General features: G+C 38.3%; 1 pseudogene; it reads left to right on the top strand.

The window, feature by feature from the left end:
- Positions 1-38,268: 38,268 nt before the first annotated feature.
- On the top strand, positions 38,269-135,242 carry LOC148690534 (uncharacterized; annotated as a pseudogene).
- Positions 135,243-144,179: the final 8,937 nt, after the last annotated feature.

Here is a 144,179-nt window from a genome sequence, read left to right as displayed (position 1 = left end):
TAGTTACGAACTTATATTCACAAGTAGTGGAGGTTGCTTATAAACAATCGCGTTAAATAAATTCTTGGCATAAGTTTCATGCGTAGTCCATAGTAACGAATGCCTCGTCAACACTTAAAGTTTTCATGATGCTTAATGATCTTTGATTGTATCTTTATTGTGCTTTTCACGTAAAGGACTTTTGGAGAATGTAGTGAATTGCGTTGCGCTAACCCATCCAATTCATTAACTTAAGGAAAACTTGACGGTTAATTTAAGCGGACCTAATTAACTTGGGGTGATGAGAATTCATAATTTATTGAAATGTAATTGGAAATCTTTTTATTATGCAAGTGTAACATATGTGGAGATGACCCCCTTAGCTAGCATTCATCCATAAATTTCATATTTACATTCTGTCTAGTTTATTTAACTTGTTTCGTTATTTCAATTTTCGTATAAACTTAAATCCCCCTTTACTTTAATGTCAATTTAGTTAGAAATCATTTTAGTTTGTGTTTTTAAAAGCATTTTGAGTCTTTGGTTTGTCTTAGTGTTTTAAAGTTTAGTTTTACATTCTTTGAGTCTAGTTTAGTGTTTTATATTGTGTTTTTACGTTTTTGAGTCAAATCCAAGTGATTAACAATCCCTCCTAATCCCCGGTCCAGAACGATCCCTACTTATACATATACTATAATTTGACGAAAAGAGGGTTTAATTTGTGTGCGTATAAATCACGCATCATTCATGGGACAATTTCGAGAGCAAGGTAGGTTGCCAAGTTCAACCGTGGTCAATCCGAAAGGTGGATTCGAAACTGCCAAGGCCATTACGTTGAGAAGTGGTAAAGAGCTTGGAAATCATCCAAAACCATCCAAACAAAGCCTTAATGAGGAGGAAAAGCTGCTGCAAGAAGAAGAACATGGAGCAAAGGCCACGACAAGAAGAAGAACATGGAGCATGTTGTGGTGAAGGCTCAAAATCGGTAGCCCTATCAACAATGTCACCATGGCTACTTTCGGCCATATTGGGTGGTTGTAGGGCAATCACTCCAAGTTCTTCTCCAATGGTGGTTCTTGATACACCTTTCGTGATAAGTGTGGATCCTTTCGGCCCTATGTCCTTGTGCACATCTATGACAAAACAAGAATGACTATCGTTAGGATTCTTAATAGAGTCATAAACATTGAATTTAATTATATCACCCCCAAACTCCATTGTTAGTGCTCCCTTGGCCACATCAATCTTTGTTTGGGCTGTTTTCATGAACGAACGGCCTAGCAAGATTGGCAATTATGGAGCATGGCTCGAATCCTCCATTTCTAAGACATAAAAATCTGCAGGAAAGATGAGATGATTGACCTGCACTAAAACATCCTCGAGGACTCCCTTGGGATAAACATTAGAACGATCGGCCAATTGAATTATAACGCCATCTTGTTTTAACTCACCAAGGTTCATAGATGCATAAATGGAATATGGCATGACATTAATAGAAGCACCTAAATCTAACATGCATTGTTCAAATCTAGTGTTTCCAATTATGCATGGGATAGTAAAGCTCCCTGGATCCTTACATTTTGGAGGTAACTTTTGTTGCAAAACCGCGGATACATTTTCACTTACTTTCACAACTTCTTTGTTTGAAATTCTTTTCCTAGTTGTGCATAACTCTTTTAACAACTTTGCATACCTGGGCACTTGCTTAATGGCATCAAGTAAATGAATGTTTACTTGGACCTTCCTAAACGTCTCAAGAATGTCTTTCTCATGCTCCTCCTTCTTTGTTTGCAAAAATCTGTGAGGAAAAGGAACATTAGGTGGAATGGGGTTAGAATTGATCGAATTTGAACCCAACTTACCCTTGGTGGCCGAATTGGATGAGTTGGATGCATTAGGGTGCCTAGGTAGTTGCGGCAAGGGTGTTTGTACCCTTGCCGTGGGCTTGCTTGCATCCTCCTCCTCATGTTGCAGCTTCCCTTCTTCATTAGGACCTGTTTTGGATGGTTTGGATGTAATGCCAACGTCTTTTCCACTTCTCAAGGTGATTGCTTTGGCCGTTTCGAACCCTCCCTTTGGGTTTGGAGGGTTTGGAATGGTAGAGCTTGGGAGCTTGCCTTGGTCTCGGAATTGCCCTACAAAATCTGCAATCTGCCCAATTTGTTTCTCCAATTGATCCACCCTTTTTTCTTGATTTTGCATTGCTTTGGCTTGATTGTCTTGCCCCTGAGACTAGTTAGCAATTTAAGAAGTGTATCATTGTCTAAAGTGTTACCTGAACTTGTTTGGGCAGATTGTGGAAGTGCTTGTGTTGGTGCGTATGGCGTGTTGTAGAAGCCCGGGGGTTGTTGCCTAAAGCCTCCTTGTGATTGGGGTTGTTGTGGCTCCCTCCACTTGAAGTTTGGGTGATCTCTCCAACCGGGATTGTAGGTGTTGGAATATGGATCGTTCCTTGGTTGACTTTGGCTTTGAAATCCAATTGCATTCGCGGTCTCCCATCCACCATTCTCAATAAGTTGAGGACACTTGTCAGAAACATGTCCTTGGATAGAACATACTCCACACACCATTGGTCCTTGGATCTTCATACCTTCGGCCATCTGAGACACAATAGAAGTAAGATTAGCTAATTGAGATTGAATATCGGATGAAGAGCTTACCTCATTAACTTGTGGCCATGGGTTATCCCTTTGTCCCATGCCTTCGTATTGTTGTGCATTCAATGCACGGGTTGCAATGAGTGTCTTGGCTGCCATGGGTGTTTTATCTACCAAAGCTCCTCCCGCCGAGACATCTAGCATTTGATGTTCGATTGGTAGAAGGCCTTCATAGAAATATTGAAGGAGCAACTCTTCCTTCATTTGATGCTGTGGACAAGAAGCAACAAGTGATTTAAAATGTTCATAATAAGTAGGAAAGGATTCACCTTGCTTTTGTTGTATGCCACTTATTTGTTTCCTCAGGAGAATGATTCTTGAAGTGGGGTAAAATTTCTCCAAGAACGCTCGTTTCATATGATAGGCGCATATTTAGGCGACTTACTTAGCTTGTTTTCGTGCATTTATGTTGTTAATTCATAGTTGTTTTAGTATTTTAAGACATTTTCGTATGTTTTTAGGTTCTAATGGCAAAGGGAGCAAGAAAGTGCATTTTGAGGCTATTTGGAGCATTTTTGGGCATGGATTGGATAGCTCAACCATGGAGCAAAGAGGATGGACGAAATTGAAGACAAGAAGAGCTAGGAAAGGCTACAAATCTGGTGGAAGAAGTTCTATTCCAATGAAGATAAGGAAGAAGCAAGAAACAAGGAACCTTATCCAACCTTATCCAACCTTATCCAAACCTTATCTTATCCTATCCTAGAAACCTTATCCTATCCTAACTCTAACATTATCCTATTCTATCCTATCCATATCAGATTGGGACTTAAACCTAGCTAATAAGGGGGGAATCAATTACACATCTAAACACCTATTTCAGTTTCTAGAAGACTTATCCATACCAATGCCGCAAAACACCATTCCTTGTAGGTTTAGGAATCACAATCCTTTTCCTACTCTTATATCACATGTCCTAGGCCCTTTAGGATTAGGAATCTGCCTTAAACACAGTTTCTAGAACACCTTATCCTATCCCTACATGTGTGCCGCACCTAGCCTTCTAGAACTCCCTAAATCGTAGCCGAAATTCCTATTCCCAATCCCACTTGATTTCTGCCTTGAATTGACCCTTTTTTCAATAGGATTAGGCAATCCTTTTCCTTCACTAAGTGTGCCAAACTAGCCTATATAAGCAGCCCTTGCCGCACCATTTAGTTCACCACCCCTTCACACAACATTCATACATTCCTTCAGAAAACACCCTTTGCCGTGACCTTGCGACCACCCATCCATCATTCCCCTACTTCCACACCACCATCAACCCTTGCCGCACCACCATACATACCTAAATCCATCCAAAACCCAGAAAATCATCCACAAACCCACCATAGACCTTGTGCCGTGACTTAGCAAGGAAGAGGAGAAGGAAGACCAAGCCTTGGGCGTTTGTGCATTCGAGTTGGAGTGTTGGACGTTTCTAGGTGTAATCCATCCTTTAATTTCAATGTTTAAATCTATGTTGCTTTGTTTTGTCATGAACATGAGAGGCTAAACTCGTTTTAGCCTAGGGATGCTTTGAAACCATGATTACATTTATAATATGAGTTGATTAAGTCCAGTTGTGATTTCATAAGTCATGAACGCAATTTGCTTAACCGTTTGATGGATAACTTATTCTTGTATGTTTATTAGGGAGGCCTACTTAATTGGCATGCTTGAATTTGGGGCTAGAATATAAGGGTGTTTCACATAATCGTCACAAACTTATATTCACAAGTAGTTAAGGTTGTTTTCACAATCATGTTAAGTAAATTCCTAGCATGCGTATCATGATGTCATAGTTACAAGTGCTTTGTCAATACTTATGATTTCCATTGAACGTAATGATCTTTGACCGTATCTCTATTATGATGTCATGTAGGGGACGTTTTGAAGAATGCTTTGGGTTGTCGTATGATGTCATCCAATCCACTAACTTAAGGGAAATCTGAGGGTTAATTAGTGATGTCACGGTTAATCTGGGGTGTTGAGGTTCATGGTTTATCGGAAAAGCAACTGGAAATCAATTTATGTTAGAAAGTATCATGTGTGGAGAAGTATCCCTTGGCTATCCCATCATCCATTAGTTTTTCTTAAATTCGTCCAAAATCTGTTTTAAAGTTTTAAGTCACTTGTTTTCTTTTAAAATTCGTCCAAAATCAAAACCCCCTTTCTTATTTGTTCCAAATCTGTCCAAAAGAGTCTTTTTGAGTCTTTAGAGTCAAAACCAAGTGTATTTTCGTCCAAATTAAGTCTTAGAGTCTAAATTGAGTCTTTTTGGTTGTTTTGAGTCTTTAAAGTTTGTTTTTGGTCATATAAGTTAGTAAGAGTCTTGTGAGGTCATTTAAAGTGTTTTAAAACATATTTTCACATCCTTGAGTCAATTTTCATTAGATTAGCAATCCCTCCTAATCCCCGGCCTAGAACGATCCCTACTTATATCTATACTACAATTGTCAAAAAGAGGGTTTAATTTGAGTGCTATCTTTTATCACATCATCATACTTCCCCAAGATGTCACTGTCCCTGGTGCTAGCTCATATAACCAATCTTTAGTTTTGTCCATTAGAGAGAATGGAAAAGCCTTCATCTTTAAAATGCTACCATCGACATTGACAGGGGTCATGCTCGAACAAACCACTTCAAATTCCTTCAAGTGCTTGTTAGGGTCTTCCATGGACAGCCCATGGAACTTTGGGATGTGGTGCAACAAGCTAGACTTCAATTCAAACTCCTCCATCTTGCCTTGAGCTGCCACGGGATATTGAATACATAAAGGTGCGGCATTGTCCATTCCCGAGGCCGAAAGCTCCTTGATTGTTCGATTGTCAGCTGCCATGATGGGTACTTCCTCAAAAGTCTCTGCCGTGCCCCTTTCTTCCTCTTCTAAAACTTGTTCTTCAAAGTAAGGTTCAGGGCCAGGTGGGTTAGACTCTTGCTGGTTCTTTTGTCTTCTCAAAGTCCTCTCAAAATCGTCGTCAAAGTCCAAAATATTCTTATGAACAGGTTGGGAACTTCGAGTCATACACTAGTACCTAAAAACAATGAAACAAACAAATCAGTAACTAAGATAGAAAACAAACGAAAAATAAATAAAAAGAAATAACGAGGGATTAGCAAAGTTGCTAATCCCCGGCAACGGCGCCAAAATTTAATGCGAAAATTACTTAACACACAAATTAAACCCTCTTGTTGACAATTGTAGTAGATATGTAAGTAGGGATCGTTCTTAAACCGGGGATTAGGAGGGATTGCTAAACACTCTAAACTGACTCAAAATCGTAAAAACAAAGTTTAAACACTAAACTAGACTCAAAGAATGCAAAACTAAACTATAAAACACCAAAACAAACCAAAAGACCCAAAACAGCAAACAAACACTCAAAACTGCCTTAAAAACACTTTCTGGGCAGTTTTGAACACTATACTCAAATCTGGACGAAATTAAGTTATCACTTGACTCCAAACACTTAAAAACATCAACTAAATTGATTTCTAACTAATCTAACACTTTAAATTAATGGGGGAATTGGTTTTGACGAAAATTAAGCAAAGTAAGACAAGGACAAAGAAAACAGATTCTTTAGACTAGATTAGGTGAATTGATGAATGATGGGCTAACTAGAGGGTTCTTCTCCACACATGACACACTTGCATTCAAATTGATTTCCAATTGCTTCTTTCAATAAATCATGAAACTCAATACCCCAAGTTAGCCGTGAACAACACTTTTCTAACTTTCAATTTTTCCTTAAGTTATTGAATTGGATGGGAATGCGCATACAACAACTCAAAACATTCTCTAAAAGTCCCTTACGTGAAAAGCAGAATAAAGGTACAATCAAAGATCATTAAGTTTCATGAAAACTATAAGTATTGACGAGGCAATTGTTACTATGAAAAGCATGAAACTTTTGCCAAGAATTCACTTAACGCGATCGTCGATAAACGACCTCCACTACTAGCAAATATAAGGTTATAACTACTAGGTGAAATTCCCTTATATTTTAGCTTCAAATCCCTGCATGAAAAACTAAGTGGCCACCTTAATCAACACACAAGAATGAGTTATCCATCAAACAGTTAAGTAAATTGAATTCACAACTTATGAAGTAACAATTGGATGTAATCAATTCATCTTGCAAGCATAGTCATGGTATTGAATAGCCCCCTAGCCAAAAGGCTTAGTTCCTCATGTTCACAAAACAAAGGAAAACAGATTTATACATTGTAAATAATAGAAAGAGAACACCTAAATACTCCAACGATCCAATGTTGAATAGCTAGAATCTTCAAGCAATCTTCTTCCTCTCCTTTGCTACGGCACAAGAGGTTCTAGTGAGTTTAGGGGGTTATGGATGATGTAGAATGATGGATTTAGGTTTGGGATGGATGTAGGGGACGGCAAGGGTTGGTTTTGGGCAGGAATTATGGAGAATGGTGAAGTATGGATGTGTTAGAGGGATGGGATGATTTTCTGGCGTGAATGGTGAATGAATGCCACTTTGTGGCTGCTACAAGGATGTTTCTTTATAGGATTTCAGGAATTAAAAGCCTAGGTTATTTAGGTAAACAGAAATTAAGTCAAAAGCTTCTGGAAATAGGAAATCAAATCAGAAATTTAAAGGAAAGTAATTAAAAGTTGCAGCAATGGTATAAAACACAAAAGGAATGTGTTTTAATGCAAGGAAATAGGAAATAGGAATGTGTTTTAATGCACGAGAACCCAGAACCTAGCGAATCAAGGGAAAGTTCCGAGTCCGTTTCTGAATTTGAAGAAGAGGAACCACGGCAAGAGTGGGTGAAGTAGACATGGCAGCGGACAACCTAACAATCAAGGAGCTTTCCGCTTCGGGATTGGACAATGCCGCACCCCTATGTATTCAATATCGTAGGGCGGCTCCAGATAAGACTGCCGAGTTCGAATTGAAGTCAAGTTTGTTACATCACATTCTGAAGTACCATGGGCTGTCCATGGAGGATCCAAACAAACACTTAAAGGAGTTCGAAGTTGTTTGTTCGAGCATGACCCCGGTGAATGTCGATGGAAGCATCTTGAAGATGAAAGCTTTTCCATTCTCTCTAATGGATAAAGCTAAAGATTGGTTGTATGAATTGGCTCCCGGAACTGTCACATCTTGGGAGAGCATGAAACGGGCTTTCTTGGAGAAGTTTTTCCCAACTTCTCGAGTCATCCTCCTACGAAAAAGGATAAGTGGAATTCAACAAGATGAAGGTGAATCTTTTCCTACTTATTATGAACGTTTTAAATCTCTTGTTGCTTCATGTCCACAGCATCAGATGAAGGAGGAACTTCTCTTACAATACTTCTACGAGGGACTTCTACCAATCGAACGTCAAATGCTAGATGCCTCAGCGGGAGGAGCCTTGGTGGACAAGACCCCCACGGCTGCAAAGACCTTGATTGCTAATCGAGCATTGAACGCTCAACAATACGAAGGCGTTGGACAGAGGAGTACCCCACGGCAACACCAAGTCAATGAGGTAAGTGCCATAACCGAGCTTCAAAATCAAATGGCTAACCTCACTACTTTGCTTTCTCAGGTGATGGACGGTCCAAAAGTCCAAACCGTAGCTTCTTGTGGTGTGTGCTTGATGCGAAAATAGTTAAGCACACAAATTAACCCTCTTGTTGTCAAATTGTAGTAAGGATGCAAGTAGGGATCGTTCTGGACCGGGGATTAGGAGGGCTTGCTAAAACCTCTAAACTGACTTAAAAACATAAAAACAAAGTTAAAAACGTTCACAAAGACTCAAAGGACTCAAAACAGGTTCAAAAGACTCAAAACTGCCTAAAAACACTAACTAGGCAGTTTCTGACCTCAAACACAATTTTGGACGAATTTAAGATTATAGGGTGATTCAAAACACTTTAAAACACAAACTAAACAGATTCTAAACACTATAGAACAAGAAAGTAAAGGGGGGGTTTTGATTTGACGAAAATTGAAATAACAAAACAGGTTATAAAACTAGGCAGATTGTAAAACGAATTTTGGAAACAAGATGATGGATGGATTAGTTACAGGTCCATTCTCCACACATGACATATTTGTATATGAATCGACTTTCCAATTGCTTTTCACTAACTATGATGCTCAACACCCCAAGTTAATCGTGATGCACTAATTAACCATCGGATTTCCTTATGTTATTGAATTGGATGATGCATGCGACAATTCAAATCATTCTCCAACGGTCCTCAACATGAATGCATAGAAGAGATACAGTGAGAGATCATTATGCTCTATGAGAATCATAAGTGTTGACGAGGCAATTGTAACTATGAATGCATAATACTCTTGCCAAGAATTCAATTAACGCGGTTGTGACTAGCAACCTTCACTACTCATGTTTATAAACTTGTGACGATTAGGTGAAACTCGTTTATAAACTAGCATCGAGTTTATGCCTGAGGACTAAGTATGCATCCCTAATCAACATACAAAAACAAGTTTTTAATAAACAAATAATTGAATTGCAATCACAACTTAACAAATCACAATTGGAAGAAATCAATTCATATTTCAAACATGTTCATGGCTTAAAACTTTCCCCTAACTAATTAGGGGTTTAGCCACTCATGATTACAGCAAACTTAGAAAGTAATAGCAAAGTAAACATTGAAAACAAGAATGAAGTACACCTAAAACACTCAAATCTGCAAGCATGAATCGTTTTAGGCCTCCTTGCTCTCCTAGTTGCTGCGGCACAAGGGGTTATGGTGAGTTTTGAGGATTATGGATGATATAGAATGATAAGTTTAGGATAAGGATGGATGTAGGGGACGGCAAGGGTTGATTTTGGGCAGAAAGTATAAAGAATGGTGAAGTATGGATGTGTTAGAGGGAGGGGATGAATTTCTGGCGTGAATGGTGAATGAATGAATGAGTTTTTGGCTGCAACAAGGAGGTTTTATTATATGATTTCAGGAATTAAAACCCTAGGTTATTTAGGTAATCAGAATTTAAGTCAAAAGCTTTTAAGAATAGGAAATCAAATCAGAAAAGTGAAGGAAACTACCTAAAACCCACGGCAAGGGGATTAAACACAAAAGGAATGTGTTTTAATGCAATAGAAGAGGAAAGAACCATCTCCCTTGCACGGCAAGGAAGAGGTAAGTTCAATGGAGGTGCACGGCAAGGCTTTTAAGAAATAGGTAAGTGTTTAATTCCCTAAATCAATTCTAAGAATCAGGAATTAAGTTAAATCCCTTTAGAATAGGTAATTGAAATCAGGAATTAGGGGAAAAAGAGATAAGGGTGCGACACACAAATTAAACCCTCTTTTTATCAATTGTAGTGAAGAATGTAAGTAGGGATCGTTCTGGACCGGGGATTAGGAGGGATTGCTAATCACTTGGATTTGACTCAAAAACGTAAAAACACAGTATAAAACACCAAACTAGACCCAAAGAATACAAAACTAAAGTTTAAAACACTAAGACAAACCAAAAGACTCAAAACAGCACCAAAACACTCAAAACTGCCTTAAAAACACAATCTGGGCAGTTTTGAGCACTTTGACTACTTTGGACGAAATTGGGTAATAAATTGATTCAAAACACTTAGAAACACGAACTAAGACACTTTCTAACTAAATTGGACACTAAAGTAAAGGGGGATTGAGGTTTTGACGAATTTGAAAACAAAACTTAAAACTTTGTAAAACGAAAAGATTTTTAAACGAATTTGGATTTAATGAATGGAATGAAGGCTAGCTAAGGGGTTCATCTCCACACATGCCATACTTGCACACAAAACGATTTCTAATTGCTTTTCAATGAACCATGAATTCTCAACGCCCCAGATTAACCGTGAATTGCACTAATTAACCCTCAGATTTTCCTGACGTTATTGACTTGGATGATTGCATACGACAACCCAAAGCATTCCCCACAAGTTCCCTACATGAATTGCATAATAGAGATACAAGCAAGAATCATTAAGTTCTTTGAAAACCATAAGCATTGACGAAGCACTTGTTACTATGAATTGCATGAAACTTATGCCAAGAATTTACTTAACGCAATTGAGATCATCAACTTTTTCTACTTGTGAACATAAGTTTGTAACAATTAGGTGAAACTTCCTTATATCCTAGCATTAGATTTATGCATGATAATTAAGCGTGCACTCTCAACCAACACACACAAATCAGTTTAATTCAAATAGATAAGTAAATTGAATTCACAACTTATGAAACGCAATTAGAGGTAATCAAATCATATAGCAAGCATGATCATGGTTTCGAATCCCCCCCTAGCCAAAGGGGGGGTTTAGTTCCTTATACGTACAAGACAAAGAGAAATAAGTTTAACCATTGAAATCAAAGGAGAGGAAACACCTAAAAATTCCAGCAACTCGAACTTGAATTGCATGCACGCCCAAGCCTTCTTCTCCTCCTCTTTGTTGCGGCACAAGGTCTATGGTGGGTTTGTGGATGATTTAGGTATGTATGGTGGTGCGGCAAGGTTTGGTGGTGGTGTATGGAGGTTGGGATGGAGGTGTGGAAGTAGGGGAATAGTGTATGGTTGGTTGTAAGGTCACGGCAAGGGTGAATTTCTGAATGAATGTATGAAAGTTGTGTGAAGGGGTGGTGGTCATTAAATGGCACGGCAAGGGGGTCTATTTATAGTGCAAAATCCCTTCTAAATCAGCAAGGAAAAAGGACTAAGTATTTGAAGATGACAAGGAAATCAAAACTCATCAGGAATAGGCCATCTAGAAGGTAGGAAACCCCAAAGGAAAAGGAATAGAGGCGCCAGATTTTTAGGGTTCTAGAAACAAAGTGTTTTGTGGCAGAAATTGGCACTTCTAGAAGGATTTGGGGCGCCACCTTTGTAGGAGATAAGATAAGGTTCCTAGAATCATGTTTTAAGGGCCAAATTTGTAGGGAAAAAGAGATAAGGGTGCGGCACCTTTGTAGGGATAATGTTAGGGCTTCTAGAAAGCCTAAAAACTAAGGGGTTTTGGATAAAACCCATGGCAAAGATAGGATAGGGCATCTAAGGCTTCTAGAAACCCTCCAAGATAAGGTAAAGTGCATGGCATCCCTATAGGATTAGGATAAGGTGTCCTAAAGTGTTTAGGACTCCTCTTTGTGGCTGAAAACCTTGTGCATTAGGATTAGGAAAGCTAATCCTTCTTCATCTTGGAATTCTTCTCCTTCTTGGACTTGGAAAACTTCTTTGTTGCTGCAACTTGAGGCCTTTGGGATTTAACTTTCCTACTTCAAGTAGGAAACCTTGCTCAAGTAGGAATCATCATCTTCAAGTCTTCAATTTCGTCCATCCTCTTGGCTCCAAGCATATGATATCCATTCCAAGCTCTAATTTGCTCCAAAAGGCTCCAAAATGCATCCTTTTGCATACTTTGCCCTTAAATCCTGAAAATACATAAAACTAGCTTAAAAGACTACTTTACTAAGGAAAAACACTATAAATGCACAAGAACAAGCTAAACTAAGGTGCATAAATATGCCCCTATCAAATTCCCCCACACTTAGCTTTTGCTAGTCCTCGAGCAAAACAAAATAACCAAAACGAATAAAACACATTCTAGACCTTCCAACATGTGCCTCAGGGATTTCCAACGAACATGACACATTAGAGAACATCATTCCCACGGTTTTTAGCTTTCTTTATACTTCAACCAACACTTAATCATAGTTACTACTTATTAGTTCACATATAATCAATTAAAACAATGTTTTGAATGTAGTAACATGCCTTAGAGAATTCCCTCAATTCCTCACTAGAATGCACTCTATTTTCACACAGATTTTCTAACTTCACACCCTACACTAGGTATATGTGAGAAGATTGATGTAGATATAAAAACGAATGCTCACATATATGTATAACAAAGAACCCAATTTCCAGAGTTAATAACATGTTTAGATATGATCTCATGAATGGAACGCTACTACTTAGAACGAGAACCATTGATTCCATATGCTCATACCAAATTCAAACTCCACATATTGAACACATAACATCAAGATAGAAGTTGAGGGTTGTAACTAGGCTAAGGTATTGGCTAACAAAGAAAGGTAAGGATAAACAAACGTTCTTAAAGCAATAGTAAGCAAAGTAATGAATTTGACACTTAAACTCTCTTCAAATGGCCGAAATCAACTTGTACACACAAGGGAAGATTCATGCAACATTTAGGGTCAAATTCACTCTTTTGGACCCTTCCTTCAACAACCAACACTTGTGAGTTCATTCTCACTTGTTTTTCAACTCCTTTTCCTTCTTTTGAACACTTTTCTATTTTCTTTTGATTTTTCCACGATTTTTTTTTTCTTTTCTTCTCTTTTTTTTTTTCTTTTGTCGTGCCCTATCATCTTCCCCCACACTCGTTTTCTGCCATATATTGACCAAAGGAGTTCACTCTAAGTCGTGCTTCACTATCCTTTAAGAACAAAGGTATGGAAAGTCCTAATCTAGGCTAGGTGAGGATAATGTGGCTAACAAAGAAAATAGGCTTTGAAAAGGCTCAAGAGGGTTAATCCTACAATACATATGAAAAGGGGTAGGCTTTTTGGCTCTGGCTTGACTAACAACTTCATCTTACTGTATGTTATGCAATCAATACCATGCTTTGAATGAAATGGGCATGAGTTCTAGTATTTGGAACTATAATGAAATGCATTCTAAGTAGCAACCAAGCAAAGAATGATGAGATCATGCAACGACTTTAGAAAACAAGAAATCACAGATTATACTCTCCAAAGAACGTTATAGGCTCAAGTCTCTCAGGGTTGTAGCGTTAGTTTGAGTTTCTTCCTTCAAGCATGTTACAAAAACTGATTTTTTTCCTTTGTGATTACATGTGAATTCATAAGCTATAACCATAACCAAGCATAAACCAAAGCACAAATCAACTTCCAGCCATGTTTACAACATTCTTTAATAGTCATGCAATTAAAACCAAATCCTCATCATTGTGTTGGAAGGTACCCTAAGACACAAAGACACACACAAAAACAACTTTAAAACAACTCTTTTTGGGTTTTTTGAAACAATTTTTCAAATTTTTATGGGATTTTCGAATTTTTAAGTCAAAACACACTAAAACAGTTTAAAAACACTTAAAAACAGCAAGAAACAACATTAGAAGTTATGGTGGATAAAACCCTACGAATTTGCATCAAAACACTTTAGTTACCCCCCCACACTTAAATCAAACATTGTCCTCAATGTTTCAAGCATAGACTCACACAATTAACAAACAAACAAACAAAACAACAACTAAACAACCTAACATGGCAGAAACGAAATAGCAACAAAGAGAAGAGTTTAGGAACGCAAATCTGGAATTGGAGTGCTTTCTAGGTCTTCCTTTGTTGAATGCATGGGTTGCCTCCCAAGTAGCGCTTGCTTTAACGTTGTACAGCCGGACGAAGAACTCTTTCATTCCAAGTTAGAACCCACGGCATCCAAGGGGGTGTCATCCACGGTGTGCTCCACAAAGTTCTCATAATAGGGCTTCAAACGATGCCCATTCACCTTAAATTCATGTCCCGTTTTCAAGCTTTGGATTTGGACTGCACCATGAACAAAAACATTAGTAATAACAAACGGTCCAATCCACTTGGAACGTAACTTACCGGGAAACAAACGTAAGCGGGAATTGAACAATAGCACTTTCTGCCCAATGGAGAAGGATTTCCCACGGATCATGTTGTCATGGAAAGCTTTGGTCTTTTGCTTGTAAATGCTTGCATTCTCGTATGCCTCGTGCCGTATTTCATCAAGCTCATTCAATTGAAATTTCCTATGACTTCCCGCTTCATCTAAGTGCATGTTGAACTTCTTGACGGCCCAAAGAGCTTTATGCTCCAACTCCACGGGAAGATGGCACGCCTTGCCATAGACAAGTCGGAAAGGGGACATCCCAATGGGGGTTTTGTATGCCGTACGATACGCCCAAAGTGCATCATCTAACCGTAAACTCCAATCCTTCCTTGTTGGCCCAACGGTCTTTTCTAGGATTTGCTTGATCTCTCGGTTGGAAACCTCGGCTTGGCCATTCGTTTGAGGATGGTAAGGTGTAGAAACCCTATGGTTGACACTGTATTTCCTCAATAATGCCTCAATGGTCCGGTTGCAAAAATGGGACCCTCCATCACTAATGATCACTTGTGGCATGCCAAACCTTGCAAAAATGTTAGTTCTAATAAAATCTGCAACCACTTTAGAATCATTAGTCCGGGTGGCTTTTGCTTCCACCCACTTCGACACATAATCAACCGCAAGCAAAATATACATAAAACCATGTGATGACGGAAAGGGACCCATAAAGTCAATACCCCAAACATCAAAAATTTCAACATTTAGGATAGAAACCTGCGGCATTTGGTCCTTTGCACTAATACCACCCATTCTTTGGCATTTATCACATGTTAAGCAAAACGTTCTAGCATCCTTAAAAATACTAGGCCAATAAAATCCACATTGTAACACTTTGAGGGCCGTGCGTTGTGTGCCAAAGTGCCCTCCACATGCATATGTATGACAAAAACTCAAAATTGAATGACATTCAGAATCATGCACACAACGACGTATAATCTGATCGGGACAAAATTTCCATAAGTATGGATCATCCCACACATAAAACCGTGCATCATGCCTAAGTTTGTCACGTTGGTGCCTATTGAACTCACTTAGAATACGTTTTGACACCAAAAAATTAACTATATCGGCATACCAAGGTGTACTAACCTTAATGGACAGCAATTGTTCATCGGGGAAAGTCTCTTGGATGGGTAAGGAGTCCTCATTGCACACCAAACGACTTAAATGGTCAGCAACTACGTTCTCACTCCCTTACTTGTCTCGAATTTCAATATCAAACTCTTGGAGAAGAAGCATCCATCTAATGAGCCGTGGTTTAGCCTCTTTTTTAGTGAATAAGTACCTAAGAGCTGCATGGTCAGAAAATACAATCACTTTAGTGCCAAGTAAATATGAACGAAACTTATCTAAAGCAAATACAACGGCAAGAAGTTCTTTTTCAGTGGTAGAATAGTTTAATTGAGCATCGTTCAAGGTCCTAGAAGCATAGTAGATGGCGTGGGAATGCTTGTTCTTTCTTTGACCCAAAACAGCCCCTATTGCATAATCGGATGCATCACACATGAGTTCAAAAGGCAACGTCCAATCAGGTGGAATGATGATAGGTGCCGTGGTAAGCTTGTCCTTGAGAAGCTTGAATGCCTTCTCACACTCCTCGTTGAACTCAAACGCCACTTCTTTTTGTAGGATGATGTTAGAATTTTCTTGACACTCAAATTAAACCCTCGTTTGACAATTGTAGTAGAATGGATAAGTGAGGGATCGTTCTAGACCGGGGATTAGGAGGGCTTGCTAAAACCTTCTAAATTGACTTCAAAACATAAAAACTAAATTAAAACAGATTTAAGACACTTGGGAACAAGGAAATAAAAAAAAAGGGGTTTTAGTTTTTTTAACGAAGTTGAAATAAACAAACAAAATGCAAAAATGGACAGATTGTAAACAAGTGTTGTGAAACAAGATGGTTGGTGAATTAGCTAGAGGTTCTTTCTCCACACATGATATTTATGCATCTGAATCAATTTCCAGTTATTCCTTCATTGAATTATGAACGACAATGCCCCAAATTAACCGTGACATCACTAGTTAACCCTCAGATTTTCCTTATATTATTGGATTGGATGGCATCATTCGACAACCCAAAACATTCTCAAAAGTTCCCTACATGTCATCATAATAGAGATACAATCGAAGATCATTAAGAATAATGAAAACCATAAGCATTGACAAAGCATTTGCAACTATGACATCATGTTACTCATGCTAAGAATTAAACTTAACGCGATCGTGACAAGCGACCTTCACTACTTTCAAGTATAAGTTAGTAACGATTATGTGAAACCTTCTTAAACTTTAGCCACATATTCATGCATGCTAATTAAGTGCCGACCCTCAATCAACAAACACAAATAAGTTAATCATCAAATAGTTAAGCCAATTGCATTCACGAATCAAGAGTTCATAACCGGAATTCATCAATTCATATCACATAAATAATCATGGTATTGAAATCACCCCTAGCCAAAAAGGGTTTAGTTCCTCATATTTGCAATAAAACAGATACAAACAAATTTAGAAATAGAATAACAAAGTAGAAAACACCTAGAACGTTCCAACAACTCCAATTGAAGAGCCAAACAATTGCACAGAATCTGTCCCCTTTCCCTTGCTTGCGGCAGGTTGTGTAGGTGTAGTTTCTGGGCTGTTTTGATGATGTAGAATGGAATGGGGAAGGTGTAGAAGCACGGCAAGGGTAGTAGGGTGAGTATGGATGAGTGTTTGAGGGTTGGAAGAAGGTGGAAGGCTCGGCAAGGGGGGAGGAAGGCTGCAGCAAGGGCTAAGGGTTTTCTGCAGTGCTGTTTTTATTTTCTGGAATGTAGAATGAGTTCTCCGGTCTGTCCTCTGGCCAACGGGGTTAAATTATGTAAATATATGCATCCAAAACCCTAGGGCAATCAGATTAGGGCCTTTAAAAACCCAAATCCATCAGAAATTAGGTTAAAACAATTGGGTTTTTAAGTGGAACAAGGCCTAAGGTGCGGCAAGGGCTAGGGTGAGTGAATGGGCTTCCTAAAATACCTTGCAAGGCAAGGAAATCAAGTCAATGGACCCTAGGTGCCACGGCAAGGGTTAGGGGAAAAGGAATGGCCCAAAGCCGAGAATAGAAAGTTTCGAAAATGGAAATTTCCAAGAATGGAAACTTCCAACTTAAGAAACTTTGATCTCCAATTCCAAATTCTTTGTTCTTCACTTTCATTTCTTCATCCGTCTTGAATTTCCAATCTTCACATCACCATTCACTTCTTGGCTCAAATGCACTTCGAATTCATCCTCTCGTTTAGCTCCAAGCATGTCCAAACCAACATAGGCCCAACTTGCTCCAAAACGCTCCAAAATGCACCCTAAAGCATATTAGGCCCTTAAAACCTGAAAACACACAAAAGTAGTTTAAAGAGCTAAAATAACTAAGAACTAACAATGTAAATGCACGAAAACAAGCATACTAAGTCGCATAAATATGCTCGTATCATAGGAGACGGCATAGGGGTTATGCAATCTTGGAGAAATCCTTGATAAATCGCCTATAGAATCCTGCATGGCCAAGAAAAGAACGAACCTCTCTAACCGAAGTAGGAGAGGGTAAGTAGCGTACAAGATCTATTTTAGACTTATCAACCTCAATTCCTTTTTCAGAGATGATATGTCCCAAAACTATGCCTTGTTTAACCATAAAATGACATTTTTCCCAATTCAAAACAAGGTTAGTTTCCATGCATCTTTTCAAGATTAAAGTAAGATTATGCAAGCAATCATCAAATGAGTCCCCAAAAACACTAAAATCGTCCATAAATACTTCAATTATCTTTTCAACATAATCGGAGAATATACTTACCATGCATCGTTGGAAAGTGGCTGGTGCATTGCATAAACCAAATGGCATACGACGATATGCAAAAGTACCAATGGACAAGTAAAGGTGGTCTTTTCTTGATCATCCGGCGCTATGACAATTTGATTATATCCCGAATAACCATCAAGAAAGCAATAAAAAGAATGACCGGCTAACCTTTCAAGCATTTGATCAATGAATGGCAAAGGGAAATGATCTTTCCTTGTTGCGGCATTTAGCTTCCTATAGTCAATGCACACCCTCCAACCGGTTTGAATGCGTGTAGGCACAAGTTCATCTTCTTCATTTTTCACCACCGTGACTCCGGACTTCTTGGGAACCACTTGGATCGGTGAAACCCAACAACTATCCGAGATGGGATAGATGACGCCACAATCAAGCAATTTGATGATTTCCTTCTTCACTACTTCCATCATTGGTGGGTTGAGTCGACGTTGGGCTTCCCTTGATGGTTTGGCGCCTTCTTCCATGAGAATTCGATGCATGCACGTGGTAGGACTTATACCCTTGATGTCAGCCAAAGTCCACCCTATGGCCGTCTTGTGCTCTTTGAGAACCCTCACCAACTTCTCCTCCTCTTGTGCCGTGAGTGATGAAGCAATAATGACAGGCAATGTGTCTTGCTCGCCCAAAAACACATACTTCAAGTGATTTGGCAATGGTTTGAGCTCAAGTGTAGGTGGTTGTTCTAAAGAAGGAAGCAACTTATTAGTCGAAATTGGAATTGAATTTGGACTAGGGGGCTTAACTTGGAGCCGTGCCAATGACTCTAGGGCTGCCACGGTCTCAATTACATCTTCATCAAAGGCCAAGGCATGGGTGTTCAATTGTGGGCCGTGGGTTGCTATGGTGGCAGCCATGTGATCCTTCAATTCTATGCCATTTGTAATGACCGTTTCAAGCGCATTGATGCGAGATTTATAAGCACACAAATTAACCCTCTTTTTATCAATTGTAGTAAGTATGTAAGTAGGGATCGTTCTAGACCGGGGATTAGGAGGGATTGCAAAATCACTTGAAAACTGACTCAAATACGTAAAAACAAGTTTAAAACACTATACTAGACTCAAAGAATGCAAAACTAAACTTTAAAACACCAAAACAAACCAAAAGACTCAAAACAGCACCGAAAACACTCAAAACTGCCTTAAAAACACAATCTGGGCAGTTTTGAACACTAGACACAACTTTGGACGAAAATTGGTTTTAACTTGACCTAAGACACTTAAAAACACAAACTAAAGTGATTTCTAACTACTATGACTCAACAAAGTAAAGGGAGATTGGTTTTGGACGAATTTAAAAACAAAACAAACTTTTTAAATTAGAACAGATTGTAAAAACGAATTTGATGGAATTGAAAGGATGGGAAGCTAGCTAAGGGGTTCATCTCCACACATGTTATACTTGCATATAAAACGATTTCCAATTGCTTTTCAATAACCCATGAATTCTCAACGCCCCAGATTAACCGTGAATTGCACTAATTAACCCTCAGATTTTCCTAACGTTATTGAATTGGATGATTGCATACGACAACCCAAAGCATTCCCCACAAGTTCCCTACATGAATTGCATAATAGAGATACAAGCAAGAATCATTAAGTTCTTTGAAAACCATAAGCATTGACGAAGCACTCGTTACTATGAATTGCATGAAACTTATGCCCAGAATTTACTTAACGCAATTGAGATCATCAACTTTTACTACTTGTGAATATAATTCCATAACGATTAGGTGAAATTTCCTTATATCCTAGCATCCAATTTATGCATGATAATTAAGCGTGCACTCTCAACCAACACACACAAATCAATGTAATTCACACAGATAAGTAAATTGAATTCACAACTTATGAAACGCAATTAGAAGTAATCAAATCATATTGCAAGCATAAACATGTATTTCGAATCCCCCCTAGCCAAGGGGGGGTTTAGTTCCTCATACGCACAAAACAAAGAGAATTGAAATTAAACATTGAAATCAAAGGAAAAGAAACACCTAGAAATTCCAGCGACGCGAACTCGAATTGCATGAACTTCCGAGCTTCCTTCTCCTCCTCCTTGGTGCGGCAAAGGTCTAGGGACAGGTTTAGGGCCTTAGGTGTATGGATGCATGGTCATGGAGGGATGTAGTAGTGTTTAGGGGAAGGGGATGGTGCGGCAAAGCTTAAAACTAAGGAGGAAGGTGTTTGGTGGCTGCGGCAAGGGTGTGGAGAGGGTTGGACGAATTTCTGGAATGAATGAATGTGTATGAGAGGTGGTGATCTGATCTAGGGGTTAATATGAGTATATATAGGCACTTAAAACCCTAGGGTAATCAGATATGGACTTGAATAACCCAAATCCACAAGGAAATAGGCTTAGAAATCAGAAATAAAAAGGGATAATGCTTCCTAGGTGCGGCAGGTAAGGAGATGAGGTGATAAGGCTTCTAGAATGCCTTGCAAGGCAAGGGAAATCAGCTTTCTAGAAGGGATAGGTGCGGCACTAAAGGATAAGGCAGATTAGGGCTTCTAGAAACCCTCTAATGCAAGGAAAACTCACGGCAAGGATGGATAAGGTTTCTAGAACAAGGATAAGGTATCCTAAATGGATAAAGTGCCCTAAATGGATAAGGACTCCTCATTGCACTTGGAAACTTTGCCTATTAGGATTAGGAAACCTTGTCTTCGTCATTCCTTCTTCATCTTGGACTCCTTTTCCTTCTTGGACTTGGAAAACTTCTTTGTTGCTTCACTTGAGACCATTTGGATTTTGACTTTCCCTTATCAAGTAGGAAACCTTAATTGAGTAGGAATCTTCATTCTTCTAGGAATCCATCTTCAACTAGGAATCCCTCGTTGATTAGGAATCCTTCTTCAATTAAGAATCCTTTGTTGACTAGGATTTCATCTTTTAATTAGGCGCTTTCCTACTTCGACTAGGAAACCTTGTTCAAGTAGGAAACATCATCTTCAAATCTTCAATTTCGTCCATCCTCTTGGCTCCAAGCATATGATGTCCATTCCAAGCTCTAATTTGCCCCAAAAGGCTCCAAAATGCATCATTTTGCATACTTTGCCCTTAAAACCTGAAAACACATAGAACTAGCTTAAAAGACTACTTTACTAAGGAAAAACACTATAAATGCACAAGAACAAGCTAAACTAAGGTGCGTAAATATGCTCCTATCAAATTCCCCCACACTTAGCTTTTGCTAGTCCTTGATGCGTGAATTATACGCACACAAATTAAACCCTCTTTTTGTCAAATTGTAGTAAGTATGTAAGTAGGGATCGTTCTGGACCGGGGATTAGGAGGGATTGTTAATCACTTGGATTTGACTTAAAAACGTAAAAACACAATATAAAACTCTATACTAGACTCAAAGAATGCAAAACTAAACTTTAAAACACTAAAACAAACCAAAAGACTCAAAGATCACCCAAAACACTCAAAACTGCCTTAAAAACACTTTCTGGGCAGTTTTGAGCACTTTGGTGAATTTGGACGAATTTGTGTAATAAATTGAATCAAAACACTTATAAACACAAACTAAATGTATTTCTAACTAAATTGGACAATAAAGTAAAGGGGGATTGAGTTTTGGACGAAATTAAACTAAATGCACAGATTGTAATTTAAAGTAGAATGTAAATATGAAATTGATGGAATGGAATGGATGAGAAGCTAGCTAAGGGGTTCATCTCCATACATGTTATACTTGCATAATAAAACGATTTCCAATTGCTTTTCAATAAACCATTAATTCTCAACACCCCAAGTTAACCGTGAATTGCACTAATTAACCCTCAGATTTTCCTAACGTTATTGAATTGGATGATTGCATACGACAACCCAAAACATTCCCCACAAGTTCCCTATATGAACTGCATAATAGAGATACAAGCAAGAATCATTACGTTCTTTGAAAACCATAAGCATTGATGAAGCATTCGTTACTATGAACTGCATGAAACTCTTGCCAAGAATTCATTTAACGCGATTGTTTATAAGCAACCTCCACTACTTGGGAATATAAGTTTGTAACGATTAGGTGAAACTCACTTATATTCTAGCGTCATATTCATGCATGAAAATTAAGCGCGCATTCGTAATAAACATACATAAATAAGTTATCTATCAAATAGTTAAACAAATTGAATTCACAACTTATGAAACGCAATTAGAAGTAATCAAATCAAAATGCAAGCATAAACATATATTTCGAATCCCCCCCTAACCAAGGGGGGTTTAGTTCCTCATACGTACAAAACAAAGAGAATTGAAATTAAACATTGAATTCAAAGGAAAAGAAACACCTAAACATTCCAACAACTTAAACTTGAATTGTATGAACGTTTAGGCCCGCTTCTCTTCCTCTTTGTTGTAGCACAAGGTCTAAGGTGAGTTTTGGGGATTATGGATGATGTAGAATGGAGTGGGGTGGTAGGATAGGGAGTGGTGAATGGCTGAATTTCTGGTGGTGTTTGGATTAGTAGGGAACTCACGGCACAAGTTGGTGTGTATGGATGATTTTCTGAAATGGAAGAATGAATGAGAATGAATGAATGTTGTGTGAAGTGTGTATGGTTTTTATAGGGAGATGAATGGATGGGAGAGGGAACATGACAGCTAGGTTTGGATGGGAGAGGGAACATGACAGCTAGGTTAAGTGAATGCATGTGCAAAACAGCTAGGATGAATGCATGTGGATGTTTCGTGGCTGAAATGATGAAGTGGGAAGTGCATGTGCTGAAATGATAAAGGGGGAAGTGCATGTGGCTGCAATGGTAAAGGATGGGAGTGCATGAAAGCCACGGCAAGGTGTTAGGATTGTGGTGCAATGATGAAATGTTGTGTATGTGAGTGATTAGGAATGCATGTGCAATGACATCTAGGTTAAATGATTAAAGGGTGCATGTGGGTTGGAAATGCATGTGGAATGGCTGTTTTATTTGTTGGGAAAGCATGTGAATTAAAGCTAGGGTGAATGATGATGAATGCATGTGGATTAAAGATTGAATGCATGTGCAATGAAGTGGAATGGCAGCTAGGTTGTTTATGATTAAAATGTGGCTGATTTGCACGGCAAAGATGGATAAAGAAAGTGTGGATGCATGGTTGTGTTGGTGATGAATGTGAACTCTTTGTTCTTCATTTTCATTTCTTCATCCCTTTATTTATTCCTAGCCTCCTTTGGTCTTCAATTTCGTCCATCTACTTGGCTTTAAGCATATGCAATCCATTCCAAACTCTAATTTGTTCCAAAAGGCTCCAAAAGGCATCCTTTTGCATACTTTGCCCTTAGAACCTGAAAACACACAAAAGAAGCATAAAGGACTAAAATAACTAAAGAAACATAACGTAAATGTACGAGAACAAGCCATTTAAGTCGCATGAATATGCTCCTATCAAATTCCCCCACACTTAGCTTTTGCTAGTCCTCGAGCAAAACAAAACAAAAGAAACCAAAAACAAAACAAAAACGAACGAAACACAACCTACACCTTCCAACAATCGTCTCAGGGATTTCCAATGCACATGACAAGTTAAAAATCATTATTCCCACAGATTTTAGCCATCTTTACACTTAAGTACATTCTTACTCATAGTCACCACATACTAGTTCACAATTAAGCATTTAAAACCATGATTTGAATGTAGTAACATGCCTTAGAGAATTTGCTCAATTCCTTACAAGATATGCTCTCGTTTTTCACACAGATTTTCTAACTACACTCCCTACACTAGGTATATGTGAGAAGATTGATGTAAACATGTAGACGAACACTCACATATGTTATAACAAGGAAAGCATTTTCTGGAATTATTAACATGTATATATATGATCTCATGAATGGAATGCCACTACTTAGACGCGAGAACCAGGGATACCATAAGCTCAAACCCACTTTAAACTCCACATATTGAAACACATAACAATCAAGATAGAAGTCAAAGGGTTGTAACGGGGCTAGGGTATTGGCTAACAAAGAAGGAATATGGAAAACAAAGGTTCTTAAAGAAATAGCGAGCAAAGCATTTGAATCATCTTAGAATTCACTTTTGAATGAAAACTCAACTTTTGAACAAAAAGGGAGAACAAGCTCTTTTTTCTTTCTTTCTTTCTTTTCTTTTCTGTTTTTCTTTTTCATATGTTTTTCACAATTTTTTTCTTTTCTTTTGACTCTCAAAACATACATAAACGCTTAAGAACAAAACATTCTCTCCCCCACACTCATTTTCTTTCATAATGTACTCAAAAGGAATTCATTTAAGTCATGCTCACTATCTTCAAGAACAAGGGTATGGAAAGTCCTATTCTAGGCTGGGTAAGGGTGATGTGGGTTAACAAAGAATAAAGGCTAAACAAAGCTCAACGGGGTTAAAACTTACAACATATACGAAATATGGGAAGTAAGGCTATTTGGCTATGGTGGCAACTACACAACTTCATCTTGATATATGTTATGCAATTCAATGTCATGCTTTGAATGAAACGGATATAAGTTCTAGCATTTAGTTCTATCATGATACAATTGCATTCTAAGTAGCAACCAAGCAAGGAATAATGAGATCATGCAACAACTTTAGAAAACAAAGAATCACAGATTATAACTCTCCAAAAAAGGTAATGGCTCGAGTCTCACAGGGTTGTAGCGTTTGTTTGAGTTCCTTCCTTCAAGCATGTTACAAAAACGAATTTTTCTTTTATGATTGCATGTGAAGTCATACATTATAACCATAACCAAGCATATACCAAGAGTAAATCAAACTTTTCTCCATGTTTATAACTCTTTTTAACAGTCATGCAATTACAAACCAAATCCTTATCATTGTGTTGGAAGGTACCCTAAGACACAAACACACAAAAACGACTCAAAACACTCTTTTTAGGCTTTTCAAAACATGTTTTTCAAATTTTTATGTGATTTTCGAAGTTATAAAACAAAACATACTAAAGCACTCTAAAACAACTTAAAAACACCTTAAAACAGCAAGGAACAACATTTTGAAGTTATGGGTGATAAAATCCCACAAATTTGCATCAAATATACTTAGTTACCCCCCCCCCCCACACTTAAATCAAACATTGTCCTCAATGTTTTAAGCATAGATTCACACAAAGCATAAGTAAATACACAAAAAGCACTTAAACCTACTAAACATGGCAGAATGTAACTAACAAAGAGAAGAGTTTAGGGACGCAAATCTGGAATTGGAGTGCTTTCTCGGTCTTCCTTTGTTGAATGCATGGGTTGATCTTGGTGATTCCACAGGCTTAATCTTGAACTGGTTTTCTCTCATCGTTGATTTTCCACAGGCTACTCTTGAACTGGGCTGCAGGATTCTTTTGGTCTCCTCCACTCGTTGATTTTCCTTTGTGCTACTCTTGAACTGGGCAGCAGGATTCTTTTGGTCTCCCCCGAAGGTCTGAGCTTACCCCTTTTATCTGTTTCTTTGTTCAATCTTTGCAGAAGTGGTCCCTTCTCTGGAAGTGTATCAACCGTTGAAGATGACTACTCGAGAGCAACGCTAGGTAAGCAACCAGGAATAGATTCCAGGCAGTCGGCTCCAGATTGGAAGACTGACTCCAAGTGCCGGCTGATTGCTTCTTTCACTTTTCCATGCGAGTAAGAACAAGGACAAAGAAATAGACAGGGAAAGAGCATGATATGAGATACTTTTGCTTTTGACCTTGATGATATGAGATACCTTTGCTTTTGAAGAAGCGGTGAATGAATCTGCACATGCTTCAATCTACTGTTTCCTCCTGGGTCATCTGTACTCTAGGCATCTGGTATCATCTTGGGGGAAGAAGAAAAAATTGAGTATTTCGAAAGGCCTTGCTGGGAGTGCGCCCTCAGAGGTGAGGGAGAGTTTGGCATTTTCTTCAGGTCTGCCTTGCCATAAAAGATGAAGGTCGACATATATAGGGATAGCAAGTGGTGGTACTGTTCTTTTACCCTTGTCGACAAACGTTTTGTTCCCGCCAATCCGGCTTTTTGAAATAGTGACGACTCTTCGATCTTTGAATGCGCCTCTTCGATTTCTGAGCAGGCGCCCCTTCGCTTTCTGAACGACATGTAGTAGTGCGGATGCGGCTCCTTTTGACAAAGCTGCACGCGTTTTCTGAAAAGCAGAGAAAGCGTCGCCGAACTTTGCGCTTGTCGGCAAAAGTGTGTAGTTGCGATGATGGCCTCCACGTGTTTTCAGCTTTGTCAGAGATCTTTTGACAAAGTTGAACGCGTTTTCTGAAAAGCCGAGAGATCGTCGCCGAACTTTACGCAGGAAAATCCGGCTCTTTGAATCGGTGGTCGTGGCGCCTTGGCTTTTTATAGAGGTATCGATCACCACCAACATACACACTCTAAAGATTTCCCATTCTTGAAAATCGTCTCCGGCGCTTTGAAATTTAACTCCATCCACCCTTCTCTTTGAACACCTTTGAAAAATGACTAACCCATCGAACCTTAGCTTAGATTTGAGTCTCAGCAGCGATCCGGTTGCGCCCCGTCAAGGTAATGTATGGCGCCCTTCTTTCTTATCTTCTAACGGTCCTCTTACAGGTGAAGACTCCATGATGACCGATGCAACAACAGCTACGATAGTAGCTAGGAACCTCCTCACTCCTAAGGATAGTAGGCTGCTTTCAGGACGGTCCGATGAGTTGACCGTTCAAGAGTCCCTCGCTCTCAGTGTTCAGTGTGCAGGCTCTGTGTCCAACATGGGCCAACGCCTACTTGCTCGCTCCCGGCAGGTTTAATCGTTGATGGCAGAGGTGGAACGTCTCAAGCAAGAGATCAAACAGCTGAGGTACGAGAATAGAAGTTTGCATGTGCTTGCAAACAACTATTCGACGGGCATGAAGAGGAAGCTTGATGAGCTGCAAGAATCTGAAGGTCGGTGATGCGAGAATTATACGCACACAAATTAAACCCTCTTTTTGACAATTGTAGTATAAGTATAAGTTGGGATCGTTCTTAACCGGGGATTAGGAGGGATTGCAAATCACTTGGAAACTGACTCAAAAACGTAAAATAAAGTTTAAAACACTAAACTAGACTCAAAGAATGCGAAACTAAACGCTTAAAACACTAAAACAAACCAAAAGACTCAAACATCACCCAAAACACTCAAAACTGCCTTAAAAACACTTTCTGGGCAGTTTTGAGCACTTTGGTGAATTTGGACGAAATTATGTAATAAATTGAATCAAAACACTTAGAAACATAAACTAAGACACTTTCTAACTAAATTGGACAATAAAGTAAAGGGGGATTAAGGTTTTGACGAAATTAAATTAAATGGACAGATTGTAATTTAAAACAGAATGTAAATATGAATTTGATGAAAATGAAATGGATGAAGGCTAGCTAAGGGGTTCATCTCCACACATGTTACACTTGCATAATAAAATGATTTCCAATTGCATTTCAATAAACCATGAATTCTCAATGCTCCAAGTTAATTAGATCCGCTTAAATTAACCTTCAAATCTTCCTAACGTTATTGAATAGGATGATTGCATACGACAACCCAAAACATTCCCCACAAGTCCCCTACATGATTGCATAATAGAGATACAAGCAAGAATCATTACGCTCTATGAAAATTATAAGCGTTGACGAGGCATTCGTTACTATGGAATACGCATGAAACTTATGCCAAGAATTCGTTTAACGCGATTGTTTATAAGCAACCTCCACTACTTGTGAATATAAGTTCGTAACTATTAGGTGAAACTCACTTATATTCTAGCGTCATATTCATGCATGAAAATTAAGCGTGCACTCTCAATAAACATACATAAATAAGTTATCAATCAAACAGTTAAACAAATTGAATCCACAACTTATGAAACGCAATTAGAAGTAATCAAATCAAAATGCAAGCATAAACATATATTTCGAATCCCCCCTAGCCAAAGGGGGGGTTTAGTTCCTCATACGTACAAAACAAAGAGAATTGAAATTAAACATTGAATTCAAAGGAAAAGAAACACCTAAACATTCCAACAACTCAAACTTGAATTGTATGAACGTTTAGGCCCGCTTCTCTTCCTCTTTGTTGTAGCACAAGGTCTAAGGATAGTTTGATGGTGTGAATGGTTTGGGGAGTGATGAAAATGGAAGGGGGAGGCCACGGCCTTAAGGGATAGATTTGGTGTGGTGTTTGGATTATTAGGGAAGGCACGGCACAAGGGAATGGTTGGTGTTTGTGACTGAAATGTGTATGGAATCATGAATATGAATTGAGGTGTAATGGATGCTTATTTATAGGTGAAATGGGGGGAACATGACAGCTAGGAGGGAATGTGGCTGCATGTTTGAATGATTAAAGGATGCATGTGGGTTGGAAATGCATGTGCAATGAATATGTGGCTGCAATGCAAGGGGACAACCTGGAAATGAATGTGAATGTGCACGGCAAGGATTCTTTGGTGCTGAAAATGCATGTGTAAGCATGTGTTGGCTGAATTAAAAAATGTGAGGGAATGATGAAAGGGGAAACATGACAGCTAGGTTGGTTGGTGGCTGCAATAGATTAAAGGGTGAATGCATGTGCTGAAATAATTAGAGAGTGAGGGGATGCACGGCATAGTGGTTGAATTATGAAGAGTGAATGCATGTGGCTGATTTATGTGAATGATTATGGGTGCATGTGGGTTGGAAATGATTAAAGAGTGAGGGTATGCACGGCAATGGTGAGGGCATGTGCTGATGGTTTATGGGAGAATGATGGATGAATTTGCATGTGGATTAGGTTGTAAAAACATGTGAATGCATGTGTTGATGAATGTGAAAAACAACAAAAAGGGAGGGTAGGCCACGACAATGGTGAGAGTATGTGTTGATTTATGAAGATGCATGTGCAATGAAGTGGAATGGATGTGGCTGCAAGGTTTTGTGTTAGGTGATAAGTGGTGATGATAAGTGTATGATATGTGATTGTGATAAATGATAAGTGGTGATGATAAGTAATGATATGTGGGAGTGTGGCTGAAATGAAGGAGTGGAATGTTAGAATGTTATGCACGGCTAAGGATATAGGAAAGGTTTAAATGTCCTAAAACTAAAGGGAACAAGGTTCCAACACTTTGGTCTTCAATTAGGTCTTCAATTTCGTCCAACACTTTGGCTCCAAGCATAAGCTATCCATCCTTAGCCCAAAAGTGCTCCAAAAGTCTCCAAAATGCATCTTTTTGCTCATTTAGCCCTTTGGACCTACAAACACACGAAAATAGCTTAAAGTACTAAAATAACTAAAGAAACATAACGTAAATGCACGAGAACAAGCCATTTAAGTCGCATGAATATGCTCCTATCACTTCCCATCTTTGCCTTAGCCACTCCACCCTTCCAGCCACCATTCCCAACCTCCATACACCTTCCCACCTCCTTGCCGCACCACCATATCCCCATAAATCCATTCCCAACCCAGAAAATCATCCAAACTCACCCTAAAACCCTTTCCGCCGCAGCAAGAAGAAAGAAAGAAAGAGGAGCTTGAAACGTGCAAAAATTCAAAGTGGATTCGTTGGGCGTTCTAGGTGTAATCAATCTTTTGTTCTTTATGTTTAATTTCAATTTTGTTTCTCTTTCTGTGAACATGAGAGGCTAAATCCCTAGTTAGCTAGGGGGTGATTCAAAACCATGTTTATGCTTGCAATATAAATTGATTACCTTTGGTTGGAATTTCATGAGTTGTGGATTCAATTTGTTTAACTGCTTGATTGATAACTTATTTGTGTATGTTTATTGAGAGTGCACGCTTAGTTTTCATGCATGAATATGATGCTAGAATATAAGTGAGTTTCACCTAATAGTTACAAACTTATATTCACAAGTAGTGGAGGTCGCTTATAAACGATCGCGTTAAATAAATTCTTGGCACTAGTTTCATGCTCATCATAGTAACGAATGCCTCGTCAACACTTATAGTTTTCATGTTGCTTAATGATCTTTGATTGTATCTTTATTGTGTTTTTCATGTAAAGGACTTTTGGAGAATGTTTTGAATTGTGTATGCGTTGTCCCATCCAATTCATTAACTTAAGGAGAACTTGAAGGTTAATTTAAGCGGACCTAATTAACCCGGGGTGTTGAGTTTCATGATCCATCGAAAGACCAACTGAAAATCATCTTGTCTGCAAGTGTGACATGTGTGGAGAAGAACCTTCTAGCTAGCATTCCATCCATATTTTCATCAAATTCATCTTTACAATCTGTTTTAATTACAATCTGTGCACTTTGTTTAATTTCGTCAAAAACTAAATTCCCCTTTACTTTAGTGTTCAATTTAGTTAGAAAGTGTCTTAGTTTGTGTTTCTAAGTGTTTTGATTCAAGTTATTACGCAAATTCGTCCAAAATAGTGCAAGTGCTCAAAACTGCCCATATTGTGTTTTTAAGGCAGTTTTGAGTGTTTTGGTGCTGTTTTGAGTCTTTTGGTTTGTTTTAGTGTTTTAAGTGTGTAGTTTTGCATTCTTTGAGTCTAGTTTAGTGTTTTAACCTTTGTTTTACGTTTTTGAGTCAGTTTCCAAGTGATTTAGCAATCCCTCCTAATCCCCGGTTTAGAACGATCCCTACTTATACATATACTACAATTGTCAAAAGAGGGTTTTAATTTGTGTGCTTATATATTTCGCATCACAAAACAAAGATAATTAAACTTAAACATTAAAAACAAAGATAGAATACACCTAGAAACACTCCAGGTGGCTCCTCCTTCCTTCCTTGCTGCCAACAATGGGGATTTGCGTGAATTTAGGCTCTTGAGGTGTGGTGGATGGTGTGATGTAAATTTGTGGTAGAGGGTGGTGCTTTTTGAGTGTTGTGGCATCAAGTATTTATAGGGTGAAGGGGAGGCACGAATTTGGGCTGAAAAGGAGAGGAATTAGGACTCCAAATCACCAAAGAACAAGGATACTTTCAATTAGATTCCAAGGAGGACAACGAATGGTCCTTGTGGCAGATTCTAGAACTTCTAGAAGGGTTACATGTGGCATAAACTTAATGCACGAAAATAGGGCTTCTAGAACTTGATTTTTAGGTGATTTAATGTGAAAAGGAGTCCTCTTTGAAGTTGGAATTAAGGTAGGACAAGATTAGGGTAGGATAAGATAAGATAAGGTTGGATAAGGTTTGGATAAGACAAGGAAATTTGGATAAGGTTCCTTATTTCTTGCTCTTTCCTTATCTTCTTTGCATTTGGACTTCTTTCTCCAGATTTTAGCCTTTCCTAGCATCTCTTGACTTCAATTTCGTCCATCCTCTTTGCTCCATGGTTAAGCTATCCAATCCATGCCCAAAACTGCTCCATTTAGCTTTAAAATGCCCTTTCTTGCTCCTTTTGCCATTAGGACCTAAAAACAAACGAAAATAGCTTAAAAGACTAAAATAAATAGTAATTAAGTAACTAAATGCAAGGTAACAACATAACTAAGTAGCATAAATATGCTCCTATCACGCATTGCAATCAAATTATTCCTTAAAAGTTTTCTATATGAAAGCGCATAATAGAAAGACAATCAAAGATCATTAGGTTCTATGGAAATCATAGGTGTTGACGAGGCATTCGTAACTATGAAAGCGCATGATACTTATGCCAAGAATTTACTTAACATAATTGTGACCAACAATCTTAACTACTCATGAATATAAGTTCCCAACAATTAGGTGAAGTTTCCTTATACCCTAGCATCATATTTATGCATGCAAATTAAGTGTGCACTCTCAATTCATATACATAAACAAGTTTTAATTAAAACAGATAAGTAAATTAAATTCATCATTCATGAAATCACAACTGAAAGTAATCAAATCATCATGCAAATATAACCATGGTTTCAAAATTCCCCCTAGCCAAAAGGGGATTAGTTCCTCATGCTTGCAAAACAAAGATTATTGAATTTAAACATTGAAATCATAAGAAAGATTACACCTAAACGTTTCAGCATTTCCAAGATGGATTTGATGCACGGCTTGGCTCCTCTTCCTCCTCCTTGCTGCGGCACAAGGTGTGTGTGGTGGAATTGGGGGTTTTGGATGGTGTTTTCTTGTTTAGAGGGATGAAGGATGGTTGATTATGGTGGTAAGGGTGCGGCAGATGTGTATGGAAGTGTATAGAGGTGTATGGAGGTTGAAGAATGGAGAATGGAGGTTGCGGCACAAGGGTTCTGAATAGCATAAAGGGGTCTACGAATTTTTGGCTGAATTTATGTTTATATAGTCCTAGGGTTAAGTAGATTAGGGTTAAACTTAACAGATTTTATGGATTAGGGCCCTGGAATTCGGCTATAGGTGATCAAATCCACCTAGGAGGGGGTTTGGCCCACTTAGTTTCATAATAGGCTTGTGTAACCCAAATCCAAAAGGGATTAGGCCCTAGAAATCAGACTCCAAAGGGAATTAGGCCTAGGAAGGTGCGGCACAAGTGAGGGAAAGGGTGGATTGGCTTGCAAGGCAAGGCCTTCTAGAAGGGTTTGGTGCGCCACTTTTGTAGGGTTTCTAGAAAGAATGGGTTTTGTGGCTGATTTGGGCCTTCTAGAAGAGAATGCTTCTAGAAATAGGTTCTAGAATTACCTATTTAGGTCCCCTTGCAATTAGGATTAAGACATGATAAGGTTTGGATAGGATAAGATGAGATAAGGTTTGGATAATGTTTTGGATAATGTTGGATAAGGTTTTGGATAGGGTTTCCTCTTTGAGCTACTTCCTTATCCACTTTGTCCTTAGCTTAGTTCCTTCCTTTTCTTATCACATTTCTAGCCTCTTGAAGTCCAAATTCGTCCATCCATGTTGGCCCATATGCAAGCTATCCACATAGTGTCCAAAATTGCTCCAAATTGCCGCAAAATGCACTTCCTTGGTACTTTAACCCATAGGACCTACAAACACACGAAATTGAGTTGTAATACGACATTAACTAGGAAATAATAGCACAAATGCACAAGAATAAGCTAGCTAAGTCGCCTACATATGCTCCTATCATGGGCCCACGGTTTTCTCTTGAATTTGCTTGATCTCCCTATTTGAAACATCGGCTTGCCCATTGGTGTGAGGATGATAAGGTGTTGAAACCTTATGCGTGACGTTGTACTTCTTGAGCAAAGCCTCAATGGTTCGATTGCAAAAGTGAGACCCTCCATCACTTATGATCACTCGTGGAATTCCAAACCTTGCAAATAGGTTAGTTCTAATGAAATCTGCAACCACTCGAGAATCATTAGTTCGAGTGGCTTTTGCTTCCACCCATTTCGACACATAATCCACAGCAAGTAAGATATAAAGGAGACCATGTGAGGAAGGAAAAGGACCCATAAAATCAATGCCCCTGATAGGAGCATATTTAGGCGACTTAGTTGGCTTGTTCTTGCACATTTACGTTGTTATTTCTTAGTTCTTTAAGTCTTTTAAGCATGAGGAGCTAAACTTGTTTTAGCTAGGGGAGACTTTGAAACCATGATTATATTTGCAACATGAATTGATTAATTCTAGTTGTGATTTCAAAAATTGTGAATGCAATTTACTTAACCGTTTGATGGATAACTTATTCTTGTTTGTTGATTAAGGGTGCACACTTAGTTTGCATGCATGAATTTGGGGCTAGAATATAAGGGAGTTTCACATAATCGTTACAAACTTATATTCACAAGTAGTTAAGGTTGTTTTCACAATCATGTTAAGTAAATTCCTAGCATGAGTATCATGATGTCATAGTTACAAGTGCTTTGTCAATACTTATGATTTTCATTGAACGTAATGATCTTTGATTGTATCTCTATTATGATGTCATGTAGGTGATAGGAGCATATTTACGCACCATAGTTTAGCTTGTTTTTGTGCATTTATTGTGTTTTTCCTTAGTAAAGTAGTCTTTTAAGCTAGTTCTATGTGTTTTCAGGTTTTAAGGGCAAAGTATGCAAAAGGATGCATTTTGGAGCCTTTTGGAGCAAATTAGAGCTTGGAATGGACATCATATGCTTGGAGCCAAGAGGATGGACGAAATTGAAGACTTGAAGATGATGATTCCTACTTGAGCAAGGTTTCCTAGTTGAAGTAGGAAAGTCCCTAAATGGAAGATGGTTTCCTAGTTGAATTAGGATTCCTAGTTAAAATGGGTTTCCTAGTTGAATTAGGATTCCTAGAAGAATGAAGATTCCTACTCAAATAAGGTTTCCTACTTGATGAAGGAAAGTGAAAATCCAAATGGTCTCAAGTGAAGCAACAAAGAAGTTTTCCAAGACCAAGAAGGAAAAGGAGTCCAAGATGAAGAAGGAATGACAAAGACAAGGTTTCCTAATCCTAATAGGCAAAGTTTCCATGTGCAATGAGGAGTCCTTATCCATTTAGGGCACTTTATCCATTTAGGAAACCATATCCTTGTTCTAGAACCCTTATCCATCCTTGCCGTGAGTTTTCCTTGCATTAGAGGGTTTCTAGAAGCCCTAATCTGCCCTATCCTTTAGTGCCGCACCTATCCCTTCTAGAAAGCTGATTTCCCTTGCCTTGCAAGGCATTCTAGAAGCCTTATCACCTCATCTCCTTACCTGCCGCACCAAGGAAGCATTATCCCTTTTTATTTCTGATTTCTAAGCCTATTTCCTTGTGGATTTGGGTTATTCAAGTCCATATCTGATTACCCTAGGGTTTTAAGTGCCTATATATACTCATATTAACCACTAGATCAGATGACCACCTCTCATACACATTCATTCATTCCAGAAATTCGTTCAACCCTCTCCACACCCTTGCCGCAGCCACCAAACACCTTTCTCCTTAGTTTTAAGCTTTGCCGCACCATCCCATCCCTCCTAAACACTACCCTACCATCACACATCCATTCCTCCATACAAATACCACCCAAAACCTGTCCTTAGACCTTGTGCCGCAACAAAGAGGAGGAGAAGAGGGCTTGGAAGTTCATGCAATTCAAGTTCGAGTGGCTGGAATATTTAGGTGTTTCCTCTCCTTTGATTTCAATGTTTAAATTTATTTCTCTTTGTCTTGTACGTATGAGGAACTAAACCCTAATGCGTGATTTATACGCACACAAATTAAACCCTCTTTTTGTCAATTATAGTATAAGTATAAGTAGGGATCGTTCTTAACCGGGGATTAGGAGGGATTGCAAATCACTTGGAAACTGACTCAAAAACGTAAAATAAAGTTAAAAACGTTCACAAAGACTCAAAGGACTCAAAACAAGTTCAAAAGACTCAAAACTGCCTAAAAACACTAACTAGGCAGTTTCTGACCTTAAACCCAATGTTGGACGAATTTAAGATTATGGTTTGATTCAAACGTAAAAACACAATATAAAACACTATACTAGACTCAAAGAATGCAAAACTAAACTTTAAAACACTAAAACAAACCAAAAGACTCAAACATCACCCAAAACACTCAAAACAGCCTTAAAATCACTTTCTGGGCAGTTTTGAGCACTTTGGTGAATTTGGACGAATTTTGGGAAATAAATTGAATCAAAACACTTTAAAACATAAACTAAACAAAGTCTAAACACTAAAGAACAAGAAAGTAAAGGCGGGTTTTAAATTGACGAGAATTGAAATAACGAAAGAAGTTAATAAACTAGACAGAATATAAAGATGAATTTGATGGAATTGAATGGATGGGAACCTAGCTAAGGGGTTCATCTCCATACATGTTATACTTGCATAATAAAACGATTTCCAATTGCATTTCAATAAATCATTAATTCTCAACACTCCAAGTTAACCGTGATGCACTAATTAACCTTCAAATCTTCCTAACGTTATTGAATTGGATGCTTGCATACGACAACCCAAAACATTCCCCACAAGTCCCCTACATGATTGCAAAATAGAGATACAAGCAAGAATCATTACGCTCTATGAAAATTATAAGTGTTGACGGGGCATTCGTTACTATGATTGCATGAAACTTATGCCAAGAATTCGTTTAACGCGATTGTTTATAAGCAACCTCCACTACTTGTGAATATAAGTTCGTAACTATTAGGTGAAACTCACTTATATTCTAGCGTCAAATTCATGCATGAAAATTAAGTGTGCACTCTCAATAAACATACATAAATAAGTTATCAATCAAACAGTTAAACGAATTGAATCCACAACTTATGAAACGCAATTAGAAGTAATCAAATCAAAATGCAAGCATAAACATATATTTCGAATCCCCCCCTAGCCAAGGGGGGTTTAGTTGAATTTAAACATTGGAATCAAAGAAACACCTAAACATTCCAACAACTCAAACTTGAATTGTATGAACGTTTAGGCCCTCTTCTCTTCCATTCCTCATTCGTACAAAACAAAGAGTATTGAAATTAAACATTGAAATCAAAGAAACACCTAAACATTCCAACAACTCAAACTTGAATTGTATGAACGTTTAGGCCCTCTTATCTTCCTCTTCGTTGTAGCACAAGGTCTAAGGATAGTTTGATGGTGTGAATGGTTTGGGGAGTGGTTGGAGTGGCTGCAATGGAGGAGAAAAGTGTTTTGGTGGCTGCTGCAAGGGTGTGGAGAGGTTTTGACGAATTTCTGGAATATGGAAGAGTGAATGAATGTTTGTGTGAAGTGTGTATGGTTTTTATAGGGAGATGGATGGATGGGAGAGGGAACATGACAGCTAGGTTGCATGTGCAAATGCTAGGATGGCTGAAATTGTAAGGGGAATGCATGTGCAATGTTGGAAATCTGATGCAATGATGGAGGAACAAGTGCATGTGGCTGAAATGTGGAAGGTGTGTGGCTACTTCAAGTAGGAATCCTTGTGACATCAACTCTTCAATTTCGTCCATTCCTTTTGCTCCAAGTATAAGTTATCCCTTCCAAGTCCAATTTTGCTCCAAAATGCTCCAAAATGCATCTTTTTGCTTCCTTAGCCACATGAACCTAAAAACACACGAAAATGGCTTAAACGCCAAAAACAACTATGAATTAACAATATAAATGCACGAAAACAAGCTAAGTAAGTCGCCTAAGTATGCTCCTATCAAACCCCCCCTTGGCTAGGGGGGATTCGAAATACATGTTTATGCTTGCAATATGATTTGATTACTTCTAATTGCGTTTCATAAGTTGTGAATTCAATTTACTTATCTATGTGAATTACATTGATTTGTGTGTGTTGGTTGAGAGTGCACGCTTAATTATCATGCATAAATTGGATGCTAGGATATAAGGAAATTTCACCTAATCGTTATGGAATTATATTCACAAGTAGTAAAGGTTGATGATCTCAATCGCATTAAGTAAATTCTTGGCATAAGTTTCATGCAATCATAGTAACAAGTGCTTCGTCAATGCTTATGGTTTTCATAGAACTTAATGATTCTTGCTTGTATCTCTATTATGCATTCATGTAGGGGACTGGTGGGGAATGTTTTGGGTTGTCGTATGCAATCATCCAATTCAATAACGTTAGGAAAATCTGAAGGTTAATTTAAGCGAACCTAATTAACTTGGGGCGTTGAGAATTCATGGGTTATTGAAAAGCAATTGGAAATCGTTTATTATGCAAGTATAACATGTGTGGAGATGAACCCCTTAGCTAGCTTCCCATCCATTCAACTCCATCAAATTCGTTTTTACAATCTGTTCTAATTTAAAAAGTTTGTTTTGTTTTTAAATTCGTCCAAAACCAATCCCCCTTTACTTTGTTGAGTCATAGTAGTTAGAAATCACTTTAGTTTGTGTTTTTAAGTGTCTTAGTTCAAAGTAAAACCAATTTTCGTCCAAAGTTGTGTCTAGTGTTCAAAACTGCCCAGATTGTGTTTTTAAGGCAGTTTTGAGTGTTTTGGTGCTGTTTTGAGTCTTTTGGTTTGTTTTGGTGTTTTAAAGTTTAGTTTTGCATTCTTTGAGTCTAGTATAGTGTTTTAAACTTGTTTTTACGTATTTGAGTCAGTTTCCAAGTGATTAACAATCCCTCCTAATCCCCGGTCCAGAACGATCCCTACTTACATTCTTCACTACAATTGATAAAAAGAGGGTTTAATTTGTGTGCGTATAATTCTCGCATCAAATTTTGGCGCCGTTGCCGGGGATTAGCAACTTTGCTAATCCCTTGGAATGTTTTATTTTCGTTTGTTTTATTTTATTCCAGATTCTTCATTTTGTTTTGTTTCTTGTTTAGGTACTAGTTTATGACTCGGAGTTCTCATCCGATTCGTGAACATATCTTGGACTTTGACGACGATTTCGAGCGAGAGTTGAGACGAAAGAGAAAGAACCCAGAACCTAGCGAATCAAGTGAAAGTTCCGAGTCCGTTTCTGAATTTGAAGAAGAGGAACCCACGGCAAGAGTGGGTGAAGTAGACATGGCAGCGGACAACCGAACAATCAAGGAGCTTTCCGCTTCGGGATTGGCCAATGCCGCACCCTTGTGCATCCAATACCCAAGGGCGGCTCCAGATAAGACTGCCGAGTTCGAATTGAAGTCAAGTTTGTTACATCACATTCCGAAGTACCATGGGCTGTCCATGGAGGATCCAAAAAAACACTTAAAGGAGTTCGAAGTTGTTTGTTCGAGCATGACCCCGGTGAATGTTGATGGAAGCATCTTGAAGATGAAAGCTTTTCCATTCTCTCTAATGGATAAAGCTAAAGATTGGTTGTATGAACTGGCTCCCGGAACTGTCACATCTTGGGAGAGCATGAAACGGGCTTTCTTGGAGAAGTTTTTCCCAACTTCTCGAATCATCCTCCTACGAAAAAGGATAAGTGGAATTCCACAAGATGAAGGTGAATCTTTTCCTACTTATTATGAACGTTTTAAATCTCTTGTTGCTTCATGTCCACAACATCAGATGAAGGAGGAACTTCTCTTACAATACTTCTACGAGGGACTTCTACCAATCGAACGTCAAATGCTAGATGCCTCAGCGGGAGGAGCCTTGGTGGACAAGACCCCCACGGCTGTAAAGACCTTGATTGCTAATCGAGCATTGAATGCTCAACAATACGAAGGCGTTGGACAGAGGAGTACCCCACGGCAACACCAAGTCAATGAGGTAAGTGCCATAACCGAACTTAAAAATCAAATGGCTAACCTCACTACTTTGCTTTCTCAGGTGATGGACGGTCCAAAAGTCCAAACCGTAGCTTCTTGTGGTGTGTGCTCCATGCAAGGACATCCCACAGATAAGTGCCCACAATTAATCGAGAATGGAGGGTGGGAGACACTCAATGCCGTGGGATATGGCAACCAATACCAATCACGTGGTGATCCGTTCTCTAATACTTACAATCCCGGTTGGCGTGATCATCCGAATTTCAAATGGCGAGACCCCCAACAAGGTCAACAACAAAGCGGATTTAGGCAACAACCCCCGGGTTTCTATCAAAAACCGTTGGCACCACCACAAGCCCAAGCACAACCTGCCCAAAGCAATGTAGGTAATTCAAGTGATAATGATAAGATTTTTCAATTACTTACTACTTTGACGCAGGAAGTCCAAACTCAAAACAAAGAGAGGCAAATCCAAGACAAGAGGGTGGACAACTTGGAGAAGCAAGTGGGACAGATTGCCGAGTTCATGGGGCAATTTCGTGAGCAAGGAAGGTTGCCTAGCTCAACGGTGGTCAATCCGAAAGGTGGATTCGAATCTGCAAAAGCTATGCATTTGCGAAGTGGAAAGCAAGTCGGATCTGACCTCAAACCATCCAAATCACGTTCCAACGAGGAGGACGAGTTGAGAATTGAAGAGGAGGAGCAAAGGCCACTCACGGCCAAGGTGGAACCAAATGTGCCGCAAGTTCCAAGTGATCCCAAGTCGTCCAATTCGTCCAATAAAGGTAAAAACGTGTCAAGTTCGGTTCCTACTAATGAATTTCCTGCGAATGTTCCTTTTCCTAGTAGGTTTAAGCAAACAAAGAAAGAAGAAGCGGAAAAGGACATTTTGGAGATGTTTCGAAAAGTTCAAGTCAATATCCCCCTTTTGGATGCAATCAAGCAAGTCCTGAGGTACGCCAAGTTCTTGAAGGAACTTTGCACCAATAGGAGGAGGATTTCGACCAAGGAGGTGGTCAAAGTAGGTGAAAACGTCTCAGCCATCTTACAACGCAAGCTGCCCCCAAAATGCAAAGATCCGGGTAGTTTTACAATTCTGTGTGTTATTGGTAATTCTAGGTTTGAATCTGCCATGTTAGACCTAGGTGCATCTATAAATGTCATGCCATATTCAATTTATGCATCTATGAACCTAGGAGCGTTGAAAAACGATGGTGTGATCATACAATTAGCCGATAGATCTAATGCCTATCCAAAGGGAGTTTTGGAAGATGTGTTAGTGCAGGTTAATCATTTGATCTTCCCAGCGGACTTCTACGTACTTGAGATGGATGACTCGGACCATGCCCCTTCATTGCCCATTCTCCTCGGAAGGTCATTCATGAAAACTGCTCGGACGAAGATTGACGTTTATAATGGCACGTTGACGATGGAATTTGATGGGGAAGTTATTAATTTTAATCTTTCTGATTCTATGAAGTACCCTAGTGAGAATCATTCATGTTTTGCTATTGATGTAATTGACTCTTTGTCGCAAGACTATTTTGACAAATTGAACAACGATGCACTTGAATTGGTCATTGCACAAGGCATGGACAAGAAAAACATTGAAGCCACAACCATGGGAACCTACGGCATGCATGATCATTCTTTTTCCGTGCCCCCTAATGATGAGGTCATTGAGATGGTGGCTGCCCTCGAGTCATTGCCATCACAATCGGGTAAGTATTCGGACCCTATTTTAAGTTCAGTTTCGGCTAATAAAATGCTTCCCTCAGTTGTGCAGCCACCCACACTTGAACTTAAGCCGTTGCCTAGTCATTTGAAGTATGTTTTCTTGGGCGAGGATGACACGTTGCCCGTCATTATTTCATCCTCACTCACGGCACAAGAAGAGAGCAAATTGGTGCGAGTGCTTAAGGAGTACAAAACGGCAATTGGATGGACCTTGGCCGACATCAAGGGAATTAGCCCTACTACATGCATGCATCGCATACTTCTAGAGGAGGGGTCCAAAACATCCCGAGAGGCTCAACGCCGTCTCAACCCTCCGATGATGGAAGTTGTGAAGAAGGAGGTAATCAAGCTTTTGGATTGTGGAGTAATCTATCCAATCTCGGACAGTAAGTGGGTCTCACCCATTCAATGCGTTCCGAAGAAATCTGGAGTGACTGTGGTTGCAAATGCCGAGAATGAACTTGTTCCTCAACGCATTCAAACCGGTTGGAGGGTGTAAATCAATTATAGGAAGCTAAACGCCGCAACAAGGAAGGATCACTTCCCACTGCCGTTCATCGACCAAATGCTTGAGAGGTTAGCCGGTTATGCTTTCTATTGTTTTCTTGATGGTTATTCTGGTTATAATCAAATTGTCATAACACCCGAAGATCAAGAAAAAACCACTTTTACATGCCCCTTCGGTACTTTTGCATATCGTCGCATGCCTTTTGGTTTATGTAATGCACCTGCTACATTTCAACGATGCATGATGATCATATTTTCTGATTATGTTGAGAAAATCATTGAAGTATTTATGGATGATTTTAGCGTGTTTGGTGATTCTTTTGATGGTTGCTTGCTGATGCGAGAATTATACGCACACAAATTTAACCCTCTTTTTGACAATTGTAGTAAGTATGTAAGTAGGGATCGTTCTGGACCGGGGATTAGGAGGGATTGTTAATCACTTGGATTTGACTCAAAAACGCTAAAAACACAATCTAAAACACTATACTAGACTCAAAGAATGCAAAACTAAACTTTAAAACACTAAGACAAACCAAAGACTCAAAATGCTTTAAAGCATAAACTAAATTGATTTCTAACTAAATTGAACAATAAGGTAAAGGGGGATTTAGGTTTTGATTAAACTAAATGACAGATTGTAAATTAAAGCATAAGGAAATGAAGTAAACACAAAATGAATGAATCAACAGCTAATACAAAGAGATAGCACAAATGGAGATGAAGCTAGAGATTCGATTTCACCATTGCTAAGCCAAGTCCATGCTTGTTAAGTCAGATTATACTCATCCCTCTACTTATTTCTTGGGTTTGTTTCACTTAGATATGATCAGCCATATGATGTGTGGATTTGATCAAATGTCTCTAATCATGAGCCTAATTGTGATGTGCAACTTTGGTTCCTAATCAAGACTATGTAGTGCACAAGAAACTTTCACAAAACCAAAGGGAACACTCGGCAGGATGTTTGCAAAACATTCCCTTCATTCATTCACATATCTACCAAGATTATGCATGATGTGTGCTTTAATCTTGGCTAAACAACCTGTGGTTAATTCAAATGATGATCAAGCATTAAAATCAACACACTAAGTCACAATTAAATCGGAGAATGAAACAAGAAATAGATAGATTAAATGAGAATTCCGAATTAACTACATGGCAATCTTGCAAGGCTACATCGAATACCTAGAGAGAGATTAGTTACACTTCATGTTTACAAAAGGTTTGACATAAAAATATATAACATGAGTGAACATAGGATTAAGAAGAAAGAACCCTTGAAGCAAAACTGATGTCGAAATCCTTTAAGAAATGGGAGAGTGTATCTAATGGAATGAAGCCGAGAGGAAGTTCCTCATGGTACAAAACAAAGAGAATCAAAGAAACACCTAAACATTCCAACAACTCAAACTTGAATTGTATGAACGTTTAGGCCCTCTTGAATTGTATGAACGTGTATCTAAGGGATGTTGTTGGTGTGTTGAATGGATTGGGGAATTATGGAAATGGATGAGGAGTGGTGTTTGGATTATAAGGGAATGGTAGCTCAAGGCAATGAGGGAAGATTGGATGTGTTTGTGATGTGTTGTGTATGAAAATGAGATGTGATTTTTGTGTATGAATGCATGGGTTTTTATAGGGGGAATGGGAGAATATGTGGGTGATTGTTTAAGAGTGAATGTGGTTGTTATGATTGAGAGTGCATGTGGATGAAATGATGAAGTAGGAAGGTGGAAATGCATGTGTTGAATTGGTGGTGCAATGATGAAAGAGTAAGTGCATGTGTGTGTGAATGGTGGTGCAATGATGAAAGAGTAAGTGCATGTGTGTGTGAATGGTGTTTCTTGATGGTTTTGGGGTTGTGATGCATGTGAATGCATGTGGCTAAGGGTTGTTGATTGGGCTAGAGGTTTTGCATGGCTCAAAGGATTGTTTGATTGGGCTAGGCCCTTTGTTTTATGTCCAAAGTGCATACAAGGCTTTCAAATTCGTCCAACACTTTGGCTCCAAGCATATGCTATCCATTCCAAGCCCAATTTTGCTCCAAAATGCTCCAAAATGCATCTTTTTGCTTCCTTAGCCATATGAACCTAAAAACACACGAAAATGGCTTAAACTACTAAAACAATTATGAATTAACAACATAGATGCACGAAAACAAGCTAAGTAAGTCGCCTAAATATGCTCCTATCACTTGCATAATCTTAGTTTAATCTTAAAACGTTGCGTTGAAACTAACCTTGTTCTTAATTGGGAAAAATGCCATTTCATGGTTAAACAAGGCATAGTTTTAGGTCATATAGTCTCTGAAAACGGTATTGAGGTTGATAAGTCGAAAATAGATCTTGTACGTCACTTACCCTCTCCAACTTCGGTTAGAGAGGTTCGTTCTTTTCTTGGCCATGCAGGATTTTATCGTAGGTTTATCAAGGATTTCTCGAAGGTTGCACAACTGATGCGTGATTTATACGCACACAAATTAAACCCTCTTTTTATCAATTGTAGTATAGGTGCAAGTAGGGATCGTTCTGGACCGGGGATTAGGAGGGATTGTTAACCACTTGGATTTGACTCAAAAACGTAAAATAACAATATGAAACACTATACTAGACTCAAAGAATGCAAAACTAAACTTTAAAACACTAAGACAAACTAAAAGACTCAAAACAACACAAACACACTCAAATCTGCCTAAAAACCACTTTCTGGGCAGATTTGAGCACAAACACAAATTTGGACGAAATTAAGTAATAACTTGACTCAAGAACGTAAAAACACAATATAAAACACTAAACTAACTCAAAGAATGTAAAACTAAACACTCAAAACATTAAAACAAACCAAAAGACTCAAACATCACCCAAAACACTCAAAACTGCCTTAAAATCACTTTCTGGGCAGTTTTGAGCACTTTGGTGAATTTGGACGAAATTGGGAAATAAAATTGAATCAAAACACTTTAAACATAAACTAAACAAATTCTAAACACTAAAGAACAAGAAAGTAAAGGGGGGTTTTAAATTGACGAGAATTGAAATAACAAAACAACTTAATAAACTAAACAGATTGTAAAACGAATTTGATGGAATGGAATGAATGGATGATAGAATGGCTAAGGGGTTCATCTCCATACATGTTATACTTGCATAATAAAATGATTTCCAATTGCATTTCAATAAACCATGAAACTCAACACCCCGGGTTAACCGTGATGCACTAATTAACCTTCAAATCTTCCTAACGTTATTGAATTGGATGGGTTAGCGCATACAACAATTCAAAACATTCCCCACAAGTCCTCAACATGAATGCATAGAAGAGATACAAGCAAGAATCATTACGCTCTATGAAAATTATAAGTGTTGACGAGGCATTCGTTACTATGGATTGCATGAAACTTATGCCAAGAATTTGTTTAACACGATTGTTTATAAGCAACCTCCACTACTTGTGAATATAAGTTCATAACGATTAGGTGAAACTTACTTATATTCTAGCGTCATATTCATGCATGAAAATTAAGCGCGCATTCTCAATAAACATACATAAATAAGTTATCAATCAAACGGTTAAACAAATTGAATCCACAACTTATGAAACGCAATTAGAAGTATTCAAATCAAAATGCAAGCATAAACATATATTCGAATCACCCCCTAACCAAGGGGGGTTTAGTTCCTCATGGTACAAAACAAAGAGAATCAAAGAAACACCTAAACATTCCAACAACTCAAACCTGAATTGTATGAACGTTTAGGCACTCTTCTCTTCCATTCCTCATTCGTACAAAACAAAGAGTATTGAATTTAAACATTGAAATCAAAGAAACACCTAAACATTCCAACAACTCAAACTTGAATTGTATGAATGTTTAGGCACTCTTCTCTTCCTCTTCGTTGTAGCACAAGGTCTAGGGATAGTTTGATGGTGTGAATGGTTTGGGGAGTGGTGGAAATGGAAGGATGGTGTTTGGATTGTAAGGGAGAGCACGGCAAGGGTGTTTGATGTCTACATTCTGAAATGGAAGAGTGTTTATGAATGGAATGGATGGACTTGTGAAGGGCACGGCCCCAAGGGACCAATTTCTGTTGTGAAATGAATTGTGTATGAATGAGTGTGAATGAATGAGTATTTATAGGTGAAATGGGGGGAACATGACAGCTAGGTTGCATGTGCACATGTTGGTTGAATGATTATGAGTGCATGTGGCTGAAATAGCATGTGGAATGGCTGGAAATGCAAGGAGAAGGCATGTGCACGGTTTTGGGAGAAAATGGGAGTGCAAGTGGCTGAAATGTTAGAGGAACAAGTGCATGTGGCTGCATTGTGGTGCAATGATGGAGGAACAATCTGAAAATGAAAGGTATGGCTGGAATGATTGTGTTTGTTTGAATGTGCATGTGATTAAATTAAAGGATGCAAAGTAAATAAATAATGAATGCATGTGTTGAATTATGAAGATGCATGTGCAATGAAGTGGAATGACAATCTGAAATGGGATAGGTACCCACGGCAATGATGATTTCTGGTGGTGTTTTGGGTGCATGTGGAATGAATGATTTCTTGGTGAGTGGATGCATGTGTTGATTAAAGGGGGAATGCAAAGGAAAAGCTAGAAATGCATGTGGAGTGGCTGCAAGGTGAATGAATAATGAAATGGGAAAGCATGTGCAAGGTTTTGGTGTGAATGATTGAATGTGCATGTGGCTGCAATGGAGGAGGAATCCTTCAATTTCGTCCATCCTCTTGGCTCCAAGCATATGATATCCATTCCAATCTCTAATTTGCTCCAAAAGGCTCCAAAAGGCATCCTTTTGCATACTTTGCCCTTAGAACCTGAAAACACACAAAAGAAGCATAAAGGACTAAAATAACTAAAGAAACATAACGTAAATGCACGAGAACAAGCCATTTAAGTCGCATGAATATGCTCCTATCAAATACCCCCACACTTATCTTTTGCTAGTCCTCGAGCAAAACAAAACAAAAGAAACCAAAAACAAAACGACACTGAACAAGAAAAACACAACCTAAACCTTCCAACAATCGTCTCAAGGATTTCCAATGCACATGACAAGTTAAAAATCATTAGTCCCATAGATTTTAGTCATCTTCACACTTAAGTACATTCTTAATCATAGTCACCACATATTATTTAACAATTAAGCATTTAAAACCATGTTTTGAATGTAGTAACATGCCTTAGAGAATTTGCTCAAATCCTTACAAGATATGCACTCGTTTTTCACACAGATTTTCTGACTACACACCCTACACTAGGTATATGTGAGAAGATTGATGTAAACATGTAGACGAACACTCACATATGTTATAACAAGGAAAGCATTTTCTGGAATTATTAACATGTATATATATGATCTCATGAATGGAATGCTACTACTTAGAACGAGAACCAGTGATTCCATAAGCTCATATCAATTCCAAACTCCACATTATTGAACACATAACGATCAAGATAGAAGCATAAGGGTTGAAACGGGGCTAAAGGTGTTTGGCTAACAAAGAAAGGATAGGGAAAACAAATGTTCTTTAAGCAATAGTGAGCAAAGTATTGAATTAGGCACTTAGAATTCCCTTTAGAACGCAGAAGTCAACTTTGAACGAAGTCAACTTTGAACACCCAAGGGGAAGTCACACAAAACTTAGGGCCATATTCAAACTTTTTGGGCCCTTTCTTCAACAATCACACTTGTGAGTCCATTCTCACTTATTTTCACTCTTTTCTTTCTTTTCTTCTTCTTTTTCTCACATTTTTTTTTTCTTTTTCCCGTGCCTCCTTTAAGACTTAGGCACATACATACACACAAAAATCCCTTCCCCCACACTTATTTTCTGCAACATATTAATCAAAAGGAATTCATTTAAGTCATGCTCACTATACTTCAAGAACAAGGGTATAGGAAAGTCCTACTCTAGGCTAGGTAAGGGGTGATGTGGTTAGCAAAGAAAATAGGCTAAACGAGGCTCAACGAGGTTAAAACTAATATATACGAAATATGGGAAGTAAGGCTATTTGGCTATGGTGGCAACTACACAACTTCATCTTGATATATGTTATGCAACTCAATGTCATGCTTTGAATGAAACGGATATAAGTTCTAGCATTTAGTTCTATCATGATACAATTGCATTCTAAGTAGCAACCAAGCAAGAAATAATGAGATCATGCAACAACTTTAGAAAACAAAGAATCACATAAAATAACTCTCCAAAGAAAGTAATGGCTCGAGTCTCACAGGGATGTAGCGTTTGTTTGAGTTCCTTCCTTCAAGCATGTTACAAAAATGAATTTTTCTTTTATGATTGCATGTGAAGTCATACATTATAACCATATCCAAGCATATACCAAGAGTAAATCAAACTTTTCTCTATGTTTATAACTCTTTTTAACCGTCATGCAATTACAAACCAAATCCTTATCATTGTGTTGGAAGGTACCCTAAGATACAAACACACAAAAATGACTCAAAACACTCTTTTTAGGCTTTTTAAAACATGTTTTTCAAATTTTTATGTGATTTTCGGAGTTATAAAACAAAACACACTAAAAACACTCTAAAACAACTTAAAAACACCTTAAAACAGCAAGGAACAACATTTGAAGTAATGGGTGATAAAATCCCACGAATTTGCATTAAATATACTTAGTTAGCCCCCCACACTTAAATCAAACATTGTCCTCAATGTTTTAAGCATAGATTCACACAAAACATAAGTAAACACACAAAAAAAAACAATTTAAACATACTAAACATGGCAGAATGTAATTAACAAAGAGAAGAGTTTAGGGACGCAAATCTGGTTATGGAGTGTAAATTCCCTCTTCTCCTTGGTAATTGCATTGAGGCTTTGATCATAGTGACTCCACAGGCATACTCTTGAACTGGGCTGCATGATTCTTTTGGTCTCCTCCACTTGTTGATTTTCCTTTGTGCTACTGGGCTGGAGGATTCTTTTGGTCTTCCCCGAAGGTCTGAGCTTACCCCTTTGGTCTGTTTCTTTGTTCAATCTTTCCAATTCGTATTGAAAAGGGTTGGAGGATAACTCAGCCTATGTTTGTCTCCACATGCTTCAATGTATCATTTTCACTTGCCTTACTCGCTCCCCTTTGCAGAAGTGGTCCCTTCTCCGGAAGTGTATCAACCGTTGAAGATGACTACTCGAGGGCAACGCTAGGTAAGCAATCAGGAATAGGGTCCAGGCAGTTGGCTCCAGATCGGAAGACTGACTCCAAGTGCCGGCTGATTGCTTCTTTTACTTTGCCATGCGAGTAAGAACAAGGACAAAGAAAAAGACAGGGAAAGAGCATGATATGAGATACTTTTGCTTTTGACCTTGATGATATGAGATACCTTTGCTTTTGAAGAAGCGGTGAATGAATCAGCACACTTCAATCCGCCGTTTCCTCCTGGGTCATCTGTACTCCAGGCATCTGGTATCATCTTTGGGGAAGAAGAAAGAATTGAGTATTTCGAAAGGCTTTGCTGGGAGTGCGCCCTCAGAGGTGAGGGAGAGTTGGGCATTTTCTTCAGGTTTGCCTTGCCATAAAAGACGAAGGTCGACATATATAGAGATAATATCAAGTGGTGGTACTGTTCTTTTACCCTTGTCGACAAATGTCTCTTCGATATCAGAACGACGCCTCTTCGATTTCTGAGCAGGCGCCCCTTCGATTTCTGAACGACGCCCCTTCGATTTCTGAACGACGCCCCTTCTCTTTCTGAACGACACGTGGTAGTACAGATGCGGCTCCTTTTGACAAAGCTGCACGCGTTTTCTGAAAAGCAGAGAAAGCGTCGCCGAACTTTGCGCTTGTCGGCTAAAGACGTGTAGTTGCGATGATGGCCTCCACGTGTTTTCAGCTTTGTCAGAAATCTTTTGACAAAGTTGAACACGTTTTCTGAAAAGCCGAGAACGCGTCGCCTAAATTACGCCGGAAATTCCGGCTTTTTGAATTGGTGGACGCGTCGCCTTGGCTTTTTTATTGAGCTATCGATCACCACAACAAACACACTCTGAAGATTTCCCATTCTTGAAAATCGACTCCGTGCCTTTGAAATTTAACTCCATCCCTTCTCTTTGAACACTTTTGAAAAATGGCAAACTCATCGAACCTTAGCTTGGAATTGAGCCTTAGCAGTGATACGGGCGCGCCGCGTCAAGGTAACGTATGGCGCCCTTCTTTCTTATCTTCTAACGGTCCTCTTTCAGGTGAAGACTCCATGATGCAGGACGCCACAACAGCTACAATAGTAGCTAGGAACCTCCTCACTCCAAAAGATAGTAGGCTGCTGTCAGGACGGTCCGATGAGTTGGCCGTTCAAGAGTCGCTCGCACTTAGTGTTCAGTGTGCGAGTTCTGTGTCCAACATGGGCCAACGCCTGCTTGCCCGCTCCCGTCAGGTGGAATCATTGATGGCAGAGGTGGAGAGTCTTAAGCAAGAGATCCAGCAGCTTAAGTACGAGAATAGAAGTTTGCACGTGCTTGCCAACAACTATTCGACGGGCATGAAGAGGAAGCTTGATGAGCTGCAAGAGTCTGAAGGTCGGATTCACAGTGACCGTCAAAGGTTTTCGTCTTTCCTCCAGAGGCACCTTTTTCCTGGCTCATCCAGCGCTTGGCCAAGTATTGAGGCCTGGAATGCTCTAGCTCCGATGCCTCCCGCTCTGATGCCTTCCGCTCCGATGCCTTCCGCTCCGATGCCTTCCGCTTCAATGCCTTCCGCTTCGACGCCTCGTAGTGGGGCTTCACGTAAACAACCTTTGTGAAGCACCATCTTTCTCCATGTTTAGTATATTTTTTTTTTTTAATATATGAAATTTTTTTTTTTTTTTTTTTCAGTGCATTGGGTTGCCTCCCAAGTAGCGCTTTCTTTTACATCTTGCAGCCGGACGAAGAATCCAATCACTCCAGGATATGTTCATGAATCGGATGAGAACTCCGAGTCATGAACTAGTACCTAAAACAAGAAACAAAACAAAATTAAGAATCTGGAAAAATAAAAACAAACGAAAATAAAACAATCCAAGGGATTAGCAAATTTTCTAATCCCCGGCAACGGCGCCAAAATTTGATGCGAGATTTATACGCACACAAATTAAACCCTCTTTTTATCAATTGTAGTATAGGTGCAAGTAGGGATCGTTCTGGACCGGGGATTAGGAGGGATTGTTAACCACTTGGATTTGACTCAAAAACGTAAAATAACAATATGAAACACTATACTAGACTCAAAGAATGCAAAACTAAACTTTAAAACACTAAGACAAACCAAAAGACTCAAAACAACACAAACACACTCAAATCTGCCTAAAAACCACTTTCTGGGCAGATTTGAGCACAAACACAAATTTGGACGAAATTAAGTAATAACTTGACTCAAGAACGTAAAAACACAATATAAAACACTAAACTAACTCAAAGAATGTAAAACTAAACACTCAAAACATTAAAACAAACCAAAATACTCAAACATCACCCAAAACACTCAAAACTGCCTTAAAATCACTTTCTGGGCAGTTTTGAGCACTTTGGTGAATTTGGACGAAATTGGGAAATAAAATTGAATCAAAACACTTTAAACATAAACTAAACAAATTCTAAACACTAAAGAACAAGAAAGTAAAGGGGGGTTTTAAATTGACGAGAATTGAAATAACAAAACAACTTAATAAACTAAACAGATTGTAAAACGAATTTGATGGAATGGAATGAATGGATGATAGAATGGCTAAGGGGTTCATCTCCATACATGTTATACTTGCATAATAAAATGATTTCCAATTGCATTTCAATAAACCATGAAACTCAACACCCCGGGTTAACCGTGATGCACTAATTAACCTTCAAATCTTCCTAACGTTATTGAATTGGATGGGTTAGCGCATACAACAATTCAAAACATTCCCCACAAGTCCTCAACATGAATGCATAGAAGAGATACAAGCAAGAATCATTACGCTCTATGAAAATTATAAGTGTTGACGAGGCATTCGTTACTATGGATTGCATGAAACTTATGCCAAGAATTTGTTTAACACGATTGTTTATAAGCAACCTCCACTACTTGTGAATATAAGTTCATAACGATTAGGTGAAACTTACTTATATTCTAGCGTCATATTCATGCATGAAAATTAAGCGCGCATTCTCAATAAACATACATAAATAAGTTATCAATCAAACGGTTAAACAAATTGAATCCACAACTTATGAAACGCAATTAGAAGTATTCAAATCAAAATGCAAGCATAAACATATATTCGAATCACCCCCTAACCAAGGGGGGTTTAGTTCCTCATGGTACAAAACAAAGAGAATCAAAGAAACACCTAAACATTCCAACAACTCAAACCTGAATTGTATGAACGTTTAGGCACTCTTCTCTTCCATTCCTCATTCGTACAAAACAAAGAGTATTGAATTTAAACATTGAAATCAAAGAAACACCTAAACATTCCAACAACTCAAACTTGAATTGTATGAATGTTTAGGCACTCTTCTCTTCCTCTTCGTTGTAGCACAAGGTCTAGGGATAGTTTGATGGTGTGAATGGTTTGGGGAGTGGTGGAAATGGAAGGATGGTGTTTGGATTGTAAGGGAGAGCACGGCAAGGGTGTTTGATGTCTACATTCTGAAATGGAAGAGTGTTTATGAATGGAATGGATGGACTTGTGAAGGGCACGGCCCCAAGGGACCAATTTCTGTTGTGAAATGAATTGTGTATGAATGAGTGTGAATGAATGAGTATTTATAGGTGAAATGGGGGGAACATGACAGCTAGGTTGCATGTGCACATGTTGGTTGAATGATTATGAGTGCATGTGGCTGAAATAGCATGTGGAATGGCTGGAAATGCAAGGAGAAGGCATGTGCACGGTTTTGGGAGAAAATGGGAGTGCAAGTGGCTGAAATGTTAGAGGAACAAGTGCATGTGGCTGCATTGTGGTGCAATGATGGAGGAACAATCTGAAAATGAAAGGTATGGCTGGAATGATTGTGTTTGTTTGAATGTGCATGTGATTAAATTAAAGGATGCAAAGTAAATAAATAATGAATGCATGTGTTGAATTATGAAGATGCATGTGCAATGAAGTGGAATGACAATCTGAAATGGGATAGGTACCCACGGCAATGATGATTTCTGGTGGTGTTTTGGGTGCATGTGGAATGAATGATTTCTTGGTGAGTGGATGCATGTGTTGATTAAAGGGGGAATGCAAAGGAAAAGCTAGAAATGCATGTGGAGTGGCTGCAAGGTGAATGAATAATGAAATGGGAAAGCATGTGCAAGGTTTTGGTGTGAATGATTGAATGTGCATGTGGCTGCAATGGAGGAGGAATCCTTCAATTTCGTCCATCCTCTTGGCTCCAAGCATATGATATCCATTCCAATCTCTAATTTGCTCCAAAAGGCTCCAAAAGGCATCCTTTTGCATACTTTGCCCTTAGAACCTGAAAACACACAAAAGAAGCATAAAGGACTAAAATAACTAAAGAAACATAACGTAAATGCACGAGAACAAGCCATTTAAGTCGCATGAATATGCTCCTATCAACAACCTCTTTGCCGTCTCCTACAAAAAGACGTGACGTTTGAATTCACCAAGGAGGGCACGGCATCATTCAACCAACTTAAGGAGTTGTTGACCACGGCACCCATCATTGTTCCACCGGATTGGAGTCTACCTTTCGAGCTCATGTGTGATGCGTCCGACTATGCTTTAGGAGCAGTTTTAGGACAAACAAAGGACAAGAGGCCGCATGTCATCTACTACGCCTCACGGACATTGAATGATGCACAATTGAACTACTCCACTACGGAAAAAGAACTTCTTGCCGTTGTCTTTGCTTTAGATAAATTTCGATCATATCTAATTGGCACTAAAGTAATTGTTTTCACTGATCATGCAGCTCTGAAGTACTTGCTCACTAGAAAGAAGGCTAAGCCACGGCTAATTCGATGGATGTTGTTACTTCAAGAGTTCGACATAGAGATTCGGGACAAGAAGGGAAGTGAAAACGTGGTGGCTGACCACCTAAGCCCATTGGTGCACAATGAAGAGGCCCTACCCATTGCCGAGACATTCCCCGATGAACAATTGCTGTCCATTAAGGTTAGTGCACCTTGGTATGCCGATATTGTTAATTTTTCGGTGTCAAAACGTATTCCAAGTGAGTTCACTAGGCACCAACGTGATAAACTTAGGCATGATGCACGGTTTTATGTGTGGGATGATCCGTACTTATGGAAATTTTGCCCCGATCAGATTATACGTCGTTGTGTGCATGATTCTGAATGTCATTCAATTTTGAGTTTTTGTCATACATATGCATGTGGAGGGCACTTTGGCACACAACGTACGGCCCTCAAAGTGTTACAATGTGGATTTTATTGGCCTAGTATTTTTAAGGATGCTAGAACGTTTTGCCTCACATGTGATAAATGCCAAAGAATGGGTGGTATTAGTGCACAGGACCAAATGCCGCAGGTTTCTATCTTAAATGTTGAAATTTTTGATGTTTGGGGTATTGATTTTATGGGTCCCTTCCCTTCATCGTATGGTTTCATGTATATTTTTCTTGCGGTTGATTATGTGTCAAAATGGGTGGATGCCAAGGCCACCCGGACTAATGATTCTAAAGTGGTTGCAGATTTTATTAGAACTAACATTTCTGCAAGGTTTGGAATGCCACGAGTGATCATTAGTGATGGAGGGTCACACTTTTGCAATCGGACCATTGAAGCATTATTGAGGAAATACCATGTCACCCATAAGGTTTCTACACCTTACCATCCTCAAACGAATGGCCAAGCCGACGTTTCCAACCGAGAGATCAAGCAAATACTTGAGAGGACCGTTGGGCCAACAAGGAAGGATTGGAGCTTACGGTTAGATGATGCACTTTGGGCGTATCGTACGGCGTACAAAACCCCCATTGGGATGTCCCCCTTTCGACTTGTCTATGGCAAGGCGTGCCATCTTCCCGTGGAGTTGGAGCATAAAGCTCTTTGGGCCGTCAAGAAGTTCAACATGCACTTAGATGAAGCGGGAAGTACTAGGAAATTCCAATTGAATGAGTGATAGGAGCATATTCATGCGACTTAAATGGCTTGTTCTCGTGCATTTACGTTATGTTTCTTTAGTTATTTTAGTACTTTAAGCTATTTTCGTGTGTTTGTAGGTCCAAAGGGCTAAAGGAGCAAAAAGATGCATTTTGGAGATTTTTGGAGCACTTTTGGGCTAAGGATGGATAGCTTATGCTTGGAGCCAAAGTGTTGGACGAAATTGAAGACCTAATTGGAGCCAAAGTGTTGGAACCTTGTTCTCTTTAGTTTTAGGACATTTAAACCTTTCCTAATCCCAATCATGCCATGCATAACACACATCCATTCTAACACATTGTCATTGCACATGCATTTCCTTCATTAATTAACCCACATGCTCCCATTACTTATCATAACCACATATCATATCACTTATCACTTATCACTTATCATCATCACTTTATCATATCACTTATCACTTATCATAACCACTTATCACATCATAACCACATATCATATCACTTATCACTTATCACTTATCATCATCACTTTAGCTTTAATTCACATGAACATTCACTCACCACAAACATTTCACATGCTTTCCTATTCAATTAAATCAGCCACATGCATTCATCATCATAACCTAGCTGTCATTCCACTTCATTGCACATGCATCTTCAAAGAAATCAGATTTCCATCATATTCACATGCATTCATCATCATAACCTAGCTGTCATTCCACTTCATTGCACATGCATCTTCAAAGAAATCAGATTTCCATCATATTCACATGCATTCCATCTTTTAATTTAATCACATGCACATTCACCTTGCTTTGCAGAAAATCCACTTCATAACACATGCATCTTGGCAGATTTCACATGCACTCATGCACATTCACCTTAATCATTCACATAGCTTTAATCCACATGCATTTCCACCTAGATTTCCACCTCACAACCACCAGAAATCAACCAAAAACGTGCATTCCCTTTCATTTCTGTCAAAACACATGCATTTCCACCCTTTAATCACATGCACAAACAGCCACATGCATCTCCCATCACCATTTCAGATTTCCACCAAGTTCCTAGCTGTCATGTTCCCCCCATTTCACCTATAAATACTCATTCATTCATTCTCATTCATACACAATCCATTCACCACAGAAATAAGGCCTTTGTGCCAGAAATTCACCCATTCATTCACTCTTCCATATTCCAGAAATTCGTCAAAACCTCTCCACACCCTTGCAGCAGCCACCAAAACACTTTTCTCCTCCATTGCAGCCACTCCAACCACTCCCCAAACCATTCACACCATCAAACTATCCTTAGACCTTGTGCTACAACAACGAGGAAGAGAAGAGTGCCTAAACGTTCATACAATTCAAGTTTGAGTTGTTGGAATGTTTAGGTGTTTCTTTGATTTCAATGTTTAATTTCAATGCTCTTTGTTTTGTACGAATGAGGAATGGAAGATAAGAGGGCCTAAACGTTCATACAATTCAAGTTTGAGTTGTTGGAATGTTTAGGTGTTTCTTTGATTCTCTTTGTTTTGTACCATGAGGAACTAAACCCCCCTTGGCTAGGGGGGATTCGAAATATATGTTTATGCTTGCATTTTGATTTGATTACTTCTAATTGCGTTTCATAAGTTGTGGATTCAATTTGTTTAACCGTTTGATTGATAACTTATTTATGTATGTTTATTGAGAATGCGCGCTTAATTTTCATGCATGAATATGACGCTAGAATATAAGTGAGTTTCACCTAATAGTTACGAACTTATATTCGCAAGTAGTGGAGGTTGCTTATAAACAATCGCGTTAAACAAATTCTTGGCATAAGTTTCATGCAATCATAGTAACGAATGCCTCGTCAACACTTATAATTTTCATAGAGCGTAATGATTCTTGCTTGTACCTCTTCTATGCATTCATGTTGAGGACTTGTGGGGAATGTTTTGAATTGTCACATGCATCATCCAATTCAATAACGTTAGGAAGATTTGAAGGTTAATTAGTGCATCACAGTTAACTTGGGGTGTTGAGTATCATAGTTTATTGAAATGCAATTGGAAATCATTTTATTATGCAAGTATAACATGTATGGAGATGAACCCCTTAGCTATTCCATCATCCATTCATTCCATTTTATCATTTTCATATTTACATTCTGTTTTAATTAGAATCTGTGCATTAGTTTTAATTTCGTCAAAACTCAATCCCCCTTTACTTTATTGTCTAATTTAGTTAGAAAGTGTCTTAGTTTGTGTTTATAAGAGTTTTGATTAAATTTATTTCCCAATTTCGTCCAAATTCACCAAAGTGCTCAAAACTGCCCAGAAAGTGATTTTAAGGCAGTTTTGAGTGTTTTGGGTGATGTTTGAGTCTTTTCGTTTGTTTTAGTGTTTTAAAGTTTAGTTTTGCATTCTTTGAGTCTAGTATAGTGTTTCATATTGTTATTTTACGTTTGAATCAAGCCATTTAGTTTAAATTCGTCCAACATTGGGTTTAAGGTCAGAAACTGCCTAGTTAGTGTTTTTAGGCAGTTTTGAGTCTTTTGAACTTGTTTTGAGTCCTTTGAGTCTTTGTGAACGTTTTTAACTTGGTTTTTACGTTTTTGAGTCAAATCCAAGTGGTTAACAATCCCTCCTAATCCCCGGTCTAGAACGATCCCTACTTACATACTTACTACAATTGATAAAAAGAGGGTTTAATTTGTGTGCGTATAAATCACGCATCAAATTTTGGCGCCGTTGCCGGGGATTAGAAAATTTGCTAATCCCTTGGATTGTTTTATTTTTGTTTGTTTTTATTTTTCCAGATTCTTAATTTTGTTTTGTTTCTTGTTTTAGGTACTAGTTCATGACTCGGAGTTCTCATCCGATTCGTGAACATATCCTGGAGTGATTGGGTTCTTCGTCCGGCTGCAAGACGTAAAAGAAAGCGCTACTTGGGAGGCAACCCAATGCACTGAATAAAACAAAGCATGTTCAAAAAAAAAAAAAAAAGATACTAAACATGGAGAAAGGTGGAGCTTCACAAAGGTTATTTACGTGAAGCCCCACTACGAGGCGTCGGAGCGGAAGGCATAGTAGCGGAAGGCTTTGAAGCGGAAGGCATCGGAGCGGGAGGCATCGAAGCGGAAGGCATCGAAGCGGAAGGCATCGGAGCGGGAGCATTCCAGGCCTCAATACTTGGCCAAGCGCTGGTTGAGCCAGGAAAAAGGTGCCTCTGGAGGAAAGACGAAAACCTTTGACGGTCACTGTGAATCCGACCTTCAGACTCTTGCAGCTCATCAAGCTTCCTCTTCATGCCCGTCGAATAGTTGTTTGCAAGGACGTGCAAACTTCTATTCTCGTACTTAAGCTGCTGGATCTCCTGCTTGAGACTTTCCACTTCTGCCATCAATGATTCCACCTGACGGGAGCGGGCAAGCAGGCGTTGGCCCATGTTGGACACAGAACTCGCACACTGAACACTAAGTGCGAGGGACTCTTGAACGGCCAACTCATCGGACCGTCCTGACAGCAGCCTACTATCTTTTGGAGTGAGGAGGTTCCTAGCTACTATTGTAGCTGTTGTGGCGTCCTGCATCACGGAGTCTTCACCTGTGAGAGGACCGTTAGAAGATAAGAAAGAAGGGCGCCATACGTTACCTTGACGCGGCGCGCCCGTATCACTGCTAAGGCTCAATTCCAAGCTAAGGTTCGATGAGTTTGCCATTTTTCAAAAGTGTTCAAAGAGAAGGGATGGAGTTAAATTTCAAAGGGCCGGAGTCGATTTTCAAGAATGGGAAATCTTCAGAGTGTGTTTGTTGGCGGTGATCGATACCTCTATAAGAAGCCAAGGCGACGCGTCCTCCAATTCAAAAAGCCGGAATTTCCGGCGTAATTTAGGCGACGCTTTCTCAGCTTTTCAGAAAACGCGTTCAACTTTGTCAAAAGATTTCTGACAAAGCTGAAAACACGTGGAGGCCATCATCGCAACTACACGTCTTTAGCCGACAAGCGCAAAGTTCGGCGACGCTTTCTCTGCTTTTCAGAAAACGCGTGCAGCTTTGTCAAAAGGAGCCGCATACGCACTACTACGTGTCGTTCAGAAAGCAAAGGGGCGTCGTTCAGAAATCGAAAGGGCGTCTGCTCAGAAATCGAAGAGGCGTCGTTCAGATATCGAAGAGACATTTGTCGACAAGGGTAAAAACACAGTACCACCACTTGATATTATCTCTATATATGTCGACCTTCGTCTTTTATGGCAAGGCATACCTGAAAAAAAATGCCCAACTCTCTCTCACCTCTGAGGGCGCACTCCCAGCAAAGCCTCTTGAAATACTCAATTTTTTCTCCCCCAAAGAAGATACCAGAAACCTGGAGTACAAATGAGGCAGAGGGAAACGGTCGATCGAAGCATGTGGAGACAACCACAACAAATACATGTGCTGCTTCATTCGCCGTTTCTTCAAAAGCAAAGGTATCTCATATCATCAAGGTCTAAAGCAAAAGTATCTCATATCATGCTCTTTCCCTGTCTTTTTCTTTGTCCTTGTTCTTACTCGCATGGCAAAGTGAAAGAAGCAATCAGCCGGCACTTGGAGTCAGTCTTCCGAGTTGGAGCCAACTGCCTGGAATCTATTCCTGATTGCTTACCTAGCGTTGCTCTCGAGTAGTCATCTTCAACGGTTGATACACTTCCGGAGAAGGAACCACTTCTGCAAAGGGGAGCGAGTAAGGCAAGTGAAAATGATACATTGAAGCATGTGGAGACAAACTTAGGCTGAGTTATCCTCCAACCCTTTTCAATACGAATTGGAAAGATTGAACAAAGAAACAGACCAAAGGGGTAAGCTCAGACCTTCAGGGAAGACCAAAAGAATCCTCCAACCCAGTAGCACAAAGGAAAATCAACAAGTGGAGGAGACCAAAAGAATCCTGCTGCCCAGATCAAGAGTAGCACAAAGGAAAATCAATGATGGGCGGAAACCAGTTCAAGAGTAAGCCTGTGGAGTCACTATGATCAAAGCCTCAATGCAATTACCAAGGAGAAGAGGGAATTTACACTCCATAACCAGATTTGCGTCCCTAAAACTCTTCTCTTTGTTAATTACATTCTGCCATGTTTAGTATGTTTAGTTGCTTTTTGTGTGTTTACTTATGTTTTGTGTGAATCTATGCTTAAAACATTGAGGACAATGTTTGATTTAAGTGTGGGGGGGTAACTAAGTATATTTGATGCAAATTCATGGGATTTTATCACCCATAACTTCAAATGTTGTTCCTTACCGTTTTAAGATGTTTTTAAGTTGTTTTAGAGTGTTTTAGTTTGTTTTGTTTTTATAACTCCGAAAATCATATAAAAATTTGAAAAACGTGTTTTAAAAAGCCTAAAAAGAGTGTTTTGAGTCGTTTTTGTGTGTTTGTGTCTTAGGGTACCTTCCAACACAATGATAAGGATTTGGTTTGTAATAGCATGACTGTTAAAGAGAGTTATAAACATGGATGAAAGTTTGATTTACTCTTGGTATATGCTTGGTTATGGTTATAATGTATGACTTCACATGCAATCATAAAAGAAAAATTCGTTTTTGTAACATGCTTGAAGGAAGAAACTCATAATAACGCTACATCCCTGTGAGACTCGAGTCATTACTTTCTTTGGAGAGTTATTTTCTGTGATTCTTTGTTTTCTAAAGTTGTTGCATGATCTCATTATTCCTTGCTTGGTTGCTACTTAGAATGCAATTGTATCATGATAGAACTAAATGCTAGAACTTATATCCGTTTCATTCAAAGCATGACATTGAATTGCATAACATATATCAAGATGAAGTTGTGTAGTTGCCACCATAGCCAAATAGCCTTACTTCCCATATTTCGTATATATTAGTTTTAACCCTGTTGAGCCTCGTTTAGCCTATTTTATTTGCTAACCACATCACCCCTTACCTAGCCTAGAGTAGGACCATCCGTACCCTTGTTCTTGAAGTATAGTGAGCATGACTTAATTGAATTCCTTTTGAGATACATTTTGCAAGAAAATGAGTGTGGGGGAGGGAAAGTTTGTTCTTAAGTTTGTATGTTTTGAGAGTCAAAAGAAAAGAAAAAAAATTGTGAAAAACATATGAGAACCAAAAAGAAGAAGAAAAGAAAGAAAAAGAGTGAAAATAAGTGAGAATGGACTCACAAGTGTGATTGTTGAAGAAAGGGCCCAAAAAGTTTGAATATGGCCCTAAGTTTTGTGTGACTTTCCCTTGGGTGTTCAAAGTTGACTTCTGCGTTCTAAAGGGAATTCTAAGTGCCTAATTCAATACTTTGCTCACTATTGCTTAAAGAACGTTTGTTTTCCCTATCCTTTCATTGTTAGCCAACTCCCCAAGCCCCGTTACAACCTTTGACTTCTATCTTGATCGTTATGTGTTCAATAATGTGGAGTTTGGAATTGATATGAGCTTATGGAATCACTGGTTCTCGTTCTAAGTAGTAGCATTCAATTCATGAGATCATATTCATGTCATTGTCGTAAATCCAGAAAATGCTTTCTTTGATATAACATATGTGAGTGTTAGAATTCATATTTACATCAATCTTCTCACATATAACTTAGTGTAGGGAGTGTAGTCAGAAAATCTGTGTGAAAAACGAGTGCATATCTTGTAAGGATTTGAGCAAATTCTCTAAGGCATGTTACTACATTCAAAACATGGTTTTAAATGCTTAATTGTGAAATGATATGTGGTGACTATGATTAAGAATGTACTTAAGTGTGAAGATGACTAAAATCTATGGGACTAATGAATTTTAACTTGTCATGTGCATTGGAAATCCTTGAGACGATTGTTGGAAGGTTTAGGTTGTGTTTTTCTTGTTCAGTGTCGTTTTGTTTTTTATTTCTTTTGTTTTGTTTTGCTCGAGGACTAGCAAAAGATAAGTGTGGGGGTATTTGATAGGAGCATATTCATGCGACTTAAATGGCTTGTTCTCGTGCATTTACGTTATGTTTCTTTAGTTATTTTAGTACTTTAAGCTATTTTCGTGTGTTTGTAGGTCCAAAGGGCTAAAGGAGCAAAAAGATGCATTTTGGAGATTTTTGGAGCACTTTTGGGCTAAGGATGGATAGCTTATGCTTGGAGCCAAAGTGTTGGACGAAATTGAAGACCTAATTGGAGCCAAAGTGTTGGAACCTTGTTCTCTTTAGTTTTAGGACATTTAAACCTTTCCTAATCCCAATCATGCCATGCATAACACACATCCATTCTAACACATTGTCATTGCACATGCATTTCCTTCATTAATTAACCCACATGCTCCCATTACTTATCATAACCACATATCATATCACTTATCACTTATCACTTATCATCATCACTTTATCATATCACTTATCACTTATCATAACCACTTATCACATCATAACCACATATCATATCACTTATCACTTATCACTTATCATCATCACTTTAGCTTTAATTCACATGAACATTCACTCACCACAAACATTTCACATGCTTTCCTATTCAATTAAATCAGCCACATGCATTCATCATCATAACCTAGCTGTCATTCCACTTCATTGCACATGCATCTTCAAAGAAATCAGATTTCCATCATATTCACATGCATTCATCATCATAACCTAGCTGTCATTCCACTTCATTGCACATGCATCTTCAAAGAAATCAGATTTCCATCATATTCACATGCATTCCATCTTTTAATTTAATCACATGCACATTCACCTTGCTTTGCAGAAAATCCACTTCATAACACATGCATCTTGGCAGATTTCACATGCACTCATGCACATTCACCTTAATCATTCACATAGCTTTAATCCACATGCATTTCCACCTAGATTTCCACCTCACAACCACCAGAAATCAACCAAAAACGTGCATTCCCTTTCATTTCTGTCAAAACACATGCATTTCCACCCTTTAATCACATGCACAAACAGCCACATGCATCTCCCATCACCATTTCAGATTTCCACCAAGTTCCTAGCTGTCATGTTCCCCCCATTTCACCTATAAATACTCATTCATTCATTCTCATTCATACACAATCCATTCACCACAGAAATAAGGCCTTTGTGCCAGAAATTCACCCATTCATTCACTCTTCCATATTCCAGAAATTCGTCAAAACCTCTCCACACCCTTGCAGCAGCCACCAAAACACTTTTCTCCTCCATTGCAGCCACTCCAACCACTCCCCAAACCATTCACACCATCAAACTATCCTTAGACCTTGTGCTACAACAACGAGGAAGAGAAGAGTGCCTAAACGTTCATACAATTCAAGTTTGAGTTGTTGGAATGTTTAGGTGTTTCTTTGATTTCAATGTTTAATTTCAATGCTCTTTGTTTTGTACGAATGAGGAATGGAAGATAAGAGGGCCTAAACGTTCATACAATTCAAGTTTGAGTTGTTGGAATGTTTAGGTGTTTCTTTGATTCTCTTTGTTTTGTACCATGAGGAACTAAACCCCCCTTGGCTAGGGGGGATTCGAAATATATGTTTATGCTTGCATTTTGATTTGATTACTTCTAATTGCGTTTCATAAGTTGTGGATTCAATTTGTTTAACCGTTTGATTGATAACTTATTTATGTATGTTTATTGAGAATGCGCGCTTAATTTTCATGCATGAATATGACGCTAGAATATAAGTGAGTTTCACCTAATAGTTACGAACTTATATTCGCAAGTAGTGGAGGTTGCTTATAAACAATCGCGTTAAACAAATTCTTGGCATAAGTTTCATGCAATCATAGTAACGAATGCCTCGTCAACACTTATAATTTTCATAGAGCGTAATGATTCTTGCTTGTACCTCTTCTATGCATTCATGTTGAGGACTTGTGGGGAATGTTTTGAATTGTCGCATGCATCATCCAATTCAATAACGTTAGGAAGATTTGAAGGTTAATTAGTGCATCACAGTTAACTTGGGGTGTTGAGTATCATAGTTTATTGAAATGCAATTGGAAATCATTTTATTATGCAAGTATAACATGTATGGAGATGAACCCCTTAGCTATTCCATCATCCATTCATTCCATTTTATCATTTTCATATTTACATTCTGTTTTAATTAGAATCTGTGCATTAGTTTTAATTTCGTCAAAACTCAATCCCCCTTTACTTTATTGTCTAATTTAGTTAGAAAGTGTCTTAGTTTGTGTTTATAAGAGTTTTGATTAAATTTATTTCCCAATTTCGTCCAAATTCACCAAAGTGCTCAAAACTGCCCAGAAAGTGATTTTAAGGCAGTTTTGAGTGTTTTGGGTGATGTTTGAGTCTTTTCGTTTGTTTTAGTGTTTTAAAGTTTAGTTTTGCATTCTTTGAGTCTAGTATAGTGTTTCATATTGTTATTTTACGTTTGAATCAAGCCATTTAGTTTAAATTCGTCCAACATTGGGTTTAAGGTCAGAAACTGCCTAGTTAGTGTTTTTAGGCAGTTTTGAGTCTTTTGAACTTGTTTTGAGTCCTTTGAGTCTTTGTGAACGTTTTTAACTTGGTTTTTACGTTTTTGAGTCAAATCCAAGTGGTTAACAATCCCTCCTAATCCCCGGTCTAGAACGATCCCTACTTACATACTTACTACAATTGATAAAAAGAGGGTTTAATTTGTGTGCGTATAAATCACGCATCAATGAGCTTGATGAAATACGGCACGAGGCGTACGATAATGCAAGCATTTACAAGCAAAAGACCAAAGCTTTCCATGACAACATGATCCGTGGGAAATCATTCTCAATTGGGCAGAAAGTGCTATTGTTCAATTCCCGTTTACGTTTGTTTCCCGGTAAGTTACGTTCTAAGTGGATTGGACCATTTGTTATTACTAATGTTTTTGTTCATGGTGCAGTCCAAATCCAAAGCTTGAAAACGGGACAAGAATTCAAGGTGAACGGGCATCGTTTGAAGCCCTATTATGACACCTTTGTGGAGCATGTCGTGGAAGACATACCCTTGGAAGCCGTGGGCCCTAGTAAGGAGTGAATGAGGTCTTCGTCCGGCTGTACGACGTTAAAGCAAGCGCTACTTGGGAGGCAACCCATGCATTCAACAAAGGAAGACCGAGAAAGCACTCCAATTCCAGATTTGCGTTCCTAAACTCTTCTCTTTGTTGTTGATTTTGTTTCTGCCATGTTAGGTTGTTTAGTTGTTGTTTTGTTTGTTTGTTTGTTAATTGTGTGAGTCTATGCTTGAAACATTGAGGACAATGTTTGATTTAAGTGTGGGGGGGGGGGGGGGTAACCAAGGTGTTTTGATGCAAATTCGTAGGGTTTTGTCACCCATAATTTCAAATGTTGTTTCTTGCTGTTTTTAGGTGTTTTTAGGCTGTTTTGGTGTGTTTTAGTATTTGTTGTCCTAAAAATCCGAAAATCCCAGAAAAAATTGAAAAAATTGTTTTGAAAACCCAAAAAGAGTTGTTTTTAAGTTGTTTTTGTGTGTCTGTTTGTGTCTTAGGGTACCTTCCAACACAATGATGAGGATTCGGTTTGTAATTGCATGACTGTTAAAGAGAATGATTAACATGGATGAAAGTTTGATTTACTCTTTGGTTCATGCTTGGTTGTGGTTATAATTTATGAATTCACATGCAATCATAAAAGAAAAAAATTAGTTTTTGTAACATGCTTGAAGGAAGGAACTCAAACAATTGCTACAACCTTGTGAGACTTGATGATAGGAGCATATTTAGGCGACTTACTTAGCTTGTTTTCGTGCATTTATATTGTTAATTCATAGTTGTTTTTGGCGTTTAAGCCATTTTCGTGTGTTTTTAGGTTCATGTGGCTAAGGAAGCAAAAAGATGCATTTTGGAGCATTTTGGAGCAAAATTGGAATTGGAAGGGATAACTTATACTTGGAGCAAAAGGAATTGACGAAATTGAAGAGTTGATGTCACAAGGATTCCTACTTGAAGTAGCCACACACCTTCCACATTTCAGCCACATGCACTTGTTCCTCCATCATTGCACCAACAACAACATTGCACATGCACCCTTTATTCTTTCATCATTCCAGCCACTCCACATCCCTCACCAAGAAATCATTCAACACATGCATCCATAATCATTTCTCCACACCAAAACCGTGCACATGCATTCCCCTTCTGCAATTCCATCATTCCACACCTCCATGGCAGCCACCAACCAACCTAGCTGTCATGTTTCCCCTTTAATCATTCAAACATTCACCCACATGCATTTCTAACCCACATGCACCCTAGATTCTAATCAGCCATTCACATTTAATCATTCATTCCCATCAGATTTCTAGCATATTCACATGCATTCCATCCTTTAAAACATTGCACATGCACTCATAATCATTCACACCTTGCACCCACATGCACTCCCTTTAATTAATTAACCCACATGCACCCTTTATTCACTTCATCATTGCAGCCACCCACATCCATTTAATTCACATGCTTTCACATGCATTTTCAGCCATGCACATTCATCTTGCATTTGCAGAAAATCCACTTCCTTTGCACATGCATTCATCATCATCACTCTAGCTTTAATCACATGCATAAATCAGCCACATGCATCTCCCATCACCATTTCAGATTTCCACCCACCTCCTAGCTGTCATGTTCCCTCTTATTTACCTATAAATAAGCATGCATTTCAGCCACAATTCATTCACACTCATTCAAACACTCATTCATACACATTTCAGTCACAAACTCTTCCATTTTCAGAATGTAGACATCAAACCACAACACCTTGCCGTGCTCTCCCTTACAATCCAAACACCATCCTTCCATTTTCACCACTACCCAAACCATTCACACCATCAAACTATCCTTAGACCTTGTGCTACAACGAAGAAGAAGAGAAGAGTGCCTAAACGTTCATACAATTCAAGTTTGAGTTGTTGGAATGTTTAGGTGTTTCTTTGATTTCAATGTTTAATTTCAATACTCTTTGTTTTGTACGAATGAGGAATGGAAGAGAAGAGGACCTAAACGTTCATACAATTCAAGTTTGAGTTATTGGAATGTTTAGGTGTTTCTTTGATTCTCTTTGTTTTGTACCATGAGGAACTAAATCCCCCTTGGTTAGGGGGTAATTCGAAATATATGTTTATGCTTGCATTTTGATTTGATTACTTCTAATTGCGTTTCATAAGTTGTGGATTCAATTTGTTTAACTGTTTGATTGATAACTTATTTATGTATGTTTATTGAGAGTGCACGCTTAATTTTCATGCATGAATATGACGCTAGAATATAAGTGAGTTTCACCTAATAGTTACGAACTTATATTCACAAGTAGTGGAGGTTGCTTATAAACAATCGCGTTAAACGAATTCTTGGCATAAGTTTCATGCAATCATAGTAACGAATGCCCCGTCAACACTTATAATTTTCATAGAGCGTAATGATTCTTGCTTGTATCTCTATTATGCAATCATGTAGGGGACTTGTGGGGAATGTTTTGGGTTGTCGTATGCAATCATCCAATTCAATAACGTTAGGAAGATTTGAAGGTTAATTAGTGCATCACAGTTAACTTGGGGTGTTGAGAATTAATGATTTGTTGAAATGCAATTGGAAATCGTTTATTATGCAAGTATAACATGTATGGAGAAGAACCCCTTAGCCATTCTATCATCCATTCATTCCATTCCATCAAATTCGTTTTACAATCTGTTTAGTTTATTAACTTGTTTTGTTATTTCAATTTTCGTATAAATCTAAATCCCCCTTTACTTTATTGTCCAATTTAGTTAGAAAGTGTCTTAGTTTATGCTTCTAAGTGTTTTGATTAAATTTGTTACATAAATTCGTCCAAATTCACCAAAGTGCTCAAAACTGCCCAGAAAGTGATTTTAAGGCAGTTTTGAGTGTTTTGGGTGATGTTTGAGTCTTTTCGTTTATTTTAGTGTTTTAAAGTTTAGTTTTGCATTCTTTGAGTCTAGTATAGTGTTTCATATTGTTATTTTACGTTTTTGAGTCAAATCCAAGTGGTTAACAATCCCTCCTAATCCCCGGTCTAGAACGATCCCTACTTATACATATACTACAATTTGACGAAAAGAGGGTTTAATTTGTGTGCGTATAATTCACGCATCACTTGAGCCTAAACGTTTATTTGGAGAGTTAAAATCTGTGCATTCTTGTTTTCTAAAGTCGTTGCATGATCTCATTATTCTTTGCTTGGTTACTACTTAGAAGGCGTTTCATCATTTAGTTCCAAATACTAGAACTCATGCCAATTTCATTCAAAACATGTTATTGAATTGCATAACACATATTCAAGATGAAGTTAGTAGTTACCACCATAGCCAAATTGCCATATTTCCCTATTTCATTTGTTTTGTAGGATTTAACCCCGTTGAGCCTTGTGTAGCCTACTTTCTTTGTTAACCCACAATTATCCTCACCTAGCCTAGAGTAGGACCACCCATACCTTTGTTCTTGAAGCATAGTAAAAGCATAACTCAAAGATGAATTCCTTTTGATCATTGCATTGCAGAAAACAAGTGTGGGGGAAGGATTCTTGATATATGGGTGTGTGATGCGTGATTTATACGCACACAAATTAAACCCTCTTTTTGACAATTGTAGTATAGGTGCAAGTAGGGATCGTTCTGGACCGGGGATTAGGAGGGATTGTTAACCACTTGGATTTGACTCAAAAACGTAAAATAACAATATGAAACACTATACTAGACTCAAAGAATGCAAAACTAAACTTTAAAACACTAAGACAAACCAAAAGACTCAAACATCACCCAAAACACTCAAAACTGCCTTAAAATCACTTTCTGGGCAGTTTTGAGCACTTTGGTGAATTTGGACGAAATTATGTAACAAAATGAATCAAAACACTTATAAACATAAACTAAAACACTTTCTACTAAATTGGACAATAAAGTAAAGGGGGATTGAGTTTTATACGAAATTAAATAAAATGTACAGATTCGAATTAAGACAGATAGTATATATGAATGTGATGAAATGGAATGAATGGATGGATGCTAGCCAAGGGGTTCATCTCCATACATGTTATACTTGCATACTAAATGATTTCCAATTGCATTTCAATAAACCATGAATTCTCAACACCCCAAGTTAACCGTGATGCACTAATTAACCTTCAAATCTTCCTAACGTTATTGAATTGGATGATGCATGCGACAATTCAAAACATTCCCCACAAGTCCTCAACATGAATGCATAGAAGAGGTACAAGCAAGAATCATTATGCTCTATGAAAATTATAAGTGTTGACGAGGCATTCGTTACTATGAATGCATGAAACTCTTGCCAAGAATTCGTTTAACGCGATTGTTTATAAGCAACCTCCACTACTTATGAATATAAGTTCGTAACTATTAGGTGAAACTCACTTATATTCTAGCGTCATATTCATGCATGAAAATTAAGCGTGCACTCTCAATAAACATACATAAATAAGTTATCAATAAAACGGTTAAACAAATTGAATCACAACTTATGAAACGCAATTAGAAGTAATCAAATCAAAATGCAAGCATAAACATATATTTCAAATTACCCCCTAGCCAAGGGGGGTTTAGTTCCTTATGATACAAAACAAAGAGAATCAAAGAAACACCTAAACATTCCAACAACTCAAACTTGAATTGTATGAACGTTTAGGCACTCTTCTCTTCCATGCCTCATTCGTACAAAACAAAGAGTATTGAAATTAAACATAGAAATCAAAGAAACACCTAAACATTCCAACAACTCAAACTTGAATTGTATGAACGTTTAGGCACTCTTATCTTCCTCTTCGTTGTAGCACAAGGTCTAAGGATAGTTTGATGGTGTGAATGGTTTGGGTAGTGGTGAAAATGGAAGGATGGTGTTTGGATTGTAAGGGAGAGCACAGCAAGGGTGTTTGATGTCTACATTCTGAAATGGAAGAGTTTGTGACTGAAATTGTCTATGAATGAGTGTGAATGAGAATGAATGCAATGGATGCTTATTTATAGATGAAATGGGGGGAACATGACAGCTAGGAAAGCATGTGAAAGCTAGAATTGCATGTGTATGCATGTGAAATCTGCCAAGATGCATGTGGCTGCAAGGTGTGGTTAATGATGATGAATGCATGTGAAAGGAAGTGGATTTTCTGATGGGAACTCATGGCACAAAGGGGAATGAATGTGTGATGGTGTGATTGAATGATTAAAGTGCATGTGGGTGGAAATGCATGTGCAATGGCTGATTGTGGTGCAATGATAATGTCTTGTGGCTGAAATGATGAAATGGATGGGAGTGCATGTGGCTTGGGTGCATGTGCAATGTTTTAAAGGATGGAATGCATGTGAATATGATGGAAATCTGATATGGTGATGGGAGATGCATGTGGCTGATTTATGCATGTGAAAGCATGTGGCTGCAATGGATTAGGAATCCTTCAATTTCGTCCATTCCTTTTGCTCCAAACATAAGCTATCCATTCCAAGTCCAATTTTGCTCCAAAATGCTCCAAAATGCATCTTTTTGCTTCCTTAGCCATATGAACCTAAAAACACACGAAAATGGCTTAAACGACTAAAACAACTATGAATTAACAATATAAATGCACGAAAACAAGCTAAGTAAGTCGCCTAAATATGCTTCTATCAAATTCCCCCACACTTAGCTTTTGCTAGTCCTCGAGCAAAACAAAACAAAAGAAACCGAAAACAAAACAAAACGAACAAAACACAACCTATACCTTCCAACAATCGTCTCAGGGATTTCCAATGCACATGACAAGTTAAAAATCATTATTCCCACAGATTTTAGCCATCTTTACACTTAAGTACATTCTTAATCATAGTCACCACATACTATTTCACAATTAAGCATTTAAAACCATGTTTTGAATGTAGTAACATGCCTTAGAGAATTTGCTCAAATCCTTACAAGAATGCACTCTATTTTCACACAGATTTTCTGACTACACACCCTACACTAGTTATATGTGAGAAGATTGATGTAAATATGAATTCTAACACTCACATATGTTATATCAAAGAAAGCATTTTCTGGATTTACGATAATGACATGAATATGATCTCATGAATGGAATGCTACTACTTAGAATGAGAACCAGTGATTCCATAAGCTCATATCAATTCCAAACTCCACATATTGAATACATAACATCAAGATAGAAGTTGAGGGTTGTAACGGGGCTAAGGGTAATGGTTTAACAAAGAAAGGTAAAGTAAAACAAAGGTTCTTAAAGTAATAGGAAGCGAAGTATTGAAATTGACACTTAAACTCACTTTTAATGGCAGAAATCAACTTTTAAACACAAGGGAAGATTCATGCAACAACTAGGGTCAAATTCACTCTTTTGGACCCTTCCTTCAATAACCAATGCTTGTGATATCATTCTCACTTATTTTTCAACTCTTATTATTTTTTTTTTTTTTCTTTATTTCATTCTTTGGCCGTGCCCTATTATCTTCCCCCACACTTATTTTCTGCAGTATATTGATCAAAAGGAGTTCATTCTAAGTCATGCTTCACTATCCTTTAAGAACAAGGGGTTAACAAAGAAAATAAGCTTGAAAAGGCTCAAAAGGGGTAATCCTACAATACATGTGAAAAGGGATAGGCTTTTTGGCTTTGGCTTGACTAACAACTTCATCTTATTGTATGTTATGCAATCAATATCATGCTTTGAATGAAACAGATATAAGTTCTAGCATTTAGTTCTATCATGATACAATTGCATTCTAAGTAGCAACCAAGCAAGGAATAATGAGATCATACAACAACTTTAGAAAACAAAGAATCACAGAAAATAACTCTCCAAAGAAAGTAATGGCTCGAATCTCACAGGGATGTAGCGTTTGTTTGAGTTCCTTCCTTCAAGCATGTTACAAAAAAGAATTTTTCTTTTATGATTGCATGTGAAGTCATACATTATAACCATAACCAAGTATATACCAAGAGTAAATCAAACTTTTCTCTATGTTTATAACTCTTTTTAACCGTCATGCAATTACAAACCAAATCCTTATCATTGTGTTGGAAGGTACCCTAAGACACAAACACACAAAAACGACTCAAAACACTCTTTTTAGGCTTTTTAAAACATGTTTTTCAAATTTTTATGTGATTTTCGGAGTTATAAAAACAAAACATACTAAAACACTCTAAAACAACTTAAAAACACCTTAAAACAGCAAGGAACAACATTTGAAGTTATGGGTGATAAAATCCCACGAATTTGTATCAAAAACAGCTTGTTTACCCCCCCCACACTTAAATCAAACATTGTCCTCAATGTTTTAAGCATAGATTCACACAAAACATAAGTAAACACACAAAAAGCAATTTAAACATACTAAACATGGCAGAATGTAATTAACAAAGAGAAGAGTTTAGGGACGCAAATCTGGTTATGGAGTGAAATTCCATCTTCTCTTTGTTGATTGCATTGAGGCTTGATCTTGATGATTCCACAGGCTTACTGTCGAACTGGTTTCCGCCCATCATTGATTTTCCTTTGTGCTACTCTTGAACAGGGCAGCAGGATTCTTTTGGTCTCCCCCGAAGGTCTGAGCTTCCTCCTTTTATCTGTTTCTTTGTTCAATCTTTCCAATTCGTATTGAAAAGGGTTGGAGGATAACTCAGCCTAAGTTTGTCTCCACATGCTTCAATGTATCATTTTCACTTGCCTTACTCGCTCCCTTTTGCAGAAGTGGTCCCTTCTCTGGAAGTGTATCAACCGTTGAAGATGACTACTTGAGAGCAACGCTAGGTAAGCAATCAGGAATAGATTCCAGGCAGTTGGCTCCAACTCGGAAGACTGACTCCAAGTGCCGGCTGATTGCTTCTTTCACTTTGCCATGCGAGTAAGAACAAGGACAAAGAAAAAGACAGGGAAAGAGCATGATATGAGATACTTTTGCTTTAGACCTTGATGATATGAGATACCTTTGCTTTTGAAGAAACGGCGAATGAAGCAGCACATGTATTTGTTGTGGTTGTCTCCACATGCTTCGATCGACCGTTTCCTTCTGCCTCATTTGTACTCCAGGTTTCTGGTATCTTCTTTGGGGGAGAAAAAATTGAGTATTTCAAGAGGCTTTGCTGGGAGTGCGCCCTCAGAGGTGAGGGAGAGTTGGGCATTTTTCTTCAGGTTTGCCTTGCCATAAAAGACGAAGGTCGACATATATAGAGATAATATCAAGTGATGGTATTGTTCTTTTACCCTTGTCGACAAATGTCTCTTCGATATCTGAACGACGCCTCTTCGATTTCTGAGCAGGCGCCCCTTCGATTTCTGAACGACGCCCCTTTGCTTTCTGAACGACACGTAGTAGTGCGGATGCGGCTCCTTTTGACAAAGCTGCACGCGTTTTCTGAAAAGCAGAGAAAGCGTCGCCGAACTTTGCGCTTGTCGGCTAAAGATGTGTAGTTGTGATGATGGCCTCCACGTGTTGTCTGAAAAGAAGAAATCTTTTGACAAATTTGAACGCGCCTTCTGAAAAGCCGAGAAAGCGTCGCCTAAATTACGCCGGAAATTCCGGCTTCTTGAATCGGTGGACACGTCGCCTTGGCTTTTATAGAGCTATCGATCACCACAACAAACACACTCTGAAGATTTCCCATTCTTGAAAATCGACTCCGGCCCTTTGAAATTTAACTCCATCCCTTTTCTTTGAACACTTTTGAAAAATGGCAAACTCATCGAACCTTAGCTTGGAATTGAGCCTTAGCAGTGATACGGGCGCGCCGCGTCAAGGTAACGTATGGCGCCCTTCTTTCTTATCGTCTAACGGTCTTCTTACAGGTGAAGACTCCGTGATGCCGGACGCCACAACAGCTACAATAGTAGCTAGGAACCTCCTCACTCCAAAAGATAGTAGGCTGCTGTCAGGACGGTCCGATGAGTTGGCCGTTCAAGAGTCCCTCGCACTTAGTGTTCAGTGTGCGAGTTCTGTGTCCAACATGGGCCAACGCCTGCTTGCCCGCTCCCGTCAGGTGGAATCATTGATGGCAGAGGTGGAAAGTCTTAAGCAGGAGATCCAGCAGCTTAAGTACGAGAATAGAAGTTTGCATGTGCTTGCCAACAACTATTCGACGGGCATGAAGAGGAAGCTTGATGAGCTGCAAGAGTCTGAAGGTCGGATTCACAGTGACCGTCAAAGGTTTTCGTCTTTCCTCCAGAGGCACCTTTTTCCTGGCTCATCCAGCGCTTGGCCAAGTATTGAGGCCTGGAATGCTCTAGCTCCGATGCCTCCCGCTCCGATGCCTTCTGCTTCGATGCCTTCCGCTCCGATGCCTTCTGCTTCAAAGCCTTCCGCTTCGATGCCTTCCTCTACTATGCCTTCCGCTCCGACGCCTCGTAGTGGGGCTTCACGTAAACAACCTTTGTGAAGCTCCATCTTTCTCCATGTTTAGTATTTTATTTAATATATGAAATTTTTTTTTTTTTTTTTTTTTTTTTTCAGTGCATTGGGTTGCCTCCCAAGTAGCGCTTTCTTTTACGTCTTGCAGCCGGACGAAGAACCCAATCACTCCAGGATATGTTCACGAATCGGATGAGAACTCCGAGTCATGAACTAGTACCTAAAACAAGAAACAAAACACTGGTTAAGAATCTGGAATAAAAACAAACAAAAATAAAACAATCCAAGGGATTAGCAAATTTGCTAATCCCCGGCAACGGCGCCAAAATTTGATGCGTGATTTATACGCACACAAATTAAACCCTCTTTTTGACAATTGTAGTATAGGTGCAAGTAGGGATCGTTCTGGACCGGGGATTAGGAGGGATTGTTAACCACTTGGATTTGACTCAAAAACGTAAAATAACAATATGAAACACTATACTAGACTCAAAGAATGCAAAACTAAACTTTAAAACACTAAGACAAACCAAAAGACTCAAACATCACCCAAAACACTCAAAACTGCCTTAAAATCACTTTCTGGGCAGTTTTGAGCACTTTGGTGAATTTGGACGAAATTATGTAACAAAATGAATCAAAACACTTATAAACATAAACTAAAACACTTTCTACTAAATTGGACAATAAAGTAAAGGGGGATTGAGTTTTATACGAAATTAAATAAAATGTACAGATTCGAATTAAGACAGATAGTATATATGAATGTGATGAAATGGAATGAATGGATGGATGCTAGCCAAGGGGTTCATCTCCATACATGTTATACTTGCATACTAAATGATTTCCAATTGCATTTCAATAAACCATGAATTCTCAACACCCCAAGTTAACCGTGATGCACTAATTAACCTTCAAATCTTCCTAACGTTATTGAATTGGATGATGCATGCGACAATTCAAAACATTCCCCACAAGTCCTCAACATGAATGCATAGAAGAGGTACAAGCAAGAATCATTATGCTCTATGAAAATTATAAGTGTTGACGAGGCATTCGTTACTATGAATGCATGAAACTCTTGCCAAGAATTCGTTTAACGCGATTGTTTATAAGCAACCTCCACTACTTATGAATATAAGTTTGTAACTATTAGGTGAAACTCACTTATATTCTAGCGTCATATTCATGCATGAAAATTAAGCGTGCACTCTCAATAAACATACATAAATAAGTTATCAATAAAACGGTTAAACAAATTGAATCACAACTTATGAAACGCAATTAGAAGTAATCAAATCAAAATGCAAGCATAAACATATATTTCAAATTACCCCCTAGCCAAGGGGGGTTTAGTTCCTTATGATACAAAACAAAGAGAATCAAAGAAACACCTAAACATTCCAACAACTCAAACTTGAATTGTATGAACGTTTAGGCACTCTTCTCTTCCATGCCTCATTCGTACAAAACAAAGAGTATTGAAATTAAACATAGAAATCAAAGAAACACCTAAACATTCCAACAACTCAAACTTGAATTGTATGAACGTTTAGGCACTCTTATCTTCCTCTTCGTTGTAGCACAAGGTCTAAGGATAGTTTGATGGTGTGAATGGTTTGGGTAGTGGTGAAAATGGAAGGATGGTGTTTGGATTGTAAGGGAGAGCACAGCAAGGGTGTTTGATGTCTACATTCTGAAATGGAAGAGTTTGTGACTGAAATTGTCTATGAATGAGTGTGAATGAGAATGAATGCAATGGATGCTTATTTATAGATGAAATGGGGGGAACATGACAGCTAGGAAAGCATGTGAAAGCTAGAATTGCATGTGTATGCATGTGAAATCTGCCAAGATGCATGTGGCTGCAAGGTGTGGTTAATGATGATGAATGCATGTGAAAGGAAGTGGATTTTCTGATGGGAACTCATGGCACAAAGGGGAATGAATGTGTGATGGTGTGATTGAATGATTAAAGTGCATGTGGGTGGAAATGCATGTGCAATGGCTGATTGTGGTGCAATGATAATGTCTTGTGGCTGAAATGATGAAATGGATGGGAGTGCATGTGGCTTGGGTGCATGTGCAATGTTTTAAAGGATGGAATGCATGTGAATATGATGGAAATCTGAATATGAGGAATGCATGTGCAATGTTTTAAAGGATGGAATGCATGTGCAAAGTTTCCATGTGCAATGAGGAGTCCTTATCCATTTAGGGCACTTTATCCATTTAGGAAACCTTATCCTTGTTCTAGAAACCTTATCCTTGTTCTAGAACCCTTATCCATCCTTGCCGTGAGTTTTCCTTGCATTAGAGGGTTTCTAGAAGCCCTAATCTGCCCTATCCTTTAGTGCCGCACCTATCCCTTCTAGAAAGCTGATTTCCCTTGCCTTGCAAGGCATTCTAGAAGCCTTATCACCTCATTTCCTTACCTGCCGCACCAAGGAAGCATTATCCCTTTTTATTTCTGATTTCTAAGCCTATTTCCTTGTGGATTTGGGTTATTCAAGTCCATATCTGATTACCCTAGGGTTTTAAGTGCCTATATATACTCATATTAACCCTTAGATCAGATGACCACCTCTCATACACATTCATTCATTCCAGAAATTCGTTCAACCTTCTCCACACCCTTGCCGCAGCCACCAAACACCTTTCTCCTTAGTTTTAAGCTTTGCCGCACCATCCCATCCCTCCTAAACACTACCCTACCATCACACATCCATTCCTCCATACAAATACCACCCAAAACCTGTCCTTAGACCTTGTGCCGCAACAAAGAGGAGGAGAAGAGGGCTTGGAAGTTCATGCAATTCAAGTTCGAGTGGCTGGAATATTTAGGTGTTTCCTCTCCTTTGATTTCAATGTTTAAATTTATTTCTCTTTGTCTTGTACGTATGAGGAACTAAACCCCCCCTTGGCTAGGGGGGGATTCGAAATACATGTTTATGCTTGCAATATGATTTGATTACTTCTAATTGCGTTTCATAAGTTGTGAATTCAATTTACTTATCTATGTGAATTACATTGATTTGTGTGTGTTGGTTGAGAGTGCACGCTTAATTATCATGCATAAATTGGATGCTAGGATATAAGGAAATTTCACCTAATCGTTATGGAATTATATTCACAAGTAGTAAAGGTTGATGATCTCAATCGCGTTAAGTAAATTCTTGGCATAAGTTTCATGCAATCATAGTAACAAGTGCTTCGTCAATGCTTATGGTTTTCATAGAACTTAATGATTCTTGCTTGTATCTCTATTATGCAATCATGTAAGGGACTGGTGGGGAATGTTTTGGGTTGTCGTATGCAATCATCCAATTCAATAACGTTAGGAAAATCTGAAGGTTAATTTAAGCGAACCTAATTAACTTGGGGTGTTGAGAATTCATGGGTTATTGAAAAGCAATTGGAAATCGTTTATTATGCAAGTATAACATGTGTGGAGATGAACCCCTTAGCTAGCTTCTCATCCATTCAACTCCATCAAATTCGTTTTTACAATCTGTTCTAATTTAAAAAGTTTGCTTTGTTTTTAAATTCGTCCAAAACCAATCCCCCTTTACTTTGTTGAGTCATAGTAGTTAGAAATCACTTTAGTTTGTGTTTTTAAGTGTCTTAGGTCAAAATAAAACCAATTTTCGTCCAAAGTTGTGTCTAGTGTTCAAAACTGCCCAGATTGTGTTTTTAAGGCAGTTTTGAGTGTTTTGGTGCTGTTTTGAGTCTTTTGGTTTGTTTTGGTGCTGTTTTGAGTCTTTTGGTTTGTTTTGGTGTTTTAAAGTTTAGTTTTGCATTCTTTGAGTCTAGTATAGTGTTTTAAACTTGTTTTTACGTATTTGAGTCAGTTTCCAAGTGATTAACAATCCCTCCTAATCCCCGGTCCAGAACGATCCCTACTTACATTCTTCACTACAATTGATAAAAAGAGGGTTTAATTTGTGTGCGTATAATTCTCGCATTAGTAGGGAACTTTTGAAGAATGCTTTGGGTTGTTGTATGATGTCATCCAATCCAATAACTTAAGGAAAATCTAAGGGTTAATTAGTGATGTCACGGTTAATCTGGGGTGTTGAGGTTCATGGTTTATCGAAAAGCAATTGGAAATCAATTTGTATGCAAGTGTGTCATATGTGGAGAAGGACCCTCTAGCTAGCTAATCACCCATCCATATCCCCAAATTCGTCCAAAATCCTATTCAAGTCTTTTTGTTACTTGTTTTTATCTTAAATTCGTCGAAAAACCCAATCCCCTTTATTTAGTTGTGTCAAATCTGTCCTAATTAGTGTTTTTGAGTGTTTTGAGTCAAAACCAAACCTATTTTCGTCCAAGTTGAGTCTTAGAGTCTGGTTTGAGTCTTTTTGTTTGTTTTGTGTTGTTTAGAGTCTTTTAAGTTTGTTTTGAGTCATATAAGTTTAGTTAAGAGTCTTTTGAGTTTGTTTAAGTGTTTTAAAGCATATTTTTGTATCTTTGAGTCAGTTTTCATTAGATTAGCAATCCCTCCTAATCCCCGGCCTAGAACGATCCCTACTTATATCTATACTACAATTGTCAAAAAGAGGGTTTAATTTGTGTGCTATTATATATCACATCAAAACAAGTCCTAATGAAGACGAGACGTTGCAACATGACGAGGAGGCTGCAAACAAGCCCACGGCAAGGACACAACTTCCATTGCCGCAAGGCCAAAAGGACCAAAATTCATCCAATGCATCCCATTCGGCCACCAAAGGTAAGTTGGGTTCAAATTTGATTAATTCTAACCCCGTTCCACCCAATGTTCCTTTTCCTCACAGATTTTTGCAAACAAAGAAGGAGGAGCATGAGAAGGACATTCTTGAGACGTTTAGGAAAGTTCAAGTCAATATCTCGCTCCTAGATGCCATAAAGCAAGTGCCCAAATACGCTAAGTTCTTGAAGGAATTGTGCACTACAAGGAAGAGGCCGTCACATAAAGAGGTAGTAAGGGTAAGTGAGAATGTTTCCGCTGTTTTACAAAGAAAATTACCACCAAAGTGCAAAGATCCAGGTAGGTTTACAATCCCTTGTATTATTGGTCAAACTAAGTTCGAACATGCTATGTTAGACTTAGGAGCTTCAATGAACGTCATGCCATACATGCATGCATTCATAAATCAGCCACATGCATTCATCATCATAACCTAGCTGTCATTCCACTTCATTGCACATGCATCTTCAAATAAATCAGATTTCCATCATATTCACATGCATTCCATCCTTTAAAACATTGCACATGCACTCCCTTTAATTAATTAAGCCACATGCACTCCCATCCATTTCATCATTGCAGCCAACACATGCTTTCACATGCATTTTCAGATTGTCCCCTTGCACATGCAGCCACATATTCATTGCACATGCAATTCCAACCCACATGCATCCTTTAATCATTCAAACATGCAGCCACATTCCCTCCTAGCTGTCATGTTCCCCCCATTTCACCTATAAATAAGCATCCATTGCATTCATTCTCATTCACTCTTCCATTTCAGAATGTAGACATCAAACACCCTTGCCGTGCTCTCCCCTACAAATCCAAACACCATCCTTCCATTCCTCCACCACTACCCAAACCATTCACACCATCAAACTATCCCTAGACCTTGTGCTACAACGAAGAGGAAGAGAAGAGTGCCTAAACGTTCATACAATTCAAGTTTGAGTTGTTGGAATGTTTAGGTGTTTCTTTGATTTCAATGTTTAATTTCAATACTCTTTGTTTTGTACGAATGAGGAATGGAAGAGAAGAGTGCCTAAACGTTCATACAATTCAAGTTTGAGTTGTTGGAATGTTTAGGTGTTTCTTTGATTCTCTTTGTTTTGTACCATGAGGAACTAAACCCCCTTGGTTAGGGGGTGATTCAAATATATGTTTATGCTTGCATTTTGATTTGATTACATCTAATTGCGTTTCATAAGTTGTGGATTCAATTTGTTTAACCGTTTGATTGATAACTTATTTATGTATGTTTATTGAGAGTGCACGCTTAATTTTCATGCATGAATATGACGCTAGAATATAAGTGAGTTTCACCTAATAGTTACGAACTTATATTCACAAGTAGTGGAGGTTGCTTATAAACAATCGCGTTAAATAAATTCTTGGCATAAGTTTCATGCGTATTCCATAGTAACGAATGCCTCGTCAACACTTATAATTTTCATAGAGCGTAATGATTCTTGCTTGTATCTCTATTATGCAATCATGTAGGGGACTTGTGGGGAATGTTTTGAATTGTTGTATGCGCTAACCCATCCAATTCAATAACGTTAGGAAGATTGGAAGGTTAATTAGTGCATCACGGTTAACTTGGGGTGTTGAGTTTCATGGTTTATTGAAATGCAATTGGAAATCATTTTATTATGCAAGTGTAACATATGTGAAGATGAACCCCTTAGCTAGCATTCATTCATTTCAATTCCATCCATATTTTCATCAAATTCATCTTTACAATCTGTTTTAATTACAATATGTGCATTTCATTTAATTTCGTCAAATCTAATTCCCCCTTTACTTTAATGTTCAAATTAGTTAGAAATCAATTTAGTTTGTGTTTATGAGTGTTTTGATTCATTTTATTTCCCAATTTCGTCCAAATTCACCAAAGTGCTCAAAACTGCCCAGAAAGTGATTTTAAGGCAGTTTTGAGTGTTTTGGGTGATGTTTGAGTCTTTTGGTTTGTTTTAGTGTTTCAAGCATTTAGTTTTACATTCTTTGAGTTAGTTTAGTGTTTTATATTGTGTTTTTACTTTCTTGAGTCAAGTTATTACTTAAATTCGTCCAACATTGGGTTTAAGGTCAGAAACTGCCTAGTTAGTGTTTTTAGGCAGTTTTGAGTCTTTTGAACTTGTTTTGAGTCCTTTGAGTCATTGTGAACGTTTTTAACTTTGTTTTTATGTTTTTGAGTCAAATCCAAGTGATTAACAATCCCTCCTAATCCCCGGTCCAGAACGATCCCTACTTATACTTATACTACAATTTGACGAAAAGAGGGTTTAATTTGTGTGCGTATAAATCTCGCATCAGGTTTGTGTTCTTTCCTTATTTTGTGTTTATGTTATTACCATTCCATATTCTTTGCCTAATTGCATTGCATACAATTTTAAACATCGAGGACAATGTTTAGGTTAGGTTTGGGGGTGGGATGGAAGGTTTGTTTTGTGTTATGTTTGTTTGAGGTGTTAGTTTCGGTTAAGAGTGTTTTTGCATGCTAATACGAATGTATATGAGGACTATGTTTGGAAACAAACGATTGGGTTGCTATGGAAAAGAGTTGCATCTTGTTGTCATTTATAAAGCTATAACTCTTGAAATTATGATGATAGAGGTACCATACTCAAATTCTGGAAGAAGAATAGTGGAGACTACCCTAGTGAGTTATTTTGAGCCTAATTGCTTCTTTGAGAGGGTTTAAAGTGTTTCTACTCCTATTTTTTTTTCTTTCATTTTCACTTTAAATGATCTCATTACTTCTATTTCGTTTGGATGCTAAGAATCATTCTCCTTTGCAGATACCATGTATTTAGTATCATTCATGAATGAACTCAATGAGATGATGTTAGGCTATGCATGTTTAACTACTAAAAGGCTTAAATCCTACCCATTTGTGTGCTCCATTCACCCTCGTTGCAGCCAAACACTTTAGCCTAACTCTTTTATCACCCACACCATACTCTACCCATTCTAGCCCATTACAAGCCATACCTTATAGTTTGGGGAATACCAAGGTGATGAAGACTAAAGGTAAATTGAGCTTAGAACAAGATTGTGGCATGTACCGAGGGCACCTATGTTGAAGATGCTTCTAAAAAAAGTTATAAAAAAAAAAAAAAAAAAGAAGAGAATTAAAATGGATACAAGTTCCAAATCTCCTCATTATAAGACATAGGGCCTGGATGCCAAAAACAAAGAAGAAAGAAAACAAATGCAAGTGAAGAGCATGATCCTCAAGAACACTTTGGTATGCCCCAAGCTCTAGTATTTCATATCACTTCTCTCGTAACCTATAACCTAAGCCTTACATTACAATCTTGAGAAAGACCTAGCTGATCATTGAGGATGTATTCATGGGTGATGGTAAGTGTGTGTGTTATCTATATTCTTAGCATTTGATTCATTTCATGAGATCTACTCAGAAATTGTGCTTCCATTCCAGATTTCATATGTGAGAATTTTGATTCCCTTTACATAATTTCACTCATATATGGTTGTGGAGAGATTAAACCTTAGGATCTGAGTGAAAAATTTGAGTGAAATCTGTGAGGAGTAGAGTTGAGGCGAATTCTATCTGAAGCATTTGGGTATGGTGACCTTGAAGTTGTAAGGCATGGAGAAATATCTTTATACGTTACAATTGATACGATTCTTTGAAGTGGCAATCTTTTGAGTTGAATGAATGACAAAATCTTCATTGGTTCTTATTAGTTTGTTTAAAGCATGTTTTAACCAAGTTGTTTGCAGATTTTGTAAATGTTTGTGGGTGTCATCACTGTAAACCCTCAGGAGACACAACTCCTCCAACTAGGGACACCTAGGGGTTCAAAGGCTTGTTGCACATGCTCAGTGCAATCGTTTAGCCAGCGAAAGTGGTTTAGTTAGATGTTTGAGTTTTGTGTGTTTTAGTTGTAAGTTTGCTCGAGGACTAGCAAAAACCAGGTTTGGGGGTATTTGATAAGTCACATTTTGCATTCATTTATATCTTCCTTATTTGGCTTCTTTGTGATTGTTTTGGATTAAACTAGTTGCATTTTACATTATTTGGTGTTAGTGTGCAGCCAAGTGTGAATTTGGATCAATGGGAAGGCAAAATCATTGAAGTCAGCTATGTGGTTCCAACACCAAAACATGCATTCACATGCATGTCACAACCTTGGCCGTGTGTTCCCATATCATCCCATCATTTTATGCACTTCTAGCACCAAATCAGATTCCACACAATCATGCCGTGTGATAGGAGCATATTCATGCGACTTAAATGGCTTGTTCTCGTGCATTTACGTTATGTTTCTTTAGTTATTTTAGTCCTTTATGCTTCTTTTGTGTGTTTTCAGGTTCTAAGGGCAAAGTATGCAAAAGGATGCCTTTTGGAGCCTTTTGGAGCAAATTAGAGATTGGAATGGATATCATATGCTTGGAGCCAAGAGGATGGACGAAATTGAAGGATTCCTCCTCCATTGCAGCCACATGCACATTCAATCATTCACACCAAAACCTTGCACATGCTTTCCCATTTCATTATTCATTCACCTTGCAGCCACTCCACATGCATTTCTAGCTTTTCCTTTGCATTCCCCCTTTAATCAACACATGCATCCACTCACCAAGAAATCATTCATTCCACATGCACCCAAAACACCACCAGAAATCATCATTGCCGTGGGTACCTATCCCATTTCAGATTGTCATTCCACTTCATTGCACATGCATCTTCATAATTCAACACATGCATTCATTATTTATTTACTTTGCATCCTTTAATTTAATCACATGCACATTCAAACAAACACAATCATTCCAGCCATACCTTGCATTTTCAGATTGTTCCTCCATCATTGCACCACAATGCAGCCACATGCACTTGTTCCTCTAACATTTCAGCCACTTGCACTCCCATTCTCTCCCAAAACCGTGCACATGCCTTCTCCTTGCATTTCCAGCCATTCCACATGCTATTTCAGCCACATGCACTCATAATCATTCAACCAACATGTGCACATGCAACCTAGCTGTCATGTTCCCCCCATTTCACCTATAAATACTCATTCATTCACATTCATTTCAGAACAGAAATTGGTCCCTTAGGGCCGTGCCCTTCACAAAGTCCATCCATTCCATTCATAAACTCATCCATTGCAGAAATGTAGACCATCAAACCATCTTTGTGCCATGCTCTCCCTTACAATCCAAACACCATCCTTCCATTTCCACCACTCCCCAAACCATTCACACCATCAAACTATCCCTAGACCTTGTGCTACAACGAAGAGGAAGAGAAGAGTGCCTAAACGTTCATACAATTCAAGTTTGAGTTGTTGGAATGTTTAGGTGTTTCTTTGATTTCAACGTTTAATTTCAATACTCTTTGTTTTGTACGAATGAGGAATGGAAGATAAGAGGGCCTAAACGTTCATACAATTCAAGTTTGAGTTGTTGGAATGTTTAGGTGTTTCTTTGATTCTCTTTGTTTTGTACCATGAGGAACTAAACCCCCCTTGGTTAGGGGGTGATTCGAATATATGTTTATGCTTGCATTTTGATTTGAATACTTCTAATTACGTTTCATAAGTTGTGGATTCAATTCGTTTAACTGTTTGATTGATAACTTATTTATGTATGTTCATTGAGAGTGCACACTTAATTTTCATGCATGAATATGACGCTAGAATATAAGTGAGTTTCACCTAATAGTTACGAACTTATATTCACAAGTAGTGGAGGTTGCTTATAAACAATCGCGTTAAACAAATTCTTGGCATAAGTTTCATGCGTATTCCATAGTAACGAATGCCTCGTCAACACTTATAATTTTCATAGAGCGTAATGATTCTTGCTTGTACCTCTTCTATGCATTCATGTTGAGGACTTGTGGGGAATGTTTTGAATTGTTGTATGCGCTAACCCATCCAATTCAATAACGTTAGGAAGATTTCAAGGTTAATTAGTGCATCACGCTTAACCCGGGGTGTTGAGTTTCATGGTTTATTGAAATGCAATTGGAAATCATTTTATTATGCAAGTGTAACATATGTGAAGATGAACCCCTTAGCTAGCATTCATTCATTTCAATTCCATTCAATTCTATCACACATTCACATTTACATTCTGCTTTAATTTACAATCTGTGCAATTTAATTTAATTTCGTATAAACCTCAATCCCCCTTTACTTTATTGTCCAATTTAGTTAGAAAGTGTCTTAGTTTATGTTTCTAAGTGTTTTGATTCAATTTATTTCCCAATTTCGTCCAAATTCACCAAAGTGCTCAAAACTGCCCAGAAAGTGATTTTAAGGCAGTTTTGAGTGTTTTGGGTGATGTTTGAGTCTTTTGGTTTGTTTTAATGTTTTAAGTGTTTAGTTTTACATTCTTTAAGTTAGTTTAGTGTTTTATATTGTGTTTTTACGTTCTTGAGTCAAGTTATTACTTAATTTCGTCCAAATTTGTGTTTGTGCTCAAATCTGCCCAGAAAGTGGTTTTTAGGCAGATTTGAGTGTGTTTGTGTTGTTTTGAGTCTTTTGGTTTGTCTTAGTGTTTTAAAGTTTAGTTTTGAATTCTTTGAGTCTAGTATAGTGTTTCATATTGTTATTTTACGTTTTTGAGTCAAATCCAAGTGGTTAACAATCCCTCCTAATCCCCGGTCCAGAACGATCCCTACTTATACATATACTACAATTTGATGAAAAGAGGGTTTAATTTGTGTGCGTATAAATCACGCATCACCGTGCACTCCCATGTGATTGCAAGTCAGATTATGCATCCCATTACCTTTCTCCATTTCATCTTTGCAGAAATCCGCATGCATCTTGATTAAATATACCACATACCTGCAGATCATGTCCATTCCTTGCATCCTTTATTCCAGAAATTCACTCATTCCATCATTCCATGCCGTGTGCTTTCTTCACCTTTCCAGAATTTGTACAAACAATTCACCTTTGCAGATTCCACTCACTTGTTGCAGCAAGGACACATGCATTTTGATTAAACAAACCACACACTTGCAGACCCTGTCCATGCCGTGCGACCAACACCTCAGAAACCCATTCAATTCCAGCTCATTTGATGCTATTCCATCTCACTTGTGCAGATTGAGATCCAATCTGAATGTTGGAGCCACATTCCCTTCTATAAAACAAGTCACACTTCACACATCAAGGGGTTCGGCATTCATTCCATTTTTATTCACCCATAGCCGCTCCATTTCACCCTATTCTCTGTCCATTCTCTGCCCATTTGTTCTCCCCTTTGCAGAAAACATACCAAGCGGATCTAATTCAGTTGCATCATACTTGGAGAACCAACCCCGAAGGCCACTCCTCAAGGACTTCAAAATCAGTTTTGCTTCAAGGGTTTATTCTTCTTAATTCCATGTTCACTCATGTTATTTATTTTTATGTCAAATCTTTGTAAACATGAAGTGTAACTAATCCTCCTCTAGGGATTCGATGTAACCTTGCAAAGTTTGCCATGTAATTAAGTTAGAATGCTCAGTTTGTCCATCTATTTCTTGTTTCATTCTCTGATTTATTTGTGACGTTGTGAGTTGATTTTAATGTTTGATCACCATTTGAATTAATCACAAAGTTGTGTAGCCAAGATTAAAACACACATCATGCATAATCTTGGTAGATATGTGAATGAATGAAGGGAATGTTTAGCAAACATCCTGCCGAGTTATTCCATTTGGTTTTATGAAACTTTCTTTTGCATTACATACTCTTGATTATGAACCAAAGTTGCACATCACAATTAGGTTCATGATTATAGACATTTGATCAAATCCACACATCATATGGTTGATCATGTCCAAGTGAAACAAACTCAAGAAATAGGTAGATGAATGAGTACAAGCTAGCTTAACAAACATGGACTTAGTTGAGTGATGCGAGAATTATACGCACACAAATTAAACCCTCTTTTTGACAATTGTAGTATAAGTATAAGTAGGGATCGTTCTTAACCGGGGATTAGGAGGGATTGCAAATCACTTGGAAACTGACTCAAAAACGTAAAATAAAGTTAAAAACGTTCACAAAGACTCAAAGGACTCAAAACAAGTTCAAAAGACTCAAAACTGCCTAAAAACACTAACTAGGCAGTTTCTGACCTTAAACCCAATGTTGGACGAATTTAAGATTATGGTTTGATTCAAACGTAAAAACACAATATAAAACACTATACTAGACTCAAAGAATGCAAAACAAAACTTTAAAACACTAAAACAAACCAAAAGACTCAAACATCACCCAAAACACTCAAAACAGCCTTAAAATCACTTTCTGGGCAGTTTTGAGCACTTTGGTGAATTTGGACGAATTTTGGGAAATAAATTGAATCAAAACACTTTAAAACATAAACTAAACAAAGTCTAAACACTAAAGAACAAGAAAGTAAAGGGGGGGTTTTAAATTGACGAGAATTGAAATAACGAAACAAGTTAATAAACTAGACAGAATGTAAAGATGAATTTGATGGAATTGAATGGATGGGAACCTAGCTAAGGGGTTCATCTCCATATATGTTATACTTGCATAATAAAATGATTTCCAATTGCATTTCAATAAACTATGATACTCAACACCCCAAGTTAACCGTGATGCACTAATTAACCTTCAAATCTTCCTAACGTTATTGAATTGGATGATGCATGCGACAATTCAAAACATTCCCCACAAGTCCTCAACATGAATGCATAGAAGAGGTACAAGCAAGAATCATTACGCTCTATGAAAATTATAAGTGTTGACGAGGCATTCGTTACTATGAGTGCATGAAACTTATGCCAAGAATTTGTTTAACGCGATTGTTTATAAGCAACCTCCACTACTTGTGAATATAAGTTCGTAACTATTAGGTGAAACTCACTTATATTCTAGCGTCATATTCATGCATGAAAATTAAGCGTGCACTCTCAATAAACATACATAAATAAGTTATCAATCAAACGGTTAAACAAATTGAATCCACAACTTATGAAACGCAATTAGAAGTAATCAAATCAAAATGCAAGCATAAACATATATTTCGAATCCCCCCTAGCCAAGGGGGGTTTAGTTGAATTTAAACATTGGAATCAAAGAAACACCTAAACATTCCAACAACTCAAACTTGAATTGTATGAACGTTTAGGCCCTCTTATCTTCCTCTTCGTTGTAGCACAAGGTCTAAGGATAGTTTGATGGTGTGAATGGTTTGGGGAGTGGTTGGAGTGGCTGCAATGGAGGAGAAAAGTGTTTTGGTGGCTGCTGCAAGGGTGTGGAGAGGTTTTGACGAATTTCTGGAATATGGAAGAGTGAATGAGAATGAATGCTTATTTATAGGTGAAATGGGGGGAACATGATGACTAGGAATTAGGTGGAAAGCTGAAATGGTGATGGGAGATGCATGTGGCTGTTTGTGCATGTGATTAAAGGGTGGAAATGCATGTGCTTTGACAGAAATGAAAGGGAATGCACGGTTTTGGTTGATTTCTGGTGGTTGTGAGGTGGAAATCTAGGTGGAAATGCATGTGGATTAAAGCTATGTGAATGATTAAGGTGAATGTGCATGAGTGCATGTGAAATCTGCCAAGATGCATGTGTTATGAAGTGGATTTTCTGCAAAGGCAAGGTGAATGTGCATGTGATTAAATTAAAAGATGGAATGCATGTGAAAGGTTGGAGATTGAATGATTAAAGTGCATGTGGCTGATTTATGAAGGGGAAATGCAAAGGGGAAATCTGGAAATGGGATAGGAGCCACGGCATTGTGTGGTGTTTGTTTGAATGTTTGCAATGATGAAATGGATGGGAGTGGTTTGATGAATGAGTGGATGGAATGATGAAAGAATAAAGGGAATGATGAAAGGGGAACAAGTGCATGTTAGCCACGGCAAGGAATGCATTTTCTGAATGAATGAAGGCAGGTTATGTGGAAGGGCTTGAACAAAGGTAGAAGCATGGCACAAAGGTGAATGGGTGATGTGTGAATGTGGTTGAATGATTAAAGTGTAAATGATTAATGAATGGTTCTTTGTTGATGGTGGAAATCTGAAATGATGAAGTGGAATGTGCATGTGGCTGCAATGATGGTGTTTTGCACGGCAATGATGGAGAAAGAATGTGTGGATGCATGGTTGTGTTGGTGATGAATGTGAACTCTTTGTTCTTCATTTTCATTCCTTTGGTCTTCAATTTCGTCCATCTACTTTGCTTTAAGCATATGCAATCCATTCCAATCTCTAATTTGCTCCAAAAGGCTCCGAAAGGCATCCTTTTGCATCCTTAGCCATATGAACCTATAAACACACGAAAATGACTTTAAACACTAAATTAAGTAAGAAAACACAACATAAATGCATAAGAACTAGCTAACTAAGGCGCATAAATATGCTTCTATCATTGAGCAATGGTGAAACCGAATCCCTAGTTTCATTTCCTTTGGAACCATCTCATTGTGTTAGTTATTGATTCATTTACTTGTGTTTACTTCATTTCTTTATGCTTTCAAGTAACAACAACAAATCTGCTTCATTTGATTAGTTTGATTCATTTCATAGAGTTCTTGCAAAACAAGTAATTACATAGGTCCAATTAGTCCCTGTGGATTCGACACCCTTGCTTGTGCCATTATACTAAATATATTCTAGCATTAGGAAGGAGATATACATCAACACCTTTACTTGTCCATTTGGTACTTTTGCATATCGTCGTATGCCATTTGGTTTATGCAATGCACCCGCCACTTTCCAACGATGCATGGTAAGTATCTTCTCTGATTATGTTGAAAAGATAATTGAAGTATTTATGGACGATTTTAGTGTCTTTGGGGACTCATTTGATGATTGCTTGCATAATCTTACTTTAATCTTGCAAAGATGCATGGAAACTAACCTTGTTTTGAATTGGGAAAAATGTCATTTTATGGTTAAACAAGGCATAGTTTTGGGTCATATCATCTCTGAAAAAGGAATTGAAGTTGATAAGTCTAAAATAGATCTTGTACGCTACTTACCCTCTCCTACTTCGATTAGAGAGGTTCGTTCTTTTCTTGGCCATGCAGGATTCTATAGGCGATTTATCAAGGATTTCTCCAAGATTGCACAACCCCTATGCCGTCTCCTACAAAAAGAAGTGGCGTTTGAGTTCAACAAGGAGTGTGAGAAGGCATTCAAGCTTCTCAAGGACAAGTTTACCACGGCACCTATCATCCTTCCACCTGATTGGACGTTGCCTTTTGAGCTCATGTGTGATGCATCCGATTATGCAATAGGGGCTGTTTTGGGTCAAAGGAAGAACAAGCATTCCCACGCCATCTACTATGCTTCTAGGACCTTGAATGATGCTCAATTAAACTACTCTACCACAGAAAAAGAACTTCTTGTCGTTGTGTTTGCTTTAGATAAGTTTCGTTCATATTTACTTGGCACTAAAGTGATTGTATTTTCTGACCATGCAGCTCTTAGGTACTTATTCACTAAAAAGGAGGCTAAACCACGGCTCATTAGATGGATGCTTCTTCTCCAAGAGTTTGATATTGAAATTCGAGACAAGAAAGGGAGTGAGAACGTAGTTGCTGACCATTTAAGTCGTTTGGTGTGCAATGAGGACTCCTTACCCATCCAAGAGACTTTCCCCGATGAACAATTGCTGTCCATTAAGGTATGTGAACCTTGGTATGCCGATTTAGTCAATTTTTTGGTGTCAAAACGTGTTCCAAGTACCTTAGCTAGGCACCAACGTGATAAGTTAAAGAAAGAGGCACGTTTTTATGTATGGGATGACCCCTATTTGTGGAAGTTTTGTGCAGATCAGGTTGTGCGTCGTTGTGTGCATGATTGTGAGTTTAATTCGATTCTAACATTTTGTCATACTTATGCTTGTGGTGGACACTTTGGCACACAACGCACTGCCCTTAAAGTGTTAGAATGTGGTTTTTATTGGCCAACAATCTTTAAAGATGCTAGAACATTTTGTTTAACTTGTGATCGTTGCCAACGAATGGGAAATATAGGTGCAAGGGACCAAATGCCGCAAACACCTATCTTTAACGTTGAAATTTTTGATGTTTGGGGCATTGATTTCATGGTCCTGTCCCATCTTCGTTTGGCTTTACTTATATTTTGCTTGCGGTGGATTATGTCTCAAAATGGGTGGAAGCCAAAGCCACCCGTACTAATGATTCTAGAGTTGTTGCAGATTTTATAAAGACTAACATTTTTGCTAGATTTGGGATGCCTCGAGTGCTTATTAGTGATGGAGGCTCTCATTTTTGTAATCGTACCATTGAAGCACTACTCAAGAAGTATCAAGTCACACATAAGGTTTCAACACCTTACCATCCCCAAACCAATGGCCAAGCCGAGGTGTCCAATAGAGAAATCAAGCAAATCTTGGAGAAGACCGTTGGACCAACAAGAAAAGATTGGAGTGTGCGTTTGGAGGATGCATTATGGGCCTATAGGACGGCATACAAGACACCAATAGGCATGTCCCCTTTTCGGCTAGTGTATGGCAAGCCATGTCATCTCCCCGTGGAGTTGGAGCACAAGGCTCATTGGGCGATCAAGACATTCAATATGGACATAGATGCGGTGGGAATGTGATGCGTGATTTATACGCACACAAATTAAACCCTCTTTTTATCAATTGTAGTATATGTATAAGTAGGGATCGTTCTGGACCGGGGATTAGGAGGGATTGTTAATCACTTGGATTTGACTCAAAAACGTAAAAACACAAAGTTAAAAACGTTCACAAAGACTCAAAGGACTCAAAACAAGTTCAAAAGACTCAAAACTGCCTAAAAACACTAACTAGGCAGTTTCTGACCTTAAACCCAATGTTGGACGAATTTAAGATTATGGCTTGATTCAAACGTAAAATAACAATATAAAACACTATACTAGACTCAAAGAATGCAAAACTAAACTTTAAAATACTAAAACAAACCAAAAGACTCAAAACAACACAAACACACTCAAATCTGCCTAAAAACCACTTTCTGGGCAGATTTGAGCACAAACACAAATTTGGACGAATTTGTGTAACAAAATGACTCAAAACTCTTATAAACACAAACTAAGACACTTTCTAACTAAATTAGACAATAAAGTAAAGGGGGATTTTAATTTGACGAAAATTGAAATAACGAAACAAGTTTAATAAACTAGACAGAATGTAAATATGAATGCGATGAAAATGAATGGATGAATGCTAGCTAGAAGGTTCTTCTCCACACATGTTACACTTGCATAATAAAATGATTTCCAATTGCATTTCAATAAACCATGAATTCTCAACACCCCAAGTTAACCGTGATGCACTAATTAACCTTCAAATCTTCCTATCGTTATTGAATTGGATGGGTTAGCGCATACAACAATTCAAAACATTCCCCACAAGTCCCCTACATGATTGCATAATAGAGATACAAGCAAGAATCATTACGCTCTATGAAAATTATAAGTGTTGACGAGGCATTCGTTACTATGGAATACGCATGAAACTTATGCCAAGAATTCGTTTAACGCGATTGTTTATAAGCAACCTCCACTACTTGTGAATATAAGTTCGTAACTATTAGGTGAAACTTTTTATATTCTAGCGTCATATTCATGCATGAAAATTAAGCGTGCACTCTCAATAAACATACATAAATAAGTTATCAATCAAACGGTTAAACAAATTGAATCACAACTTATGAAACGCAATTAGAAGTAATCAAATCAAAATGCAAGCATAAACATATATTTCGAATTTCCTCATAACTTTGAAATCAAAGAAACACCTAAACATTCCAACAACTCAAACTTGAATTGTATGAACGTTTAGGCACTCTTCTCTTCCATTCCTCATATGTACAAAACAAAGAGTATTGAAATTAACATTGAAATCAAAGAAACACCTAAACATTCCAACAACTCAAACTTGAATTGTATGAACGTTAAGGCACTCTTCTCTTCCTCTTCGTTGTAGCACAAGGTCTAAGGATAGTTTGATGGTGTGAATGGTTTGGGGAGTGGTGAAAATGGAAGGATGGTGTTGGATTGTAAGGGAAACTCACGGCACAAAGGGGGAAGTGTTGGTGGTATGTACAATGGAATGGAAGTGTTTATGGAATGGATGAATTTCTGGCACAAAGGCCTTATTTCTGTGGTGAATGGATCCCCCCCTTTGTGGCTGCAATGAAGGTTTTTTATAGGTGAAATGGGGGGAACATGACAACTAGGAACTTGGTGGAAATCTGGAATGGTGATGGGAGATGCATGTGGCTGATTTATGCATGTGATTAAAGGGTGGAAATGCATGTGCAATGTTGGAAATCTGATGGGAGAAAGGTGGATGCATGTGTTGGCTGATTTAAAGAATGTGAGGGAATGATGAAAGGGGAAACATGACAGCTAGGATGAATGCATGTGAATATGCTAGAAATCTGATGGGAATGAATGATTAAATGTGAATGGCTGATTAGAATCTAGGGTGCATGTGGGTTAGAAATGCATGTGGGTGAATGTTTGAATGATTAAAGGGGAAACATGACAGCTAGGTTGGTTGGTGGCTGCCATGGAGGTGTGGAATGATGGAATTGCACAAGGGGAATGCATGTGCACGGTTTTGGTGTGGAGAAATGATTATGGATGCATGTGTTGAATGATTTCTTGGTGAGGGATGTGGAGTGGCTGGAATGATGAAAGAATAAAGGGTGCATGTGGGTTAATTAATTAAAGGGAGTGCATGTGGGTTAATTAATTAAAGGGAGTGCATGTGTAATGTTGTTGTTGGTGCAATGATGGAGGAACAAGTGCATGTGGCTGAAATGTGGAAGGTGTGTGGCTACTTCAAGTAGGAATCCTTGTGACATCAACTCTTCAATTTCGTCCATTCCTTTTGCTCCAAGTATAAGTTATCCCTTCCAAGTCCAATTTTGCTCCAAAATGCTCCAAAATGCATCTTTTTGCTTCCTTAGCCACATGAACCTAAAAACACACGAAAATGGCTTAAACGCCAAAAACAACTATGAATTAACAATATAAATGCACGAAAACAAGCTAAGTAAGTCGCCTAAATATGCTCCTATCAGAATGCATAGAAAGTTGCAATTGAATGAACTTGAGGAACTTCGGCGTGAAGCATATGAGAATGCTTGCATTTACAAGGAAAAAACCAAAGCTTTCCATGACAAGATGATCCGAAGAAAAACATTCTCCATAGGGCAAAAAGTTTTACTTTTTAATTCCCGCCTTCGTTTATTCCCTGGTAAGTTACGTTCTAAGTGGATTGGACCTTTTGTTGTTACTAATGTTTTTTCACATGGCGCAGTTCAAATCCAAAGCTTGAGGAATGGCCAAGAATTCAAGGTGAACGGGCATCGTTTGAAGCCCTATTATGCAAATGTTGAGGGGCAAGTTGTGGAGGATATCACACTCCATGCCGTGGGCTCCAAGAGAGGATAAGAAGAATGTTCGTCCGGCTGCACGACGTTAAAGAAAGCGCTTCTTGGGAGGCAACCCATGCATTCAACGAGAGAGGATGTGGGCAATTCACCAATTGAAGCTACAAAATCAGATTTGCATTCCTCAATCTCTATCTCTTTATTATTTTTATTTTGTCATGTTAGTTCGTTTATATTGTTTGTTTGGAAGTGCGTCTTTGTGTGAAACATTGAGGACAATGTTTGATTTAAGTGTGGGGGGGGGGGGTAAACAAATTGCTTTTGCATGATTTTACATGAATTTCGTGGGATTTTATCACCTATCACTTATAGTGTTGTTTCACACTGTTTTTAAGTGTTTTTAGAGTGTTTTGAAGTGTTTTTATGTCTTTTCATAAGAAAATCCGAAAATTTGCAAAAAAAAATTACAAAATAGTTTTGAAAAACCCAAAAAGAGTTGTTTTTAAGTTGTTTTTGTGTGTTTGTTTGTGTCTTAGGTCACCTTCCAACACAATGATGAGGATTTGGTTTTTAATTGGATGACTATTAAAGAATGTTGTAAACATGGCTGGAAGTTGATTTATGCTTTGGTTTATGCTTGGTTATGGTTATAATTTATGAATTCACATGTAATTACAAAGATAAAATCAGTTTTTGTAACATGTTTGAAGGAAGAAACTCAAACTAACACTACATCCTTGAGAGACTTGAGCCTATAACGTTCTTTGGAGAGTATAATCTGTGATTTCTTGTTTTCTAAAGTCGTTGCATAATCTCATCATTCATTGCTTGGTTGCTATTTAGAATGCATCTCATTATAGTTCCAAATACTAGAACTCATGCCTATTTCATTCAAAGCATGGTATTGATAGGAGCATATTCATGCGACTTAAATGGCTTGTTCTCGTGCATTTACGTTATGTTTCTTTAGTTATTTTAGTACTTTAAGCTATTTTCGTGTGTTTGTAGGTCCAAAGGGCTAAAGGAGCAAAAAGATGCATTTTGGAGACTTTTGGAGCACTTTTGGGCTAAGGATGGATAGCTTATGCTTGGACCCAAAGTGTTGGACGAAATTGAAGACCTAATTGAAGGCCAAAGTGTTGGAACCTTGTTCCCTTTAGTTTTAGGACATTTAAACCTGTCCTAATCCCAATCATGCCATGCATTCACACCATTCTCTCCCAAAACCGTGCATCTCCACAATCCCATTCATCAACACATGCATCCACATGCATTCACCCTTGAAACCATTAAATCCACATGCTTTCCTATTCAATTAAATCAGCCACATGCATTGATGCGAGATTTATACGCACACAAATTAAACCCTCTTTTCGTCAAATTGTAGTAAGTATGTAAGTAGGGATCGTTCTAGACCGGGGATTAGGAGGGATTGTTAACCACTTGGATTTGACTCAAAAACGTAAAATAACAATATGAAACACTATACTAGACTCAAAGAATGCAAAACTAAACTTGAAAACATTAAAACAAACCAAAAGACTCAAACATCACCCAAAACACTCAAAACTGCCTTAAAATCACTTTCTGGGCAGTTTTGAGCACTTTGGTGAATCTGGACGAAATTGGGAAATAAAATGAATCAAAACACTTAAAAGCACAATATAAAACACTAAACTAACTCAAAGAATGTAAAACTAAACACTTAAAACATTAAAACAAACCAAAAGACTCAAACATCACCCAAAACACTCAAAACTGCCTTAAAATCACTTTCTGGGCAGTTTTGAGCACTTTGGTGAATCTGGACGAAATTGGGAAATAAAATGAATCAAAACACTTAAAAGCACAAACTAAATTGATTTCTAACTAAATTGGACATTAAAGTAAAGGGGGATTTAGATTTATACGAAAATTGAAATAACAAAACAAGTTAATAAACTAAACAGATTGTAAAACGAATTTGATGGAATGGAATGAATGGATGATAGAATGGCTAAGGGGTTCATCTCCATACATGTTATACTTGCATAATAAAATGATTTCCAATTGCATTTCAATAAACCATGAAACTCAACACCCCGGGTTAACCGTGATGCACTAATTAACCTTCAAATCTTCCTAACGTTATTGAATTGGATGGGTTAGCGCATACAACAATTCAAAACATTCCCCACAAGTCCTCAACATGAATGCATAGAAGAGATACAAGCAAGAATCATTACGCTCTATGAAAATTATAAGTGTTGACGAGGCATTCGTTACTATGGATTGCATGAAACTTGATGCGAAATATATAAGCACACAAATTAAACCCTCTTTTCGACAATTGTAGTATAGATATAAGTAGGGATCGTTCTAGGCCGGGGATTAGGAGGGATTGCTAATCTAATGAAAATTGACTCAAAGATGTGAAAATATGTTTTAAAACACTTTAAATAGACTCACAAGACTCTTACTAACTTATATGACTCAAAACAAACTTTAAAGACTCAAAACAACCAAAAACAACCAAAAAGACTCAATTTAGACTCTATGACTTAATTTGGACGAAAATACACTTGGTTTTGACTCTAAAGACTCAAAAAGACTCTTTTGGACAGATTTGGAACAAATAAGAAAGGGGGTTTTGATTTTGGACGAATTTAAAAGAAAACAAGTGACTTAAAACTTTAAAACAGATTTTGGACGAAAATAAGAAAAACTAATGGATGATGGGATAGCCAAGGGATACTTCTCCACACATGATACTTTCTAACATAAATTGATTTCCAGTTGCTTTTCCGATAAACCATGAACCTCAACACCCCAGATTAACCGTGACATCACTAATTAACCCTCAGATTTCCCTTAAGTTAGTGGATTGGATGACATCATACGACAACCCAAAGCATTCTTCAAAAAGTCCCCTACATGACATCATAATAGAGATACGGTTAAAGATCATTACGTTCAATGGAAACCATAAGTATTGACAAAGCACTTGTAACTATGACATCATGATACGCATGCTAGGAATTTACTTAACATGATTGTGAAAACAACCTTAACTACTTGTGAATATAAGTTTGTGACGATTATGTGAAACACCCTTATATTCTAGCCCCAAATTCAAGCATGCAAATTAAGTAGGCCTCCCTAATAAACATACAAGAATAAGTTATCCATCAAACGGTTAAGTAAATTGCATTCACAATTTATGAAATCACAACTGGAATTAATCAAATCATATTATAATTGTAATCATGGTTTCAAAGCATCCCTAGGCTAAAACGAGTTTAGCCTCTCATGTTCATGACAAAACAAAGCAATATAGATTTAAACATTGAAAATAAAAGATAGATTACACCTAGACACGTCCAACACTCCAACTTGAATGTACAAACGCCCAAGGCTTGGTCTTCCTTCTCCTCCTCCTTGCTAGGTCACGGCACAAGGGTCTATGGTGATGTATGGAGGTTGGGATGGATGTATGGAAGTAGGGGAATGATGGATGGGTGAATGCAAGGTCACGGCAAGGGTTGATTTCTGAAGGGATGTATGAATGTTGTGTGAAGGGATGGTGGTGATTAAATGGCACGGCAAGGCTGTTTATATAGGCTATAGTTTGGCACACTTAGTGTAGGAAAAGGATTGCCTAATCCTATTGAAAAAGGGGTATCTTAAGGCAGAAACCAAAGGGGATTGGAAATAGGGAATTCGGCTAGGAATTAGGGATTCTAGAAGGTTTTTGGTGCGGCACATGTATAGGGCTGAGATAAGGTTTCTAGAAGGGAAGGTTTAGGGCAGATTCCTAAACCTAAAGGGCCAAGGATACATGATATTTGTGTAGGAAAAGGATTGTAATTCCTAAACCTACAAGGAATGGAGTTCTTGCGGCAATTTAGTGGATAAGGCTTCTAGAAACTGAATTATGTGCTTAAATGTGTAATTGATTCTCCCTAAGTAGCTAGGTTTAGGTCCCAATCTGATTTGGATAGGATAGAATAGGATAATGTTAGAGATAGGATAGGATAGGGTTTCTAGGATAGGATAAGATAAGGTTGGATAAGGTTGGATAAGGTTCCTTGTTTCTTGCTTCTTCCTTATCTTCATTGGAGTAGAACTTCTTCCACCAGATTTGTAGCCTTTCCTAGCTCTTCTAGTCTTCAATTTCGTCCATCCTCATTGCTCCATTGTTAAGCTATCCAATCCATGCCCAAAAATGCTCCAAATGGCCTCAAAATGCACTTTCTTGCTCCTTTTGCCATTAGGACCTAAAAACATACGAAAATACTTTAAAAGACTGAAATACATAGTAATTAACTCACTAAGTGTAAGGAAACAACACAACTAAGTAGCATAAATATGGCCTTCAACATTTGCATAATAGGGCTTCAAACGGTGCCCGTTCACCTTGAATTCTTGGCCATTCCTCAAGCTTTGGATTTGAACTGCGCCATGTGAAAAAACATTAGTAACAACAAAAGGTCCAATCCATTTAGAACGTAACTTACCAGGGAATAAACGAAGGCGGGAATTAAAAAGTAAAACTTTTTGCCCTATGGAGAATGTTTTGCTTCGGATCATCTTGTCATGAAAAGCTTTGCTCTTTTCCTTGTAAATGCACGCATTCTCATATGCTTCACGCCTAAGTTCCTCAAGTTCATTCAATTGCAACTTCCTATGCATTCCAGCCGCATCTATGTCCATATTGAATGTCTTGATCGCCCAATGAGCCTTGTGCTCTAATTCCACGGGGAGATGACATGGCTTGCCATACACTAGCCGAAAAGGGGACATGCCTATTGGTGTCTTGTATGCCGTCCTATAGGCCCATAAAGCATCCTCCAAACGCACACTCCAATCTTTTCTTGTTGGTCCAACGGTCTTCTCCAAGATTTGCTTGATTTCTCTATTGGACACCTCGGCTTGGCCATTGGTTTGGGGATGATAAGGTGTTGAAACCTTATGTGTGACTTGATACTTCTTGAGTAGTGCTTCAATGGTACGATTACAAAAGTGAGAGCCTCCATCACTAATAAGCACTCGAGGCATCCCAAATCTAGCAAAAATGTTAGTCTTTATAAAATCTGCAACAACTCTAGAATCATTAGTACGGGTGGCTTTGGCTTCCACCCATTTTGAGACATAATCCACCGCAAGCAAAATATAAGTAAAGCCAAACGAAGATGGGAAAGGACCCATGAAATCAATGCCCCAAACATCAAAAATTTCAACGTTAAAGATAGGTGTTTGCGGCATTTGGTCCCTTGCACCAATATTTCCCATTCGTTGGCAACGATCACAAGTTAAACAAAATGTTCTAGCATCTTTAAAGATTGTTGGCCAATAAAAACCACATTCTAATACTTTAAGGGCAGTGCGTTGTGTGCCAAAGTGTCCACCACAAGCATAAGTATGACAAAATGTTAGAATCGAATTAAACTCACAATCATGCACACAACGACGCACAATCTGATCTGCACAAAACTTCCACAAATATGGGTCATCCCATACATAAAACCGTGCCTCTTTCTTTAACTTATCACGTTGGTGCCTTGCTAGGGTACTTGGAACACGTTTTGACACCAAAAAATTGACCAAATCGGCATACCAAGGTTCACATACCTTAATGGACAGCAATTGTTCATCGGGGAAAGTCTCTTGGATGGGTAAGGAGTCCTCATTGCACACCAAACGACTTAAATGGTCAGCAACTACGTTCTCACTCCCTTTCTTGTCTCGAATTTCAATATCAAACTCTTGGAGAAGAAGCATCCATCTAATGAGCCGTGGTTTAGCCTCCTTTTTAGTGAATAAGTACCTAAGAGCTGCATGGTCAGAAAATACAATCACTTTAGTGCCAAGTAAATATGAACGAAACTTATCTAAAGCAAATACAACGGCAAGAAGTTCTTTTTCAGTGGTAGAATAGTTTAATTGAGCATCGTTCAAGGTCCTAGAAGCATAGTAGATGGCATGGGAATGCTTGTTCTTCCTTTGACCCAAAACAGCCCCTATTGCATAATCGGATGCATCACACATGAGCTCAAAAGGCAACGTCCAATCAGGTGGAAGGATGATAGGTGCCGTGGTAAGCTTGTCCTTGAGAAGCTTGAATGCCTTCTCACACTCCTCGTTGAATTCGAACGCCACTTCTTTTTGTAGGAGACGGCATAGGGGTTGTGCAATCTTGGAGAAATCCTTGATAAATCGCCTATAGAATCCTGCATGGCCAAGAAAAGTACGAACCTCTCTAACCGTAGTAGGAGAGGGTAAGTAGCGTACAAGATCTATTTTAGACTTATCAACTTCAATTCCTTTTTCAGAGATGATATGGCCCAAAACTATGCCTTGTTTAACCATAAAATGACATTTTTCCCAATTCAAAACAAGGTTAGTTTCCATACATCTTTGCAAGATTAAAGTAAGATTATGCAAGCAATCATCAAATGAGTCCCCAAAGACACTAAAATCGTCCATAAATACTTCAATTATCTTTTCAACATAATCGGAGAAGATACTTACCATGCATCGTTGGAAAGTGGCGGGTGCATTGCATAAACCAAATGGCATACGACGATATGCAAAAGTACCAAATGGACAAGTAAAGGTGGTCTTTTCTTGATCATCCGGTGCTATGACAATTTGATTATATCCCGAGTAACCATCAAGAAAGCAATAAAAAGAATGACCGGCTAACCTTTCAAGCATTTGATCAATGAATGGTAAAGGGAAGTGATCTTTCCTTGTTGCGGCATTTAGTTTCCTATAGTCAATGCACACCCTCCAACCGGTTTGAATACGTGTAGGCACAAGTTCATCTTCTTCATTCTTCACCACCGTGACTCCGGACTTCTTGGGAACCACTTGGACCGGTGAAACCCAACAACTATCCGAGATGGGATAGATGACGCCACAATCAAGCAATTTGATGATTTCCTTCTTCACTACTTCCATCATTGGTGGGTTGAGTCGACGTTGGGCTTCCCTTGATGGTTTGGCGCCTTCTTCCATGAGAATTCGATGCATGCATGTGGTAGGACTTATACCCTTGATATCGGCCAAAGTCCACCCAATGGCCGTCTTGTGCTCTTTGAGAACCCTCACCAATTTCTCCTCCTCTTGTGCCGTGAGTGATGAAGCTATAATGACGGGCAATGTGTCTTGCTCGCCCAAAAACACATACTTCAAGTGATTTGGCAACGGTTTGAGCTCAAGTGTAGGTGGTTGTTCTATAGAAGGAAGCAACTTATTAGTCGTAATTGGAATTGAAATTGGACTAGGGTGCTTACCTTGGAGCCGTGGCAATGACTCTAGGGTTGCCACGGTCTCAATTACATCTTCATCAAAGGCCACGGCATGGGTGTTCAATTGTGTGCCGTGGGTTGCTATGGTGGCAGCCATGTGATCCTTCAATTCTATGCCATTTGTAATGACCGTTTCAAGTGCATCGCCATGTAATTGATCAAGGTGTGCCTGCGCCAAAGAATCAAGAATATCAATAGAGAAACATGAGTGATCATCATTAGGAAATCTCATAGTTTCAGAAATATTAAAATCAATCACTTCCCCATCGAATTCCATTGTTAAAGTGCCCTTTAAACACGTCTATCTTAGTTCGTGCTGTCTTCATGAATGGCCTCCCAAGAAGAATCGGCAAGGATGGAGCATGGGTAGTTTCCTCCATTTCAAGGACATAGAAATCCGCCGGGAAGATCAAATTATTCACCTGCACTAAAACATCTTCCAATACTCCCTTTGGATAGGCATTAGATCTATCGGCTAATTGAATAATCACACCATCATTTTTCAATTCACCAAGGTTCATTGAAGCATAAATAGAGTATGGCATGACGTTAATTGAAGCTCCTAAGTCTAACATAGCATGTTCGAACTTAGTTTGACCAATAATACAAGGGATTGTAAAGCTACCTGGATCTTTGCACTTTGGTGGTAATTTTCTTTGTAAAATAGCGGAAACATTCTCACTTACCCTTACTACCTCTTTATGTGATGGCCTCTTCCTTGTAGTGCACAATTCTTTCAAGAACTTAGCGTATTTGGGCACTTGCTTTATGGCATCTAGGAGCGGGATATTGACTTGAACTTTCCTAAATGTCTCAAGAATGTCCTTCTCATGCTCCTCTTTCTTTGTTTGCAAAAATCTGTGAGGAAAAGGAACATTGGGTGGAACGGGGTTAGAATCAATCAAATTTGAACTTAACTTACCTTTGGTGGCCGAATGGGATGTATTGGATGAAGTAGTGTCCTTAGATGCTTGCGGCAATAGATGTTGTGTCCTTGCGGTGGGCATGTTTGGAGCCTTCTCTTCATGTTGCAACGTCTCATCTTCATTAGGACTTGTTTTGGGTGGTGTGGATGTAGTGCCAACTTCTTTTCCACTCCTCAAAGTAATTGCTTTGGCAGATTCGAACCCTCCCTTTGGATTGACAATGGTTGAACTTGGAAGCTTGCCTTGGTCTCGGAATTGTCCCACAAACTCCGCAATCTGCCCTATTTGCTTTTCTAAGTGGTCCACCCTTTTGTCTTGGTTTTGCATTGCCTTGTTTTGATTTTCTTGCCCCTGAGACAAACTAGTTAGTAACTTAAGAATTGTAGCATTATCTAAAGATGTACCTTGATGGTTTTGGGCGGATTGGGGTTGGTTTTGGTCTTGGCCGTGGGGTTTGGTGTAAAACCCCGGGGGTTGCTGCCTAAAGCCTCCTTGTTGGTAAGGTTGTTGAGGCTCCCTCCACTTGAAATTTGGATGGTCTCTCCAACCCGGATTGTATGTATTGGAATATGGATCATTCCTTGGCTGATTTTGGCTTGGAAATCCAATGGCGTTTGCACTCTCCCATCCCCCATTCTCAATCAATTGAGGGCACTTTTCCGAAGGATGACCTTGAATAGAACATACGCCACATACAATTGGACTTTGGATCTTCATTCCTTCGGCCATCTGAGACACAAGAGAAGTAAGATTAGCTAATTGAGTTTGAATGTCGGATTGAGAACTTACCTCATTCACTTGTTGCCGTGGGGGGTCCCTTTGCCCAATTCCTTCGTATTGTTGTGCATTGAGAGCCCGGTTTGCAATAAGGTTCTTGGCTGCCATAGGGGTTTTATCCACCAACGCTCCTCCCGCCGAAGCATCAAGCATTTGTCTTTCAATGGGAAGAAGACCTTCATAGAAGTATTGAAGTAGAAGCTCCTCTTTCATTTGATGTTGAGGACATGATGCAACAAGGGTTTTAAAACGCTCATAGTATGTTGGAAAAGACTCCCCTTGACTTTGTTGAATTCCACTAATCTTCTTTCTCAAGAGAATGACTCTTGAAGTAGGAAAGAACTTTTCAAGAAACGCCCTCTTCATGCTCTCCCAAGAGGTGACCGTTCCGGGTGCTAGCTCGTACAACCAATCTTTGGCCTTCTCCAAAAGTGAGAACGGGAAAGCCTTCATCTTCAAAATGCTACCATCAACGTTAACTGGAGTCATGCTTGAACACACTACCTCGAACTCCTTCAAATGCTTGTTGGGATCTTCCATGGATAATCCATGGAATTTTGGAATGTGGTGCAACAAGCTTGACTTCAATTCAAATTCGTCGGTCTTGTCTTGAGCTGCCCTTGGGTATTGGATGCACAAGGGTGCGGCATTGGCCATTCCCGAAGCCGAAAGCTCCTTGATTGTACGGTTGTCCACTGCCATGGTTTCTTCCTCTTGTGCCGTGGGTTCTTCTTCCTCCCTTGGCGTTGGCTCTTCCTCCTCCTCAAGGTTGGGAGCCGTACTAGATTCTGGGTTCTTCTTCTTCTTCCTCAAAGTGCGCTCAAAATCGTCGTCGAAATCCAAGATGTTCGCACTAACGGGTTGAGAACTACGAGTCATAAAACTAGTACCTATAAACAAGAAAAGAAATTAGGTCAGTAGCTAAAACAAAAAGAAAATACAAAGAAACAAAAAGAAACAACGGGGGATTAGCAAAATTGCTAATCCCCGGCAACGGCGCCAAAAATTTGATGCGAAATATATAAGCACACAAATTAAACCCTCTTTTCGACAATTGTAGTATAGATATAAGTAGGGATCGTTCTAGGCCGGGGATTAGGAGGGATTGCTAATCTAATGAAAATTGACTCAAAGATGTGAAAATATGTTTTAAAACACTTTAAATAGACTCACAAGACTCTTACTAACTTATATGACTCAAAACAAACTTTAAAGACTCAAAACAACCAAAAACAACCAAAAAGACTCAATTTAGACTCTATGACTTAATTTGGACGAAAATACACTTGGTTTTGACTCTAAAGACTCAAAAAGACTCTTTTGGACAGATTTGGAACAAATAAGAAAGGGGGTTTTGATTTTGGACGAATTTAAAAGAAAACAAGTGACTTAAAACTTTAAAACAGATTTTGGACGAAAATAAGAAAAACTAATGGATGATGGGATAGCCAAGGGATACTTCTCCACACATGATACTTTCTAACATAAATTGATTTCCAGTTGCTTTTCCGATAAACCATGAACCTCAACACCCCAGATTAACCGTGACATCACTAATTAACCCTCAAATTTCCCTTAAGTTAGTGGATTGGATGACATCATACGACAACCCAAAGCATTCTTCAAAAAGTCCCCTACATGACATCATAATAGAGATACGGTTAAAGATCATTACGTTCAATGGAAACCATAAGTATTGACAAAGCACTTGTAACTATGACATCATGATACGCATGCTAGGAATTTACTTAACATGATTGTGAAAACAACCTTAACTACTTGTGAATATAAGTTTGTGACGATTATGTGAAACACCCTTATATTCTAGCCCCAAATTCAAGCATGCAAATTAAGTAGGCCTCCCTAATAAACATACAAGAATAAGTTATCCATCAAACGGTTAAGTAAATTGCATTCACAATTTATGAAATCACAACTGGAATTAATCAAATCATATTATAATTGTAATCATGGTTTCAAAGCATCCCTAGGCTAAAACGAGTTTAGCCTCTCATGTTCATGACAAAACAAAGCAATATAGATTTAAACATTGAAAATAAAAGATAGATTACACCTAGACACGTCCAACACTCCAACTTGAATGTACAAACGCCCAAGGCTTGGTCTTCCTTCTCCTCCTCCTTGCTAGGTCACGGCACAAGGGTCTATGGTGATGTATGGAGGTTGGGATGGATGTATGGAAGTAGGGGAATGATGGATGGGTGAATGCAAGGTCACGGCAAGGGTTGATTTCTGAAGGGATGTATGAATGTTGTGTGAAGGGATGGTGGTGATTAAATGGCACGGCAAGGCTGTTTATATAGGCTATAGTTTGGCACACTTAGTGTAGGAAAAGGATTGCCTAATCCTATTGAAAAAGGGGTATCTTAAGGCAGAAACCAAAGGGGATTGGAAATAGGGAATTCGGCTAGGAATTAGGGATTCTAGAAGGTTTTTGGTGCGGCACATGTATAGGGCTGAGATAAGGTTTCTAGAAGGGAAGGTTTAGGGCAGATTCCTAAACCTAAAGGGCCAAGGATACATGATATTTGTGTAGGAAAAGGATTGTAATTCCTAAACCTACAAGGAATGGAGTTCTTGCGGCAATTTAGTGGATAAGGCTTCTAGAAACTGAATTATGTGCTTAAATGTGTAATTGATTCTCCCTAAGTAGCTAGGTTTAGGTCCCAATCTGATTTGGATAGGATAGAATAGGATAATGTTAGAGATAGGATAGGATAGGGTTTCTAGGATAGGATAAGATAAGGTTGGATAAGGTTGGATAAGGTTCCTTGTTTCTTGCTTCTTCCTTATCTTCATTGGAGTAGAACTTCTTCCACCAGATTTGTAGCCTTTCCTAGCTCTTCTAGTCTTCAATTTCGTCCATCTTCATTGCTCCATTGTTAAGCTATCCAATCCATGCCCAAAAATGCTCCAAATGGCCTCAAAATGCACTTTCTTGCTCCTTTTGCCATTAGGACCTAAAAACATACGAAAATACTTTAAAAGACTGAAATACATAGTAATTAACTCACTAAGTGTAAGGAAACAACACAACTAAGTAGCATAAATATGCTCCTATCAAAACTTATGCCAAGAATTCATTTAACGCGATTGTTTATAAGCAACCTCCACTACTTGTGAATATAAGTTCATAACGATTAGATGAAACTCACTTATATTCTAGCGTCATATTCATGCATGAAAATTAAGTGTGCACTCTCAATGAACATACATAAATAAGTTATCAATCAAACAGTTAAACGAATTGAATCCACAACTTATGAAACGCAATTAGAAGTATTCAAATCAAAATGCAAGCATAAACATATATTCGAATCACCCCCTAACCAAAGGGGGGTTTAGTTCCTCATGGTACAAAACAAAGAGAATCAAAGAAACACCTAAACATTCCAACAACTCAAACTTGAATTGTATGAACGTTTAGGCACTCTTCTCTTCCATGCCTCATTCGTACAAAACATAGAGTATTGAAATTAAACATAGAAATCAAAGAAACACCTAAACATTCCAACAACTCAAACTTGAATTGTATGAACGTTTAGGCACTCTTATCTTCCTCTTCGTTGTAGCACAAGGTCTAAGGATAGTTTGATGGTGTGAATGGTTTGGGGAGTGGTGGAGGGATGGAAGAGGAGTGGTGGAAATGGAAGGATGGTGTTTGGATTTGTAGGGAAGGGCACGGCACAAGGATGGTTTTATGGTCTACATTTCTGCAATGGATGAAGTGTATGAATGGAATGGATGGACTTGGTGAAGGGCACGGCCCCAAGGGACCAATTTCTGTTGTGAAATGAATTGTCTATGAATGAGTGTGAATGAATGAGTATTTATAGGTGAAATGGGGGGAACATGACAGCTAGGTTGCATGTGCACATGTTGGTTGAATGATTATGAGTGCATGTGGCTGAAATAGCATGTGGAATGGCTGGAAATGCAAGGAGAAGGCATGTGCACGGTTTTGGGAGAGAATGGGAGTGCAAGTGGCTGAAATGTTAGAGGAGCAAGTGCATGTGGCTGCATTGTGGTGCAATGATGGAGGAACAATCTGAAAATGCAAGGTATGGCTGGAATGATTGTGTTTGTTTGAATGTGCATGTGATTAAATTAAAGGATGCAAAGTAAATAAATAATGAATGCATGTGTTGATTATGAAGATGCATGTGCAATGAAGTGGAATGACAATCTGAAATGGGATAGGTACCCACGGCAATGATGATTTCTGGTGGTGTTTTGGGTGCATGTGGAATGAATGATTTCTTGGTGAGTGGATGCATGTGTTGATTAAAGGGGGAATGCAAAGGAAAAGCTAGAAATGCATGTGGAGTGGCTGCAAGGTGAATGAATAATGAAATGGGAAAGCATGTGCAAGGTTTTGGTGTGAATGATTGAATGTGCATGTGGCTGCAATGGAGGAGGAATCCTTCAATTTCGTCCATCCTCTTGGCTCCAAGCATATGATATCCATTCCAATCTCTAATTTGCTCCAAAAGGCTCCAAAAGGCATCCTTTTGCATACTTTGCCCTTAGAACCTGAAAACACACAAAAGAAGCATAAAGGACTAAAATAACTAAAGAAACATAACGTAAATGCACGAGAACAAGCCATTTAAGTCGCATGAATATGCTCCTATCATGCATTCATCATCATAACCTAGCTGTCATTCCACTTCATTGCACATGCATCTTCAAATAAATCAGCCATTCCACATGCATATTCAACCTAGCTGTCATTGCACATGCATTCACTCTTTAATTCACATGCATTTACTCTTTAATTCACATGCAAAACACCTTCATTCCAGCCACAATTCACATGCATTTATAATCATTCACCCATGCAGCCACACATTCACCCACATGCACTTTTAATCATCCACCAACACAAAACAACCCATCATTGCCGTGCATCCCATTCCATCTCCCATTTCAGATTGCATTCCATAATCATTCACTCACCTTTAATCCACATGCATCTTCCATAAATCAAATCAGCCACATTCACCACCACATTCACTCATTACCGTGCACATTCACTCACCACAAACATTCCACATGCATTCATCAACATATCTAGTTGTCACTCACATGCATTTCCTTCATCATTTCCAACCCACATGTCCCTTTAATCATTCAAACATACACCCATTCACCACCAGAAATCATCCTTGCCGTGAGTTCCCATCATATTCACATGCATTCCATCCTTTAAAACATTGCACATGCACTCCCTTTAATTAATTAAGCCACATGCACTCCCATCCATTTCATCATTGCAGCCAACACATGCTTTCACATGCATTTTCAGATTGTCCCCTTGCACATGCAGCCACATATTCATTGCACATGCAATTCCAACCCACATGCATCCTTTAATCATTCAAACATGCAGCCACATTCCCTCCTAGCTGTCATGTTCCCCCCATTTCACCTATAAATACTCATTCATACACTCTTCCATATTCACTTCTTCCATTTCAGAATGTAGACATCAAACTCCTTTGTGCCGTGCCCTCCCTTACAATCCAAACACCATCCTTCCATTTTCACCACTACCCAAACCATTCACACCATCAAACTATCCTTAGACCTTGTGCTACAACGAAGAGGAAGAGAAGAGTGCCTAAACGTTCATACAATTCAAGTTTGAGTTGTTGGAATGTTTAGGTGTTTCTTTGATTTCAATGTTTAATTTCAATACTCTTTGTTTTGTACGAATGAGGAATGGAAGAGAAGAGGGCCTAAACGTTCATACAATTCAAGTTTGAGTTGTTGGAATGTTTAGGTGTTTCTTTGATTCTCTTTGTTTTGTACCATGAGGAACTAAAACTCCCCTTTAGCTAGGGGTGATTTGAATATATGTTTATGCTTGCATTTTGATTTGATTACTTCTAATTGCGTTTCATAAGTTGTGGATTCAATTTGTTTAACCGTTTGATTGATAACTTATTTATGTATGTTTATTGAGAATGCGCGCTTAATTTTCATGCATGAATATGACGCTAGAATATAAGTGAGTTTCACCTAATCGTTATGAACTTATATTCACAAGTAGTGGAGGTTGCTTATAAACAATCGCGTTAAACGAATTCTTGGCATAAGTTTCATGCGTATTCCATAGTAACGAATGCCTCGTCAATACTTATAATTTTCATGATGCTTAATGATCTTTGATTGTATCTTTATTGTGCTGTTCACGTAAAGGACTTTTGGAGAATGTTGTGGATTGCTGATAGGAGCATATTCATGCGACTTAAATGGCTTGTTCTCGTGCATTTACGTTATGTTTCTTTAGTTATTTTAGTACTTTAAGCTATTTTCGTGTGTTTGTAGGTCCAAAGGGCTAAAGGAGCAAAAAGATGCATTTTGGAGACTTTTGGAGCACTTTTGGACTAAGGATGGATAGCTTATGCTTGGAGCCAAAGTGTTGGACGAAATTGAAGACCTAATTGAAGACCAAAGTGTTGGAACCTTGTTCCCTTTAGTTTTAGGACATTTAAACCTTTCCTAATCCCATTCATCAACACATGCATCCACATGCATTCACCCTTTAAACCATTAAATCCACATGCTTTCCTATTCAATTAAATCAGCCACATGCATTCATCATCATAACCTAGCTGTCATTCCACTTCATTGCACATGCATCTTCAAATAAATCAGCCATTCCACATGCATATTCAACCTAGCTGTCATTGCACATGCATTCACTCTTTCATTGCACATGCATTCACTCTTTAATTCACATGCATTTACTCTTTAATTCACATGCAAAACATCCCATTCCATCTCCCATCAGATTTCCATCATATTCACATGCATTCCATCCTTTAAAACATTGCACATGCACTCCCTTTAATTAATTAATCCACATGCACTCCCATCCATTTCATCATTGCAGCCAACACATGCTTTCACATGCATTTTCAGATTGTCCCCTTGCACATGCAGCCACATATTCATTGCACATGCAATTCCAACCCACATGCATCCTTTAATCATTCAAACATGCAGCCACATTCTGATAGGAGCATATTCATGCGACTTAAATGGCTTGTTCTCGTGCATTTACGTTATGTTTCTTTAGTTATTTTAGTACTTTAAGCTATTTTCGTGTGTTTGTAGGTCCAAAGGGCTAAAGGAGCAAAAAGATGCATTTTGGAGACTTTTGGAGCACTTTTGGACTAAGGATGGATAGCTTATGCTTGGAGCCAAAGTGTTGGACGAAATTGAAGACCTAATTGAAGACCAAAGTGTTGGAACCTTGTTCCCTTTAGTTTTAGGACATTTAAACCTTTCCTAATCCCATTCATCAACACATGCATCCACATGCATTCACCCTTTAAACCATTAAATCCACATGCTTTCCTCTTCAAATAAATCAGCCATTCCACATGCATATTCAACCTAGCTGTCATTGCACATGCATTCATTCTTTAATTCACATGCATTTACTCTTTAATTCACATGCAAAACATCCCATTCCATCTCCCATCAGATTTCCATCATATTCACATGCATTCCATCCTTTAAAACATTGCACATGCACTCCCTTTAATTAATTAAGCCACATGCACTCCCATCCATTTCATCATTGCAGCCAACACATGATTTCACATGCATTTTCAGATTGTCCCCTTGCACATGCAGCCACATATTCATTGCACATGCAATTCCAACCCACATGCATCCTTTAATCATTCAAACATGCAGCCACATTCCCTCCTAGCTGTCATGTTCCCCCCATTTCACCTATAAATAAGCATCCATTGCATACACATTTCATTCATACACTCTTCCATATTCCAGAAATTCGTCAAAACCTCTCCACACCCTCATTGCAGCCACCAAAACACTTTTCTCCTCCATTGCAGCCACTCCAACCACTCCCCAAACCATTCACACCATCAAACTATCCTTAGACCTTGTGCTACAACGAAGAGGAAGAGAAGAGTGCCTAAACGTTCATACAATTCAAGTTTGAGTTGTTGGAATGTTTAGGTGTTTCTTTGATTTCAATGTTTAATTTCAATACTCTTTGTTTTGTACGTATGAGGAATGGAAGAGAAGAGTGCCTAAACGTTCATACAATTCAAGTTTGAGTTGTTGGAATGTTTAGGTGTTTCTTTGATTCCAATGTTTAAATTCAACTAAACCCCCCTTGGCTAGGGGGGAATTCGAAATATATGTTTATGCTTGCATTTTGATTTGATTACTTCTAATTGCGTTTCATAAGTTGTGGATTCAATTTGTTTAACCGTTTGATTGATAACTTATTTATGTATGTTTATTGAGAATGCGCGCTTAATTTTCATGCATGAATATGACGCTAGAATATAAGTGAGTTTCACCTAATAGTTACGAACTTATATTCACAAGTAGTGGAGGTTGCTTATAAACAATCGCGTTAAACAAATTCTTGGCATAAGTTTCATGCAATCATAGTAACGAATGCCTCGTCAACACTTATAATTTTCATAGAGCGTAATGATTCTTGCTTGTACCTCTTCTATGCATTCATGTTGAGGACTTGTGGGGAATGTTTTGAATTGTCGCATGCATCATCCAATTCAATAACGTTAGGAAGATTTGAAGGTTAATTAGTGCATCACGGTTAACTTGGGGTGTTGAGTATCATAGTTTATTGAAATGCAATTGGAAATCATTTTATTATGCAAGTATAACATGTATGGAGATGAACCCCTTAGCTAGCCTTCATTCCATTCAATTCTATCACACATTCACATTTACATTTTGCTTTTACTTACAATCTGTTCTTTTAGTTTAAATTCGTCAAAACCTAACCCCCCCCTTTACTTTCTTGTTCTTTAGTGTTTAGACTTTGTTTAGTTTATGTTTTAAAGTGTTTTGATTCAATTTATTTCCCAAAATTCGTCCAAATTCACCAAAGTGCTCAAAACTGCCCAGAAAGTGATTTTAAGGCTGTTTTGAGTGTTTTGGGTGATGTTTGAGTCTTTTGGTTTGTTTTAGTGTTTTAAAGTTTAGTTTTGCATTCTTTGAGTCTAGTATAGTGTTTTATATTGTTATTTTACGTTTGAATCAAGCCATAATCCTAAATTCGTCCAACATTGGGGTTAAGGTCAGAAACTGCCTAGTTAGTGTTTTTAGGCAGTTTTGAGTCTTTTGAACTTGTTTTGAGTCCTTTGAGTCTTTGTGAACGTTTTTAACTTTGTTTTTATGTTTTTGAGTCAAATCCAAGTGATTAACAATCCCTCCTAATCCCCGGTCCAGAACGATCCCTACTTATACTTATACTACAATTGACAAAAAGAGGGTTTAATTTGTGTGCGTATAAATCACGCATCAAATTTTGGCGCCGTTGCCGGGGATCGAACCCGGGTCACCCGCGTGACAGGCGGGAATAATCTCTTGGATTGTTTGTTTCTGTTATGTATTTTAGTTTTAGTTTTTGATTTGTGTTTTGTTTGTTGAATTCAAATACTAGAGAAGAACAACATGGCACTTGATAATGCTTTTCTTTTGTCACAGCTCATGGAAAGGTCTCAAATGCAAAGAGTTGATATATTGAATCTTCAATCAAGGAATAACGTGTTTTCCAATACTTACAATTCGGATTGGAGTGATCATTCAAACTCTATGTGGTGGGAACCTCAAAATGCTCAACAAGGAGGATATTGGCAGCCACCACAACCTCATATTCAATATGCCCAACAAAACTTAAGTTCGTCAATAGATTATAATCAAAAGCTTAACAAATTAATTTGTTTGGTGCAGGGCTCACAAAATCAAGACAATGAGGCTCGACAAGAAGACAAAAGGTTGGACCACTTGGAAAAGCAAATTGGGCAGATCGCGGAGTTCGTAGGACAATTTTGCGACCAAGGCAAACTCCCTAGTTCAACCATTGTAAAACCGAAGGGAGAATTTGAAGCACCTTTGCTGGAAGCACTTATTGCTCCTACGCCATCTAATTCAAGTAAGGTTGTTCCAATTAGTTCTAACCCCATTCCACCTAATATCCCTATTCCTTGCAGGTTCATGAATTCCAAGGAAGAAGAAAGTGAAAAAGACATCTTGGAAGACCTTCTAAAGGTGCAAAGTAGGGAATTTCATGAATTCATCAAAGAGGATATACTTGAGACAACAATGCCCAAAGAAGTTGAATTTGATGACATTGGACAAGTCATAACCATCACATGCAATCTGGCCAAGTCCAATATCCCTGAAACTTTCAAAGGAGTGGTGTTTGTCATTGAGTTCTTGTCAGACAAAACAAGTAAGTCATTTTTTTCAAATTCCATTACATTTTATACTAACTTGTTGTTTTTTATGAATCAGGCACCTACATTAGAATTCAAACCAATGCCGGTTCACTTCAAGTATCACCTTCCATTCAAGGACCAATTCCATGCCGTTTGATTTTATTTATGTTAAAAAAAAAAATAAAAAAATAAAAAAATAAAAAAATGAAAGAAAGATACTAAACATGGAGAAAGGTGGAGCTTCACAAAGGTTGTTTGCGTGAAGCCCCACTACGAGGCGCAGAAGCGGAAGGCGTAGAAGCGGGAGGCATAGAAGTGGGAGGCATCAGAGCGGAAGCCATCGGAGCGGGAGGCATCGGAGCTAGAGCATTCCAGGCCTGAATACTTGGCCAAGCGCTGGATGACCCAGGAAAAAGGTGCCTCTGGAGATAAGACGCAAACCTTTGACGGTCACTGTGAATTCGACCCTCAGATTCTTGCAGCTCATCAAGCTTCCTCTTCATCCCCGACGAATAGTTATTTGCAAGCACATGCAAACTTCTATTCTCGTACTTAAGCTGCTGGATCTCTTGCTTAAGTCTTTCCACCTCTGCCATCAACGATTCCACCTGACGAGAGCGGGCAAGCAGGCGTAGGCCCATGTTGGACACAGAGCTCGCACACTGAACACTAAGTGCGAGGGACTCTTGAACGGCCAACTCATCAGACCGTCCTGACAGCAGCCTACTATCTTTTGGAGTGAGGAGGTTCCTAGCTACTATTGTAGCTGTTGTGGCATCCTGCATCACGGAGTCTTCACCTGTAAGAAGACCGTTAGAAGATAAGAAAGAAGGGCGCCATACGTTACCTTGACGCGGCGCGCCCGTATCACTGCTAAGGCTCAATTCCAAGCTAAGGTTCGATGAGTTTGCCATTTTTCAAAAGTGTTCAAAGAAAAGGGATGGAGTTAAATTTCAAAGGGCCGGAGTCGATTTTCAAGAATGGGAAATCTTCAGAGTGTGTTTGTTGTGGTGATCGATAGCTCAATAAAAAAGCCAAGGCGACGCGTCCACCGATTCAAAAAGCCAGAATTTCCGGCGTAATTTTGGCGACGCTTTCTCGGCTTTTCAGAAGACGCGTTCAACTTTGTCAAAAGGTTTCTGACAAAGCTGAAAACACGTGGAGGCCATCATCGCAACTACACGTCTTTAGCCGACAAGCGCAAAGTTCGGCGACGCTTTCTCTGCTTTTCAGAAAACGCGTGCAGCTTTGTCAAAGGAGCCGCATCCGCACTACCACGTGTCGTTCAGAAAGCAAAGGGGCGTCGTTCAGAAATCGAAGGGGCGCCTGCTCAGAAATCGAAGAGGCGTCGTTCTGATATCGAAGAGACATTTGTCGACAAGGGTAAAAGAATAGTACCACCATTTGATATTATCTCTATATATGTCGACCTTCGTCTTTTATGGCAAGGCAAACCTGAAGAACCATGCCCAACTCTCTCTCACCTCTGAGGGCGCACTCCCAGCAAAGCCTTTCGAAATACTCAATTCTTTCTTCTTCCCCAAAGATGATACCAGATGCCTGGAGTACAGATGACCCAGGAGGAAACGGCGGATTGAAGTGTGCTGATTCATTCACCGCTTCTTCAAAAGCAAAGGTATCTCATATCATCAAGGTCAAAAGCAAAAGTATCTCATATCATGCTCTTTCCCTGTCTTTTTCTTTGTCCTTGTTCTTACTCGCATGGCAAAGTGAAAGAAGCAATCAGCCGGCACTTGGAGTCAGTCTTTCGATCTGGAGCCAACTGCCTGGAATCTATTCCTGGTTGCTTACCTAGCGTTGCTCTCGAGTAGTCATCTTCAACGGTTGATACACTTCCAGAGAAGGGACCACTTCTGCAAAGGGGAGCGAGTAAGGCAAGTGAAAATGATACATTGAAGCATGTGGAGACAAACTTAGGCTGAGTTATCCTCCAACCCTTTTCAATACGAATTGGAAAGATTGAACAAAGAAACAGACCAAAGGGGTAAGCTCAGACCTTCGGGGAAGACCAAAAGAATCCTCCAGCCCAGTAGCACAAAGGAAAATCAACAAGTGGAGGAGACCAAAAGAATCCTGCTGCCCAGTTCAACAGTAGCACAAAGGAAAATCAATGATGGGCGGAAACCAGTTCAAGAGTAAGCCTGTGGAGTCACTATGATCAAAGCCTCAATGCAATTACCAAGGAGAAGAGGGAATTTACACTCCATAACCAGATTTGCGTCCCTAAACTCTTCTCTTTGTTAATTACATTCTGCCATGTTTAGTATGTTTAAATGCTTTTTGTGTGTTTACTTATGCTTTGTTTAAATCTATGCTTAAAACATTGAGGACAATGTTTGATTTAAGTGTGGGGGGGTAACTAATGTTGTTAATGCAAATTCGTGGGATTTTATCACCCATTACTTCAAATGTTGTTCCTTGCTGTTTTAAGGTGTTTTTAAGTTGTTTTAGAGTGTTTTAGTATGTTTTGTTTTATAACTCCGAAAATCACATAAAAATTTGAAAAACATGCTTCGAAAAGCCTAAAAAGAGTGTTTTGAGTCGTTTTTGTGTGTTTGTGTCTTAGGGTACCTTCCAACACAATGATAAGGATTTGGTTTGTAATTGCATGACTGTTAAAGAGAGTTATAAACATGGATGAAAGTTTGATTTACTCTTGGTATATGCTTGGTTATGGTTATAATGTATGACTTCACATGCAATCATAAAAGAAAAATTTGTTTTTGTAACATGCTTGAAGGAAGAAACTCATAATAACGCTACATCCCTGTGAGACTCGAGCCATTACTTTCTTTGGAGAGTTATTTTCTGTGATTCTTTGTTTTCTAAAGTTGTTGCATGATCTCATTATCCTTGCTTGGTTGCTACTTAGAATGCAATTGTATCATGATAGAACTAAATGCTAGAACTTATATCCGTTTCATTCAAAGCATGACATTGAATTGCATAACATATATCAAGATGAAGTTGTGTAGTTGCCACCATAGCCAAATAGCCTTACTTCCCATATTTCGTATATGTTGTAAGTTTTAACCCCGTTGAGCCTTGTTTAGCCCATGTTCTTTGTTAACCCATATCATCCTCACCTAGCCTAGCTTAGGACCATCCGTACCCTTGTTCTTGAAGCATAGTAAGCATGACGGATAATGAATTCCTTTTGATTAATATGTTGCAGAAAATAAGTGTGGGGGAAGGGATTTTTGTGTGTATGTATGTGCCTAAGTCTTAAAGGAGGCACGGGAAAAAGAAAAAAAAAATGTGAGAAAAAGAAGAAGAAAAGAAAGAAAAAGAGTGAAAATAAGTGAGAATGGACTCACAAGTGTGATTGTTGAAGAAAGGGCCCAAAAAGTTGAATATGGCCCTAAGTTTTGTGACTTCCCCTTGGGTGTTCAAAGTTGACTTCTGCGTTCTAAAGGGAATTCTAAGTACCTAATTCAATACTTTGCTCACTATTGCTTTAAGAATGTTTGCTTATCCTTCACCTTTCATTGTTAGCCAATAGCCTAGCCTCGTTACAACCCTTTGACTTCTATCTTGATTGTTATGTGTTTCAATTTGTGGAGTTTGAACTTGGTATAAGCTTATGGTGTCACTGGTTCTCGCTTCTAAGTAGTAGCATTCCATTCATGAGATCATACCTAAACATGCTTATTAACTCCAGAAATTGCTCTCTTTATGATACATATATGTGAGTGTTCGTTTTCATGTTTACATCAATCTTCTCACATATAACTAGTGTAGGGTGTGAAGTTAGAAAATCTGTGTGAAAAACGAGAGTACATCTAGTAAGGAATTGAGGGAATTCTCTAAGGCATGTTACTACATTCAAAACATGGTTTTAAATGCTTAATTGTGAACTAGTATGTGGTGACTATGATTAAAAATGTACTTAAGTGTAAAGATGGCTAAAATCTGTGGGAATAATGATTTTTAACTTGTCATGTGCATTGGAAATCCCTGAGACGATTGTTGGAAGGTATAGGTTGTGTTTTGTTCGTTTTGTTTTGTTTTTGGTTTCTTTTGTTTTGTTTTGCTCGAGGACTAGCAAAAGATAAGTGTGGGGGTATTTGATAGGAGCATATTCATGCGACTTAAATGGCTTGTTCTCGTGCATTTACGTTATGTTTCTTTAGTTATTTTAGTACTTTAAGCTATTTTCGTGTGTTTGTAGGTCCAAAGGGCTAAAGGAGCAAAAAGATGCATTTTGGAGACTTTTGGAGCACTTTTGGACTAAGGATGGATAGCTTATGCTTGGAGCCAAAGTGTTGGACGAAATTGAAGACCTAATTGAAGACCAAAGTGTTGGAACCTTGTTCCCTTTAGTTTTAGGACATTTAAACCTTTCCTAATCCCATTCATCAACACATGCATCCACATGCATTCACCCTTTAAACCATTAAATCCACATGCTTTCCTCTTCAAATAAATCAGCCATTCCACATGCATATTCAACCTAGCTGTCATTGCACATGCATTCATTCTTTAATTCACATGCATTTACTCTTTAATTCACATGCAAAACATCCCATTCCATCTCCCATCAGATTTCCATCATATTCACATGCATTCCATCCTTTAAAACATTGCACATGCACTCCCTTTAATTAATTAAGCCACATGCACTCCCATCCATTTCATCATTGCAGCCAACACATGATTTCACATGCATTTTCAGATTGTCCCCTTGCACATGCAGCCACATATTCATTGCACATGCAATTCCAACCCACATGCATCCTTTAATCATTCAAACATGCAGCCACATTCCCTCCTAGCTGTCATGTTCCCCCCATTTCACCTATAAATAAGCATCCATTGCATACACATTTCATTCATACACTCTTCCATATTCCAGAAATTCGTCAAAACCTCTCCACACCCTCATTGCAGCCACCAAAACACTTTTCTCCTCCATTGCAGCCACTCCAACCACTCCCCAAACCATTCACACCATCAAACTATCCTTAGACCTTGTGCTACAACGAAGAGGAAGAGAAGAGTGCCTAAACGTTCATACAATTCAAGTTTGAGTTGTTGGAATGTTTAGGTGTTTCTTTGATTTCAATGTTTAATTTCAATACTCTTTGTTTTGTACGTATGAGGAATGGAAGAGAAGAGTGCCTAAACGTTCATACAATTCAAGTTTGAGTTGTTGGAATGTTTAGGTGTTTCTTTGATTCCAATGTTTAAATTCAACTAAACCCCCCTTGGCTAGGGGGGAATTCGAAATATATGTTTATGCTTGCATTTTGATTTGATTACTTCTAATTGCGTTTCATAAGTTGTGGATTCAATTTGTTTAACCGTTTGATTGATAACTTATTTATGTATGTTTATTGAGAATGCGCGCTTAATTTTCATGCATGAATATGACGCTAGAATATAAGTGAGTTTCACCTAATAGTTACGAACTTATATTCACAAGTAGTGGAGGTTGCTTATAAACAATCGCGTTAAACAAATTCTTGGCATAAGTTTCATGCAATCATAGTAACGAATGCCTCGTCAACACTTATAATTTTCATAGAGCGTAATGATTCTTGCTTGTACCTCTTCTATGCATTCATGTTGAGGACTTGTGGGGAATGTTTTGAATTGTCGCATGCATCATCCAATTCAATAACGTTAGGAAGATTTGAAGGTTAATTAGTGCATCACGGTTAACTTGGGGTGTTGAGTATCATAGTTTATTGAAATGCAATTGGAAATCATTTTATTATGCAAGTATAACATGTATGGAGATGAACCCCTTAGCTAGCCTTCATTCCATTCAATTCTATCACACATTCACATTTACATTTTGCTTTTACTTACAATCTGTTCTTTTAGTTTAAATTCGTCAAAACCTAACCCCCCCCTTTACTTTCTTGTTCTTTAGTGTTTAGACTTTGTTTAGTTTATGTTTTAAAGTGTTTTGATTCAATTTATTTCCCAAAATTCGTCCAAATTCACCAAAGTGCTCAAAACTGCCCAGAAAGTGATTTTAAGGCTGTTTTGAGTGTTTTGGGTGATGTTTGAGTCTTTTGGTTTGTTTTAGTGTTTTAAAGTTTAGTTTTGCATTCTTTGAGTCTAGTATAGTGTTTTATATTGTTATTTTACGTTTGAATCAAGCCATAATCCTAAATTCGTCCAACATTGGGGTTAAGGTCAGAAACTGCCTAGTTAGTGTTTTTAGGCAGTTTTGAGTCTTTTGAACTTGTTTTGAGTCCTTTGAGTCTTTGTGAACGTTTTTAACTTTGTTTTTATGTTTTTGAGTCAAATCCAAGTGATTAACAATCCCTCCTAATCCCCGGTCCAGAACGATCCCTACTTATACTTATACTACAATTGACAAAAAGAGGGTTTAATTTGTGTGCGTATAAATCACGCATCACATTCCCTCCTAGCTGTCATGTTCCCCCCATTTCACCTATAAATAAGCATCCATTGCATACACATTTGATTCATACACTCTTCCATATTCCAGAAATTCGCCCAAACCTCTCCACACCCTCATTGCAGCCACCAAAACACTTTTCTCCTCCATTGCAGCCACTCCAACCACTCCCCAAACCATTCACACCATCAAACTATCCTTAGACCTTGTGCTACAACGAAGAGGAAGAGAAGAGTGCCTAAACGTTCATACAATTCAAGTTTGAGTTGTTGGAATGTTTAGGTGTTTCTTTGATTTCAATGTTTAATTTCAATACTCTTTGTTTTGTACGTATGAGGAATGGAAGAGAAGAGTGCCTAAACGTTCATACAATTCAAGTTTGAGTTGTTGGAATGTTTAGGTGTTTCTTTGATTCCAATGTTTAAATTCAACTAAACCCCCCTTGGCTAGGGGGGAATTCGAAATATATGTTTATGCTTGCATTTTGATTTGATTACTTCTAATTGCGTTTCATAAGTTGTGGATTCAATTTGTTTAACCGTTTGATTGATAACTTATTTATGTATGTTTATTGAGAATGCGCGCTTAATTTTCATGCATGAATATGACGCTAGAATATAAGTGAGTTTCACCTAATAGTTACGAACTTATATTCACAAGTAGTGGAGGTTGCTTATAAACAATCGCGTTAAACAAATTCTTGGCATAAGTTTCATGCAATCATAGTAACGAATGTCTCGTCAACACTTATAATTTTCATAGAGCGTAATGATTCTTGCTTGTACCTCTTCTATGCATTCATGTTGAGGACTTGTGGGGAATGTTTTGAATTGTCGCATGCATCATCCAATTCAATAACGTTAGGAAGATTTGAAGGTTAATTAGTGCATCACGGTTAACTTGGGGTGTTGAGTATCATAGTTTATTGAAATGCAATTGGAAATCATTTTATTATGCAAGTATAACATGTATGGAGATGAACCCCTTAGCTAGCCTTCATTCCATTCAATTCTATCACACATTCACATTTACATTTTGCTTTTACTTACAATCTATTCTTTTAGTTTAAATTCGTCAAAACCTAACCCCCCCTTTACTTTCTTGTTCTTTAGTGTTTAGACTTTGTTCAGTTTATGTTTTAAAGTGTTTTGATTCAATTTATTTCCCAAAATTCGTCCAAATTCACCAAAGTGCTCAAAACTGCCCAGAAAGTGATTTTAAGGCTGTTTTGAGTGTTTTGGGTGATGTTTGAGTCTTTTGGTTTGTTTTAGTGTTTTAAAGTTTAGTTTTGCATTCTTTGAGTCTAGTATAGTGTTTTATATTGTTATTTTACGTTTGAATCAAGCCATAATCCTAAATTCGTCCAACATTGGGGTTAAGGTCAGAAACTGCCTAGTTAGTGTTTTTAGGCAGTTTTGAGTCTTTTGAACTTGTTTTGAGTCCTTTGAGTCTTTGTGAACGTTTTTAACTTTGTTTTTATGTTTTTGAGTCAAATCCAAGTGATTAACAATCCCTCCTAATCCCCGGTCCAGAACGATCCCTACTTATACTTATACTACAATTGACAAAAAGAGGGTTTAATTTGTGTGCGTATAAATCACGCATCAAATTTTGGCGCCGTTGCCGGGGATTAGCAAATTTGCTAATCTCTTGGATTGTTTGTTTCTGTTATGTATTTTAGTTTTAGTTTTTGATTTGTGTTTTGTTTGTTGAATTCAAATACTAGAGAAGAACAACATGGCACTTGATAATGCTTTTCTTTTGTCACAGCTCATGGAAAGGTCTCAAATGCAAAGAGTTGATATATTGAATCTTCAATCAAGGAATAACGTGTTTTCCAATACTTACAATTCGGATTGGAGTGATCATTCAAACTCTATGTGGTGGGAACCTCAAAATGCTCAACAAGGAGGATATTGGCAGCCACCACAACCTCATATTCAATATGCCCAACAAAACTTAAGTTCGTCAGTAGATTATAATCAAAAGCTTAACGAATTAATTTGTTTGGTGCAGGGCTCACAAAATCAAGACAATGAGGCTCGACAAGAAGACAAAAGGTTGGACCACTTGGAAAAGCAAATTAGGCAGATCGCGGAGTTCGTAGGACAATTTTGCGACCAAGGCAAACTCCCTAGTTCAACCATTGTAAAACCGAAGGGAGAATTTGAAGCACCTTTGCTGGAAGCACTTATTGCTCCTACGCCATCTAATTCAAGTAAGGTTGTTCCAATTAGTTCTAACCCCGTTCCAACTAATATTCCTATTCCTTGCAGGTTCATGAATTCCAAGGAAGAAGAAAGTGAAAAAGACACCTCGGAAGCCCTTCCAAAGGTGAAAAGTAGAGAATGTCATGAATTCATCAAAGAGGACGTTCTTGAAACCATCACATGCAATCTGGCCAAGTCCAATATCCTTGAAACTTTCAAAGAAGTGGTGTTTGTCATTGAGTTCTTGTCGGACAAAACAAGTAAGTTATCTTTTCCAAATTCCATTACATTTTATACTAACCTACTGTTTTTTATGAATCAGGCACCTACACTAGAATTCAAACCAATGCCGGTTCACTTCAAGTATCACCCTCCATTCAAGGACAAATTCCATGCCGTTTGATTTTATTTATGCATTTAAAAAAAAAAAAAAAAAAAAAAAAAAAAAAAAAAAAAAAAAAAATACTAAACATGGAGAAAGGTGGAGCTTCACAAAGGTTGTTTACTTGAAGCCCCACTACGAGGCGCAGAAGCGGAAGGCGCAGAAGCGGGAGGCATAGAAGCGGGAGGCATAGAAGCGGGAGGCATCGGAGCGGAAGGCATCGGAGCGGGAGGCATCGGAGCTAGAGCATTCCAGGCCTCAATACTTGGCCAAGCGCTGGATGAGCCAGGAAAAAGGTGCCTCTGGAGGAAAGACGAAAACCTTTGACGGTCACTGTGAATCCGACCTTCAGACTCTTGCAGCTCATCAAGCTTCCTCTTCATGCCCGTCGAATAGTTGTTTGCAAGCACATGCAAACTTCTATTCTCGTACTTAAGCTGCTGGATCTCTTGCTTAAGACTTTCCACTTCTGCCATCAATGATTCCACCTAACGGGAGCGGGCAAGCAGGCGTTGGCCCATGTTGGACACAGAACTCGCACACTGAACACTAAGTGCGAGCGACTCTTGAACGGCCAACTCATCGGACCGTCCTGACAGCAGCCTACTATCTTTTGGAGTGAGGAGGTTCCTAGCTACTATTGTAGCTGTTGTGGCGTCCTGCATCACGGAGTCTTCACCTGAAAGAGGACCGTTAGAAGATAAGAAAGAAGGGCGCCATACGTTACCTTGACGCGGCGCGCCCGTATCACTGCTAAGGCTCAATTCCAAGCTAAGGTTCGATGAGTTTGCCATTTTTCAAAAGTGTTCAAAGAGAAGGGATGGAGTTAAATTTCAAAGGCCCGGAGTCGATTTTCAAGAATGGGAAATCTTCAGAGTGTGTTTGTTGTGGTGATCGATAGCTCAATAAAAAAGCCAAGGCGACGCGTCCACCAATTCAAAAAGCCGGAATTTCCGGCGTAATTTAGGCGACGCGTTCTCGGCTTTTCAGAAAACGCGTTCAACTTTGTCAAAAGATTTCTGACAAAGCTGAAAACACGTGGAGGCCATCATCGCAACTACACGTCTTTAGCCGACAAGCGCAAAGTTCGGCGACGTTTTCTCTGCTTTTCAGAAAACGCGTGCAGCTTTGTCAAAAGGAGCCGCATCTGCACTACCACGTGTCGTTCAGAAAGAGAAGGGGCGTCGTTCAGAAATCGAAGGGGCGCCTGCTCAGAAATCGAAGAGGCGTCGTTCTGATATCGAAGAGACATTTGTCGACAAGGGTAAAAGAACAGTACCACCACTTGATATTATCTTTATATATGTCGACCTTCGTCTTTTATGGCAAGGCAAACCTGAAGAAAATGCCCAACTCTCCCTCACCTCTGAGGGCGCACTCCCAGCAAAGCCTTTCGAAATACTCAATTCTTTGTTCTTCCCCAAAGATGATACCAGATGCCTGGAGTACAGAGGACCCAGGAGGAAACGGCGGATTGAAGTATGCTGATTCATTCACCGCTTCTTCAAAAGCAAAGGTATCTCATATCATCAAGGTCAAAAGCAAAAGTATCTCATATCATGCTCTTTCCCTGTCTTTTTCTTTGTCCTTGTTCTTACTCGCATGGCAAAGTAAAAGAAGCAATCAGCCGGCACTTGGAGTCAGTCTTCCGATCTGGAGCCAACTGCCTGGAATCTATTCCTGATTGCTTACCTAGCGTTGCTCTCGAGTAGTCATCTTCAACGGTTGATACACTTCCAGAGAAGGGACCACTTCTGCAAAGGGGAGCGAGTAAGGCAAGTGAAAATGATACATTGAAGCATGTGGAGACAAACTTAGGCTGAGTTATCCTCCAACCCTTTTCAATACGAATTGGAAAGATTGAACAAAGAAACAGACCAAAGGGGTAAGCTCAGACCTTCGGGGAAGACCAAAAGAATCCTCCAACCCAGTAGCACAAAGGAAAATCAACAAGTGGAGGAGACCAAAAGAATCCTGCTGCCCAGTTCAACAGTAGCACAAAGGAAAATCAATGATGGGCGGAAACCAGTTCAAGAGTAAGCCTGTGGAGTCACTATGATCAAAGCCTCAATGCAATTACCAAGGAGAAGAGGGAATTTACACTCCATAACCAGATTTGCGTCCCTAAACTCTTCTCTTTGTTAATTACATTCTGCCATGTTTAGTATGTTTAAATGCTTTTTGTGTGTTTACTTATGCTTTGTTTAAATCTATGCTTAAAACATTGAGGACAATGTTTGATTTAAGTGTGGGGGGGTAACTAAGTATATTTAATGCAAATTCGTGGGATTTTATCACCCATTACTTCAAATGTTGTTCCTTGCTGTTTTAAGGTGTTTTTAAGTTGTCTTAGAGTGTTTTTAGTATGTTTTGTTTTATAACTTCGAAAATCACATAAAAAGTTGAAAAACATGTTTTAAAAAGCCTAAAAAGAGTGTTTTGAGTCGTTTTTGTGTGTTTGTGTCTTAGGGTACCTTCCAACACAATGATAAGGATTTGGTTTGTAATTGCATGACTGTTAAAGAGAGTTATAAACATGGATGAAAGTTTGATTTACTCTTGGTATATGCTTGGTTATGGTTATAATGTATGACTTCACATGCAATCATAAAAGAAAAATTCGTTTTTGTAACATGCTTGAAGGAAGAAACTCATAATAACGCTACATCCCTGTGAGACTCGAGCCATTACTTTCTTTGGAGAGTTATTTTCTGTGATTCTTTGTTTTCTAAAGTTGTTGCATGATCTCATTATCCTTGCTTGGTTGCTACTTAGAATGCAATTGTATCATGATAGAACTAAATGCTAGAACTTATATCCGTTTCATTCAAAGCATGACATTGAATTGCATAACATATATCAAGATGAAGTTGTGTAGTTGCCACCATAGCCAAATAGCCTTACTTCCCATATTTCGTATATGTTGTAAGTTTTAACCCCGTTGAGCCTTGTTTAGCCCATGTTCTTTGTTAACCCACATCACCCCTCACCTAGCCTAGATTAGGACCATCCGTACCCTTGTTCTTGAAGCATAGTAAGCATGACGGATAATGAATTCCTTTTGATTAATATGTTGCAGAAAATAAGTGTGGGGGAAGGGATTTTTGTGTGTATGTATGTGCCTAAGTCTTAAAGGAGGCACGGGAAAAAGAAAAAAAAAATGTGAGAAAAAGAAGAAGAAAAGAAAGAAAAAGAGTGAAAATAAGTGAGAATGGACTCACAAGTGTGATTGTTGAAGAAAGGGCCCAAAAAGTTGAATATGGCCCGAAGTTTTGTGACTTCCCCTTGGGTGTTCAAAGTTGACTTCTGCGTTCTAAAGGGAATTCTAAGTACCTAATTCAATACTTTGCTCACTATTGCTTTAAGAATGTTTGCTTATCCTTCACCTTTCATTGTTAGCCAATTGCCTAGCCTCGTTACAACCCTTTGACTTCTATCTTGATTGTTATGTGTTTCAATTTGTGGAGTTTGAACTTGGTATAAGCTTATGGTGTCACTGGTTCTCGCTTCTAAGTAGTAGCATTCCATTCATGAGATCATACCTAAACATGCTTATTAACTCCAGAAATTGCTCTCTTTATGATACATATATGTGAATGTTCGTTTTCATGTTTACATCAATCTTCTCACATATAACTAGTGTAGGGTGTGAAGTTAGAAAATCTGTGTGAAAAACGAGAGTACATCTAGTAAGGAATTGAGGGAATTCTCTAAGGCATGTTACTACATTCAAAACATGGTTTTAAATGCTTAATTGTGAACTAGTATGTGGTGACTATGATTAAAAATGTACTTAAGTGTAAAGATGGCTAAAATCTGTGGGAATAATGATTTTTAACTTGTCATGTGCATTGGAAATCCCTGAGACGATTGTTGGAAGGTATAGGTTGTGTTTTGTTCGTTTTGTTTTGTTTTTGGTTTCTTTTGTTTTGTTTTGCTCGAGGACTAGCAAAAGATAAGTGTGGGGGTATTTGATAGGAGCATATTCATGCGACTTAAATGGCTTGTTCTCGTGCATTTACGTTATGTTTCTTTAGTTATTTTAGTACTTTAAGCTATTTTCGTGTGTTTGTAGGTCCAAAGGGCTAAAGGAGCAAAAAGATGCATTTTGGAGACTTTTGGAGCACTTTTGGACTAAGGATGGATAGCTTATGCTTGGAGCCAAAGTGTTGGACGAAATTGAAGACCTAATTGAAGACCAAAGTGTTGGAACCTTGTTCCCTTTAGTTTTAGGACATTTAAACCTTTCCTAATCCCATTCATCAACACATGCATCCACATGCATTCACCCTTTAAACCATTAAATCCACATGCTTTCCTATTCAATTAAATCAGCCACATGCATTCATCATCATAACCTAGCTGTCATTCCACTTCATTGCACATGCATCTTCAAATAAATCAGCCATTCCACATGCATATTCAACCTAGCTGTCATTGCACATGCATTCACTCTTTCATTGCACATGCATTCACTCTTTAATTCACATGCATTTACTCTTTAATTCACATGCAAAACATCCCATTCCATCTCCCATCAGATTTCCATCATATTCACATGCATTCCATCCTTTAAAACATTGCACATGCACTCCCTTTAATTAATTAATCCACATGCACTCCCATCCATTTCATCATTGCAGCCAACACATGCTTTCACATGCATTTTCAGATTGTCCCCTTGCACATGCAGCCACATATTCATTGCACATGCAATTCCAACCCACATGCATCCTTTAATCATTCAAACATGCAGCCACATTCCCTCCTAGCTGTCATGTTCCCCCCATTTCACCTATAAATAAGCATCCATTGCATACACATTTGATTCATACACTCTTCCATATTCCAGAAATTCGCCCAAACCTCTCCACACCCTCATTGCAGCCACCAAAACACTTTTCTCCTCCATTGCAGCCACTCCAACCACTCCCCAAACCATTCACACCATCAAACTATCCTTAGACCTTGTGCTACAACGAAGAGGAAGAGAAGAGTGCCTAAACGTTCATACAATTCAAGTTTGAGTTGTTGGAATGTTTAGGTGTTTCTTTGATTTCAATGTTTAATTTCAATACTCTTTGTTTTGTACGTATGAGGAATGGAAGAGAAGAGTGCCTAAACGTTCATACAATTCAAGTTTGAGTTGTTGGAATGTTTAGGTGTTTCTTTGATTCCAATGTTTAAATTCAACTAAACCCCCCTTGGCTAGGGGGGAATTCGAAATATATGTTTATGCTTGCATTTTGATTTGATTACTTCTAATTGCGTTTCATAAGTTGTGGATTCAATTTGTTTAACCGTTTGATTGATAACTTATTTATGTATGTTTATTGAGAATGCGCGCTTAATTTTCATGCATGAATATGACGCTAGAATATAAGTGAGTTTCACCTAATAGTTACGAACTTATATTCACAAGTAGTGGAGGTTGCTTATAAACAATCGCGTTAAACAAATTCTTGGCATAAGTTTCATGCAATCATAGTAACGAATGTCTCGTCAACACTTATAATTTTCATAGAGCGTAATGATTCTTGCTTGTACCTCTTCTATGCATTCATGTTGAGGACTTGTGGGGAATGTTTTGAATTGTCGCATGCATCATCCAATTCAATAACGTTAGGAAGATTTGAAGGTTAATTAGTGCATCACGGTTAACTTGGGGTGTTGAGTATCATAGTTTATTGAAATGCAATTGGAAATCATTTTATTATGCAAGTATAACATGTATGGAGATGAACCCCTTAGCTAGCCTTCATTCCATTCAATTCTATCACACATTCACATTTACATTTTGCTTTTACTTACAATCTATTCTTTTAGTTTAAATTCGTCAAAACCTAACCCCCCCCCTTTACTTTCTTGTTCTTTAGTGTTTAGACTTTGTTCAGTTTATGTTTTAAAGTGTTTTGATTCAATTTATTTCCCAAAATTCGTCCAAATTCACCAAAGTGCTCAAAACTGCCCAGAAAGTGATTTTAAGGCTGTTTTGAGTGTTTTGGGTGATGTTTGAGTCTTTTGGTTTGTTTTAGTGTTTTAAAGTTTAGTTTTGCATTCTTTGAGTCTAGTATAGTGTTTTATATTGTTATTTTACGTTTGAATCAAGCCATAATCCTAAATTCGTCCAACATTGGGGTTAAGGTCAGAAACTGCCTAGTTAGTGTTTTTAGGCAGTTTTGAGTCTTTTGAACTTGTTTTGAGTCCTTTGAGTCTTTGTGAACGTTTTTAACTTTGTTTTTATGTTTTTGAGTCAAATCCAAGTGATTAACAATCCCTCCTAATCCCCGGTCCAGAACGATCCCTACTTATACTTATACTACAATTGACAAAAAGAGGGTTTAATTTGTGTGCGTATAAATCACGCATCAATTGCGTTGCGCTAACCCATCCAATTCATTAACTTAAGGAGAACTTGACGGTTAATTTAAGCGGACCTAATTAACCCGGGGTGTTGAGTTTCATAATTTATTGAAATGCAATTGGAAATCTTTTTATTATGCAAGTGTAACATGTGTGGAGATGAACCCCGTAGCTAACTTTCCATCCATTCAATTCCATCAATTTGTTCTTTCTTTTCTTGTTTATGTTTTCATGTTTAATTTAACTTGTTGTTCAATTATGTTAAACATGTGGAATTTATTTCTTTTTAGTTAGAGGCGAATTTGAAGCCATGGACATATGTTGGTTATGATTTGATTTACTCCAGTTATGAATTCATGAACTTTAGATGTGGGTTACTTTTCTGTTTTGATTAAGAACTTGTTTATGTATGTGGGTTGAGGGTCGACACTTAATTTGCATGCCTAAACTTGATGCTAGGATATAAGGGAATTTCACCTAATCGTTATGAACTTATATTCATGAGTAGTAAAAATCGCTAGTCACGATTGTGTTTAGTAAACCCTAGGCTGGATTAACATGCGTATTCCATAGTTATGAATGCCTAGTCGATGTTTATGATTTCCGTTGAACTTAATGATCTTTGTTGAATGTCTCTATCATGCGTATTCCATGTTAGGGACTTTGATTAGGAATAATTTGGTTGTAATGCGTATCCCATTCAATCCAATGAATCTAGGGAAATCTGAAGGTTAATTTAAGCGTACCTAATTAACTTGGAGCATTGTCATTCATCGTTTGTTGAAGTCATAATTGGGAGTCAAATTATATGCTTATGTTCATGTGTGGATAAGGAACCCTCTAACTAGTTTTTCATCATTTTATTCCATCAATTTCATTTGTACAATCTGTTTTGTTTCCAAGTTTCTGTTTTAGTTTTAAATTCGTCAAAACCAATCCCCCATTTATTTTAAAGTGTTAGATTAGTTAGAATTACATTTAGTTTGTGTTTTTAAGAGTCTTGAGTCAAGTCTTAACTTAATTTCGTCCAAATTTGTGTTTGTACTCAAAACTGCCCAGAAAGTGGTTTTTAGGCAGTTTTGAGTGTTTTGGGTGATGTTTGAGTCTTTTGGTTTGTTTTAGTGTTTTAAAGTTTAGTTTTACATTCTTTGAGTCTAGTTTAGTGTTTTATATTACGTTTTTACGTTTTTGAGTCAGTTTCCAAGTGATTAACAATCCCTCCTAATCCCCGGTCCAGAACGATCCCTACTTATACTTATACTACAATTTGACAAAAAGAGGGTTTAATTTGTGCGCGTATAATTCTCGCATCAGGTATTGATTGCATAACATACAATAAGATGAAGTTGTTAGTCAAGCCAGAGCCAAAAAGCCTATCCCTTTTCATATGTATTGTAGGATTAACCCTCTTGAGCCTTTTCAAAGCCTATTTTCGTTGTTAGCCACATTATCCTCACCTAGCCTAGAATAGGACTTTCCATACCTTGGTTCTTAAAGGATAGTGAAGCACGACTTAGAGTGAACTCCTTTGGTCAATATATGGTGGAAAACAAGTGTGGGGGAAGATGATAGGGCACGAAAAAGAAAAGAAAAAAAAGAAAGAAAAAAGGGGAAAAAAAAAAAGAAGAAAAGAAGAGAAAATTCGTGGAAAAATCAAAAGAAAATAGAAAAGTGTTCAAAAGAAAGAAAAGGAGTTGAAAAATAAGTGAGAATGAACTCACAAGTGTTGGTTGTTGAAGGAAGGGTCCAAAAGAGTGAATTTGACCCTAAATGTTGCATGAATCTTCCCTTGTGTGTACAAATTGATTTCGGCCATTTGAAGAGAGTTTAAGTGTCAAATTCATTACTTTGCTTACTATTGCTTTAAGAACTTTTGTTTATCCTTACCCTTCTTTGTTAGCCAATACCTTAGCCTCATTACAACCCTCAACTTCTATCTTGATGTTATGTGTTCAATATGTGGAGTTTGATTTTGGTATGTGATAGGAGCGTATTCATGCGACTTAAATGGCTTGTTCTCGTGCATTTACGTTATGTTTCTTTAGTTATTTTAGTCCTTTATGCCATTTTATTGTGTTTCTAGGTTCATATGGCTAAGGAAGCAAAAAGGTGCATTTTGGAGCATTTTGGAGCAAAATTGGGCTTGGAATGGATAGCTTATGTTTGGAGCCAAGGTGTTGGACGAAATTGAGGCACTTTAGGACACAAAACAATGGCCCTAGCCCAATTACATAACCTTGCCATGGCTTATCCCTTCTCCCCTTCCCTTGCCATGCAAACCACCCTATTTTAGGCCCATTCTATGTACTTAAACCTTAGCCCTTTAACCTTGCAGCCATATCCCCTCTTTTATCCACATGCATTCATAATCATTCATAATCATTCACCACCAATTCAGCCACATGCACTTGTTCTTTCATCATTGCACCACAATCCTTTACCATTGCAGCCACATGCACTCCCATCCTTTACCATTGCAGCCACATGCACTTCCCCCTTTACCATTGCAGCCACATGCACTTCCCCCTTCATCATTTCAGCCACCAAACACCCACATGCACTCCCACTCCAGATTTTCAGCCATCCCAATTCATCATTGCACATCAACACATTCTATCATTTCCACATGCATTCCCCTTACAATTTCAGCCACTCCACATGCATTTCCAGCTTTCCACCAAGTTCCTAGCTGTCATGTTCCCTCTTTTTCACCTATAAATAAGCATCCATTGCAGCCACAAATCACTAACTCTTCCATATTCAGAAAACCATCTCATATACACATTCATTCACGCTAGAAATTCATTCCCTCTCTAACACTGCCATACTTCACCATTCTTCATATTTTCTGCCCAAAAACACTCCTTGCCTTCCCCTACATCCATCCCTACCCTAAACACATCATTCTACATCATCCATATCCCCCAAAACTCACCAAAACCCCTTGTGCCGCAACAACAAAGAGGAGGAGAAGAGGCCTAAACGTTCATACAATTCAAGTTTGAGTTGTTGGAATTTTTAGGTGTACTTCCTTTCCTTGATTTCAATGTTTACTTTGTTATTACTCTCTAAGTTTGTTGTAATCATGAGTGGCTAAACCCCTAATTAGTTAGGGGAAAGTTTGAAGCCATGAACATGTTTGAAATATGAATTGATTTCTTCCAATTGTGATTTGTTAAGTTGTGATTGTAATTCAATTATCATGTTTATTAAAAACTTGTTTTTGTATGTTAATTAGGGATGCATACTTAGTCTTCATGCATAAACTCGATGCTAGTTTATAAACGAGTTTCACCTAATCGTCACAAGTTTATAAACATGAGTAGTGAAGGTTGCTAGTCACAACCGCGTTAATTGAATTCTTGGCAAGAGTATCATGCATTCATAGTTACAATTGCCTCGTCAACACTTATAATTTTCATAGAGCATCATGATCTCTCATTGTATCTCTTCTATGCATTCATGTTGAGAACCATTGGAGAATGATTTGAATTGTCGCATGCATCATCCAATTCAATAACATAACGAAAATTTGAGAGTTAATTAGTGCATCACGGTTAACTTGGGGTGTTGAGCATCATAGTTAATGAAAAGCAATTGGAGAATCGATTCATATACAAATGTGTCATGTGTGGAGAATGGACCTCTAACTAATCCATCCATTATCTTGTTTTTAAGGAATTCGTTTTTACAATCTGCCTAGTTTGTTATCTTGTTTCGTTATTTCAAATCTCATCAAGACAAAATCCCCCTTTACTTTAGTGTCCAATTTAGTTAGAAAGTGTCTTAGTTTGTGTTTATAAGTGTTTTGATTCAATTTATTACACAAATTCGTCCAAATTCACCAAAGTGCTCAAAACTGCCCAGAAAGTGTTTTTAATGCAGTTTTGAGTGTTTTGGGTGATGTTTGAGTCTTTTGGTTTGTTTTAGTGTTTTAAAGTTTAGTTTTGCATTCTTTGAGTCTAGTATAGTGTTTTATATTGTGTTTTTACGTTTGAATCAAACCATAATCTTAAATTCGTCCAACATTGGGTTTAAGGTCAGAAACTGCCTAGTTAGTGTTTTTAGGCAGTTTTGAGTCTTTTGAACTTGTTTTGAGTCCTTTGAGTCTTTGTGAACGTTTTTAACTTTATTTTACGTTTTTGAGTCAGTTTCCAAGTGATTTGCAATCCCTCCTAATCCCCGGTTAAGAACGATCCCTACTTATACTTATACTACAATTGACAAAAAGAGGGTTTAATTTGTGTGCGTATAAATCTCGCATCAGTATGAGCATATGGAATCACTGGTTCTCGTTCTAAGTAGTAGCATTCCATTCATGAGATCATATTCATGTCATTGTTGTAAATCCAGAAAATGCTTTCTTTGATATAACATATGTGAGTATTAGTTTACATATTTACATCAATCTTCTCACATATACCTAGTGTAGGGAGTGTAGTCATAAAATCTGTGTGAAAATAGAGTGTATCCAGTGAGGAATTGGGGGATTCTCTAAGGCATGTTACTACATTCAAAATCATGTTTTAATTGATTAAATGGGAGCTAGTGTGTGGTAACTATGGTTAGGTATACGCTCAAGGGTAGGGATAACTAAAATCTATGTATGTGGTGTTCTTTAATATGTCATGTTGCATTGGAAATCCCCGAGGTACATGTTGGAAGGTCTAGATTGTGTTTTGTTTGTTTTGTTTATTTCGTTTTGCTCGAGGACTAGCAAAATCTAAGTGTGGGGGAATTTGATAGGAGCATATTTATGCTACTTAGTTATGTTGTTTCCTTTCATTTAGTGAGTTAATTACTATTTATTTTAGTCTTTTAAGCTATTTTCGTATGTTTTTAGGTCCTAATGGCAAAAGGAGCAAGAAAGGGCATTTTGAAGCTAAATGGAGCAATTTTGGGCATGGATTGGATAGCTTAACAATGGAGCAAAGAGGATGGACGAAATTGAAGTCAAGAAGGGCTAGGAAAGGCTACAAATCTGGAGAAAGAAGTCCAAATGCAAAGAAGATAAGGAAATAGCAAGAAATAAGGAACCTTATCCAACCTTATCTTATCCTATCCTAACCAACCTTATCCTTTCCTAACTCTAACATTATCTTATCTTATCCTATCCTAATCTTTTCCTACCTTAATTCCAACTTCAAAGAGGACTCCTTTTCACATCAAATCACCTAAATATCAAGTTCTAGAAGCCCTATTTTCGTGCATTAAGTTTATGCCACATGTAACCCTTCTAGAAGTTCTAGAATCTGCCACAAAGACCATTCCTTGTCCTCCTTGGAATCTAATTGAAAGTATCCTTGTTCTTTGGTGATTTGGAGTCCTAATTCCTCTCCTTTTCATCCCAAATTCGTGCCTCCCCTTCACCCTATAAATACTTGATGCCACAACACTCAAAAACCACCACCCTCTACCACAAATTCACACCACACCATCCACCACACCTCAAGAGCCTAAATTCACACAAATCCCCATTGTTGGCAGCAAGGAAGGAAGGAGGAGCCACCTGGAGTGTTTCTAGGTGTATTCTATCTTTGTTTTTAATGTTTAAGATTAATTATCTTTGTTTTGTAAACATGAGGAGCTAAACTTGTTTTAGCTAGGGGAGACTTTGAAACCATGATTATATTTGCAATATGAATTGATTAATTCCAGTTGTGATTTCATAAATTGTGAATGCAATTTACTTAACCGTTTGATGGATAACTTATTCTTGTTTGTTGATTAAGGATGCACACTTAGTTTGCATGCATGAATTTGGGGCTAGAATATAAGGGAGTTTCACATAATCGTTACAAACTTATATTCACAAGTAGTTAAGGTTGTTTTCACAATCATGTTAAGTAAATTCCTAGCTGATGTCATAGTTACAAGTGCTTTGTCAATACTTATGGTTTTCATTGAACGTAATGATCTTTGATTGTATCTCTATTATGATGTCATGTAGGGAACTTTTGAAGAATGCTTTGGGTTGTCGTATGATGTCATCCAATCCAATAACTTAAGGAAAATCTGAGGGTTAATTAGTGATGTCACGGTTAATCTGGGGTGTTGAGGTTCATGGTTTATCGAAAAGCAATTGGAAATCAATTTGTATGCAAGTGTGTCATATGTGGAGAAGGACCCTCTAGCTAGCTAATCACCCATCCATATCCCCAAATTCGTCCAAAATCCTATTCAAGTCTTTTTGTTACTTGTTTTTATCTTAAATTCGTCAAAAAACCCAATCCCCTTTATTTAGTTGTGTCAAATCTGTCCTAATTAGTGTTTTTGAGTGTTTTGAGTCAAAACCAAACCTATTTTCGTCCAAGTTGAGTCTTAGAGTCTGGTTTGAGTCTTTTTGGTTGTTTTAAGTTGTTTTGAGTCTTTAAAGTTTGTTTTTGGTCATATAAGTTAGTAAGAGTCTTGTGAGGTCATTTAAAGTGTTTTAAAACATATTTTCACATTTTTGAGTCAATTTTCATTAGATTAGCAATCCCTCCTAATCCCCGGCCTAGAACGATCCCTACTTATATCTATACTACAATTGTCAAAAAGAGGGTTTAATTTGAGTGCTATCTTTTATCACATCAAATTTTTGGCGCCGTTGCCGGGGATTAGCAATTTTGCTAATCCCCCGTTGTTTCTTTTTGTTTTCTTTTTGTTTTTGCTACTGACCTAGTTTCTTTTCTTGTTTGTAGGTACTAGTTTATGACTCGTAATTCTCAACCTATAAGTGCAAACATCTTGGATTTTGACGACGATTTTGAGCGCACTTTGAGAAAGAAGAAGAAGAACCCAGAACTTCACCCAACAAGTTCTAGTTCGGCTTCCAATCTTGAGGAGGAAGGAGAACCCACGGCAAGGGAGGAAGAAGAGGTCCGCACCATGGCAGCGGACAACCGTACAATCAAGGAGCTATCCGCTTCAGGAATGGACAATGCCGCACCCTTGTGCATCCAATACCCAAGGGTGGCTCAAGACAAGACCGATGAATTTGAATTGAAGTCAAGTTTGTTGCACCACATTCTGAAGTTCCATGGACTGTCCATGGACGATCCCAACAAGCATTTGAAAGAGTTCGAGGTGGTATGTTCGAGCATGACTCCAATCAACGTTGATGGTAGTATTTTGAAGATGAAGGCTTTCCCGTTCTCACTATTGGAGAAGGCCAAAGATTGGTTATACGAGTTAGCACCCGGAACGGTCACTTCTTGGGAGAGCATTGATGCGAGAATTATACGCACACAAATTAAACCCTCTTTTTGACAATTGTAGTAAGTATGTAAGTAGGGATCGTTCTGGACCAGGGATTAGGAGGGATTGTTAATCACTTGGATTTGACTCAAAAACGCTAAAAACACAATCTAAAACACTATACTAGACTCAAAGAATGCAAAACTAAACTTTAAAACACTAAGACAAACCAAAGACTCAAAATGCTTTAAAGCATAAACTAAATTGATTTCTAACTAAATTGAACAATAAGGTAAAGGGGGATTTAGGTTTTGATTAAACTAAATGACAGATTGTAAATTAAAGCATAAGGAAATGAAGTAAACACAAAATGAATGAATCAACAGCTAATAAAAAGAGATAGCACAAATGGAGATGAAGCTAGAGATTCGATTTCACCATTGCTAAGCCAAGTCCATGCTTGTTAAGTCAGATTATACTCATCCCTCTACTTATTTCTTGGGTTTGTTTCACTTAGATATGATCAGCCATATGATGTGTGGATTTGATCAAATGTCTCTACTCATGAGCCTAATTGTGATGTGCAACTTTGGTTCCTAATCAAGACTATGTAGTGCACAAGAAACTTTCACAAAACCAAAGGGAACACTCGGCAGGATGTTTGCAAAACATTCCCTTCATTCATTCACATATCTACCAAGATTATGCATGATGTGTGCTTTAATCTTGGCTAAACAACCTGTGGTTAATTCAAATGATGATCAAGCATTAAAATCAACACACTAAGTCACAATTAAATCGGAGAATGAAGCAAGAAATAGATAGATTAAATGCGAATTCCGAATTAACTACATGGCAAACTTTGCAAGGCTACATCGAATCCCTAGAGGAGGATTAGTTACAATTCATGTTTGCAAAGGATTTAACATAAAAATATAAAACATGAATGAACATAGAATTAATAAGAAGAAAGAACCCTTGAAGCAAAACTGATGTAGAATCAAAGAAACACCTAAACATTCCAACAACTCAAACTTGAATTGTATGAACGTTTAGGCCCTCTTATCTTCCTCTTCGTCGTAGCACAAGGTCTAAGGGATGTTGTTGGTGTGTTGAATGGATTGGGAAATTATGGAAATGGATGAGGAGTGGTGGAAATGGAAGGATGATGTTTGGATTGTAAGGGAGAGTCACGGCAAGGGTGGTTTATGGTCTACATTTCTGCAATGGATGAGTGTATGAATGGAATGGATGGACTTTGTGAAGGGCACGGCCCCAAGGGACCAATTTCTGTTGTGAAATGAATTGTCAATGAATGAGAATGAATGAATGAGTATTTATAGGTGAAATGGGGGGAACATGACAGCTAGGTTGCATGTGCTAATGCTTGTGTGTGCATGTGAAAGTGTATGAATGTGCACGGCATGGGATGTTTGTGGAGTGGATTGTGCATGTGGGTTGGTGGAACAAAGATGGAATGCATGTGATTAAAGGGTGGAATGAATGGAATGCAATCTGAAATGCATGTGAATTAAAACTAGAATGATGATGATGAATGCATGTGCAAAGGAAGTGGATTTTCTGCAAATGCAAGGTGAATGTGCATGGCTGAAAATGCATGTGAAAGCATGTGAATTAAATGGATGTGAGTGGAAATGTGGCTGCAATGATGAAGTGAATGCATGTGAATTAAATGGATGTGAGTGGAAATGTGGTTGCAATGATGAAGTGAGATGCATGTGAATGCAAAGGGAGGCCACGGCAATGAGTGATGTTTGTTTGAATGTTTGCAATGATGAAATGGATGGGAGTGGTTTGATGAATGAGTGGATGGAATGATGAAAGAATAAAGGGTGCATGTGGGTGAATGTGTTTGCATGTGCACGGTTTTAGGGAGAAAGGTGGATGAATGTGCATGTGAGTTGGATTGTGAAAACATGTGAATGCATGTGTTTGATGAATGATAAGTGATGAATGATAAGTGGTTATGATAAGTGATAAGTGGTGATGATAAGTAATGGAAGCATGTGAGGGAATGAATAATGAATGCATGTGTATGGTTTTGGGAGAAAGGTGGAGATGCACGGCATAAGGGAATTGGAAAGGTTTAAATGTCCTAAAACTAAAGGGAACAAGGTTCCAACACTTTGGTCTTCAATTTCGTCCAACATTTTGGCGCCAAGCATAAGCTATCCATCCTTAGCCCAAAAGTGCTCCAAAAGTCTCCAAAATGCATCTTTTTGCTCCTTTAGCCCTTTGGACCTACAAACACACGAAAATAGCTTAAAGGACTAAAATAACTAAAGAAACATAACGTAAATGCACGAGAACAAGCCATTTAAGTCGCATGAATATGCTCCTATCAAATACCCCCACACTTATCTTTTGCTAGTCCTCGAGCAAAACAAAACAACAAAAGAACACGAAACTAGACAAAACGAACAAAACACAACCTAGACCTTCCAACAATCGTCTCACGGATTTCCAATGCACATGACAAGTTAAAAATCATTAGTGATAGGAGCATATTCATGCGACTTAAATGGCTTGTTCTCGTGCATTTACGTTATGTTTCTTTAGTTATTTTAGTCCTTTATGCTTCTTTTGTGTGTTTTCAGGTTCTAAGGGCAAAGTATGCAAAAGGATGCCTTTTGGAGCCTTTTGGAGCAAATTAGAGATTGGAATGGATATCATATGCTTGGAGCCAAGAGGATGGACGAAATTGAAGGATTCCTCCTCCATTGCAGCCACATGCACATTCAATCATTCACACCAAAACCTTGCACATGCTTTCCCATTTCATTATTCATTCACCTTGCAGCCACTCCACATGCATTTCTAGCTTTTCCTTTGCATTCCCCCTTTAATCAACACAAGCATCCACTCACCAAGAAATCATTCATTCCACATGCACCCAAAACACCACCAAAAATCATCATTGCCGTGGGTACCTATCCCATTTCAGATTGTCATTCCACTTCATTACACATGCATCTTCATAATTCAACACATGCATTCATTATTTATTTACTTTGCATCCTTTAATTTAATCACATGCACATTCAAACAAACACAATCATTCCAGCCATACCTTGCATTTTCAGATTGTTCCTCCATCATTGCACCACAATGCAGCCACATGCACTTGTTCCTCTAACATTTCAGCCACTTGCACTCCCATTCTCTCCCAAAACCGTGCACATGCCTTCTCCTTGCATTTCCAGCCATTCCACATGCTATTTCAGCCATATGCACTCATAATCATTCAACCAACATGTGCACATGCAACCTAGCTGTCATGTTCCCCCCATTTCACCTATAAATACTCATTCATAGACAATTCATTTCACAACAGAAATTGGTCCCTTGGGGCCGTGCCCTTCACAAAGTCCATCCATTCCATTCATAAATCCTTCCACATTTCAGAATGTAGACATCAAAACTCTTTTGTGCCGTGCCCTCCCTTAGAATCCAAACACCATCCTTCCATATTCCACCACTCCTCTTCCATTCCTCCACCACTCCCCATACCATTCACACCATCAAACTATCCCTAGACCTTGTGCTACAACGAAGAGGAAGAGAAGAGTGCCTAAACGTTCATACAATTCAAGTTTGAGTTGTTGGAATGTTTAGTTGTTTCTTTGATTTCAATGTTTAATTTCAATGCTTTTTGTTTTGTACGAATGAGGAATGGAAGATAAGAGGGCCTAAACGTTCATACAATTCAAGTTTGAGTTGTTGGAATGTTTAGGTGTTTCTTTGATTCTCTTTGTTTTGGTTAGGGGGTGATTCGAATATATGTTTATGCTTGCATTTTGATTTGAATACTTCTAATTGCGTTTCATAAGTTGTGGATTCAATTTGTTTAACCGTTTGATTGATAACTTATTTATGTATGTTTATTGAGAATGCGCGCTTAATTTTCATGCATGAATATGATGCTAGAATATAAGTAAGTTTCACCTAATCGTTATGAACTTATATTCACAAGTAGTGGAGGTTGCTTATAAACAATCGCGTTAAACAAATTCTTGGCATAAGTTTCATGCAATCCATAGTAACGAATGCCTCGTCAACACTTATAATTTTCATAGAGCGTAATGATTCTTGCTTGTATCTCTTCTATGCATTCATGTTGAGGACTTGTGGGGAATGTTTTGAATTGTTGTATGCGCTAACCCATCCAATTCAATAACGTTAGGAAGATTTGAGTCTTTTGAACTTGTTTGAGTCCTTTGAGTCTTTGTGAACATTTTTTACTTTGTTTTTACGTTTTTGAGTCAAATCCAAGTGGTTAACAATCCCTCCTAATCCCCGGTCTAGAACGATCCCTACTTACATACTTACTACAATTTGACGAAAAGAGGGTTTAATTTGTGTGCGTATAAATCCCGCATCAATTAGTCCCATAGATTTTAGTCATCTTCACACTTGAATACATTCTTAATCATAGTCACCACATACTATTTCACAATTAAGCATTTAAAACCATGTTTTTAATGAAGTAACATGCCTTAGAGAATTTGCTCAAATCCTTACAAGATATGCACTCGTTTTTCACACAGATTTTCTGACTACACACCCTACACTAGTTATATGTGAGAAGATTGATGTAAATATGAATTCTAACACTCACATATGTTATATCAAAGAAAGCATTTTCTGGATTTACGATAATGACATGAATATGATCTCATGAATGGAATGCTACTACTTAGAAGCGAGAACCAGTGACACCATAAGCTCATATCAATTCCAAACTCCACATATTGAATACATAAACATCAAGATAGAAGTTGAGGGTTGTAACGGGGCTAAGGGTAATGGTTTAACAAAGAAAGGTAAAGTAAAACAAAGGTTCTTAAAGTAATAGGAAGCGAAGTATTGAAATTGACACTTAAACTCACTTTTAATGGCAGAAATCAACTTTTAAACACAAGGGAAGATTCATGCAACAACTAGGGTCAAATTCACTCTTTTGGACCCTTCCTTCAATAACCAATGCTTGTGAGATCATTCTCACTTATTTTTCAACTCTTTTTTTTTTTTTTTTTTTTATTTCATTCTTTGGCCGTGCCCTATTATCTTCCCCCACACTTATTTTCTGCAGTATATTGATCAAAAGGAGTTCATTCTAAGTCATGCTTCACTATCCTTTAAGAACAAGGGGTTAACAAAGAAAATAAGCTTGAAAAGGCTCAAAAGGGGTAATCCTACAATACATGTGAAAAGGGATAGGCTTTTTGGCTTTGGCTTGACTAACAACTTCATCTTATTGTATGTTATGCAACCAATATCATGCTTTGAATGAAACGGATATAAGTTCTAGCATTTAGTTCTATCATGATACACTTGCATTCTAAGTAGCAACCAAGCAAGGAATAATGAGATCATACAACAACTTTAGAAAACAAAGAATCACAGAAAATAACTCTCCAAAGAAGGTAATGGCTCGAGTCTCACAGGGTTGTAGCGTTTGTTTGAGTTCCTTCCTTCAAGCATGTTACAAAAACGAATTTTTCTTTTATGATTGCATGTGAAGTCATACATTATAACCATAACCAAGCATATACCAAGAGTAAATCAAACTTTTCTCTATGTTAATAACTCTTTTTAACCGTCATGCAATTATAAACCAAATCCTTATCATTGTGTTGGAAGGTACCCTAAGACACAAACACACAAAAACGACTCAAAACACTCTTTTTAGGCTTTTCAAAACATTTTTTTTTAAATTTTTATGTGATTTTAGGAGTTATAAAACAAAACACACTAAAACACTCTAAAACAATTTAAAAAAAAACACCTTAAAACAGCAAGGAACAACATTTGAAGTTATGGGTGATAAAATCCCACGAATTTGCATTAACAACATTAGTTACCCCCCTACACTTAAATCAAACATTGTCCTCAATGTTTTAAGCATAGATTCACACAAATCATAAGTAAACACACAAAAAGCACTTAAACATACTAAACATGGCAGAATGTAATTAACAAAGAGAAGAGTTTAGGGACGCAAATCTGGTTATGGAGTGTAAATTCCCTCTTCTCCTTGGTAATTGCATTGAGGCTTTGATCATAGTGACTCCACAGGCTTACTCTTGAACTGGTTTCCGCACATGTTTGAGTTCCTTCCTTCAAGCATGTTACTAAAACGAATTTTTCTTTTATGATTACATGTGAAGTCATACATTATAACCATAACCAAGCATATACCAAGAGTAAATCAAACTTTCATCCATGTTTATAATTCTCTTTAACAGTCATGCAATTACAAACCAAATCCTTTTCATTTTGTTGGAAGATACCCTAAGACACAAACACACAAAAACGACTCAAAACACTCTTTTTAGGCTTTTCAAAACATTTTTTTCAAATTTTTATGTGATTTTCGGAGTTATAAAACAAAACACACTAAAACACTCTAAAACAATTTAAAAACACCTTAAAACAGCAAGGAACAACATTTGAAGTTATGGGTGATAAAATCCCACGAATTTGCATAAATATACTTAGTTACCCCCCCACACTTAAATCAAACATTGTCCTCAATGTTTTAAGCATAGATTCACACAAATCATAAGTAAACACACAAAAAGCACTTAAACATACTAAACATGGCAGAATGTAATTAACAAAGAGAAGAGTTTAGGGACGCAAATCTGGTTATGGAGTGTAAATTCCCTCTTCTCCTTGGTAATTGCATTGAGGCTTTGATCATAGTGACTCCACAGGCTTACTCTTGAACTGGTTTCCGCCCATCATTGATTTTCCTTTGTGTTACTCTTGAACTGGGCAGCAGGATTCAGTTGGTCTCCCCCGAAGGTCTGAGCTTACTCCTTTGGTCTGTTTCTTTGTTCAATCTTTCCAATTCGTATTGAAAAGGGTTGGAGGATAACTCAGCCTAAGTTTGTCTCCACATGCTTCAATGTATCATTTTCACTTGCCTTACTCGCTCCACTTTGCAGAAGTGGTCCCTTCTCTGGAAGTGTATCAACCGTTGAAGATGACTACTCAAGAGCAACGCTAGGTAAGCAATCAGGAATAGATTCCAGGCAGTTGGCTCCAGATCGGAAGACTGACTCCAAGTGCCGGCTGATTGCTTCTTTTACTTTGCCATGCGAGTAAGAACAAGGACAAAGAAAAAGACAGGGAAAGAGCATGATATGAGATACTTTTGCTTTTGACCTTGATGATATGAGATACCTTTGCTTTTGAAGAAGCGGTGAATGAATCAGCACACTTCAATCCGCCATTTCCTCCTGGGTCATCTGTACTCCAGGCATCTGGTATCATCTTTGGGGAAGAAGAAAGAATTGAGTATTTCGAAAGGCTTTGCTGGGAGTGCGCCCTCAGAGGTGAGGGAGAGTTGGGCATTTTCTTCAGGTTTGCCTTGCCATAAAAGACGAAGGTCGACATATATAGAGATAATATCAAGTGGTGGTACTGTTCTTTTACCCTTGTCGACAAATGTCTCTTCGATATCAGAACGACGCCTCTTCGATTTCTGAGCAGGCGCCCCTTCGATTTCTGAACGACGCCCTTTCAAAATCAAAACCCCCTTTCTTATTTGTTCCAAATCTGTCCAAAAGAGTCTTTTTGAGTCTTTAGAGTCAAAACCAAGTGTATTTTCGTCCAAATTAAGTCCTAGAGTCTAAATTGAAGACGAGACGTTGCAACATGACGAGGAGGCTGCAAACAAGCCCACGGCAAGGACACAACTTCCATTGCCGCAAGCCCAAAAGGACCAAAATTCATCCAATGCATCCCATTCGGCCACCAAAGGTAAGTTGGGTTCACATCAGTTTCCAAATAATGTTGGTTACCTAAATCACATGTTCTAGAAGCCCTAGACATGTCCTAAATTGTGCCGCACCTTACCTTCCTTTTCTCTCTCAAAATCTGCAAGTTTTGCACTTTCCCCTTCTTTTCCTCCCTTTGCCGCAAGACTTAACCCTTTTCCCCTAATTCCTGATTTCAATTACCTATTCTAAAGGGATTTAACTTAATTCCTGATTCTTAGAATTGATTTGGGGAATTAAACACTTACTTATTTCCTATGCAAGCCTTGCCGTGCACCTCCCTTGACCTTTCCTCTTCCTTGCCGTGCAAGGGAGATGGTTCTTTCCTATTTCTAAAAGCTTTTGACTTAAATTCTGACTACCTAAATAACCTAGGGTTTTAATTCCTAAATCCTATTAATAAACCTCCTTGTTGCAGCCACAAAGGATTCATTCATTCACCATTCACGCCAGAAATTCATCCCTTCTCTCTAACACATCCATACTTCACCATTCTCCATATTTTCTGCCAAAAACCAACCTTTGCCGTCCCCTACATCCATCTGATGTGAGAGTTATACGCACACAAATTAAACCCTCTTTTTATCAATTGTAGTGAAGAATGTAAGTAGGGATCGTTCTGGACCGGGGATTAGGAGGGATTGTTAATCACTT

Source organism: Pyrus communis, chromosome 15, assembly GCF_041283825.1.
Source record: "Pyrus communis isolate YQ-2024b chromosome 15, ASM4128382v1, whole genome shotgun sequence".
Classification (NCBI taxonomy): Eukaryota; Viridiplantae; Streptophyta; class Magnoliopsida; order Rosales; family Rosaceae; genus Pyrus; species Pyrus communis.
This window is presented reverse-complemented; position numbering and strand designations above follow the sequence as displayed.